Source organism: Antedon mediterranea, chromosome 1 (assembly GCF_964355755.1).
Source record: "Antedon mediterranea chromosome 1, ecAntMedi1.1, whole genome shotgun sequence".
NCBI classification, from domain to species: domain Eukaryota; kingdom Metazoa; phylum Echinodermata; class Crinoidea; order Comatulida; family Antedonidae; genus Antedon; species Antedon mediterranea.
The window spans coordinates 33,554,933-33,666,080 of NC_092670.1; the positions used below are offsets into that span (position 1 = coordinate 33,554,933).

Consider the following 111,148-nt stretch of genomic DNA (forward strand, 5'->3'; position numbering starts at 1 on the left):
TGACAAGACAAATTAAGTATTTGTTTGGTTAACGACGTGAATAACTATTATGTAACAATAGAATGACACATTCAAAAACTAATTTAAAATGAAAAATATTTTTCAGGGGGACACTATATCTTTAAAACTGGTGTGTCAACAAGCGAGCGGCGTTTTTTGTATGAAATATTTCTTGTTTAATGTTATTCTGCAAGTAAGAAAATATTGTACAATACAATATTAAATTATGTTAATATTTTAGAGCATGCCCTCAACGTTGAACTGTCTGTTTAGACAAAATTCAATGGTGCTGTCATTAGTAGTGGTATCATTCGGCTAGTGTGTCATCATTATCATCATGTACTTTATAGAACATGGTTGCTTTATACTAAATGATATAGGCCCTAAGGTGAGTTTGTTATCAATTGTTAGTTACTGTTTGTTTGCCTATTATTATTGCACATAAAATGTGTTAGGCTTACATTAAAGACCTTCTACTGACCTACTACTGTATTAAAAAGGAAATTAATTTCTACTAGTCAGAGTGGAATACTATCTGCGAGGACTCTATTATGATTATAAAATAAGACCATACCTATGATATCCCAGTTTAATATAGGCCTACGTATTTGTTTGTTGATGTGGGGTGTTAAATTAGCCTACTCAGGTATTCGATTTTACATACACAGGCCTACATAGTCACTTCACTGTGTTTTTATTTAAAATCAACAAACTATATGTTTTTAGTCGCGTGGACGCGACTCTATAGTTCACTATGTCGATCGGTCTGTCGGTCTGTCTGTATGTCGGTCTGTCTGTCGGTCCGGTATCACTATGCGTTTTAGTACGCGACTTATGGCTGTTGGCCTTGTATTTTCTTAAAACACTATTGTGTAGAACTTGTTTTATTCAGGTATTCAATTTAGAAACTTAAGATGGTTACCTATATGCAAAAATTGACTTTACCGATTATTGAAAATTACCAAACACCAATCGATCTATCAATAATAATACGATTTGTTAAGCGTTTAGAAAACTAATCCGTGAACTTAAAAGCTACCAAATCCAGAGAAAACCCACATAACTGCATAGACCGACTAGTATATAACTCACATGGGTTCTTAGTTATGTGAGCATCTAACTAGACTAAAATGGAATGTTTCCTAGCTCTGGATTCTCTAGTAAAGTGGTCTGTCTCGCAAAATTCTAAAAGTAAACTGCTGTACCATGCTGCTGCCCGTATTCATAAAAGGGGACTATCCTTAGTTCTGGACTAACTAGTTGAGGACTAAGGGTAGTCTTGGACTATCTTTGATACGGTATTTATGAAACCTGGACTAACTATGATTTAAAGTTGTCACACTTGTAACCTACCTTACCTCAGGCCATCATTTTTCGAGCTATTCTTGAGATAGTCCAGGACTGACTTTATTAAATATACCTCTTGAGTGGACAATCTTTTGCCGATTTTAGTACATGTTTAGTCCAGGTTTAGTCCAGGACTAAAAATAGTCCCTTTTTATGAATACCGTTTTATGACATTTTTGGTCTGGCTGTAATTTGGTTGCCTCACGTTATGAGCATGTACATTTTGTCCCGTTGTTTCTTAATATATGATGCTTTGTTTTCTGTTTTACATGATCTCTAACACTCTTCTTCTTGTATTTTATTCACCCTATAGAGTTTATAAGTGTAGTTTGTTACTGATTAACTTTTTACATACTGCATTTCCAGGACTTAATTAATATGAGTCATAATTAGTATTGTGTATATTTTGATATTCTAAACTAACTTGTAAATGTCACAATGATATGAAAAATAGTAGGGCCATGCTAATAAGCAAAACAAGAAGATCTTCATCAGTGTTATATTTGTCTTTTATCTTTACCTGTGTCTTTAATTGAATGAAAAAGTATACAATGATGCCAATCCGATGAACATTTGTGTGAAGCAAAACAAGTTTCTGCTTAATACACATAGGCTTGTCATTGAAAGATTAAAGAGGGGGATCTTCTGTGTCCCAATATCTGCGCCACTGGATGATAAACATAATATGTTTATCAATTATTATTATTAGTAAAATTACTGGCTGATGTACAAATATTGAAATATTACAACCAGCAAAAACTAAAAAAGGAGTATAAACATTAATGTTTACAAGTCATTAAACTATAAATTGAACTACTTGAATGAATTATTAAACACTATTATTTGTTTACTAGGGCTTATAATATCTACAATCAATGTATTTGTGTATTTTAAATTCTTAAATTCATAGGTCTTGAATTAGGCCATGCCTAACCAATAAGATAAAAACAAAATATTCTTTTCGCTTCAGAACAAACTAACTCAAAATGCTGAACTTCGAAAACAATGAAGGCACTGAAGAAGAACTATTGATTCTTAAAAACAGAAATTACAAATCGTGTTCCGAAGTGAATGACAATGTGATAAAAGAAAATGGCATTCTTATTAAAGAAGAACAAACTAATTCTGTGTACAAACGAGAACAGAAAGTTTTAATAACATGCATTGCTCTTTCAAATTTGTTTCAGTACATCTCATGGTCTATCCTTGCACCGTTCTTTCCAACCGAGGTACTTGTTGTCTTCTTTCTCTACTCTGTAATTGTTTAAATATTATTGTGTCCATCAACAGGTTGATTCTTTAACAGTTTGCCTGAACAGCACTACCTTCATTTGTTGGGGTTGGGACATTTTAACATTTTTGTTCGAATCAACTTTTTAAAATGTATCCTTGATTTTTTCAGAATTGTTCATTTTTATTTCATGTTTTAAAATTGTTATAATCATTTACAGCACAAATATATTTTTTTTAATTCATATTTTTTTTTTTATCGATACTATTATTATAATTTGAAATTTGTATTTCATAATGTCATTTGAATTATACATATCCATATATTGTAAAAACATTAACATAATAATATATGATTTGACCGAAGGCCGAATAAATAGCTTTCGCTTGAATTGTTATTCTCTTATTTTAGTCACTTTTAATGTTCTCAAACACTGCAAAACAGAGAGTTGCAACATGTGTAGGCCTATGTATTTGATATTCATATTTTAAAATTCGTTTTCTGTCTAGGCAGTTAGGTTGGATGCCTCACCCACTCAAGTTGGATTGATTTTCGGCATTTATTCCTTTGTACAATGTTTGTCTTCACCTGTATTTGGAAAATTTGTAAGTAATCTAATTTAATTTTATTAATTAAAGACGTTTGCTATAAATAAATGTAATGACGTTAAACAAAAGACACACATTTCGCAACCATCACATGGCCCTTCATTCACGTATTCCCTTTTAAATCGGATAGTACATTCATATAAACAAATACAAAAACAAAGAAAATTAATCAGACGCTGATTGTGAACGTACATTTCATATTAAACCATTCTAACTTTTATTAATTTTGTTTTTAAAACTATGAAAGAAGTTCCTTCAATATTTATAACAGGAGAGAATCTTATTCGTAATAGACATCATGATTTCGCTTGTACATAGGTAGCTTTATTTATGTAGCCCGTTATGTAATACACTAAATAATTATATTATTATTATTATCATAGTATTTTAATAATCAACATATTTTTCTTGAAGTACGGTATGGTAATGCATAGTAATAAGGTGGTAATTATGATAATATAATAACCATCTGTCTACCAGCTAGCTTGATAACAAATAATATAATGCTGTATAAAACGATAATACAATTATTATCAAAGTGTGTATGTTGTTTTATTTTTATCGTAATTTGTTACAAACACGCAGTTTGTATAACAATAATAAGGGTAATTATAAATTAATAATTAATATTAGCCATCTGTGTACCGGGCTTCACAGAAATGTTATGGTGTTTTAAAATTGATTTTTGAAATGTTATCAATCGTAGAAAGAATTATTTTTGCAAGATATAACAATTAAAATCTTATCATTTTTAACCCACACATATAATACTTACGCACTTAAAGTAAATAAAAATAACTGTATGAAAACATTTCCATTCATATTTGTTAAATTAAAGATATTTCTGTGATTTTTTAAGTATAGTACTTCCTGTGTTTGTTTGTTAGCACGATAGCCCTACAATCTCAATATATCATTCAGAATTTATATTCACATATATAAAGAACATTAACATTCAAGAAAATCGGTCCATGCGCCCTCTGTGGCAATATTTTCCAAGTACTTCACTTAGTTTCTGAGTGCTTTAATTAATTTGTTTTACAATCATTTTTTAGCTTCCAGTGATTGGTGCTCGGTTTATGTACATTGCTGGTTACTTCTTGACTGCAGGGTGCAACATAGTATTTGGGTAAATGTGTATTCATTATGCAACGATGTTTTTAAAATAACAAAATACTAAATGTCTGACAGTTAACAGAAAGTTAACAAAAAGTAGTTCTCATTTACTAGTCAAAAAGGGGCAGTATTCCCCACGCACCAACCTGACTGAAATGGACATGAAAACAAATCTGAGCTATATCATTTATAGTAGACCTTTCTAAAATTACTCATGACATAAGATGAGTGGTGGCAGCAAGATTTCACCTTAGTAGTGGAGGCTGGTTTGGGAGTCCCTAAACGCATTTCCCAAGCGTTTAATACATTATGCAGTCACTAGAACCAAGTTGCATGTTTTCATTTCCCGAAATTAAACAAATTATGGCAACATAATGTACATCAATCTAACACACCACATCAACATATTCCTTTTTGGTAAATTTCTATCTATAACATGTATTAATTTAGATTTTTAGATAAACTTGATCCGGGTCTTGAATTTGTAATATTCTGTGCAGTTACAAGGTCTTTGGAAGCGTTAGGTACAGCTGCCGTCGTGACGGCTGGATTGTCACTCATTGCTAACAAGTTTCCAGATGCAATTGGTCAAGTAATGGTAAGCAAAATTTAAATTCTTGGATACAGAATTGTGAAGAGGTATATCAGGAAATTGATATTTCTATATGTATCTACTATTACTTGAATTTCTTTTTCTAGGGGACTGTTGAAGTTTTTGTTGGAGTTGGATTGATGATAGGTCCATTTATAGGTGGCGTCCTGTATGAAGTAAGTACTGCGTTTGATGTTCACCTTTAAGTTATTTATCTTACTGCATTATACAACTCTCCACAACTATAAGGTTATGCAATATGACTGTTCAGATGTTAATGTATAGTTAAGATTTTCTGATTTTCAGAGTTCTATATAACTTTAGACCTATTAAAAAATGTTTTTTCCTCAATAAATGACTTTCCAATTTTAGAATGGCTTTACTAGATGTAGATATAGTAGATGTCGATAGTGTTTCCAATCCCAACAAGATTAATAATAATAATAATAATGTCTTTTTGTTATAGATAGGAGGATACACTTTACCGTTTGCTGTTTTAGGTGGAGTAATGCTTCTGCATTCTTTTCTACTACTATTTATTTTACCATTGGATGATGGTATGTTTATGTACTCTTAATTGTTTTTTCTAAGTTTGTTTTTAGTAATTTTATAGTTTCAGAAAATTGTTGTTGTATTATTATTATGATAATTCTAATCAATCAAAGCTGTAAAATTATGCTAATCTAAAGCTTTGTATAGACACTATCAAACTAGTTTGAAAAAAATTGTGATATATGGCGGTAGTGATATACTTAAATATGGAAATGATATGACATCATCAAGTCCATTATACTGTATGGGCACATCACATTTTGTCATTACTGTAAAGTTTGAAGGTGTATGTAGAGTTTTGTTGCTTTATTATAGATGCCATTCGTTATTGTTTGGAAGGTTTACTGTGAGGTTTATTTTTTTTATATCTTGTAAAAACAGACATTTCAGAATCTAGAACTAGGACTTGCGTATGAAGCATGCTTACAAATAGCAATTAGAATGCGTTTATTAACTCGCAAATGTTTTAAATATTATTTCTAACTTCAGAATATATACGCACACAAAGTGGCTCATATATTTGGCTTTTGAGTATACCTGGGACTTGGGTTGCTACCTCTGCATCATTTATTGGAGCAGCCTCGGCGACATTTCTAGATCCAACATTATCACCTGAGTTAGAAAAGGTAAGTACAGTATTTTTGAAAAATTATGAAAGTTAAAGACTGTAAAAAGACTTGAATGTCCTAGTTGTAAAATATTTAGTTTTAGCAGATCCAGGACTTCCGAGTTCTTGTTTGTTTGTTTAGATTGTTTTGTGAGAGAAGGTATTAGAAGGGTTTATTAAAAATTAGTAATTTATTTTATAGTTAAATTGAGTGGTTGGATTGGTCAGTTAGCCGAGTAGACCTTGGATACGCCTATAAAGTTAGTCAAGATAACCTATTCTACCTTACTTATTTGAATTTCCTTTGCTAACTCTAGTATAATGTCCATAATGCAAATACGCCCACATACATTTTCATGACAAATGGTCATTTGGATGTAGAAAAAAAGTGTTTATCCATCCTCGAGTCTGTACTCTTTATTTTATCTCTCATCTTTTCATATTTTCCTTATAGTTTAATTTAACGCCTATTCAAGTTGGTCTTGTGTTCTTGTTGATGGGTGTATCATTCGGTATTGCAGCTCCTATATTCGGATGGCTAGCTGACAAATATAACATTTCACGATTACTCATCATTTTTGGATGTTTTCTAGCCTCTTTCAGTTATCTCATACTTGGACCATGGCTTCCTTTACATATTCCTCAGTAAGATTTTATTCATATATGTATATTTTATAAATTATTATGGTAGTTTGTATATTGTAAAATAAAAGATAAAGTAGTTAATATAATCGTACGGCCAATTTCACCAATTGAGTGTGTACACAGTATTGCTTAGTATAGGCTTATGCATAACATGTAGGCTAGACGTTGTATTTTAATGTTTCAGTCCAAGTTTTGAATAGGAATTATACCCAATGGTGGGCTTATATCAGAAAAATGATGTAGATACCCTATAATTTGTGTTTTTTCAACTCTTAACACTTTTACTAGTTATTAAGTTATAAGGCGTTACATTACTGTTGTGTGAGAAACGTAGAGCCTTTAAGATGGGCGATCGACTCTAATCGTATGAAAATATTGACTAGAGAAATTAAATCTGAAATAATGAAACAGAAGAACATTTATAGGAAAAAAGTTGAACATAACTTCAGGTCTAATAATATGAAACAAGTTTGACAGGGTATGAAACTTATGAGTGGTTACAAGAACGGTGGTAATACACCCACCTCGATTCCGAAAGTTACTGTGCAATGTTAATGAGTTAAATAGAAAGAAAGAGAGGCTCTATTTAGCTTGTGTCGGTTGACTGAAGATGATCCCAAATTTAGTATAAGCATTTCTGATGTACATAACGAATTCATGAAACTCAATTCATTGAAGGCTGCTGGGCCGGATAGAATCCCACCACGAGTACTTAAGGTCTGCTCTCCTCACCTTGATGGTATAGTTATATTTTTTTCAATATGTTTCTTTCTTATCATGCGTTCCCGGATATTTGGAAACTTTCATGCATAATACCTGTACCTAAGAAACCTACGATTAACAGCATGAATGATTTGAGACCCATCGCACTCACGTCTGTCGCGATGAAAATATTGGAACGTATTATTTTAAAAATTATGAAACCTTATGCTGAAAAAGTGTTAGACCCGTTGCAATTTGCTTACCGATCACTCTCCGTAGTACCAGTGATGCGATATATTTTAAATTACATAAATTGTATTCACATCTAGATATATGTAAAGAAAGGCCACTCGGCACGTATTATGTATTTTGATTTTCAGTCTGCGTTTAATACCATACAACCCCATATCCTAGCAGACAAAATGTTGAATATGGAGTTTCCCCGTCCGATTGTTCGTTTAGTTTTAAATTTCATTTGTGATAGAAAACAATTTGTTAATATTAATGGTGTTAAGTCAGAAATCGTAACCTGTGACACCGGTATTCCTCAGGGTACTGTCAACGCACCTAATTATATTCCTTGTATACGGCCGATTACAGATCTTTAAATGATGAGCTTTGCCCCGTTGGTAAATTCGCTGATGACACTAGTACTATTGGTCTCATAGTTTTAAACAATGATAAAAATTATCGTAGCGAAATACAAATATTTGTTAAATTTTTTGACGATAATTATCTCCAAATAAGCGCATCAAAAACAAAGGAGATGATCATTGATTTTAGGACTAAACATAAATTTAATTTTCAACCAATCATTATCAAAGGTAAAGAAATTGAAATTGTTGACCAGTACAAGTATCTAGGAATTGTTTTCAATGATAAACTGAGTTGGGGAGACCATATAGACTTCATCAGCAAAAAATTAAATACCAGAATGTATTGTATGAGAACTTTATATAAATTTAACTCCTGTGATTTGATGTTACTTTCGTTCTATAGATCCGTTATATGCAGTGTTTGGACGTACTGCCTCTCCTGTTGGGCTGGTAATGTTACCGGAGGAAATAAAGGACGCCTTGAAACTTTCATCCGTCGGGCTGGTAAAATGATTGGTCTGGAACTGCCTTCCATTACCGATGTGCACCTAGAACACCTACAGAAAGATTTCGAACGCATTGAGTCGGATGCCTCTCATCCTCTCCACAAAGTGATCATAGACCAACTTAATCCAAGTGGTAGATTGAGGCTCCTCGGTGTGAAAACAAATCGATATGCCAAATCCTTTATTCCTTCCGGTATCATCCAGTACCACAGGAAGTCAAGAAGATAATTTTATCTTGTATTTTTTTAGATGTTTTTATATGAATGGTTTTATGCTATATTTGTTTTTATTGTGTTTTCTTTTTTATTATGACGAGCAATGAATTTCCTTTTTGAGGATCAATAAAAGTTATCTTATCTTATCTTATCTTACTACATGATGCACAGAGGTTCTTGACTGGTTTTATACAGCCTAATGATTTCCAGTAAACCTAAAATTGTGATGGCCCTGTATAATACAAACCTTGTTCTGTATGTACAGCTCAGTAGCCACTATGTGCATTGGCATAATAGTACTAAACGTAGCCTTTGGGTCTGCTATAATACCAACATACCAGGATTACCTAGGTACTGTGACATTTAATGGTATGCCAGACAACATGTCAACATATGGAGTAGTATCTGGAATCTTCATGTCCGCATATTCATTAGGGTAAGTGGATTGACCTGTCCAAAGGTGATGGAAAATAAATGCAGGTATACTGTTTCTAAAATATGTGCCATTATCGAAGACAATCTTTAAAGTTCATCACAGATATCTGTATGCCCATATGAGTTACTGATTCTAGCTGTTTTATTTAGTTTTGTATCAACTGGAGGTTAATAGAAATACTATTTTGGATACGTCCTACCTCCACCGAGGTGCAGTGTCGCGAAAACAGTTTAACACGTCTCAGAGAGATAGCCAACAGTTTGATGCGTAAATCAAACTAACACGGTATTCATAACAATGTGGCCTACTGTATATTGATATTGTAAAATAATGTCAAATAGTGAACTGTGAATACACATCTTAAGGAGTTGTAGGCCTAACTAAATCTAATGAGTATCACAACTATAGTTTTACTGATCGATACAGTTTAACAGTGGTTCCTTAGTTGAATAAACTGTTGAAAGCAGAAAACGATGTCCATTTCTTTTGTTTCCGAAATTCCACTGGCTCAGTGCCCGGTTGGACTCAAAACAACCCTTACCAAAGCCTACACATAAGTTCAGAACTTAATTTTGATAGTATTTATTCTTTAGGTCATTTACTGGACCATTGCTTGGAGGCTTGTTAGTTGAAAATCTTAATTTTGGAACGGCATCTTCTTTGTTGGGGTTTCTAAACTTCACTTTTGCTATTGTAATGTTGATCTTCTCTTTATTCGAATACAGATGTGGAAAAGGGTAAGTAAATATTATATTATTCAATATTGTGTCAATCCTGTTGCATTACAATTAGGATTTTGTGTTTACTTAATTAATTTGTCTTTTGTTAGGAGAAGAGAATTGATATGTAGCTCAAGATTTAATCATAGGATAGATGAAGGTCAAAGTCTGGTTAAATGAAGTAAGAGAGAGAAATACAATACAATTTGTGCTCAATGACTTAACACCAAATGTCGCAGACGAAACATAAATTGAACTAAGTGATTTAGTTCTGCAGCTACTAGTCTCTAGTTACTCGTTAACTCTCTACAATTTCGTCATAATGGTTACTCGTTGCTAACTTTTGAAATCTCCTCCTATGGTCCTTTCTACCGAATGACAAAACAGGAATTTAACCAGTTATGACATTTCTAAGGTATTCTGAAATCTCGTCATTATAGCCCTTTGTCGAAATTTCATCACGAAAAAAATCCCTAAACTACAAAATGCAGGTGGAACAGATGAAAACCCCTAATTGAACCAGTTCCACAGATAGAGCTTCTTCAGTTATATCTATCTAAAAAAGCTTATCATCAGGCACTTTCTACGAGAATCAGACATGTAACAGGATCCAGATTTTCTGGATAATGATAATACGGTCTATTTTATGAATGATATATTATATAAGTTTTATTTATTAAATAAAATATTGGTGTATTGTATTCAAGAAGCAGATTTCGCAAAAAAATGTTTTACAGTTTTCTGTTATTTTTTTACGTTTTGCGCGCGTTGGTTTTTACGACGATGTGCGGCTCTAAAACGGTAATTTCATTTCATTATTTATTTGGTCTATTTAAGTATATGCATTACAAAAACAAACTGAAATTGGGGAGACCAAGGTCAACCTAAGTGAACTGAATCACTGTAGCTGAGCCGGTTTACCCAACCCCTAAGTTAGTGTACACATAAAAGACAACAAGACAAAATACAGTTACAGCGAATCAAAATGAATATGAACTTTTCTAATGAAGGCTGATGGGATTTCTAGGTCGTGTGAATATAAAAGCGGAAATGATTAAGTAAAGATCGATATGCATTTTTATTATTTTACGAAATGTCAACACATTAAACAGATACTGCAAGTCATCTTAACATTTTTGTTTTTTTTTTAAGCTATAAATCCTGGAATGAGCTTATAAGCAAATTGGCAATTAGTAAAACTAAATGGAATTATAATTATAAAGAAATTGAACTATTGTTCCATGGCGTTTGCTATAATTATCATTGCTACTTATGTCGAATAAATACCTTGCTTGCTATTCGTTACTTAGAGAACTTTAATTGAACGCCTGCCAAACTAATGGCGTTTCTAGTTTAATCCAGAAGAATGGAGCTTCATGCTAGAACAAGAAGAAAGAAGATCTTTAATTTTGATGACTTGTCAAACCTTGTTAATGTTTATAAATAACAAACATTAGGATTGAAAATTACAATTTTGATCATTCACAAAACAATTTTGAAGGGAATTGGTTCATTTTGATTAATGGTGAGTATATATTTGTTACATTTTGTTATTACTTCCATACAGTAATCTACTTATAATTTTATAATTTGGAATTTTGGAATGTTCTTTTTAGAACTACTGTATTAATTCGATTCAGGTACATTACAAGTTAGTCAATAAAACACAAGTACAACTTGTTCATTTAAAAAGAACAGTTCTAGAAAATAGTCATTATATTGAAATTATATGTAACCAACTATTATATCTAAATGTCATGCATGTAGCTGAGCTTTTAGGAGGGGGGGGGGGGGGGGGTTGGGGGTTGAAATCCAAAACGCTTTTATTTACTTACCATTTTTCATCCAAAATGCATTTGTTGATGAAGAAACATTTTTATTTAAATTACTAATATAAAATAGAAAATATCCATTACTTATTTCAGAGAGCGTTCTGATCCTAAGCAATACCAACTTATTTGGCTATGCCACACGGATTTTCAATGGACCAACTGTCTTCAGTTGAACTGTCGTTAGTTGACGTTGCTACTGATTCCATTGCTCCTGCTCGAATTACCGATGGACCACCATCATCAAAGTCTAATGTTTCATGGACCCGTGTACAAAAAATCATCATGGTGTGCATTGCGTTATCACACGTCTTAAACAATATGGCATATTCTGTCCTTACTCCGTTTTTTCCTCTAACCGTGAGTATACTTTAAGTTCAGTTTCATAATGAAGATGTATTGTCACCTGCCACACCTCCACTCCCAACCAAACATTAAAAACCAAAATGAATAAAATAATTGTGTGGACTTATTTACTTCCGCAGAAAAAAAACTAAAAATAAACTGTCAAATTTAACCAAAAACTGGTTGTTGTTCGGTGTACTTGACTTGTTTTAATTTTCCTATTAACTAGGGAAATTGAAATAAGAAATGAATCGTTATTCACTTTGACCAAAAATGTGTTGTTCAAAGTGAATACCGATTATGCAATAGGCATATCATTAGGACAAATGATCTTTTAGGCTTTCTTATGTTTTCAATCAAATATATAAACTATCATAACCTCTCGTAAACACAAATTAAGAATAAACAAATATGGAACAGAAATCTAATCCGCAGTGTTTGTATTTCTATTCAAAATATGTAACTAGATATACGACACATTCTATTTTACAGGCAGAGGACCACGGGGCTACACCGTCTGAAGTAGGACTAATATTTGGGGTTTACTACGTGTCAATGTTTGTCTTTGCACTAATCACCGGAAAACTTGTGAGTCTAAGAAACAATTTTGTTATTTATTAAAAATATTTAAAAAAATGTTATAAAAATGAGCATGTAGAAGGACAATGCATGTATTAGGATAGTCAAGATACAGTAGTGTAGAAATTAAAAAAAAACTATTGCAGAGCCAATGCATTTTGAATTGAAGAAAACTCGGAAAAATATTACAATGATTTATTCCTATACAATGGCAAGAGAAAAAAGGGTAAAAATGAAAACATGTTTAGTACAAGCATTAAAACAAAATGCTGGTGGTGAAATTACAGTAAAAATAAAATTTTTCAACTTAACAATGACAACAATTTGGCAAGATTTACTATTCTATAACCTCCGAGGTTTTATGAATAAATGTCAAAATTTTTTTTTTGTAGATCCCAGTGTTTGGGTTAAAGCCAACCTTTACAGTGGGTTACGTCATTGCGGCAATAGGAAATATCCTGTTTGGGTAGGTTTTTATCACTTTATTATTTTATTCATAATATCAACATACAATTAGCTGCCAAGACAAGTTACTTCTAGATTAATCCTGATCTGATTTCTTTATACTTAATTAATTAATATTGACCATTGCTATCACAATTTGTTAGTAACTAATATTATTGACATTGTACCTTCTCTAGTATTGGAAAGGTTTGTCAATCGCCATGACATTCTGATTAAACGTTATGTATGGCCTAGATGATCTTGAACTATCAATACACACATCTATGTTGATCCTTATCTTTGCTTTATAATTGACATTTCATGCAATAAATGTTTTTTTATGAAAAAGGGTCCTAAATAAAGTAAGTAAAATCGTAGAGGAAACATTTATTACATGATAGATTTCTTACGAACTAAAGTCAGGTTCATAATTGGATACATTATTTTTCTGTAAATGGAAAAAAAAGTTTGTGCTTATGTTATGGAACGAAATAAAGTTGATTGATTGTCACAAAATCAAAACTCATATTTTGGAAAATGTTCTTAATCGACAAAGCAAATTAGACAGGGCAAATTATAACGTTTTAATATTTATCAAACAACATTTTCCCACAATTTCCAGCAATGTGGTTTGGTGAGAGTGTAGAGAAGTACATATAAATCTATAATCTGCAGTTAAACACACAACTCGTAGAATGCGCGCGAACACCACCATAATGAATATTGTGTATTTATTTATTATTTGTGTATGCTGGCACTCTGCTATGCTACCAAATAATAATTATTTTATTTTAGATTTGTTGACATTTTCGAAGATAAATCAACATTTTTGGCCGTCTGTTTTTCGTTACGAGTTTTGACATCCATGGGAGGAGCAGCAGCAATAACGGCGAGCCTAACAATACTTGCAAATTGCTTTCAAGGAACAATGTCCCAACCAATGGTAAGTATAATTAATTATGAAACTGGTTTCATTGATGTTGATACAGTTTTACTCTTAAACTTGATAAAAAAATTACAAAATAGACAACATGTTATTATGTATCCATCCGTAAGATCTAGAATTGTATTATATAATATATACAAATGTGTAGGTAGGTTAAGCTTTCACAACAACACAATTTAATAAATCTAACATATTATATTGTATATATATTTTTTTATTTCTTGATTACATTTTATATTAAACCATATTAGACCATGGACACTTGAAAGAGAAGGATTTGCGTCATGGGTAACAGAAAAAAAAATCCAATCTGCAATCCAATAATCATTAATCTCACTAATTTACATAGGAGATTTTAATATTTTAGTGCCTGGTGATGACAACTGCTCATCTACGTCACAGCCACAATCACTTGATCTCAAACCACGGTTTATGTGGGGTAGTCAACTTAACTACACATGCGCAGCGAAGATTGAAGGCTACGTCATTATTGGCATTAACACAAAGTCATCTAAAATATATTATTTCCATCTTTGAAATAAAGTTTAATTATAATAATAATGTATAATAAACTTTTATATGTAGGGAAATATTGCTGCAAGTGCTGGACTCGGTATGATATTAGGTCCATTTGTTGGTGGCTTACTTTATGAGGTCAGTGTTTCTTAAATCTATTATATACGTATGATGAGTACCTCTTGGCCATAATTCAATAGATTTTACAAATCGTTAGGCCTAATGCATTTCTAAAACACACTGTTATGTTTTGTACAGCATTACACCGCAACAGCTCTGGTAGTGATTGACTATGAAGTTAGGATTTCTAGGCCATGTGTAGCAAGATGCCGCTCAACATTTCTCTGGGGTGTACAGTGTCAGTGAAAATAAGAGTACGGTAGTAACCGGACCTAGACAAACTAGGGATAATCTCCAGCAATAAGGCATGGCTTTGACAAGGATTTGATTTGACTACAAAGGTTTTTATGACTTGGAAAATTCAACAACCTATACTGTAGCTTGATATTTAAATCCATAATTTTAATACCAATATTTATTACGAGATACCCGGTATACTGTATAGATACTCAACTTAACTCGCTACTTTGGGTAAAGATTTTAGACTTTAGAACTCGGTAGAATTCGATCCATTCTAATGATTGTTTACCGCAAAACGTTGGCTACAGTAACTGTATGAAGACAGAATGTTCCTGAAAGAGTATATCCTACGTGGGAGCTTTTGACATCAACTTGAACTCAGTGACATCTTGAACGCACAGCCTTTCTATTCTTTTTTTTTTAAATCTTTCTCATACTTCTTTCGAAAGAAACATTGTTTTGGTCATAACTCATCAAGAAGCAACTTGCTTACTTGGTGACAAACCTATTGCAAGTTGTTCATTATATCTTTATATATTTTACAATTTACTTCCAGATTGGCGGCTTCATTTTACCATTTGTTGCAGTGGGTGTTGCAATGTTTATCAATGTGATTGCGGTGTCATATATAATTCCAGAAAACGCACGTAAGTCGAGTGATACCGAAAAAAAAAACATACCGGCCGTAAATAAAAGAAACCCATGTGTTTCTTCAGTTTATTAGGACTCTTGTGTGGACTTTATTTTGAGAGGGGCGTCTTTTTTAGCCCAAAAGGTTTATTTTTAGAGGTCTCCTTAATGTAAAGTAAACAGACAATGGCCATCTTACGACGCCTTGCATTTGTAAATTATATTTTCTCGTCTCATATTTATTAATACCCAAATTATATGAAATCATTTTGCCAAAGAAACGTCTTACTGACTGAACGCTACTTGGTTGCTAAAGAATAATTACTTCTTATAATACCCCAAGGCTCTCTTCTTGACCACCTCCTATTTATTCTATATATTAATGATATATATCTTTCTTCTTCAATTCTTAATTTTTTTCTATATGCTGACGACACCACTGTTTATTACTCTGACCCTGATATTCAAACCTTATTTAATACTGTTAATACCAATCTGACCCTCATGTCTCAATACTTTTAGCTAACAAACTTTCTCTTAACAACAAAAAATGTAACTTCATCCTGTTTGGGACCCCTCAGAAAATTAAAAACATTGATACTGCAAACTATAACATTTCTATTAACAATCATGATATTCCCTCAGTTCAATCTGCTACATTTTTAGGAGTTCATCTTGACAGTCGACTTTCATGGAAAAATCACATCAATTTTGTTCAGAATAAAATTTCCAAAAGTCTTGGCATCATCACTAGACTTTCTTCTTTTTTACCCCCTAACATTCTTCGTATTCTTTACTGCTCCCTTATCCTGCCTTATCTTATCTGCGAAATACAAAGATTTGTTTAATTTTGTGACGATAATTATCTCCAAATAAATGCATCAAAAACAAAGGAGATGATCATTGATTTTAGGAGTAAACATAAATTTAATTTTCAACCAATCACTATCAAAGGTAAAGAAATTGAAATTGTTGACCAGTACAAGTATCTAGGAATTGTTTTCAATGATAAACTGAGTTGAGGAAACCATATAGACTTCATCAGCAAAAAATTAAGTCCCAGAATGTATTGTATGAGAACTTTATATAAATTTAACTCCTGTGATTTGATGTTACTTTCGTTCTATAGATCCGTTATATGTAGTGTTTGGACGTACTGCCTCTCCTGTTGGGCTGGTAATGTTACCGGATCGGAGGGAATAAAGGACGCCTTGAAACTTTCATCCGTCGGGCTGGTAAAATGATTGGTCTGGAACTGCCTTCCTTTACCGATGTGCACCTAGAACACCTCCAGAAAGATTTCGAACGCATTGAGTCGGATGCCTCTCATCCTCTCCACAAAGTGATCATAGACCAACTTAATCCAAGTGGTAGATTGAGGCTCCTCAGTGTGAAAACAAATCGATTTGCTAAATCCTTTATTCCCTCCGGTATCATCCAGTACAACAGGAAGTCAAGAAGATAATTTTATATTGTAATTTTTTAGATGTTTTTATATGAATGGTTTTATGCTATTATTTGTTTTTATAGTGTTTTCTTTGTTATTATGACGAGCAATGAATTTCCTTTTTGAGGATCAATAAAAGTTATCTTATCTTATCTTATCTTATCTTAACTATTGCAATATGTTCTTGTGCAACACTTATCCTTCCAGTATTAAAAAACTTCAAACTCTTCAAAAAAAGGCCATCAGAGTTATATATGGGTTACCCCTGTCTCATTCATCTCATCTGTTTTCAAAGCTCCATCTTCTCAAAGTCTCTGATATCAATCTAACCCAACAAGGCTCGTTCATCTTTTCTTCTATTAATTCTAACCTTCCCAAACATCTCTGCTCCATGTTCACTCCAAATTCTTCAATTCATTATCATCATACCCGTATTTGTTCAAAATTACATATTCCAACCCATAAAACCAACCACTTTCAACACAACATTAGGTATTCCGGACCCACTTTTTGGAACGATGCCACTCCCCATCTTAAACTCTGTTTCTAGCAAATAATTTTTATCTAAACTTAAAAGTCACCTTATTTCCAAATATTAACTTTTCCTCGGTCGGGTTTTTTTTAAAATTTATTATTTATTTTTTTTTTAATTTTCATTGTCTGTGTCTGTAATAGGTACGTCCTCCACAAGATGTGTTTTCATCTTTCTGGGCGTGTACCTTCTTCTTTCGAAATTTTGTTTACATTATATATTGTTCATTGAAATCTATTTTGTATATGAAAGGAGAAAACAAATGTTGCTTTGAATTGAATTGAAAATAAAATACAGTATTCATTGGTTGCAGTACATAGTTGGGTTATATGCATTGTCATGCAATATAACTTGTTTTTTGTTTGTTTTTCCAATAGCCTTAAACTCAAAAGTAACAGGGTCGCTTCTACACACAATGTGCGTCCCTGGAGTATGGGTTGGAGTCATTTCAACTGTATTAGGAGGAGTCTCAATGTCTTTCCTGGAACCAACACTTTCTCAAGAGTTACAGAAGGTATGTTTTTTTTATCTAATGTGTTGACGTACTTTACAGTACTATAATCTATATATAAATTATGGTTAATTCTGACATAGGCGAGCACAATGCAGAAACTTCTCTACAAATCTCCGCCTTGGATACCTACCTTATCTATCCGAGATGTACCGCGAAACGTAGATTTGATAACATTAGTGTGCACGCCGACGCTATTGTTCCATATTTATATCTTAGGAAGATGTTATAAAGAGTTTTTTAACAACATTTATGATTTCAACATTGGATTTTCCTCTGAATTTCAATTCTTCCCGGTCAAAGTAATTTCCGGGTTTAAGATAAGTTCAACTTAGTTTCAAATATTTTCTCTGTTTTATACACAAGGGAGCAGTTAAAATAATAGATTTGACCTTAAAGGTGACTGGAAACAGGCACTTTCCATCAATCAATACAGTGTCCCTTTGGAAGACGAAAAAAAAAATTGGCCATTAATCATAGCCATTTCAGTTTTTTGTTTATTTTAAAACATACCACACGTGTGTGAAGGTACAGTAGTTAAATAATAGGAATTATACTGCAAATTAATAAAGATCAAATTAAATATACGCCATAAAGAATCAGAATATATTGTGGGGAATAGTATTATAAAATTACATAGGGAGATTTGATAAGACATTTTTCGAGTGAAACCCCGATAGCTGAGTTTTATTGAGTAAGCTTGCAGGAATAACTGTAGGCTATCTTCCTGTGTCCCGTTAGGACCGAGATGTCTGCCCATGTTGCAAGCCGTAATGTCTTCTTTCTTGGGCCCACTCTGTCACGGCAGTTAGTTTCAAAAGATGATTAAATTAAATAATGTATTAATAATTATTAGGATGGTATTCATTTGAATAAACGCCTCTCCAATAAAACATCACTTTGAATAATAACCCCCCGCCCTCCCCACCCCCCCCCCCACAACCCAACTATCTAATAAACGTCCATCCACATATTTATAATAACACAATTATACTATTTGTAGTAGAATTCACCGCACTGTTATCTGCAATTTACCAAGCATTTGTTATTCTTTTTTACCACTTTTCATATCTATGAGAGGATTTCATTTGATTATAAAATGTTACCATATTATTAGAACTAAAAAATTTAACATACGGTATATCCCTCGAATGAGCACCTCCCTCAAATGACCTCCGCCTCCCCAAAGGGCCCTACCAAACAATAAAAACTATACTTTAAAATGTTATTAATCATCTAAAACACTGTGAAACAAAGTAGTTTAGTTTTACGAATGTCAAGCATTTTCAATAATGGTAACCGACAGAAAATGTATAAGGAGAACATTATCATTCCGAGAACCATCGTCTACACTTCCTAGAGGGGGAGCGAGCGAAGCGAGCTCACCCTCTAGTTACTGTAATTAATGATAATAGTATAATTGAAACGTTAGGATTGACCTAGCTACAGCTAAGTAATCGTCGTCTTCTGAAAAAAAAAACGAAGTTCAACGGCCATATAATGAAATACAACGGTCATTATACCAACATTTAACGGTATATGACTTAAGTGTCCAATGGAGTAGTGATTGAATATGATGTGACCCACAGGACATACCAGGATACAAACATTTTTGTCGTGTTTGAGGCTAGGTAGGCTATTGTATGCTGTGAATGAAAATGAATAAAAACATTTAAAAAAATAAACAAATTATTCAATCAATTGAAAATAATCTTGTTAGGTGTTATATGATATAACATAATGTAAGTTGATTTAGATTTGTATTCATTTGTAGTTTTTTTCTTTACAGTTTAATCTCGACGCATTTGAAACTGGATCTGTATTTCTGTTAATGGGAGTAGCATTTTCCATCTCTTCACCTATATTCGGGTTCCTTGCTGACAAATATAACTGTCCCCGGAAAGTAGTCATCTTCGGATATTTTGGCAGTATCATAGGTTATATCATCACTGGACCATGGCCAATCGGAAATATTTCACAGTAAGAAAATATTGACAATTATTCCTTATACCAACACGAACGGTTAGATCACCAATTATACAAAATGAATTCGGCATTTAATTTCTGCGTGTAGAATGTAATAAGATGTATCACCAATGCCTCGTGAGTGAAACTTTACATTTTTATATGAATCATAGGGCAAAAGTTTAGTTCAGAAATTTCAATCGAAAAAAAAATAAAATACTACAAAATCTCAGTGGGTGCGCATAACGACAATATTGAGAGGTGGCGCTATATCGTGTTCAAAAGAGACAAATTCAGATATTATAGAAAATCGAATTTGTCAAAAATGTGGAAATTTTTCAAGAATAGTGACATTGGTACCGGTACTATACTGTAGTGTGTCTAAAATAGAAAAAGTTTCCAATATAGAGAAATTCAAATTTGTCCAAAATGTAGACATTTTGTCAAGAATAGTGACAATGTTGTCTCCAAAATAGAAAACTGTCCCGATATATAATATTTCTGTGAATAATTGGAAACTCAGAAAATGTAAATGTCTTACATTTGGCGATTTCTGTTTTGGACACGATACAATGTAGAATAAAGATGTCGTACCATAATTGATTATTTGAATATTTACAGTACACTCGTGACGATATGCGTTGGTATTTTCGTGCTGAACATCGGGCTAGCCAGTGGTCTTACTGCAGGTTTACAAGATATGATAATTGCAGCAGTCTTTAATGGTTTTACAGAAGACACAAAAACATACAGTGTTCTCTCAGGAATAAGAACATGCGCATACTCGTTTGGGTAAGTGCAGAAGAAACACTAATCTGGCTCCCAATTTATAATTACCTGGAATTTAAAAATACGTTTGGTTTTCCTAAAGATGTATTGTCCCCCTGAAAAGTAATTCTTAACAATGTTTCATTTCAATGTAACATAATAGGTATACACTTTTGACCAAAAATTAGATTGAGAAAACAATTGTATTTACCTGAAAAAACGTTCAAAGCTATGGGTTTTTGTTTTCACTTCACCATTTGATCGTTTTATAATTGAAAACCAAATTTTCTTTTTCTACGAAAGTGAAACTTTATAACAATAATAAATAACATTTATAAAGCGCAAGAGACAACGGTTTCAAAGCGCTGTGTTTTCCAAGATCTATGCAAGTAGTAGCGTGTGATTATGCTTCTCTGAAGAGATGAGTTTTGAGTTTATAACAAAATATATAATACAAAATAACATATTTCATGTTTTTGGGGGACAATACATCTTTAAGCAATGTTTTACACTGACATTGCACATTATTTACTTCCTAAATACTTTAATGAGAATGTATTATAAAATATTATTATTAATAGGAAGTTATTCTGATTTGAGATAGAAAATATTCATTATCATCACTTTTACGCTTGTTATGCAGCTCTGTCTCTACACTATCAAACGTTATTTATATATAGACATATGGATACGATGATGTCATATCACTACAGTACCATTTAAGCACATCATGTTTACAATGGTATAGACAGCTTAATAGTGATGCTATTTATTTTTAACACAGTGCATTTGTTGGACCCACTTTGGGTGGAATTTTGGTTGAACAGTTTGATTTTGCAACTGCTACATTGATCTACGGACTGTTTACTTTATTTGTTTGTTTCATGACAATATTGTTTTGTTTCTGGGAGTATAGATGCGGAAAAGGGTAAGTAGGGAGTTTTTTTTGTAAGCACAGCATTGGACCTATGTAATAGAGCATGAAAACCCACTAAGCTGATGAAAAAAACATCATAAATTAAGTTTTTACGACGTAAAAACGACAAATTAAGGAAGGATTTTGTTAATAATGGTTAATTATTGGTTTTGGACAAACTTTAGGCCTAGAAGAAAATCAAAATGACAATCAATTGCTAATATAACTATTTTCCATTTTTCCTTTGATTATTTGCTTAAAATGTATTTTATTTCTTTGTCTTTATTTAGAAGACGTCAATCAGTCTTGTTTTCGAGGTTTTTCTCTAACTCTACGGATATGTACAATGAGCGAACCAGTCTATTGGCAAACGCTAAGAATAACGTTGACACAGAAAGAAATTATTCTCGCGGTTATCATTGAAAGATAACAAACGTTCCAATATAGTGACTGAATGATTTTGATTCCATGACTTGGAAGCGATAGATGCTACATAATGTACTGCTAGTGGCGGATCCAGGATTTAAAATAGGGGCGGGGGAGGGGGGGGGGGGCAGGGGTTGCAGGGTCTGAAAATGGCAAATTGTAGGTGCCTAACTAAAATTAGCAAAATGTAGTGCAGTGGGGTGGTAGGAGAGTGCTTGAATCCGCCTCTGTATGAGTACTATGTGTATTTTTAATATACTGATATATAAGAGAAATGTCATTGCATCTATTAATGAAACAGAGCAGATTCACTTGAATCAACTTTAAAAAAAAGTGAATGTGAAAAAATGAATGACATTGTTTAATTTCTTTCTTCGTCTTCTACATTGACAGCAGCGCCCCGAATCAACTCTGGTAGTTGCCATCGCCCAAGTCCGTACGCTCAGGATGTATGCACATCCCTACTATTCAACATCTTAAACAAATACGGCACGGACAGCGTTAATAATGTATTCTAATTTCCATAATTTCAATTTCATCTTCCATTTTTCTACAACTTTCGGCCTTGCAGCAGAAGTAGTTTTCGCGCGTGCCTGCATGACGTTTGCGTGTCGTACAAAATAACTTATCTTGACTTAACAATAAGTGTTTCAAGTTCAGGTATTTTTTAGTTATATAACTTGTGTAACTTGGTTGTGTATTTTTATACAAGGTGTACATAAATATATAATGAATATATAAAAAATGATAGTGTATTTTTTGTATAAATTACGATAATAATTTCGTAATAAAGGGAAATGGTGAACTGTGATGGGGTCACTAAAAATATTGTAATCAAAGCTGATTTCCCTATGTCTTTATATATGCGGGTAGAGTTTTGAGGTTTTTTAAACAGTACGTCCTTACAAACGTATGGTAAACACCATATAAAGCAGTAGGCCTAAGCAAATGTAATGTTCATGGAGCTTCTTAGCAATCGTATGTAGTATAAAGTCAGATTTATTAAAATAAATTAAACAAAGAGTGTCTTATTTACTTGTTCATTCGTTTCACTAAACATTTATTTCTTTACTTTTAGATGATTGAACAATAACTAAATAATCTTAATTTGAGATAATAAAAAGAAAGGCAGGCTTCCAGATAGATGCAGGTTCTCGAGTCGGGTCTGCCTGCCAACAGCAGGAGCTATGTATATTATAGTTAGTTTTGGGCACATTATTAAAATATAATATCTTGCAAACACTTGGTCTTCTAGGCTCCTACATCAATTTCTCTTGATTTCATTAACTCTTAAACAAAATCTAAACGACAACTGTTTTAAAACAATATAGCAATTGGTATAATTAATAGACGATTTACATATTATTATTATTGAATCAACACCATGTGTGACTCGTTTATTATGTAAAGCATGTTGAGCGTACTTTTTATAAAATCGCAGTTATCTACACTACATGTTTAATAGACACGTTACTATACAATTATGTTATTTCCTTTCAAACACAGTAAAATATAATACGAGATATGTAGTTTATTTTATTATTTATTATGTATTAGCCCTTCATTAATCACATAAGCTATTGCGTCTAACAGTCATTCTGCGTAAAATTAAATATTTCTGACCGTGCGAAGAATGCCTTTCCAACTAAAACAGCTGCTGAGCAACATCGCGTTTATTATAATAAATAGACGATTTCCATATATTATTATTGAATCAAAACCATGTGCGCGTTGTTCATTATGTAAAGGAAACTTGTTGTGGGTAGAATCTGACATACAAACCTACTTTTAAAAAATATAGCAATTGTTATAATTAGTAGACGATTTCCATATTATTATTGAATCAACACCATATGTGTCTGGTTAATTATGTAAAGCATGTTCATCGTACTTTTTCTAAAATCATAGTTAATATCTAGTAACACTACATGAGTGTTTAGTAGATCCGGTAGGCCTACGGTATTTCTTTTCAAGATCTAAATTAGACACAAGATTTATAGTTTCTGTAATATACAAGCGTGTTGTTTCTTAGATTTGAAAACTGCAAGAGGGCGTACAAAACGCATACCAGGTGTAGGCCTATTCTTATGTAGAATAGATCAGTGAACAGTGGCCGCTCAAGACATGTCGATGTTGGCCTACAAGACGCTGTAAAGGTAACGTTTTTTTGTTTGTAGTCGTCATTTGACCACAGTAAGAATTAAATTATGGAATATTTCGTTTAGTGGAAAACAACCATGATAATTAACATAGCCACTGGAAAATAATTTTAAGCACGCAGCATGATGAAATAAGCAAGTAATCTTCTGGTGTTGGGAAAACACTGAATATGGGCGGACATTGTAAATATTCATGACATAGGTGACTAAAGATGTAACGATCAAATCATTTCCGTAACAATTAAAAAAATCTCTCTTAATATCACAGCGTGATAGGCCTATGTTTTGTTTTATTACACTTATGCCTATTATTAGATTATATACCCGCCCCAGAGCGAGAACCCTATGTTGAAACTCTCCCCTTTCTACTCTCGGGCTATTTTCAAATCATAAACAATTCTCACTCGAGTCTAGCTTTTAAATGTAAGTACGCATTTAACTCTTTTCTAGCCGGCTGTATTTGCATTGAATTATCACGATTGCAATGTTTCACCGTGGAGGAAGTTCTCTCATGTTTACTAAGAAATATAGTATTGAACTTCGCATTCGGCAGGTATTGATACGGCTTTTCAGGGCGGATATTTTCTTTCTCATATGGGCATCGCCTTTTTATTAGTACATGGGGAATTAACATCTCACAATTACACCCTTATGTTCTGATATAAAAATTACACAAGTACATGTAACTATCAAAGATAACCTTTTATCATTTCAATAAAGTTTCATTGATTTATCCTTCGGAAAGATACGTACCTGCTATAAGTATGGTGCAATACTTCTGACATCTGTTTTAAATGCAGACTCATCGGAACCAGATATAATAAAAAAACTATCCTACAAACTCCACCAAACGTGATTTGCGACAAGAAGAGAATGCCTAGCGTGTATACATCTTCATTTCAGAAGAGCTATGATACGGTAAGATTATTTATCTACTAATATAACCAGCAACTCTATATCTACGATGGCCTAAAAGAGACACTGTTTTTTAGCTTATTTGTTGCTTAAAGTAATTTACTGATATATTGTTACTAGTAGTGATGACAATAATAGAATAGGTCTATTTCTCCACAGATTGCCGAACAAGTACTAGGGGTTATTAGACAATTTTCATAAAGTTTACATTCATTATAACAAACAATAGAAATTGTAAACCTTTAATTTGATATTCTGAATCATTGCTTTTATTTAAAATAATAATAATCATCGTAATCGTAATTTTCACGATTGTCTTCAAGATTTCGGATGGAAATACATCTAATGCTGTCAACAGTGACACAAATGGAAACGGTAGTACAAAAATACAAAATGGCGGATCAGAAATCGAAATTAACAATGGAAGAGTGTGGACTGGTACCGGTAGTTCAGTGAATGGGAAACTGCTGATTGCTTTAATTGCTATATCTCAGCTTTTTCTATTTATGTCATGGTCAATTATAGCTCCATTTCTTCCACCAGAGGTGAGATACAGGTTTTGTCTAATCGTACAATGCGGATCATTGAAATTGGTGTAGGCTCATACTGTCTGATCATGGAGAAATTATTTCTCCATGGTCTGATATAATGATATTATATATACACAGTGACAAATCTGGGATGTTGCCAAACTAGTGGGGACCCTGTGTCTACAAATTGTGAAACTATGTCCTATTGTTGAGTGTACTTAATACATTTGTTTATACTAGTATGTAATAACAAGAAAAAATATTGTATTACAAAGATATTAATATTTAATTACATATTATAAAACTACTATTATGTAAATATATAAATGTATACAAATTGAACAAAAAAAGTACACATAATAAATACAAATACTAAAACACCGACAAAACAATACATACTTATAGAAAATATAAAGCAGATGGATGATATGAATTATTTATTAATAAAGATATCTATGTTAAATATGTTAGATCACCTCTACTTTGCCGTATCCATTAAGGTTTATCTGTAAAGTGTAAAGCTCTGTCGACACTATCAAACTAGTTTGTCCATATATGAGCACATTTTGTTGTCACATAACGTTTGATAGTGTAGACAAGGCTTAATGGGGAAGGGAATACTGTATATCTAAATATCAAAAAGTCTTTCACTTTTATAGTAAAAGCTATTGAGAATTAGTCTGACAATAAAGAGAATGGCAGGACGTTTATAACTATCAGTTCTACACATTGGTACTTGGTAACATCACATTGAAGTCCGAGGTTAAACTCACGCTTTCTGTAAGGAGGGAGAACATTCCTGTGGGTGGTTGACTTCAAAAGGCCAAATAAAACCAAATAAAAGAACAATGCTATCGCTTCTTGTTTATAGAAAGAGAAGTTAAATGCATGAGTCATAGGATTTAAATTTATTACACAAAATATAACGTAAACAAATTTTGTTCATAACATGGCACTTATTTTAAGGTTTGGGCAACATATTATTGATGTGGCACAAGTCCATCAACAGAGTTAATTGAGCTAATTAGGTAGTGGGAGGTACAATAGAGTCCGCCTTACGGCTTTCAAATTGTTGACTATCGTATTTAAAAGATATGTTTTCTGGCCCAAATGTAGACGTGGGAATGCGCCGGTTAGTTTGTAATGTATTTCTGTTTTCATTTTTTGCAGGCAGAACAAAAAGGTGCCAGTCAGACGGAAATCGGATTTATATTCGGTATCTATTCCGCTGTTCAATTTATTGTTGCACCAATTTGGGGGAAATTTGTAAGTAAATAGTTACAGAAGTTCCATACAGCATGCCTATGTTGATTTTTATAAATGCTAAATTGCCATATTATCATTATGTATTTTAATTTCACTCTACACTGGCCACCCTGAAGAAGAGGTGATCAATTTATTTTTACCCGTGAATAAATTATACTAAACAGAATACTTAGGAATGCAAGCAGAATTACTGGTGTCGAGATTAAAGATATCACACAAATGTGTAATGATGTAATGATGAAATGATGCCTAATTAAAATAGCATTTTAGTTGGTGAATCTCATATCCTCAACAATAAGTTAGTAGTTACCAGATCTGGAATATTAACAACAATTCCAGTTAAAACAAATAGTCATAAATTGTCATTCTTACCAAGCGCTATTAGACAACAAAACAATGAGTTCCAAAGATACGTCATTAGGTCTTTCGTATTTATATGGCTTGATCCATGTTGATCATGAATGTAAATATTATGTGTGTATTGTTTCGTTTGTGTTTTTCTGCCAAGAAATCAATTATTATTGTAATATATGTATGTATGAATGACTTAATAAATTGAATCTGAATCTGAATCTGAATATACCATATTAGCCTATATTATAATACTATGCAAAGGTGTTATTTAACACGTATGTAACCATTGTTTTAACATTACATTTTAGATTCCTGTTCTTGGAGCTAGATTCGTTTTCATTATAGGCTACATAATAACCGGTGCCACAAATGTCTCATTTGGGTAAGACACATTGTTTTGTTTCTAAAGGTTGCAACAACAATATTAATGTTATCTTATGTTTTATACACAATTGCATTAATTTATTATAAAGAATAATATTACAACTCTCTTTAATAATACAACCATAACGTTTCATTATTTACAAACCCGTTGACGTTAATTCTCTATAGAAACTCTTTTGTCCTGACACTAGCAATTTATCTGATAGTACATCATAAGTATATAAACAGTACATATATTGCTTTCTTCCTGTTAAATTTATGGCTGTCTGTCAAACTTTTGTGGTTACTGGCGTTTGTGCTGGTACCCTAGTTGCTGAAACCAGTTATACTGGTTATAACTAAGTTAATACCGTCCTAATTTCTGACCTTTCTTCTAATTCTTTTTTTTTAAATAGATTCTTTGATCGTATAGCATCAGGAACTCCATTTGTAGCCACGTGTTTGTTAGCGCGTGCATTTCAAGGAGTTGGAACATCAGGTGTCTTCACGGCAGCCATGACAATGGTTGCCTATACTTTCCCAAATAAAATCGGACGGCTAGTGGTAGGTTTGATTAGTGTTTTAAGTGCGGTCCTTGATTGTGCATTTTAAGAGTACCGGTACAAATGTTATAACCATAGATTAATATAAGGACAGTACTAGATTGGAGTACGTCCTCTAGTTAATCTATATACAAACTACTTTGGTTTCCCTATCGATGAAGAATAAAATTGTTTGAACTGCGATAATATTGAGGCCACCCTCCTTTCACTCTATATATAAACTATTAATTAGGTAAAACACAAACCGGTAAAATGTATTGCATAATATAATATATACGTTATACAAATGTATATAATACTGCACCCACACACATACATCAACATTGCCGCAATTGTACTGGGAACACTTTTCTAAAAAAGCAAAGTCATTTTCCACACTTGTTTTATAAGATTCATCAACCTTTACCTTAATAGCCATTAGATTTTACAATGGTAAACGTTTTCCGGGTGCATGGTCAACCAATGAAATTCAATAAAACTTTATTATCCAAAATTTCGAAATTGGTCACGGTAGACGAATATTCATTAAAAACCGTTACAAATGCATACACAATTACATTAAGCAAAACGATTATTATAAAATCCTTTAAAAAAATGTTAAAATAAAGTACAGTACAATAAAAAGAAACAAATTGCACAACAATACCATTTATTAAGAAATCTAAATAATGGTATTTAAAAAATACATCTGTTGTTTTATCAATCTATCTCGCTAAATAATCAAATCAAGTATTATTTCTTGAAACATGCATAATCTTATCTGGAATTAATGCAGTATTCCATCTTTATTGATAGAATTAATTTATACATAGTCTAACAAAATGTCCGTTGTTTTCCCCTTTCCAATAGGGCCATATCACGTCTTAATCCGTTCATATTATAGGCCTAGCCTATGATCGTTTTCGAGTTTATTTCTAATTGTTTGCGATAGTTGTGTTAATTTACATTTCAAAGGGCCTACTGGAAGTATTTACCGGTATTGGCTTAATGATTGGACCATTCATCGGTGGTGTTTTGTATGAGGTAGGTAAATGTATCCTTATCCAATCATTATAATATCTGTACGTTTTATTCAATTCTAGTTAAATTTGGCTTAACCGCCTAGGTTGAAATAGAGTTTTCAGAAACAACAAACTAATTATTATAATACTCGAAATACAGTTTGACATTTTTTTTTCAAAATGTAATTTGGAACATTGTTAAATATTGAAATTGTGTAAGTATTTTTGTTTTTGGCGTTTTTTTGTAAAACATTTTTCTTGTTTATTTTCAGTATGGTGGGTTCATTCTGCCATTTGTATCCCTTGGTTGCTTAATGTTACTCTTCAGTGTTATTCTGATGTTTGTGTTGCCTAAAGATTCATGTAAGTATTGTGTGTTCAAGTTTTAGTGAAAATAGCTAGACTATTACATTGGGGCGGGGTGGAAGAGGAGTGGTCCCTTTTTAAACTAACCACCTTCTTCAGGAGAGTTTATGGTCGTATACAAACTATTCATGATCATCGGCGTGTCAAAGTGTGCCACTATCGATTACATGTTTGTATTATCATAAATATCAAATACAAAACCCCAACCATGAAACTTCGGCTCTTTTTATTATTTTCCCATTGGTAATGTTTTAACTAGTATTCTTTGTTTTACAATAGATACTTCTACAAGTAAGGCTGGATCATTCTTGTCACTTCTAAACATTCCTGGAACGTGGGTCGGAATTCTTTCAGGTTTTTTGGCGGCTCTCACCTTTCTGGTGTTGGAACCTACGCTTTCTTTAGAATTGGAACAGGTATATTGTTTCATATTGAGTATGATTGTTTGCGTGTCAAGCAAAAACTTTAGAATTAAACACTTTCTCACATTGAATAGCTAATACTGAGAAAGAGTCGCTCTTCCTTGCTAATACTATACCCTTTTTGTTTCATTAAAACTTCATACATACGTTGTACATTGATAGTAATATTTCTGAAAACAACAATTGCGCTGTAAATGGTTACATGGGTCGACTCGCCAAAAAAGTCATGACGGCATACGCGTCAAATGACATTATCTTCTCGATATCATTATGAATCCTCATAACTTTAACGTATAATCATCGTCATCATTAACATTCCCGTTTTATCATTTTTGTTACCATTTAATATTGATTAACAACTGTATTGTTTTTTTTTTCATACGCAGTTCAATTTAAATAGCATTCAAGTTGGCTCCGTGTTTCTACTGCTCGGTCTGGTTTACGGTTTTACCTCACCGTTTTTTGGATGGTTAGCTGAAGGGCGTGTTTCATCCCGTAAACTAGTAATTGGCGGTATGTTCATAGCCTTTGTAGGTTATATCATACTTGGTCCATGGCCGCCGCTAAATCTACCCAAGTAAGTCATTTTTAATGTTATTTAATAACATAATGATAGTCGTTTCTGTAATTATTTTGTGGTTATGGAGTTGGCCAATCGTCACTCTTCAACCATTGTTCTGGTGGTAGAACAGATCTTTTACGGAAATACTTACAACTAGAGATCCAGTGTACACATCTGGCTCGTGTTTACCAGAGTATGGAATTACCACGGGTCCATCTCATCACATGTTGTGTGGACAGACGAATTAGTAATGATTTAACGTCGTTTGTTTACTGTTCATTACTGTTTTTTTTTGGGTAATATTATTCCAAACAACATTCTGAATACTCATAACATTAACGCTAGTCTAATAAAGCTACGTTCTCACTGTGCCCGGATTATGTCTGGTAAACGGAGAGAGAGGAGGAGTCCGGAAACTGTGTGAACGTAACTTAAACAAGATTGTGTCTGACCTTTTGTAGTGTTGGAAGAAGAGTGAGCGTCTGATTAATAATAAGCCTACTATATTTTTTTATAGCTCTTTAGTACTGGTGTGCCTGGGCATTGTGTTGATCAGTCTTGCTTTTGGATTTTCATTTGCGCCATGTTTCCAGGAGATTTTGATAAGTGCTAGGTTTAACGGGATGCCGTCAAATGTGTCGACGTACGGCGTGTTATCGGGAACATTCAATAGTGCCTTCTCACTTGGGTAAGAAGTAAAGATGAGGTCTGATTGCATTACACAGTTCTTAGGAGGATACTGTTTATATAGCCAACACATATAAAACATCACCCCTGGTTGGTCGGTCATAGTCTCTCCGCCATCTGAAGATCTGTTATTCTTACGATATTTATATCCCATTAATAATATTCAACCCATCTTCAGAAGACACCCCTATAATAAAAGTACATTTTTGTCGTAAAACGAGCGAGGAAATATACGGTTTAACATTATGGCCAACCTCAACACCTGCGCTATTAAAAGGGCCTGAAAGCATCCTTTAATATGGTTCAATCAACGAAATAACACTGTTTTTCTTTCCTAGGTCGTTTGTTGGACCGGTTGTGGGAGGAGCATTGGTAGAGGCTAGAAGCTTTTCTTTTTTATGTTCAACGATAGCTCTAATAAATCTTCTTTTGATGGTTATATCCATCGCTTTTAGCTTATGGGAGTTCAATTTTGGTAGAGGGTAAGTCATTGAAAACATATGCTAAGATATTATATATAAATTTGTCTCCGGGTCGAAAAAACAGAGAATACGCCAATAGGCTAATAACAGTATACACACTTGAATATATCGACAACTAATTAATTATTAATTCATTTTACCGGGGCAAAACATTTTTGTACACATACATTTACACGTGCAAAACTATTTTAAATGAAATTTATAATCCATTTTTCTTTTCTTTATTTTCAGGCGGCGAAAATACATTATTTCACGACGGTTTGAATACACAGAGATTGATGATGCTGACAGCGAAGAAGTTCGTTTACTTTCAAATGAAACCGCATAGGAAGATCCTGGAATCACACAATTGTTCAGTCTTTAATTAATTGTTCACTATACAATGCCTACCTATCTACAAAAAGCATGCACGTACACTGGAGCTAAATTCAAGAACAAACTAGTACTTGTGATTGTGAAAACCCTTACTCTGATGTACTTGGTAGCGTAGGTGGCTTTTATTAGATTGTTGAGGGCAGTAGTCACTAATGGCTACATTAAATATAATGTAACATTGTGGGGAGGGAGTAGCTGCAAAGGCGATGCGATGGCGTGTGAATGTTACTGGCGAGAAGATTTTGAAAGGGAATCGTGGATTTTTTACTTTTTTTGCATTAAAGGCGATATGGGCAAGGTGGTATCTGTTTAAGCGTAGCGTAGATGAGAGTGTGTAGGATTTGAAGTTTTTTTTTATGCGCTGCGGATGTCGTGGTGGTTTGACGAGGCGTAAGAGATCGTCGATTGAGGGGGAGGAGGGTGATGGTTTTGAAATATGCCTCTAGTTACTGTGTATGTTAGCGCGCCAAATGTGAAACCGAACAGTTTTGTTATTGCTCAACTCAAGTGGCATAAAGAACATTTTATGCGACATTAACAGTATCTGAAATGAGAGTGCTTCAGGGCAGGAATATTGAATACATGTTAGAAAGTCACAAATACCAGGAATATTCTAATAAAAAACACCAAAAAATGATGTTTTCTTGTGACGTATATTCTTGTATAGTCTTGCATTAAAGGCTTCCAAACGTGCCATTTGGTTTGTGTACTCCAAATTCGAAAACATTTGTTATGCCAACTTGGGGCGTAACTGGGGGCGCCTATCAATTTAAAGGGGTAACGACTCAGAAACTCCTGACTTTAGGTAGCCATTTTACATTATTGTTCTGTTTTGTGTTGCTGGAAAAGGGTATTTATTATTTACCTCCGCCAAAGAGGTAAATGTAATCGATCGCGTGTGTTTGTTTGTTTATTTGTTTGTTTGTTAGCAGGATTACTCAAAAAGTAATTACAATCTTTACCAAAATGAATATACACAGATATATATGTGGTCAAGGGCCATTTCATTAAATTTTGGGACCATTTTGGACCATGGTCCCAATTTTGGACCATGGTCCCAATTTTGGACCACTTTTTAGTATACTTTTCAGACCTGCTAGAGTTAAAAGATAAGACAGAATTTGTCAAAAGCCGGCGAGCAGTATTAAAGTACCAAGTTAACTGAAATTATTATTATTAAATTGCATTTTCTCGAGAAATACAAGAGTCAAGAGTTATAATTTGTGATTTTTGAAATTTTAAAACATAATTTGATTTAATATGCACCATTCAAGTTTACGTAATTTACAAGTAAATTAATTTGATTACATTTCGTCTGGAAAATCGTCACGAGCGAAAGTAAAGAAGGATTTCAAACCACGAGTATGCATTATGCACGATGCTAATTAGGATTGTTTACAACTCGTCGCGGTTGAGAAGGTGTTTTTACGTTTCACGTTTTTATTATTTTGATGACCGGAAAATTTGGGGTTAGTTACTATTTTCAGGTGCCTAATTTAAGATTAGTAATAGTAACCCACTACTCTAATAGCAACCCACTACTCTAATAGCAACCCCTTTCTAATAGTAACCCACCCTAAACAAGCATGAATGTGCAATACTCGGTGTACAGCAAAAAGCTGTACTGACGTCATAAGACGGGATGTGACGTCACATACCCATCAACCTCGCTACCAAATACGGCTATACGGTCCATTTCGAGACGTGATATGGCTGCATCCGGTTTGAAATTTAAAAATCCGGTTCATAGCTTTGAGGACATGTCCCTGTAGTATATTCATGCCAAACCCCAGCTCCATACTACAACGAATAAGGTAGGAGTAGTACTTTACAAATCCCACTTTTTACTCAATAGTGTCCAGATGGAGGAGGAGGAGAAAATGACTAAGTCCTAGACTCGGGTGGTACCCCGAGTAAAAACAATCAAAGAATAATAACCCATGGTTTATACCATAGAGATATTCATAATATCTCTATGTTTATACAAATTAGAAGAGGTTACAACATTATTTTAATTCTTCATAAGACACCGCCGCCAACGGCAAAGATAAGTTTAGATTTTTGCTGCGCATGCTCAAAATTCATGCGTGAAAAAGATTTTCTCGAAGTAAACAAAACGTAAGCCAGGCCTAACTAGCTAGGTAGACTAGCTACTTAAATTTACCCAAATATTTCATTCATATACGTCCAGACTGCTGGCTATCTAATACGTAGATAGACCGGCCTAGCTAGTACTACAACTAGGCTAGGCCTCTAGGCTAGTAGTACTTGCTAGGCCTAACTAGCCTAGGCTAGGCTAGGCGTACTAGCTAGGCCAGTAGGAGGCTAGCCGCTAGCTAGGCCAGTAGGAGGCTAGCCGCTAGCTAGGCCTAACCCCGCCGTCACACTCGTCATCATACTGCATGCATTATGCAGTATAGCCTTTTAGGCCTAGTCAAAATTGAGTCTGGGCTAGGCCTAGTAAAATTTTACTTTTAGCCTAACTAAACCATGGTCTAGCATATTTTTCAACTTTTTACAGCCCTGCAAGTGGCGCACTTCTATCTACTTTAACTAGCCTCTAGGCCGCCTAGGCCTAATTTTTTTTTTTATAATTAATCCAGCACAGAACAGATGGATAGTGCAGAAGAAGATTCAGATAAGACTACCATAAACGACTATCAAACTCGCCTTCTAAATGGAGATGGCTGTCAACAGGAGTCGGATAGTATGTTGAATCCTGGAGACAGTTCAGATGAAGTTAAAGTTAAGAAGTCTTCAATGACAAGAGAACAGAAGATCCTATTTATTATTTTTGGATTAACAAATTTAACCAATGAATTAACATTTTCCATTTTAGCCCCTTTCTTTCCTGCAGAGGTAATTCTCTAATTTCATTTTCAATTAATAAAATGCATTCTCAAATTAAATTTAACTTTGTTTTCATTTATTTAAACAACATCCATTTTTATTTCAAGTATTTCTTTTCAATTGAGAAATTATAGAACATATTATCAGGGCAAAGTAAGCAAAAGTTTTTAAATTTGTTATTTTCATTTACCCAATTAAAATTATTATTAAATAACATTCTTTTTTTTCCATTTATTTAAAAAACATTTTTATTTCTTCTTAATTAAGATATTAAAGAATAATTCAATTCTCAGTTTTACAATTTTCTTAGCAAAGTGAGGCAAAAGCAACATTTTTATTTTGAACAAAAGAGAAATTTAAGAGTCCCATCTTTTTTAAATCTTTTTATACTTACGATTTTAACAATATATTTTGTAGGCTGCCAAGCAAGGTGCTACGAAAGTTCAAGTTGGTTTAATATTTAGTGTTTATTCATTAGTGCAGTTCATAGCAGCACCAATTATTGGAAAATTTGTAAGTTTTACATTGTATTTTGTTAAATATTACTTCCGGGAAATACCATAACTTATAATCTGCCATTGTGACAGCCAGTTCCAATACCCGTCTATAATACATCAATGTTACTGTATGTTAATAGCACTAACTAATCTGTACATTTTTCCTTTTTCTAATGGTTACCATTCTACTATGCTCCTGTTGAGTCAAAAGGTCATGCTTCCCCTCTGCACTATAAATTTAATAAAAGAAAAGATATTGTCAGACTTGTATAACAGAAAATCAAAACAAATAGATATGGCAAATAATTCGTACCTACTTGCATATGGTTTGATAATGACATGCTCTAGATAATGTTATGGGTAGTGTTTAATCAGCATTTTATGTGTAGTGTTTTAATCAGCATTTTATTGGTAATATTTTAATCAGCATTTTATGGGTAGTATTTTTGTCAGTATTTTAAACCTTTTTGTTTTACTTTTAGCTTCCAACAATTGGTTGTAGGTTTGCATTTATTTGCGGATTTTTTGTCAATTCTGGTTGTAACATTTTATACGGGTAAGTATTAAAAGATGACTATAAAAAAAAAAACAGATGTCAGGCATTTTTTTAAGTGGGTACCAAGCTTAAAGTACAGTTGTCTGGCCCCAGAAACCATCATACCTGTATTGAGGTGAGGAAATAGGACACATGTGTTGTCGGTCGTCCCAAATTGAAAGATCTCTACTAATTGTAACTTTTAAAATGAAGAGAAAAATGAAAATTATTCATAAATCTTCTTATATATGTAATTAAAAGTGTTGGTTTCAGATTTTTAGACCGAGTGGCGCCAGGTACAGAGTTTCTTGTTTACTGTATTTTAATAAGAAGTATAGAAGCTATTGGTACTACCGCATTCCTTACTGCATTAATGGCATTGGTTCCAAACAAATTTCCAGATTCAGTTGGGCAAACAATGGTGAGTTAAATAATGTAGAAATGGAAGAATGAATTCACCATGGTTAAATCCAGGAGGGGAAAAAATCAATTACATAATGTACTGTTTTTATTTTTCTATAAAAATAAAAATTGAAAAAATGATCCTATCATTTCTAGCCGTTTTCAACCCACTGGCATACCTCTCCAAGACTGTCTATTTTGTACTGTTCTCATCCATGCATCAATTGTTTGGGAAATTTCATTTTAGATCTGCCTTCAGGTCCAACTCCAGGTCTCCCTTTAAGTCTCCCTTCAGCTATTTCTTTAGGTCTCCCTTTAAGTCTTCCTTTAAGTCTTACTTTAGGTCTCCCTTTAAGTCTCTATAAGTCTCCCTTCAGGTCACCCTCTAGGTCTTCCTTTAAGTCTCATTCCATGTCCATTCCATGGAGGTTGGCAAGCATGATATAACTTTTCAAGGACCAAAAATTTGGAATTCTTTACCAGATGAAATTAAAATTATTAATTTTATATCTTCATTTAAGTTCAAACTACATGAATACCTTGTTTCTACTATTATTATTTAAGTTGATCATATATCTGTCTTAAGTCAAATAATAACTGCATTTGTTAAGTTAAATGTCTTTTTATGTTCATTATCATATATTATATATATTTCTTACCTTACCTTACTTTTAATTATGTTGCCAGGACCCCACATTTTAAAGCTTAAGCTTCCTGTGGGGTACCCCTTTTTCTCATTTATTATCTATTATTTTTAGAAAATGTTAACTGTTTTTTTGTGTTTTTATTTGAGAAATAAAAATTATTGATTGATTGATTGATTGATTGATGTCTCCCATTACGTCTCTCGTTAAGTCTTCCTTTAGGTCTCCCTTTGAGTCTCACTCCAAGTCTCCCTTTAGGTATCCCTTCAGGTCTCACTTCGGGTCTTTCTTTAGATCTTCCTTTTCAATAATCCTCAACTCATTCATGCATTTGGTTCATACTGTATATACTATGTTTTTATTCTAGGGCAATATTGAGATTTTTGCTGGTATTGGTCTCACAATTGGACCTTTTCTAGGTGGTGTTTTATATCAGGTAATTTGTGATTCCCTCATCTGACACATTACATATAGTATGTAGTACATGATTTAGGCCTATGGCCAGAAACAACTACTCCACTATTATAATAATTAGTACATGTAATACAGTAATGGGTTCCTCTGCTGCTTCTTCTTTTTGGTTATCTTTATGAACATTTCATGAATCGTTTTAAAGCACTAAAGACAACCATTATTATATTCAGCATATAGCAACATTCAAAATACTGTTTTACCAAGAAATGTTCACAATGTGTTCGCCTATATTGTAAGCCTGTTTTCCTGTCGATTGTTAAGTTGCATTGAATGGCCAGATTCAACAATTTTACAGGAAAAGGGGGTAAAAAATCAACGTTACATGGCATTAAAATCTGAAAAGTTGAAGTTCAACTTTAACGTTCTATTTATATATATTAGCGGTCTAACTCGATCATTGTCATTGCTATTTTAATTTTAACTTTAACGATTTTAAACTTAATGCAACTTAACATCGACAGGAAAACAGGCTTAATAGCTGCTATATCTAAATTAAGCATTATTTATATATACACTAGATAAAGCAGATTACCTACAGTAGTTTTTATATGATATATAAAACATTTTTTATTATGGATTCAGCTGCTTGGATCATGTGCTTCCCCCTTTCCTCAGTTGGATAAAAGTACAGGAAAACTTAACTTAAAAAATTAAGCATAATTTATATATACACGAGATAAAGCAAATTACCTACAGTAGTAGTAGTGTTTATATGGATTTTTATTTTTTATTATGGATTCACCTGCTTGGAGCATGTGCTTCCCCCTTTCCTCAGTTGGATAAAATTATTATTGAACAAACTATTATTATTACATGTTATGTTTCTGGATTTGCCCCTTGAATAATTATTATGGTGTGTGTTTTTTGTTTTCGTTTTTATATTAGCTTGGTGGGTTTATGTTGCCTTTCGTAGCCATTGGAGGATTTTCCATGATTTTATCGTTATGCTTATTTTTCATCTTACCAGCTGATAATCGTAGGTATAGTATTATGTACAGTATGCAGATATTCTTAAGTTCTATACTGCATTTTTTTTTTAGTTTGTTGAGATTATGTTTTATTTCTTGGAATTGTATATTTTGTTTTGGGCAAAACAAATAATTTTTGCATTCCAGATTTATCTGAGCAGAAAACAGGTTCTTTTATCCACCTAATGAGTATCCCTGGAACGTGGGTAGTCGTTTTTAGCCTTTTTATTGGGGCAGCAGCGCTAACATTTATGGAACCTACTCTCTCAACTGAACTACAACAGGTTGGAGTCATAAATTGTTTTTAATTGTTGACATATTAAATGAAATAAACATTATAATGTGTACAAAAAAGTAAATAACATAATTATTTGAATAAACGGGGACCCCTAGACATGAACAAAATGCAAAACAATTGATAAAATGAAGTGATAAAATACAGTACAAAATAAAAATGCTTGGTAAATTTTAGATCATCAATTAAATAGTCAATGAATTCTTGGATAGAAATATGCCTTTTTCACCTTAACTGCTGTGAATTCTGTTACGATGAGCTCTCAGATGAGAGGTGAACGAGTGCTCTAGTACGGAGCGGTGTAAATGGTTCCACTGCTTCTTCATTTTTGTTATCTTAGGATATTTAATGGATCAATTTAGTGTGTAAAGCAACATTGTATTAGGCGCTACCTGTATATGAGACTACCATTATTTTATATTAATATTTAATCACTTTTTGTATATATAAACAATGTTTAGTATAACTTGACACCTACACAAGTTGGCCTTGTCTTTCTGTTGATGGGTTTGGGATACACAATATCGGCACCAATAGTTGGCTGGATAGCTGATAAACGTCAGAACACGCGTACTCTACTTTCATTTGGTTACATTTTAGCTGGGATATCATACCTCATAGCAGGCCCATGGCCCGTTCTTCATTTACCAAAGTAAGTCTTATTTTCTATAGCTTTCTAATTTTTGTTAGGTCTGTATACTGTACAAAGTACCGATGCTGCATTTGTGAACTTTGTTTTTTAAAAATCATCACAAGACTGTTGTTATTGAGTCGTTGAGTCAACAGCAATTCTTCTCATGCTTTTCAGCGTGCACAGAATGAATTTTCATCTTCTCAGCTGCATTGGTGCACGGCACATTATGAAAATAAAATATGTTAATAAGACTAAATATGCCTTGCCTCATATACTTAAACACTAGCAATTATACCCGCCCCAGGGCGGGTTTTTAATTTAGTTTAAAGCCTTCTCAGTACAGAACACCCGACGCCAGTATCTCCCTATACTCACCAACCTCCACCCCACTTCAATAAAACCACACCGTCTTTTTTAAAAAGAAATTCTTCCCAGTGCAGGACAAATTCAATTAATACCTAGCTATGATAGGCCTAGAGTTTACATACGTTTTTAAACTGTATAAATGAACAGGTGTCATATTGGCTGATAATAATACTGTGGTCCCACAGCCCTCTTCTCCTCTTACCATTCCAGCCACAATCAACAAACCTTTTAACCTCCCCTATACAGTTCAAATGTAGTAAATTTTCCTAGTACAATTCCAATCATATAGGCTACTTCATTACACCAGTATTTCCGCTCCTCCTCCCTCCCAACACACCCCAGATACTGAGTGATGTGTTTAAGACGGTTCCAGTACAAATCATGTTAGCCATTACTCCCTACCCATATGTCATGGTCATAGGCTACATCCTCATCCCAAACTCCCAGCTCCTTCCTAGAGATAATTAAAATACTTTAACATTTTCCTACCACAATTCTGGTCAATTTCATAGCCTACTACTCCTATTCTAAGAAAATCCCCTGAACCCCATCTCCCACACCCTATCTCCCAACTCCCCACTCCCACCAAATCCCCGGACTTTTTAAAATGTAGTTTAAAACCTTCCCGGAACAATTGCGGTCATTTTGATACCCCATATGGTTACATCCAGAAACAGAAATTTGTAATACGAACAAACATCGAAAGTGGGAAAAAGTGGGGCATTTTGGCCCCTAACTTGGATCCTAGATGGCGGATGATGTTCAAATGTAGTTTAAAACCTTCCCGGTACAATTGCGGTCATTTTGATACCCCATATGTATTTATTACCATATTTACTGAGGGTAGCCTATCCAGTTCCTAATAGAACTGATCATTCAGGGCCCTCGTGCAGAAAAAAAAATTTGTATAACGAACAAACAAACCAACACACAAACAAACGTACAAACTCTCTCACTTATAGATGTCATAATCGCAAATGAAGGATCTTGTAATGAAATGATATTTTCTTTCTAAATCTAATTCTTCACCAGTCTAGATTTGAATAGGGTAAACTTCAGTACACTTATAAACTGTTTCACAATGTTTTTTTTTCAACCAGTAAACTGTATCTAATCACGATTGGTGTTGTACTGATGTATGTTGCACTTGGCTGTGCTATAACACCTACATACCAAGATTTGTTATCGACAGTAGTACACAATGGTATGCCAGATGTAATATCAACACATAGTGTCGTTTCAGGGATGTTTAATAGTGCCTTTTCGCTTGGGTAAGTATGCATTATTGTTCTTTTTAATTTACCTTAATTTTAATTGTTTTCCTGATGCAAGTATAAAGTAGAACATAAAGGGTCTTTCATACCTGTTTCGGCACGATTCCGGTCCGGCACTGGTAAATCCAATCGAATGTCAATGTTTGGTTTTCACACGGCTACACGCATGTCGATTGGCGCATCTGTGTGGAGCGTTGTGAACAAAACATTGATGTTCAATTCGCCGGAACATGTGTCAAAGAACCTTAACATGTTGATGTTACAATTTAAGATAAACTTTCTCACATACATGCTATGCTAAACAGTGATCTTCCAACACTTGGAAAAAGGAGACACTAACTAGACTTGAACAGTTTTGCTTAATATGCCCAACAATTTGAATAAGTTCGTAGTATTACGTATCAACAGTCAATTTGGTATGCCTTTAACTTTTATTAAGGTCTGTCTACACTATCAAAATGTGACAACAAACTGTGGTCATATATGGACACAATGATGTCATATTACTACCATATTTGGGCACATAGCACTTTTTTGTCACTAGTTTGATAGTGTATACAGAACTATAGAAATCACAAGTTGTTCACAAATTCAAAGACAAAGAGAGAAACTACTAAGCATCAATGCTGAAATAGAAAAATAAAGAAAAAAAGTTTCCCAAAACAAGATTGCTTTTTGGTTGTGTATTTTTACATTTTTTATCACACCTTATTAGGGTGACCCTAAACAGCGTATGTTAACAATCAAGGGTCCCTTTTGATGAGTGACAGTGGCTGTGTGTACACCAGGATACCATCTCGAAAGATGTACTAGGTTCTTTAAAATGCACATGGCTAGATGTGTACACTGGACCTACAGTTTATAATCCTTATCCGAGAAAATTCTACCACCAGAACCGTGCGAGTGAGGCTCAAACCATTACTGATGTTAATATGGCAAAGTATTACGGTTCCACTGTCTTAACCACTAACCGTTAACAAAATGTTAACTCTATTTCTGCAGGTCATTTTTTGGTCCTACTATGGGAGGACTTTTAGTGGATAAATTTAACTTTGCAGTGTCTTCATCTATATTTGGTTTGCTCAATCTAATTTCTGCAGCTGGAATTATAGTATTTTCGTTATGGGAATTCAGATGTGGAAAAGGGTAAGTAGTTATCTATTTATTTTGGACACACTATGGATATGTTCAGAGGTCAGTAGGATCAGTAATAAAGCCCCAAACTTTTTGAAAAGAGAGTGGAAACAGCTTATAGGAAACTCTGGTGGACCTAGCCAAAAATACCGCCCCTTAACAAAAAACTCTTGGTACTTTGGTGGGACTTGTTGCATTGAATCAAGACAAACTAACAATAGAATGCTGAGCTCGCCTTCTCAAGATAGGAACTCGATGAACATTCCTTTTATGATTGGCATACTAGTTGCTGTTGACAATGTTGCCATTAATTTGCGCAAACAATTATTATGTAGACTAATTTTAATGTTACCGAAAATTACCTTACTGAATAATTTACAATTGAAAGTGGTTGAATTAAATAAATGATTACCAAATACAGTACTGTATTCTCTGGTGCAGTGTTAATCAAACATTTGAGGAAGTCAATTTGGACAATCAAAAATCAGTCATTCGTTTAGGGGAACAACTGATTGTGCTGCAACCACAGATAAACCCTTTACTCTACTGTGACTTAGCATCCTGTTAGGTTGCCTTGGTTGAACTATTAGCATCTCACAAGATACTGGTTTGGGTACAGGTGATGAATCGGAACCAATGTTCAAAAACATAGGCCTATCTACAATTTAAAGGAGAAGTATATAAAAAAAGGGTGTATTAAAAACTGGTCTTGATTTAAAGCTACATTGCCTTGACTCTATTAATTACTATCTTAATTTAATAATTCCTGTATATATATTTTGTCTTTTTCACAAATAAAGAAAATAGGTAACGAAAGGTAAATATTAAAGTAACTATATCTTCTACAGGAGACGTAAAACAATGTATGTCGCAAAGTTCCGTGTTACCAACGAGGACACAGATAACCTGATAGATAATGAAAATGGTGTTAACTCCGACTCAGTAGAACGTAACGAAAATATAGACGAAACAGAAGCACCTAATACAGTAATGAAAAATAAATTAAATGGAGAAACAGCAATAAAGATAAATTGATTGTACAAATAATTATTAAATTAAATTATTAACAATTATTTTATCAATAGGCGTAATCTATCTGTGACTAGTTCCCATCAAATTTGATTTTTATTATTAAACATAAATGTGAATCAAGGATGCAAAATTAAATTTTTACAATTATTTTATTATTGATTTTAGTTCTATATAATATATAAAATACAATTATTTTAATTCATTTAATAACTATATTTTTATAATGCAATATTTCTCTAATAAGTTTATATGAAATATATATTGAAATATGTGTACGTTGTCTATCTAGATGAGGCATTATTATTATTTTAAGAGTAAATACAAAACCTTGATAACTGATTGATTAACTTTAGGTATAGTTGATATACAAGTTTCTGCCAGCCTGTTTAGTGATATTGACTGAAAATTAAACGAAAACGATCGTACTGCACAACTTGTTGTAAATTGTCGTGCTGTGTATTATTGTTGCGCAGTATTATATGGTTCAGAATCGGTATTCGTTTGGTCGGTATATATGCAGTTTCCCAAGGGAAATATATCTCCGTACGAATGACGTGTCCTATCCAGCGTAGTTTTGCAGGCCTCGATGCTAGTAGATATCTGTACGTCTGTCCATCCATTGCTGATGCTGAGTAGGCTTCGTTGATGGTATTTCGCTAAACTTTTTACTTATGGCTCATCTGTATTATGATGAATAGATCGTACAAAGGCACGAATGGCTGCAGCACCAAGTATCTTGTATCGGTCAGCCTTAACGCATGTTGTGATGGAATCCCACTGTTCTCTGTTGTTAAAATGCACAGACTAGCAGGGTTGCTAACTTCCATTTTTTATGAAGATTGTGCATTTTGTGACAAAAGCACCAAATTTGGCACAAACCTTCTTTAGGGTATATCTAACAATCCTAGAAGGGGTACCCACAAATCGGAACAATTTAACGACGTCAATTTGGACCACGCCCCTTTTTTAGTATTACGTAATTAGGTGAAACCTTAACTCTTTGTATATACATACCAAGTTTGGTATCAAATTAAAACTCATGACATGTACATTGCAATACACACATAAAAAATATATGATTTCTCTTCAGACGGAATATATAGGTCAAATAATGTCATTTTCTGTCATATTGAAGGGGTTTTCAATCAAAACGCGCCAATATTGGGCTATGTTATGAACATTGTAGTAATAAGAACAACAACATTCATTTTTGTAGTAGAACTACTAATATATATTTATCCTGTACCAGTTACTTTCATTTAACATAATATTAGGAACCACTGAAAAAAAGTATATAAAACACATACTGTATCAAACTTGGCTCAATAATCACTGGACTAAGTAAACAGACAAAAGACCATTTGACTGACAATTACATTACATATTTACATTCATTCGAACAGAAAATTTGGTGAAAAGATGATCAGAAATAATATTAATTACTAATGTTTCAAACAAAAAACATACCTCTACAAAACTTATTCTTATATAAATGTTATGCAATAACTGATGCTTTAAATGGTTTTATTATAGGAATTACAACAAATCCTTTACTGTTTGTAATTGTACTTTTGCTTATAATAATGCTAGAAAATATTATTGACCCCTGAGGACGATCAAACATTAATAGAAACGTCGAACTCAACAGTTCTTTTCAGAATACTAGAAGTAACTTACCGTATTTATCAGAATAAGGGGAGGGATTTTTTATTCGGTGGAGGCGTTTTTTTGTTTGTTTTTTGGTGTAATATGGTAAAAATATATGTATAATAAAATAAATACACCCTAGATATAAAACAAGACCATATAGATGGCTGCAGTCGCGTGCTCAAGTTAGTGTTTACCGACAGACCAACCGACCGAAATAGTGAGCTGTAGAGTCGCGTTGCACGCGACTAAAAATACAACACAATTAATATCGTAATAAGAATAACTGGATTAAACCTCCTTCATCCGGGTGCAAGTACAATCATGATATTTAAAAGGTATCGGAGACAATATAATAGACCAATTCATTGTCATCATTCTGTAAACACTGTTGTATAATGTTTTTGAATGTCACCGACAAAGTATACATAATACACGTCTGTTGCCAGTGTACATAATAAAACAATATATTTCTGGAGATTAATTATCAATACCACTAGGGTTTTTTATTTTTTAAGTACTAAATGCATTGACAATTAAAGCATCAAAATTGTATTTTAAAATCATGTTAATAGATCATGATAAAATCATACTACAACACACTACAGTACACAGGGGTGTTTTCAGGAAAGCTGGACATATAGTAATGAAACTATGTATTGGCATATATATGCAACAGACAGTGTTGATTGTTGACAAATTGTAGTCACAAACAAACAGATGATCCAGAATGAAGATCCATATGAAAAATTGTGTAATCGTGTCTCATATTGTGTCTCAGGATAATGATGTGTCATTGTTTTATATCATTATACTGGCACCTGGAGAGGATTCGTTAAATGGAGCCTGTGACAGTGTCACTTTTATTCTACAAGACAGAAACATTTTAAATAAACGCTCACCCCTCCCTTCGATTTAAACGCCCCGCCACACAACAACAAGGCCATATATATGGCTGCAGTCGCGTGCTCAAAGTTTAGTTAGTGTTTACCGACCAACCGACCGACATAGTGAGCTGTAGAGTTGTAAAATATTAATGATTATCGAAATCAATTATTTCACAAAAATAAAAAGGTTGAAATTTGGCAATTTTCCTGTACTATATTTTCGTTTGTTAAAAAGGAGAGCAACAGAAGAAGTCAAGCTGATTGCTAGAAAGAACCTTGTCTTGAAACGTAAGGTAAAATATATACACTCAACGAACTATCATATTAATATAACAATAGTAGCCAGACGAAAATATTTTCACTTTCAAGCTATGTCCTAATTTGCATAAACCATATGGTTGGTACACTTAATTGATGATCACATCTATTGTGATGGGTACCGGTGAGCTACCAACACAAGCACAACACACAACTAAATGCTTGGATTGTCACTACTCGACTATAATTGATCGATTTAAGGTTCGGTTCGACAGATGGAGCATAGTTTATGACGTAATTTTTGTTAACCTTTTAACAATAAAAAAACGGTCGATCAGTACGAAGCGAATGCACGCGGTAGGCCTAGGTTTTTTCAATTTTTGTTGTAAAATTAATTAAAACATATTGTATGTATATTAATATATAGTATGTGTAGACTGTGAATGCACTTATTTTAGATTCATTACAAAAAAACATTCTCGTACGCCTTTTGCTTTTAATTAGGTATTTTAGTTCATCCTTTGAACTAACTTCGTGAATCGAAGACTTAAGCAAAACCTTTTCAAACACGCCCGGTGTCTGCGGACTATGTCTCGAAATAACCGTCACGCTCTGTTAATTACCCTCCCCCTTCGTTTAACCTCCCTATTGTAATAGTCGAGACGAAAAGCAAACATTAGTAGACTTGTCTACGAAGGAAAACAGAAATGAACTTTAGTAGCTGTTGAATGTATAGGTCATTGGCACATAATAATTACAAAAGGTCTACGTGATCAAATTATTTGTTTATTCTTATAATAAGCACGTTATACCATATATAAAAAGACTTACAATTAGGTGTGTCATTTACCCATGATTAACCGAAATTAATTGGGATAATTATTCACATTGTGTAATGCCTCATAAACGTTTATATATACTACAAACTGAAGTCATACGTCATTGCAGTAAAAAATGTAATTACTGGAGTAACTGCAGAAATAATTTTGATATGGTTCCTAAAATAAACGAGCGAGTCGGTAGCATGTTTACATACAAGATTATTGCTGTTGTTGTACTCATGTCTCTGCCTGTTATCTACTTCAAACATATAAATATCATACATATTATTAGATAAGAATATAAAGTGCACTTTTTTCTAACTGTTTTACTTTATCATTTTGATATTATAGTATTACTTTAGTTTGTTTCTCACTTGATATCCAGCACTCACAGCATTGGCATTTTTTCCAGTAATCTATATTTGGATTTATACATGCAACTCTACAAAACACAACAAACACATTAATTCTAAACAGATATTTTGTATATATATATATATATATATATATATATATATATATATATATATATATATATATATATATATATATATATATATATATATATATATTATCATACTGTAAATTATAGAAACAGTGCTCATATTCGGAACATGATCTCATAATCGCGTCGAGCACAGCTCATTGGCGAAAGTTCCATATTTTTTAGTTGTATGAAAAAATGTCTCTGGCGGGATATATATATATATATATATAAACACATTAGGCAATGAACATTAATTCGAAACCGCCCGATGATATACTGAAATTTAATTAATTAATTTGAAACGATAAAGATGAGGAAATCTCCCAACCGAGACTCGAACTCGGACCGTCTGCTTGATATGCAGTTGCCCTAACCATTAGACCACTGGGGCTTTCATGGTATTGTTCAAACTCGATTGGATAGCGACTCTTTCACATTCTCGGCGTGGTACGGCGGAACAGCACTAGTCCTCAGTTGTACACACGCGCAACAGAGATCAAATCTTACAGTATTTTTTATTCACGAGGCGGGATCTCCGAAGAGATACTTTTATATATATAAACATATATATATCATACATAAACGTATCTTCTATTTTTTTATTTCTTAACATTTTTTTTTCTAATATGGCTATTACTCATTTTCATTTAACAATGCTTTTTGTGATAATAAGTAAATAAAACTAAAATTGCTACATGTTTTCTTATCCTTCAGCATTGTTTTTATCATCTACATAATCTACAAAAATCTTTCCAACTCTTTTTTCAAAAGCATATATTTACAAACATATTTATATTTGATTTTGTTTATTTACTTATTTATTATCTTGTTTTTTTTTTCAGAATTAAACAATTGTAAGAGATTGATTTTTTTTTTTTATAATAAACTTAATATCTTTACTTTATAATACAGAATGCTCCTAAAGTTATTAATGTAATTGCTACATAGAGTAGCAGAGGATAGCCGAGTGGTTAGGACACTTGACTGTCGTACAGATAGACCCGGGTTCAATGCCCGACAACTCCCAGTCCACTCAGCTGTAAAATGAGTACCTGGTTGAAAATACTAGGGAGAAAAAAGGCGGCGTGGAAAGGAACTGGCCACCCTACCACATAATGCCGAGGCTTAGTACAATGAGCTCCTAACAGCTCCTAACAGCTCATTCCCCTACGTTCAGAGAACACGGGACTCATCCTTTACCTAGCTGCATAATGCTTTACATGGAGAAAACAAAATTGTACCAACGATTTTGATGAATTTGCTCACATAATTATAAGTATGTTATTGTTCTAATGAGTTTTTTGCAGTTTATTTAAATGTTTATATTTTCTTGGTCCTAGTTGTTAAGAACCAACATAGTTCGATTAAGCAATACATTCACGAACATCTGAACACTATCGCTTGTAATTACGTTAAGTTCTTCAATGAATTCAAGTGGAAACAAAGTTGAGCTTGTTCTTTTTGCGTTCGTTGACCGCGTCTTTTGAACATGTTTTTGGTCACGTCCTACTTGTCTATTATTATTTTTAAAACTAATTATGTTTATCTAATTCATCCAAATTTTAAAAAGTGATAACCTAAAATTGTTATCAACTGTTTGTATCCGCCTTGGATAGCCGAATTTATTTTGCAACGTTGGTCAATGCGGATGCGTCTTATATTTGCTGTTTTCCGTGCGAAAATTAACGTAACCAATCGGAGCTAAAAAAAAAAATAACATTGTCGATAGGAGAGTATCTACTGGAGAGTTAACAAGTCAATAACCTTGCGATAGTCGCGCCACCATTAAGGTGCGTCTAGGTCGAACAAGGCCATATACATGACTGCAGTCGCGTGCTCAAGTTTTTACCGACCAACCGACAGACCGACCGACCAACCGAACGACAAGATACAGTGAGATGTAGAGTCGTGTTGCACTCGACTAAAAACAAGTTATAAAACGTCTATGATAATTCATACTTTGACTCCCAAATCAAGTCAAAGCCTTTCCACTAGGCGAATTTGTTCGCGTGAATTAAAAAAATTGTTTTGCAATTTTATTTTCCGAATTCTTTTCTGTGACGAATTCTAGTTGAATTTTTGCTTCAGCGACATCAGTAGTTCGAATAGTGCGATTGTTTTCTCTGCGAAAATAGTGGATTCGAGCGACTAAATTTGCCTAGAGAATAAGGGCACAGGATACAAAATGATTTATTCTATACTGATTGTACTAAAAGTTTAACTATAAAATGGTAAAATAAATAATTAAAATCTTATATTTATCTAAACAAAATTAAAATTAAATTGATTCAATTAATTAGTTTAAGGTAACTGGTATCATTTCTACTTATCTATGTTGTTGGCTTATACCCTTTGAGAAACAAAATGTTGATCTGATTTGAAGTTGTTCATTGAACTTAATGTTCTGTCGCGCCAAATGTATAATAACCGTCTGATACAAATAGGACAACCAGTAAACATCAAAATACCTTATGTACAGAAAAACAATAAACATTTTAAAGATAAAATTGCGTTCGTACATAGTAAGCTCAAAGTTTAATAATGTTGTGATAAGAAAAGATGTGTTGAATATTTATTTAATAAGATATCCTATTTTTTGTCACTGCCCCGAGTTTTAAAATGAGGCCAGCCTCTTTTGAGAGCATATATAAGTGAGGATGCTAAACCAGAAGAATAATATCATTGTTACTTTTGATTCAAGAAGAAGCTACAGTAATTCAGCTGCATTGACGATCTACAAAATGCCTCGTCTAACTGTATTGGTGTTGGTTCTCTATTTGGCGTGCGCTTTGCACAACTCTGAGGCTGTTAAGTTTGTAACTTAATTATATTAAGTTTACCTAGTGGACCGACTAACATTTAGTTAGCAACTTACGGTACTGTGAGTTAAAATCATCAGCTCCTAACCTACAGATTTAGATTTATTAACCGACAACATACTGCCAACGTTAAATGTGATGATTAAATGTGACCTAGTGAATAAGAGGCAGCAGCCTCTAACCAGTTATTAGCTGCCGATAATCTAGTCAGTCATACTATATCGGCTCACTGCTGGGCAAAGACCTCTCTCAATTGGTGCCGGTTCAAATAATTCAACATTTAAAAAGTTTTCCCTGTCTTTCGCTAATCTGGGCCATGCTGTGGTACCGGTCTGTATAAACGTCTGTCTCATCCCCACTTCTCGAATGAGGTCTACCCCTCTTTCTTATCTCATAATGCGTGTCACTCAGTTGTCAAATGTGTCCATCTATCATCATCTTCTTCTTCCTAGGTGCCCTTCCCATCTCTATTTTGTACATTTTGGATTAGTTTGTTCTCTCTGACCCATTCGTTGGTCTACATGTCCCTCTTCGTATACCCAATCATCATCCTTCCCATGCTTCTTTGTGTAGTTTGAATTTGTCTTTCCATTTCCTCTGCTGTAATTGTTTATGATGTCGCATATTATAGATTTCTTCGATGCAGTCTTTTACATCCAATGCTTCAAATCTGTTCTTCAATTTCAATTCGAAAATGTTTTTCATTTCTTCTAAAACTTTAATTGTATTTGTCATAAGTTTCTTGCTTTCCCTCTCTATATCAAAAGATATTTTACATCTTACGAGTCTATGATCACTTCCGGTGGTGAAGCTGGTGATGACCGATGTATATGATAATAATACAATAATGTCGTCTGATGTTTATCACAGATTATATGGTCTATTTCGTTGTGTTGTGTTGTTCTTTTCGGCTGACCCATGTCCATTTGCGAAAGTTCTTTTTCGTGAAGAAGGTGTTAGTTACTTTCAATTTGTTTGCCTGTGCAAGCTCGACAAGGAGCTCTCCTCTGTTATTTCTTCCTTTATACCCGTTGCCCACTAAAACAAATTTGGTCTCTCCTTGCCTTTTCCAGAATTTTGTATTGAAATCTCCAATTTTAATCGTAAGGTGAGTCTATTTATTTCTTCGTATATCTCCATTCCTTCTTCTTGTTGGTACATACGCTTGAATGATCTGAAGTCTGTATCTTTCTGTAATTTGGATAACAATTTGAGCCACTTCTACGTTGTATAAGTTCCTCATCCCTCCTTTTAAATTTGCTGAGTGCTAATGTCTAATTTGAGTCCTTCAAGCTCATTTTATACTTCTGTAAGTCTGTTTCGCCTACCAAGGATCTTGTATTATAGGTACATACATTTATTCTCTTCCGGCAACTCTTTATTCCCCAGAGATTCTTAGCACCTCTGCTCTTTCACTTGATTTGAGGGTTCAAAGCTGCTGAGTTGTACTTTCATAGTTGAGAGGATTCAACCATAACTTGGTCGGGTGCGGGTTCGGCGTTGGCGTTTCACTGACTGTACTGGCTACTATGAGGTGTAACGCTATTAGCAGTCTTAAGCCCGTTTGACTCTTACAGAGTTGAAGGCGATAAACTAAGTTAACAATTGCAGCCCTAAGTTAGCAGTATATAGTTTTGGCTAAATCTTATTATATGTATAAATAATCTAGTAAAGAATATTTATTCTCGTCTTTTTTTGGAAGTGTTCCAAAGAAACATCAACCGGTCGAAAAAAGTATACCGGCAAAAAAAGGTAATTCGTTTTCTGTAATTTAATTTCCGTCGTATACTAATAATAATAATAATTCAATTTCAATAATTTCAATTTCAATCAAAGCTATGGGTTGTTTGGTTTAATTTCTAATCACACTGTAGACTAATGAATTTTGTTGATATATGATTTGTTAATTTGACTGAACCACAGGAACCGACTGAAAGTAGGTATTAGGATACATTATTTCTTGTTTTTTTGTTATTTAATGTAGTCACTCGGGTGTCTATAGTTGGACTCCCATATTATATTTGTATGTTTATTGCGGACATTAAACAGGAATTAAAATATTATTATTATTTTTTTTATGAAGTTTCTTTTTTTCTAAGCCAAAAAAAAGTATTATTCCATACCACTACAGTTTCAACCTTTCATCGTCGGTCATCGTCAGATGAATGAGCTAGCCGAAAATAATCATACGAAGCCAAATGAAATTATTTGAAAAATTAAAAAATTATTGTTATTAATATTTGTTAATTTCAGAGAGTGACCGGCAGGAACCGACCGAAAGTAGTATTTCAACAAGTATGTACCCGACATCTGAGAAAAAACTAAAATCTTTAATTTTGAATTTTCCATTTTCCCCTATTTTGTAATAAACTGTACGGAATTCGATGATGATGATACAAAAGTGCTAAATTTGTTATATTGATGTATTATTTATTTCAGTTAGTGAACGTGAAGAACAAGAGGGTAACAATATGTCAGCAATATACGGTACGGTAATTTCACACAACCTATTATTAACATTTTAAAACAATATATTGTATTCTAATAATAGGTCTACCTTTGGAATAATCTTCCAACTATGGTTGGTAAACGCATCATTTTCAGGTTTATTACGCGGTTATGTGATTATAACATATAGATGAACACCTGTATGAATTATAAGTAAAATGATGGCTCAATCATATTTTAATTGAGGAAGGCAGGATGGTCTTCCTCTTTCCACATATCTTCAATCGTGTCAAGTTGACATTTTTTCAAGTACGATCTAATCTAAGACATATTTATTGGTTCTTAACACCCGGTCAAAATCCATTTAGTGCCTTCTTAAAGACAATTCAGAATAATTCATCCGTTATCTTATGGGAATGCATGTGCAAAAATTATATTACCTAAAAAAAAGATACGTTGTTTAAAACGTATTTGTATTATTTGTATTTGTCCGGTTCTAGAAAGCATGAGAAATAAATCTATAACAATTATGCAGTGTAGGTCCACTATAGAATTAATAAAGTCTAGAATAAACTTTTAACCATTCTGGAGTTATAGACTACTTCCCTTTAAATCCTGCGACGACAAGTTGTGAAGACAAGAAGACAAAGCAGATCGGTAAAGCTCTCCTCCATTTAAAATATTTCCGTGACATAAGTATCACATCCGTGATGATACTTTATCGTAACCATTGTAAGAATTAAAAATCATTTTGTAACACTTTGAAATAGGAAGACATTTTATGGTCTGTTTTCAGAATTTTTCATACCTCAATATTTATTTCAGGAAGTGTGTTGGAACAACTGACTGGAAAAAGTCTTTCTAAAAAAGGTAGATCCATTTTTACTCGTTTTCAGGTCATCAAAATCATTTGCTAAATTATTCCAATCCTTCCAAGCCCTTTTGCTGTGAATGGTGTGCAACGCCCAATGTTTTATTCAGTTCACATTTATTTTACTCATCCTTTATAATATAGTTTATAGTATAAATTATGGCAAGGGTCCTGCATAGAGAAGTTTACACTTCTGTTTTCGCAGGACCCTTTTACATAAAAAACATAAAACAATAAACTTAAAATAGATATAAAATAAAAAAAACATTTCCTATATACATTTAAGAGTTCTTCATCATCAAAAGCGATACCGGTAGTTTTTTCTAACATGATTATTTATACATTTATTTTCTTAAAAAGAAGATTTTCATTTTATTACTTCCAGTACATTATCACTTCCAGTGAATTCTTTCTTTATATATTATAGCAAAAGTATGAATACATATAATATAAAACAGGCTATGTGTATATACTCGTACACACCAACACAACGCATAATGTATGCATATATATTTTATGAATGAAGCATTTTAAGTTCTGTATTTCGATAAAATGTCTCTTTTTACATATTTATTTACTTATAATAATATAAAATCTAGGCCGACAGATGTACATGTCACGTCGACTGGTGGACTAACATTACAAAAGACAATAAATACAGACTTGGGTTTAGTCTAATTCGGAGGGTGCAGTCGTGATTGCAAAGTATTTGCTAAGTTTATTACTTGCTTTGTATGTAGTGTCTTTGTTTGAAAACCCCTACAATTTCAAGTTATCGTCTTGACTGAAGCTATTATCTTCAATATGGGCCGAATTTTTAAATAGCACACCCACTTTCGTTCAGTTTCTGAGTCCTTAATTTTGATATCTAAACATGTTTATGTTTATTTTTAGCTTCAAGTGATGTATTCCTGGGTGCAAATTACAAAATGGATATGAGTTTCTGTATTGGCTCTCACCAAAAGGCATTTACTGGAGATTTCAATGGTGATGGTGACGCTGATCTTCTGTTTCACGATACCACGACTGGCGCAAAGCGGATATATTACGCAACGTAATGTTGAGTTATAAATACTTATAACTGATTGCTAAACGGTTACTTATAACTTAGTATGACTTATCCAAATTATTAAAAAAATCATAATAGTACAATATTGAGTTAAAACAGTACCACTATAAAAAAAACCAAGGAAACACTAAACATTGGTATTTTCGTGAATTAGTGTTGTTTTGCAATCCCTCGATGGAGTTGGAACCCACATATAGTAAGGGCAGCACAACTATTTTGTTATGTTTTAATCATTCATAGGTATTCTGGCTCTTTTACCGGAGATCAGACATGGAAAAGGGAGATGAGTTGGTGTCATCACAGCGGAGCTCAACTATATATAGGCGATTTCAACGGAGATGATCGATCTGACATGCTGTGCCATGATACAGCTGGTAAAATTTGGATTTCTTGGGCTCAACCTGGAGGCACATTTATCGGTACACCTTGGTACTATTATATAAATTGGTGTAAATCCAGTAATGAACAACTCTTTGTTGCCGACTTCAACGGAGACGGACGAGATGATCTATTATGTCATACCATCAGTAATGGCTACAAAACGATAACTTATGCAAAAGAAGGTGGCACCTTTTCGGCCAGTTTTTGGAAAATAAGTAAAAATTGGTGTGTAGGTTCAAGACAAATATTATTTACTGGAGATTTTAACGGAGACAGAAGAGCCGATATGCTCTGCCATGAAGATTCTGGTGGTACTATTTCGGTAGCATTAGCGTCAATGAGTGGCACATTCACTGGTTCATCATCATGGTGGAAAACTCTTAACTGGTGCAAGAAGACTAATTCCTATACAAAGTTAAGAGTCGGGGATTTCAATAAAGATAGACGTGACGATATAATGTGCACAGATTACTCTGGACCTTGGTGGATCTCCTACTCTGTTCAAGGTGGTTCGTTTAGCACGCACAACTGGTATCGTAAAGCGGGATGGTGTTCGTACAGCAATCAAGTGTTAATTGCTGACGTGAACGGAGATGGTGCAGATGATCTACTGTGTTATCATCCAAGCGATGGCATCAAAGAAATAGCCTTGAATCGACAGCCATAATGCGTATTCCCTTAACATTTTGCAACAATAATATTATTATTATTACCTTACATTCGTTAATTATTTTGGAGATCTTAAATAATTATTGTGTATTATAGTCATGGTAGAAACAATTTCCATAAACAATCAGTGAGGGTATTACTGTTTTTTTTTTATCAAAATTGTATTTGTTAGTAGAAATAATATTGGCTCGAGGGAGCTTTATTATGTTATGTTATTATACAGGTAAAGGATTAGCAGAAATAATACTATTAACACATACAGTACCTACATAATATTTGTGTAAGTTATGTTATATTAATTATAACAATAATTTAAAAAAAAAATAATTATGCCTACGTTATATTATACTCAGAAAGCATACAGTGTGAGCTAACATTATTCATTTCATTTTCAGTTTGTAAAACGTTACTATTATTAATGTACTTGCTGTAGGACAATCTCATATTGTATTATTATAATAGTACAATTGTTTGAAAAAATGTTGATTTAGAATGTTACTGAAAACAAAGATGATTGTGATGATAAGTAGGCATCGTTGATACAATATATACACCCTACAGCACAATTACTCACTTTAAACATTGCATACATTTTATTATTAACATAATAAAAGGCCTAACATTAATTTCATGTTAATTGGTAAGGATAATAAATGCATTGCAAAACGAAATTTATGTTTTATGTCCATAATTACCGTGTGTATTCTGTTTCTGTTTTGATCAAGGCGGAAATTTAACAGATCGTAACTTGGACGGAAAATACACGTTTCATTCGCCACGTTCTATTAAATTACCGTCTTCTTCGACAATATGGTAATAGCAAGGCTATCAAACAAGATCAGATTGCTTTGGAAAGAGGCATCGAGTGGTATGGCTAGTTGGCAGTGGAATGACTGAGAACACGGGAAATGGCTACGTGACGAAATCCTAGCTGACAATAATAAATCGCCTTAAACAAGGTGTAGATGAATTCAATTATCTGCCATAATAAAATAATTATTATTATCAAATGATCTTATTAATATATTTATTGCAATCAAGAATCGTCATAATATTTCTTGAGCAGTATGGTGGTAAATTAGCATGAGGTTTCAGACGAAAAAAAAAAGGTTTTTGCAATGCTCTATCTTTTATCCGAGTCTAGACAACGGCTGTCCGCCCATTATCCTTCTTTAATTCGATCATGCAGTTTTGAAGGGTTAAAAAAACTGTAACTGTTTGTATTTATTTCTTGATAATCCAACAAAAATGAATGAAACGTACGTTTTTGTTTTGTTCAATTTATTGTTGGATGATATAAAAAAATGCTAATAAGAGATCCAAATGAACCTTTTCAATAGAACTGTTATGCTCTCCTAAAAAATATAGAGATTTATACTGAATTAATACTGAAACTACTTAACATCTTATTACTATATTTCAAGAGATATCACAATCTAAAGTTTTTGTTGTTACAATTAGTGTTTTAAGAAAAAAGCTGGTGAAGTTAAAGTCCCATTGCCTGCCTATTTTAGATATAATTTAAGATCATAAACTACATTTAATGTAAAAATAAAAACTATTGCCATAACTGTTTTCGTTTTTAAACTGTTAAAAATGTGCAAAATAGTCGACTCTAATAATTGAAGCGGCCCGAAATAAATCCCCACATGCATTGCTCGCGATTATTTTTTCCCCGTTTTTTTGTCCCTTGAAACAAGTATTTCTTTAAATTGTTTGGTTTAATATTTCATAATAATGTCCCATAATAGTTATTAACTTTGAAAAAAATATGTGGATGAAAAAAAAAATGAATTTGGTAAATGTGTTTTTGCTTGAATTTAACTGTTTATTTAGCTTTTTATAATTGAAAATAATTGCTTTAATTTATTTTCTATAGAAGTGATTATCTTTATTACAACTACAAAATGTTTTTTTTTTCATTTATCTTAATTTTTCTTGTTTATGGGGGACGTCCCATCGAACAAGATCGAACACATACAGCATAGTACCATATTGCGATTCAGATAGCACTGACATTCTATGCGAATAAGCAAGAGATAAACAAAAAACATATTGTAAAAATAATTCATTTCCATTTTTAAATGTTGAAGATAAGATATGAAGCTAATAAATCATGCTCATGAGTATACATGTGACTTTCAAATGACCCTAATTTTAAATTTATGAAAAAGTCACTATTTTTTTTATCAATTACTTTCTGCCATGATTATCTTCTTACAATAATGCAAATTAGTCATCTATACACTTAATTAATGTGTGCTTTAAAATGATATAAAATATTTGTTTCTTTCATTTCATTTAATTTCAGTATTTTATTTCAGTATTTCTTCGGTCTATTTCCGTATATACATAACACTGAAATTGTGGAGACCAGGGTCAACCTAAGTGAACTTAATCACTGTAGCTGAGCCGGTTGACCCAACTCCAAAGTCAGTTTACACACAAAAGGCACAAAATAAAGGTAAAGCGAATCAAAATTAATGTTAACTTTTCTAATGAAGGCTGATGGGCTTTCTAGGACTGCAGCATATGTCAATGATCTGGGAAGCTGGTCTGTCAGAAGATTAAAAAATGTTATTTGACAATTCATCTCAATGTCAACTTTTGAACTTATTTTATCACACTCTTTCTGTATGTCTCCTTATCTTATCTTACCACCAGCCCCGAAATATGATAAGCTAAGTCCTTCCCCTCTGTTAAAAAACTATAAATACTCGAAATGATGAATATAATTCACTTTTAGTTACGGTATTGATTGAAAAGTAAAAATGGCACGCTCAACCTTGCTCGTGGTGTGTCTCTGTCTGTCGTTTGTTCTTCTTACGTTTGGTAAGTTTTAAGCCTGTAGGCCTTATATTTTTTATAATTTTAACGTACGTAACCTAATCATAAATGGGTTCTGCCGTGGACACTCTAGTAATAAATCGCGTTAGGCACACAATATTTTTGCAAAAACTGTTGAAAGGGATTGTTATTAAGATTTTAGATTTGCTATTGACCATCAGTGTTTGGAGATGGCACATGGTTCGTTCCTATCGCTATTAAAATTGCAACCCGTTTCTTTACGATCTTTATCAACATATGCAAGTTTTGCAATAGCATAATCATCGGTTGCCTAAATTTAATCAAAGTAATCTAACAACAGGATGCTGAGCTCCAAAAATCAAAATATTACAAGTTCTTATATTGGCAAGACGAGCTCATCGTCCTTTTTTTAAATATTGTCTTGATAATATAATGAAGCAGGTTAGGACCGACGGTGCATGTTCAAACATGTTCAAATTAATTAATTAATTTGAAACGATAAGATGAGGAAATCTGTCCAAGATTCGAATCCGGAACCTTCTGCTTGATATGCAGATGTCCTAACCATTAGACTATTGGAGCTTTCATGGTATTGTTCAAACCCAATTAAATAGCAACTCTTTATTTAAACTCTCGACGTGGTACGGCGGAACAACACTATTCCCTCAATTGTACGCACGTGCACCAGAGATCAAATTTATACGTCCTCATTTTTCAGTATTTTATTCACAAAGCGGATAAATAATTTTTACAGGCAAATAACATTCATTTTAAACCGCCCGGTGATATGCTGAAATTTAATTAATTAATTTGAAACGATAAGATAACAAATGGAAAAAAAAGTGTCAATATTATTTAAACGAATTTTGTATTAAATATACTTACATTGTTAATGATAGAACACTATGCCATGTTAATAGGTTTACTTATTTTACTTGGTTCACTGATTATTTATGAAAAAAAATGTAAAGAAGTATACAATAAAGGAAAAAGACAATTACTTTAAATACAATAATAGTACAGTAGTTGTGAACACTTTTTACTAATGAAAAAATAAATGTGAATCAAACCTACGTAAGACAATAAAGAAATGGTATCTTTATTTAGATGCTATTTTTTATTTGCATCAACTTTGTATAATTTGTATAATATTATTCACCTACATTGCAGCATCGAGGCCAAGACGCCGAAGTTCATCTGAAAGTGCAGAGGATAGGGGTGAGTCAATAAAAAATAATCTTCTAAAAAATATATTATTCTCAAGAAAGTTATTTTTGGAAATTTTTGAGAAATTTAAATTCTTTGGAAATATTTTCTTCTGGGAAAAAAAAAATTTAATTATTTTAATGTTTCATTTCTAGAAAGGTTAGACTTACATCATTTGAAAATCGCGTAAATAAATCAAAACTTATCTATTAAAAAAAATGGCAAAGAAAACTTAATTAATTATATGTTGGGAAAACTTGAATCCAATGTAAATGTTCTTATGTTGTTATATTGTATTGGACAAATTACTTTAAATTAACTGAATGTTCCATTTCTGTTAGGCTTACATTATTTGAAAATCTTCTAATTCCTTGATTACGTCATTATTCTTAAAAGTTTTCCCGGGACACGAGATAAGCCTGTTCCACTGCTGCATAATATAACTCATCTTCATTTCTACTTGTACATTATCATAATATTTTTGTCTGTATACATTAATTACAAATAATATTCACCTACATTACAGTACTGAGTCCGATAAGCCGAAGCACATCTGAAAGTGCAGAGGAAAGGGGTAAGTCAAAAAACACTAATCTCCTATTAAAAATATTATATATATATTCTTTGTTTTCCACTCTTATTCAGTCTCCACCCTGGCTCCCTTTGTTATATTTCTTTTATTCCTGTCCACCCAGGCAGCACTTGCCAGTTCTTATGCTATGACGTTATTCAAATTCCTTTACTTGCACTGAACTGAACTGAACTGAACTTTTATTGTATCTCTTTTAAATCAGAGGCACAGTCTCAATGAGATGTGCAACAAGTTTACAGTGAAAAATAATACATACACACTTAAATATAAATACAAAACAAGAAATTAGACATGAGAACAAAATTACAAAAAAAAAATTTAAGAAAACTGAGACAGATTAAATACTAAGAAAATGAGTAAATTAAGTTTGAGAAGGAATTGTATTATATATATCATTTCGTGTGTTCCAAGCCATGGTCAGAAACATTTTGCAATGTTTGTCGAAAATAATACTTGCTGATTCGTATACATCATGGGTCAATTAATTTGGTGTAATTTTAAATTCATTATGGATTTCAAGATCATCGAAGAATAAGTGGTATTTAAGATCTAGAGAGCTAATAGTAAACAATTCCCAGAACATGGATAGATTATTGTTGTTTAGCTCATCTTTAAGGTTCATGATTATTGGTTGTCTAACGTACTCAAGTCGTTTGCATTCAAATACGAAATGATATACAGTTTCCTTTTCATTACAATTACACAATAAACATATACCTGCATTTTGAGGTGACCATGCTTCTTTTCTACCTTCAAGTGGTAGAGAATTGGAGCGAATTTTAAATGTTAGTTTTGAAGCATGGTAGTTACACTTATCTAATAAGTATTTTTCTAGTTTTCACTGATGAAGGGCTAGTGTTGCCCGAAAGCTCTTCTAACTGTTCAGGCTGTTTTACTTTATCGATTTAATTTAGCTTTTCACTTTATATTTTAAAAAAAATTTAAAATTGTATTATACTAAAATGCTCATTTTAGTATAATACTGAGCCAGCAATATGAAAAAACACAATTAATAAATAGATAAAGTGCACACAATAATAAAAGTAACCCGACTATCTCCAGAAAATGTTAACGTTATTTTAAGTGCCTTCAATATTTATTTTATTGTTTCAAATTTGAGCCCCCTATGTTGAGGTTTAGTTGTTGAAGACGCTATCTCTTAAATAAACTGAAGGTGTGATTATAGTTGGGGCGCCTAATTGGGTAAAATTTTGACTACTATAAATAGGTCCAAGATGGTCTAATTGGATATATTATATTGGGTCAGACAAAATTACATAATTTTATATAGTACAGTATTTCACAATTAACACCATAATAAACAACATCTATTTATTATTGATTTTTTTCTCTCACAGTAACTGTTGATGTATTTGTGGGTACGGCATGGGAACAACCTGTTGGAGTTTGTATAGGGCCTGATTACCAGATTTTTGCTGGGGATTTCAATGGAGACGGTCGGCAAGAAGTGCTCTGCCATAATAGCAACACCGGCTCCAAAGAGATATATCTCACAAGGTAAAATTTTACTGACATTACTGACATTTTGAATTAATATAACAGTATAATAGGGAGGTTTCGCAACCTTACGAATACGATAACGAAAACGGATACGTCACACATTTGTGAAACTTTTGAGCTTATCCCCATTTCATATTCGTAAAGCGTATTCATGTTGACAAATATCACCAGTCATATTCTAAACTACAAAACGAGTATAGTTTTTGATCTATTTTGCACATTTTGCATTTGAATCGGGAATGATTCATGATTATAATATAATTATATATTTATTGAAAGTAATTTACTAAAGTAATTTACTAAAATGCCAGGTCAATTTTGATAAATAGCAGTTTTTAAAGTCCTCACTCGCTTTATGTTACGCTAGGCCTGGGCAGCCAAGCACCAAGCAACACGTACTTTCGCTTCGCTCAAATTTACCACAGTCATATTTTGGACGGCGGCCTCAAAATTTCGTTGCCATGCGAAACAGATTTTTACTGGCTTACAAAAACGAATACGTGTGCGTGACGTATCCGTTTTCGGTATCGTATTCGTAAGATTGCGAAACCTCTCTAATGTCAATAAAAATGAGCGTATCCGGACAACTACCCCTTGAACAATTACCACCTTTAGGACATCTACCCGGACAATTACCCACTAGGACAACTACCCTCTAGGACAACTACCCCTTAGTACAACTACCACCCGGATAATTACCCACTAGAACAACTACACCCTAGGACAACCACCCCCTTAGGACAACTACCACCCGCACAACTACCTCCTAGGACAACTACCCTCTATGATATCTATATAGCTAAGAAAATAGCTCTGTAATTTTATGATGTTATGTATCATGAGTTAAAGCAATAAAATATACAGTATTGAACACAAAAACGATACACATTTTTTAACTGTTTTTATTTGAAGGCCCGATGGATCATTAGCGACTGAGAGTGTATGGAAAAAGGATATGGGATGGTGCAACCACGAGGGGGCTCAACTTTTTGTAGGTGATTTCAACGGTGATGGTCGATCAGATATTTTGTGTCATGATACTAAAACCGGTAAAAAATGGGTTTCTTTAGCTCAACCTGGAGGTGTATTCTTAGGTACGACTTGGCAAAAAGAATTAAATTGGTGTAAAGATGATACTGCTGAGCTCTTTGTCGCTGACATCAACGCAGATGGCCGATATGATATGCTGTGTCACCGAGCCAAAGACGGCTACAAATGGGTATCGTATGCAAAACAAGACGGCACCTTCCCGGGAACCAGTTGGGAAAAAGAAATGGGTTGGTGTAAAAGCAACGACTACCAGCTTTTCGTCGCAGATTTTAACGGAGACCGTAGAGCTGATCTTCTCTGCCATGGAAAAAGTGACGGTAAAAAGTGGGTGGCAGCAGCAACTCCGAGCGGAACATTTGTTGGGACAACATGGAAAGCAGATATGGGATGGTGCAACCACAACGGCGCTGAAATTTTGATTGGTGATTTCAATAAAGATAAACGTTCTGACATGATGTGCAGCGATACCACTGGTCAAAAATGGATAGCCTACTCTGAAAAAGACGGTTCGTTTACTTCAACAAGTTGGCAGAAAGAAATGGGCTGGTGCACGTCTGATAATAAGTTAATAATTGCTGACGTGAATGGAGATGGTGGGGATGACATGGTATGTCATTACCCATCAAACGGCAATAAGTATATTGCTTTTAATCAATTACCAACGCCATAGATTTTCGATTGTTAGAAAATACTACAGTAGGTTCTTCATGATATTCAACAATATATTTAGCATATTGTATACCAGCGATTTGGAAATAAACAAATAGTTGGTGTTCGCACATAATTATTATTGTGTTTTGGTTGTGTTTTTGTGTATTACATTTTTTATAGGAAGCAAACACACATTAATAAACCAGAAAACTATACAACTCAACTGATATGTTTAACTCGGCGATAATAATTAACATTACATAGCTGAATTTATCAATGTTGGTTATTTTCAAGTATTTCTTCTATTACACCTGATTCTCGGTACATTTGCACATACTATTATAGTTTCAATTACAGCTGTCCATGACGATTCAGTGAAATTATCCTGTTGCAAAATGTCATTACCTGCTACAGTAAATTAGATAGGTTCATCGCTTTGATTTATAAGATTATCTAACCTAACATAAATCTGCTACTAAATTATACTAAATTTACTAAATATCTCATTTAGTACTATTTACATTATGTTCAATTTATCGGTTATTATCCGATTATTACATAATTTTCTCTAATTACCTAATAGGGGTTAGTACAACGTTTTATAAAATCACGTTAACATTGATATACACTCAAATTTACTTTATTCATTTTGAAAATAATACGAAAGCTACATCTTTTCTCATTTATTATTTCCAATCAATATACAGTTTCTTAGATGACATTTTTATGAGGCCTTTGACTACGTGCGAAATCCCATAAGGTCATTGACATATTCCCTGGTCTAGAACAACTACCCTCCGGATAACTACCCCAGACAACTACCACGCGGACAAATACCCGCCGGATAACTACCCTAGACAACTACCACACGGACAACTACCCTCTGGACAATCACCATTCAATAAATCAATCAATCAATCGTTCGATTTATATAGCGCCATTCCAACATTCATTGCTCATGGAGCGGTAGAAAAAAAAAAGTTAGGAAAAGGTGACTTTTGAGTAGTGACTTAAAGTGACTCAATAATGATGTGTGTTTAATGTTCAAGTGTAGGTGGTTCCAGAGCCTAGGTCCAGCAACACTGAAAGTCCGATCTCCCCAACTATGTTTGCTTTTTCTAGGACAACTACCCCCGGACAAGTAACCTCTTAGGACAACTACCTCTGGGTAACTACCTCCAGACAACTACCACACGGACAACTACCCTCTTAGGACAACTATCAAATGGAATACTACCCTCTGGATAACTACCCCAGATAACTACTACACTGACAACTACCCTCCGGACAATCACCCTCTAGCACAACTACCCACGGACAACTCCCCTCTTAGGACAACTAATACACAACCCCACCCCCATCCACCTAGACAATTACACCCTAGGACAATTACCACACTATCAAATGCTACCATTACAATGTTTTCACAAACTGTTATATATATTACATTATACAAAATATTAACATATGTCGTTATCAATTTAAGCCCAATTATATCAGTCAATATAATAACACAAGAAAATACGTTTTATTCTGAAAGAAAACTCTGGTACGTAGCAGATAAACAGACTACATACTTGAAATAATTAACAAAAAAATAAACAAGACATAATGGTCAGATTTAAGCAAAATGTAGAAACACATTTTAATTTTCGAATTGTCAAATTACAATAGACAACTACCACACGGACAACTACCCTCTGGATAACTACCCCAGACAACTACCACACGGACAACTACCCTCCGGATAACTACCCCAGACAACTAACACACGGACAACTACCCTCCGGATAACTACCCCAGACAAGTACCACACGGACAACTACCCTCCGGACAATCACCATTCAATAAATCAAGGACAAGTCGGATGATATTATATCGCCTTCTTTTAGTCTGAGTGGTTCCATTTTACAAGTAGTTGATCACATGACGCTTCTTGGTGTAATCATTCAAAATGACCTGAAATGGGAACTTAACACTAATAATATTGTGTCTAGAGCTTCTAGACGTTTATTTTCCTTGTGCATTTTGAAGAAAACAGGAATCTTAATTAATGATCTGTTGACTGTTTATATGGCGTATATAAGACCTATTTTAGAATATGCTGCCCCTGTTTGGCATGGCGCTATCACTAAGGACATGTCCAAGTCTATTGAAAAGGTACAAAAGAGAGCATTGCGTATCATGCTAGGTAACAACTATTTGTGCTATGATCATGCATTGTCTGTTACTGGTTTACCTACTCTTGTTGAGAGACGAAACAAACTTGTGTTGTCTTTCGGGGAAGGCTTATTAAAATCCGAGCTGTTTAGAGAAATACTTCCCCCTCTTCATAAGCCAGCTCGGTCTCTCAGATTCAACCGCTTTCTAGAAGTACCTCATTGTAAAACCAGCAGACTTAGGTCGTCTCCAGTTCCCACCATGGTGGATATAATTAATAGGCACCACTAGCTCTTTTTTAGATATGTAATAAGTGAATGTTTTTTGGTTTTTTATTCATGTATGTTTTTAATTGTATGGTACGATATCTAGTTTTATTAAGATGTTTCTATTTTTATAGCAATTTTAACTAATTTTTAGTCATTTGTAATACATTTCATTTCAGTCCTTGACTGTCGTTTTGTAATATATTTTTATATACCGAATAAATAAATAAATAAATAAAAATAACTACCCCAGACAACTACCACACAGACAACTACCCTCTGGACAATAACCCTTCTAGGACAACTACCCACGGACAACTACCTCTTAGGACTACTAATACACTGCTACAGTGATTTTTCGAGTCTTTATGGCCTAGTAAACATATGTGCAAAGTTTGAAAACGATTTTGACAATAAAGCACCCCACCACTAAGACGGCCCCAGCTAGGTTCGCGTGCAAGGCTCCCCGTCGGGCACCTCGGTCCCTCCGTTACTTATTATTACAAAAAGCATTTTTAAATAAAAATGAGTAATAGAAATATTAGAAAAAAAATATATTAAGAAATAAAAAATAAAAATGTTGTGTTTTGTAAAGCTGCATAATGTGTATAAATCAAAATGTAGATTACTGGAAAAATGTCAATGCTGTGTGTATTAGAGCCTGGATATCAAGTGAGATACACAATAATTTAATATAATATCAAGAAGATAAAACGGTCTGAAATCGTTCTGTTGTATTGCATATGAGATGAGTGATAATGTATGTATACAAAATGGTAGAAAAATATATAGAAAAGAAAGAAAGTAGAAAATATGTATAAGCAGGGAAGATTTTACATTTAACACTTCCTTATTCTTCTCTTCATATGATAACAAAAGGAACTAACATGTCTGTTAATGAGAAATTAATTAAAGATGATATGTATAAAGGAAGAGAAAATATCATAAACAATGATAATCGGTAGAGAAATGAATACAACAACAACAATCGTGTATGAACCCCCCCCCCCCTCCCAAAAAAAAAAAATGGGGTGTAAAAGTTTTCGGTAATTTCCCTACAAAACCCGTCATCGTGAATAGGTTAAATGTTAAGTAAAAGGAAGTAAATAATGTTGTTATTATAAAAGAATGTCTGTATATTGAAAATATATATTTGTCTATAAACGGTACTTATAAAGCAAATAAAGATCAAAATATTCTGGCAGTGTATTTTCTTTCTCAAAAAGATTTAAAATATAACATTTAAAATGTCTTATTTGTTATTGTCAACCTATTTTCCACACGCCAGTAAATTAAACCACACTATTATACATGGAATAGAATGTTATTACAGTAAAGTCGATTAGTTAGATATTAGTCTACACAACATACTACATTTTTCACTGCCATAAAGTTCAATTCTTACTGGTCTATACAGTTTATTTGTATTTGTTAGTTTTATACTCAAACTGCCATGGTTAATTGAAATACACGTAGCAGAACAGTGACTTACGGGTACAGCTGCATTAAAACGTGTACAGTATTTGTATTTCGGTGATTATTAAAAAATGTACCAAACACAGTAAGACATTTGCGAATAAGTCAAATAACGATCGCAAAAGCTAGCTCTTAAAGATGTATTGTCCCCCTGAAAAAATAATTCTTAACAAATTTTGTTTTGAATATGCCATTTTAATGTAACATTATCCACTTTGACCAAAAATTGGATCGAAAAATGTATTTACCTGCAAAAACTGTAATTTAAAGCAAAAAATTGCCAAATTGGCTGCCAGCCATTGGTTTTTTGTTGTTGAATTTAACAATTTATTTAATCAATTGATAAGTGAAAACATATTTTTTTTCTATGGAAGTGATTAACTTAAAACTACAAAATAACATATTCAAAGTCTGATTTAATTAATCTTAATTTTTTCATGATTTTGGAGGACAAAAACATCTTTAACTTATTTCGAAAAAGAACCCAATTAAGCAAAACCCAATAATCATCTAACAGTGGAATATGTTTGTGAAATCCGGAATAAATTGAATTGTTATGCATCGGCGAAAAAATCCTTGGAAACACTAAATTTAGGCTAAAGCAGTTAAAGAACTATTTCTTATATCAACATATAAATTGTAGTTTTAGATCCCTAAAAAAATCCCCAGAAGAAATGATTTGGATTGAATGTTTTGCCGCATACTGATTTATTTCGGAATATCATGAGGGAATTAATATGCTTAGAGGTTGGACTGTTCCATTCATCTTTATCAACACATTTGAATAAACGTATTAAACGTTTAAACTTGTGTTTCCGTTACCATTACGATTCGTTATACTCGAGCTGTGGACCAATTTTGTAATCGTAATATTGTCTTCAAAATTGAAAATATGTAAAACAATTTTAATGTGTATGTATATTTTACTCTCGGACTAATTCATTTGAGGTTAATACAACACACTTCTGTTAAGTGCACCGTTGTGACCCTATCCCGGACGCGATTTTTTTTTCGTACATAAGTTGGGGACCCCATGTGAAAGATAGCCGAACTACTTCCTAAATATAACTAAACCTAACCCTCCAAATAATCTCTCTCTCACTATAAAGTAAAAGAAGTAGCTCATGGGAGTCGAACCCCATACATCGACATGTAAAGTCCATAGTCTTATCCACTCGACTACAAAGACGGCTTGACAGAAATCGTTTGCATTAGCGAATTGTAGTTAGCTGAATTCTTACGTCACACCTTATGGATATGATTAATGAATATTCATGTTTATTTTGTGATGTTTCACGAGGGGTCCCCAACTTATGTACGACAAGAAATATCGCATCCCGGACCCTATCAAACATTGTTTTATTTCCGAAAATGAAAATCAAGGTAAGTTTGTTTTTCTTTTTACTAGACTAATTGTTTTAATCAGGTTTAATTACCGAAACAATTTCGACCAATCATTAAATTAAAAGTGAAATTGTTGTCGTAGATAAACAGGCTGGGATAATGTTAATAGTGACTTTTTGAAATTTTAATTTTGTATGTAATTTGACAATATTCGAAAACAGTTCAATCGTTAAAATGTGTTTCTACATTTTGCTTAAATCTGACCATTATGTCCTTTTGATTATTTTTTGTTAATTCCAAGTATGTAGTCTGTTTGTCTACTCCGTTGTGTACCAGGGTTTTTTTTTCAGAATAAAACGTTTTTTTCTACCTTCTTGTAGTATTATATCGACTGTTAGAATTCTTTCATGAATATAGGTTTCTACCCCAAGTGACTGAATGCTAAATAAGGTATTTTTAATAGGTTTAGGAAAAAATGCAAAATACATTTTTATGACTATAACTTTCTGCAATTTTTAGTTTTATTGTTATAAAAAAATTGCATTTTTTTTGTTTTGGTTTTTAACCTAGGTCAAAGGTTAAATGCTCAAAAAGTGCAATTCAGTGACCAAAAGATCAACCCGAACGTATACCGGCCTCTCGTGTCCTGGGGCAGTAAATTACCCCGTATGGGATACGGGCCACGTCTTCAAAGGGTTAATATACACTGTTAGTAGATAAATTGTTTATGCAAATTTATAAAAATTTAATATAAGGTTGCCTTTCCTCGGATAGGAGTTGACAAAACTTGTTTGACATTACTAGTAAAATAGTTATTAAGGCTCTAATAGGTCGTAGTGATCTTAATTCCACTGAATCACTGAATCAAATGTGTGCCAATTTGCGCCCTGGTTGTAGAAATTTGACTGGACACCATAGTAATAATTTCTAGAACCTTCTGCCAAGAAACTTAAGGGAATCATTTTTTCTGAAGGCTAAAACTTTTCAAAAATTATTTGCGCAGGCGAGACAAAATGGCTAATTTCATGACCGTAACCACGATAGTTTGAGCTGTATAATAAATGAATAAATATAATATTTTGTAAAAAATAACTAATAAGAAATAGAAAATTTTATTTTCAAATAAATAATGTAATAAAGAAAGATATGTAGACTTAAGTGTAAGAGGTCAAATTCCTGGCAAGCAAATCAATATTCTCAAACGTTTCTTACCACCGTGGGTCCGATGTAATACTCTCTCGCTCACCCACCTAACATTCTACATCTTTTCGTCTTTTCAAATTGAACTAAATTATACTAAGTATTAATATACTGTTTGTAGAATTGATTCCAAGCACATTTTACTTTAGGCCTACATAGTTTACTATTTTAACCCATCGGACACAGAACTGGCACAATATAATTATATCCTGAGCCAGGGGTACGTTTACGAAAACTAATATCACGAAAACTAAGACCTAATGTAAGGCCTAATTAGTACGATAGTTAAAAGTAATTATAATCCTAATACAATATGTTTCATAACTAACGATTTTAAAATAATTATGCTATACTATACTTACCGAAAATTAAACGATTCGGCCTTTGAGACGATTCGGCCCACTTATATTTATCAGTTGATATGCATTTCATAAGCATAAATAAGTATTTTTAAAAACTTTCTTTCCATTAGAGACTATGGGGTAGTACTACTAAGGGTAATGATGCAATAACGTATTTTTTATTTTATAGGGTCTAAAGCATTGCTGAAAATGGTCATTGTTTTTACCACGCGAACGATGTAAACACATTTCGACCTCTGTTGACCATTTTGCGAATTCAAAACAACACAGTTGTCGAAATAATAATAATTTCATATAAAATTACGTTTTAGTAATTAATTGCAATATCAATCAAATGTGTAGGTTTTTTCTTGTGCGCTCCTATACACGCGCTCCTATTTTACTGTTTACATTATATGTAGTCGATCACGTGTCTCTGTTTGTTACTTGTTTGTTTGTTAGCATACACTTGTCAAGTTATCATTTTGAATTGTTCGATGTAGATAGGTAGACAGAGAATTTTTTTTCAGAAACCACATTGTATGACCACAGTGATCTTTGTCTTAAAGGATTCAATTTGATATTTAAAAAAAGAAAAGATTGATTTGTGACCAAAAACTGAGCCTTAAATTAATGTTCATAGTTAGTATCAACGTATCACTAATTACCTTGGCAACAATCATTCCACTGATTTTTTTTTACTTTAATATTGTGTTAAATTATCCAATTTAAGATATATTTATTTGTACATTTGTATGCAGTGATGTATTTTATAATTAAAAAGTGTGAGTGCCTTGTTCGCCTGTCTAGGCAATGTATCCAAAATAAAAATGTTTTTTTTTATACAGTTATCGCACACACTATGGCAAAAGTTAGAGCAATTGATTGTCAAAGTTCACATCTATGTCATGTCAAAGGTGAATACATGTCATGTCAAAAGTGAATACTTGTGTAATTCCAGTCTTGTGTGAGAATAATTTGTAATAGGCATATACACTGTAGTACAGTAGAGGTACAGGTACATACTGTAATGTATTTGGAATGGTTTAAAAGTTTCATAAGATTTGTTAAAGTATCAAGGTCAAATGTTATGACATCACATTATTTGTAGTTCTTTATTTGTATTCATATTGTATCTGATGTGTTTTTAGTTGAAAATAGTAATAAGATATATATTTTCTTTGTTTTGTGACCAAATATTTGTAAATATATTGAAATAGCGGTAAAGTATGTTGCTGAAATATATTAAAATAAAAATTTAGAAAATACAGTGATTGGTGTACAAACAATTCTTGATTGTTGGCAGTATCATAGGCAAACGCTGTATTACAGTGTGACATATACATCACCTGTATCATAGGCCCTATACTTAACCTTAACATAATACAGGCTACATGTGATACATATGATACTGTATACAGAATTTACCTTTGATACTGGGCATATTTTTAGATACAGTACAAAGACAAATCGGGTAGTTATCCACAAAAAATAAATATTTTATACATAAAATAGAGTGTTGTAAATCATTGCATATATATATTTAGTAAAGTATAACATAAAAACAAGATCTATACTGTGTTTGTAAATATATTTTGTAAATAACAATTTTACAAATAATTTGGGGTGGGGTGTGAAGAAAGTAGTTGTATTGAGAGTTGTTTTCTGGATTTAGATCCACAGACATTGCTTATATAAACTAAATTCATAAATTGCCGCATTTTTGTTGGGTTGTGTTCGTAATACTGTAACAAACCACTTTAAATATCTTCTATATCCGATACATTTCCCACCTATATTAGCAAAAATAGTGATTGTCAAAAAAAAATGTTTCTTTATTGCTTGATGTTCGTTTCAGTTTGTCTCTTTCTCTTATAATGTATAAAAAGTACATTTTATATATGGTAATAATTATGCAAGAGACTTTTTACAATTCATTTAAAATAATAATTCATTTTGTAAAATAACTAAATACTGTATAACGAATATATTTATATGATGAGTTTAGGCAATTCTCAAATATACAGAAAGGTATTGTATTATATATCGGTTTCACTGTTTATATCATAGGCCTTCCTTTAAAACTAAGTAAAAGCTACCTTTTCAATCGTGTTCAGTTTACTTCCTTAAATAATGTTAACTCTTCCTATTCCCGTTTAACCTGTGGTGTTCCCCAAGGATCGATTCTTGGACCACTCTTATTCTTGATGTTTGTTAACGATATACCAAACAGCTCTAAATTACTAAATGTTATCTTATTTGCTGACGACACAAATATTTTTTTCTCTATTAGGACATGTCATGCTGAAATTACAAATCCCAAAGCATTTCTGGTATATTCACTGTCAGATATTCGTTGAATTATTATCGAAACAGTCCATTCAAGTTTGTGCTTGTAATAGGATACTTCACACTTGAAATATCTAGGGTGATGAAGTGACCCCCTGACTTGACCTTAGCAATAAAATTAACTAAAGTGACAGAAATTGAGTATTCACTTCTGTAACAAAAAAAAAATATTTATTCACATATAAAAAGAGAAAAGAAACCCCAAAACCATTGTCTGACAGACAATTTAAGTATTTGTTGCTTTTAATTACATTTTTTCAGGTAAAATAACTATTATGTGACAATAAAATGACGCATTCAAAAACATTTGAAATAAAAAATATTTTTCAATAAGCGAGCAGCGTTTTTTGTAAGAAATATTTATTGTTTAGTTAGTGAACCTGTAGAACAAGATTGTAAAAATAGGTCAGCAATATACGATTATTTCACACAACCTATTATTAACATTTAAAACAATTATATCGTATTCTAATAATAGGTCTAGCTTTGTAATAATCTGCCAACTATGGTACATTGGTATTGTCGATCATGCAATACTACGGCAAAAGATATTATGAAGAACCTTTCCAGCATTGCAACAACACAAACTAAGCTAGCAAAGCATATTGAAGCAAATACTGAGAAAATTGATACTATCTAACCAAACAGAAATGTATTTAAAAACTGAAGAAAGACTAGAAAAGAAGTTAATAAATAGCATGGAGGAGAAGTTTAGCGAGCATGAAGATAGAGAAAAGCGTAAAGCAGATATTATAGTGTATGAGATTGAAGAATCCGATAAAACTGAGTCTAATTTGAGGAAAAAAGATGATTGGGAGAACGTAGTTCAATTTCTTCATGGACTTGATATACAGCATGTGGATAGTAAAATCAGAACTTTCTTCCGTTTAGGCAAACGAGAACCTAATAAAAGACGTCCTATTAAATACAAAAGTATGATAATGTTAATCCGGGTGTCTTTTTTGAATTAGCACCATCTACTGTAACTAGAGGCCACAATTTTAAAATTAAAAAAGTTCATAGTAAATCGAAACACAGACAGAAATTCTTTTCAATATCTGCAGTAAATGATTGGAATAGTTTACCATATCATGTAGTAAATGCATCCTCTATAAATAATTTTAAAACCCATCTTGAAACACACTGGAAAACCCACAACCTAAAGTTTGAGCCATATAACCAAGATGTTCAAAGAGGGACTCACAAACCTTAACAGGTTTATAGTCTAAAGGTCAAGGTAAATCAAGGTAAATCAAGGACCGTTTTACAAAAAAAACCTAAAACAATAACCACAAAATAATAGATATAAAATAAAAAAAACCATTCTTCATCATCAAACGGCGATAGTGTTTTTCTAACATGATTATTTATACATTTATTTTCTTAAAAAGAAGATTTTCAGTTTATTACTTCCAGTACATGTGAATTCTTTCTTTATATATTATAGCAAAAGTATGAATACATATAATATAAAACAGGCTATGTGTGTATACTCGTACACACCAACACAACGCATAATATATGCATATATATTTTATGAATGAAGCATTTTAAGTTCTGTATTTCGATAAAATGTCTCTTTTTACATATTTATTTACTTATAATAATATAAAATCTAGGCCGACAGATGTACATGTCACGTCGACTGGTGGACTAACATTACAAAAGACAATAAATACAGACTTGGGTTTAGTCTAATTCGGAGAGTGCAGTCGTGATTGCAAAGCATTTGCTAAGTTTATTATTTGCTTTGTATGTAGTGTCTTTGTTTGAAAACCCCTACAATTTCAAGTTCTCGTCTTGACTGAAGCTATTATCTTCAATATGGGCCAAATTTTTAAATAGCACACCCACTTTCGTTCAGTTTCTGAGTCCTTAATTTTGATATCTAAACATGTTTATGTTTATTTGTAGCTCCAAGTGATGTATTCCTGGGTGCAAATTACAAAAATGGATATGAGTTTTTGCATTGGCTCTCACCAAAAGGCATTTACTGGAGATTTCAATGGTGACGGTGGCGCTGATCTTCTGTTTCACGATACCACCACTGGCGCAAATCGAAAATATTACGCAACGTAATGTTGAGTTATAAATACTTATAACTTAGTATGACTTATCCAAATTATTTAAAAAAATCATAATAGTACAATATTGAGTTAAAACAGTACCACTATAAAAAAAACCAAGGAAACACTAAACATTGGTATTTTCGTGAAATAGTGTCGTTTTACTATCCCTCAATGTAGTGTTAGATCCCGCATATCGTAAGGGCACCACAACTATTTTGTTATGTTTTAATCATTCATAGGTATTCTGGCTCTTTTACCGGAGATCAGACATGGAAAAGGGAGATGAGTTGGTGTCATCACAATGGTAAAATTTGGATTTCTTGGGCTCAACCTGGAGGCACATTTTTCGGTACACCTTGGTACTATTATATAAATTAGTGTAAATCCAGTAGTCAACAACTCTTTGTAGCCGACTTCAATGGAGACGGACGAGATGATCTATTATGTCATACCATCAGTAATGGCGACAAATCGATAACTTATTCAAGACAAGGTGGTACATTTTCGGCCAGTTTTTATACATTTAATAAAAGGTGGTGTCACTGTAGGTTCCAGACAAATATTATTTCCTGGAGATTTCAACGGAGACAGAAGAGCCGATATGCTCTGCCATGACGATTCTAGCGGTACTATTTGGGTAGCATTATCGTCAATGACTGGTACCTTCACTGGCACATCATGGTCCAAAGCTCTTAACTGGTGCAAAAAGTCTACCCCTATATAAAGTTAACAGTCGGGGATTTCAATAAAGATAGACGTGACGATATCATGTGCACCGATACTGCTGGACCTTGGTGGATAGCCTACTCTGCTTAAGGTGGTTCGTTTAGTATAGTCAACTGGTCACGTAGAGGGGCATGGTGTCAACCCAGTAATCAAGTGTTAATTGCTGACGTGAACGGAGATGGTGCAGATGATCTACTGTGTTATTATCCAAGCGCTGGAATTAAAAAAATAGCCTTGAATCGACAGCTACAATGCGTATTCCCTTAACATTTTGAAACAATAATATTATGAGTGCATTACATTCGTTGAAATAATAATAATTGCTAATTTGGAGATCTGAAACAATCATTGTGTATTAGAGTCATGGTAGAAACAATTTCCATAAAAAAATCAAAGTTTTTTGATCAAAATTGTATTTGTTAGTAGAAATCATATTGGCTCATGGGAGCTTTATTATGTTATGTTATTATACAGGTACAGGATTACCAAAAAGCATATGTCATACCTACATAATATTTGTGTAATTTCTGTTATAATAATTATGAAAATAATTTTAACAATTATGCCTATTATTGTTTTTAATTCAAAAATTGTATTTGTTAGTATTATATACTCAGAAAGCATACGGTGTGAGCTAACATTATTCATTTCAGTTTCAGTTTGTAAAACATTACTATAAGTACTCTCATATTGTATTATTATATAGTACAATGATTTAAAGAATGTTGGTTTAGAATGTTACTGAAAACAAAGATGATTGTAATGATAAGTAGGCATAATCATTGAATAACATATACACTCTACAGCACAATTACTAATTTTAAACATTGCATTAATTTTATTATTATTAACACAATATATTAAGGCCTAAAATTAATTTCATGTTAATTGTTCCATTGGTAAGAATAATAATAAATGCATTGCAAAACGAAATTTATGTTTTATCTCCATTATTACCGTGTGTATTCTGTTTTTTTTTTGATCAAGGCGGAAATTTAACAGATCGTAACTTGGACGGAATACACGTTACACTCGTCACGATCTATTCAATTAAAGTCTTCTTCGGCAAACAAGATCAGATTGCTTTGGAAAGAGTCATTGAGTGGCTAGTTGGCAGTGGAACGACTGATAACACGGAAAATGGCTGACAATAATAAACCGCTGAAAATAATAGCATTATTATTATTAAATGATCTTATTAATATGTATATTGCAATCGAGAATCGTCCTAATATTTCTTGATCAATATGGCGGTAAATTAGCATGGGGTTTCAGACGAAACAAAAAAGGGGTTTTGCAATGCTCAATATTTTATCCGAGCCTAGACAACAACGGCTGTCCGCCCATTATCCTTCTTTTAGTCGAGCATGCAGTTTTGAAGTGTTAAAAAAACTGTAACTGTAACTTTTATAGTATTTTATTTATTTCTTGATAATCCATAAGTATTTCTTTAAATTTGTTTGTTTCTTACTTCGTTCCATAATTGTTATTAACTTTGACAAAATATTTGGATGAAAAAAAAAATTACCTGAAAAAACTGCAATTTAACGCAAAAAAATAGTAAATGGGCTTTTGCTTGAATTTAACTGTTTAATTAGCCTTTTATAAGTGAAAATATTTGTTTTAAATTATTTTCTATAGAAGTGATTATGTTTATTAACACTACAAAATGTTTTTTTTTTCATTTATCTTATTTTTTCTTGTTTATGGGGGACGTCCCATCTTTAAAGATCGAACACATACAGCATGGTACCATATTGCGATTCAGATAGCACTGACATTCTATGCGAATAAGCAAGAGATAAACAAAAACATATTGTAAAAATAATTCATTTCCATTTTTAAATTTTGAAGATAAGATATGAAGCTAATAAATCATGCTCATGAGTATACATGTGACTTTCAAATAACCCTAATTTTAAATTTATGAAAAAGTCACTATTTTTTTTATCAATTACTTTCTGCCATGATTATTTTCTTACAATAAAGCAAATTAGTCATCTATACACTTAATTAATGTGTGCTTTAAAATGATATAAAATATTTGTTTCTTTCATTTCATTTCATTTCAGTATTTTATTTCAGTATTTCTTCGGTCTATTTCCGTATATACATACAAAAAAATACTGAAATTGTGGAGACCAGGGTCAACCTAAGTGAACTTAATCACTGTAGTTGAGCCGGTTGACCCAACTCCAAAGTCAATCTACACACAAAAGGCACAAAATAAAGGTAAAGCGAATCAAAATAAATGTTAACTTTTCTAATGAAAGCTGGTGGGCTTTCTAGGACTGCAGCATATGTCAATGATCTGGAAAGCTGGTCTGTCAGAAGATTAAAAAATGTTATTTGACAATTCATCTCAATGTCAACTTTTGAACTTATTTTATCACACTCTTTCTGTATGTCTCCTTATCTTATCTTACCACCAGTCCCGAAATATGATAAGCTAAGTCCTTCCCCTCTGTTAAAAAACCATAAATACTCGAAATTATGAATATAATTCACTTTTAGTTACGGTATTGATTGAAAAGTAAAAATGGCACGCTCAACCTTGCTCGTGGTATGTCTCTGTCTGTCGTTTGTTCTTCTTACGTTTGGTAAGTTTTAAGCCTGTAGGCCTTATATTTTTTATAATGTTAACGTACGTAACCTAATCATAAATGGGTTCTGCCGTGGACACTCTAGTAACAAATCGCGTTAGGCACACAATATTTTTGAAAAAACTGTTGAAAAGGATTTTTATTAAGTTTTTTGATTTGCTATTGACCATCAGTGTTTGGAGATGGCACATGGTTCGTTCCTATCGATTAAAATTGCAACCCGTTTCTTTTCGATCTTTATCAACTTATTGAAGTTTTGCAATAGCATAATCATCGGTTGCCTAAATGTAATCAAAGTAATCTAACAACAAGAGGCTGAGCTCCAAAAAATCAAAATATTACAAGTTCTTATATTGGCAAGACGAGCTCATCGTCCTGTTTTTAAATATTGTCTTGATAATATAATGAAGCAGATTAGGACCGACGGTGCATGTTCAAACATGTTCAAATTAATTAATTAATTTGAAATGATAAGATGAGAAAATCTGTCCGAGATTCGAATCCGGAACCTTCTGCTTGATATGCAGATGTCCTAACCATTAGACTATTGGAGCTTTCATGGTATTGTTCAAACCCAATTAAATAGCAACTCTTTATTTAAACTCTCGACGTGGTACGGCGGAAAAGCACTATTCCTTCAATTGTACGCACGTGCACAAGAGATCAAATTTATACGTCCTCATTTTTCAGTATTTGATTCACAAAGCGGAGAAATACTTTTAAATAAACACAACAGGCAAATAACATTCATTTTAAACCGCCCGGTGATATGCTGAAATTTAATTAATTAATTTGAAATGATAAGATAACAAATGGAAAAAAAGTGTCAATATTATTTAAACGAATTTTGTATTAAATATACTTACATTGTTAATGATAGAACACTATGCCATGTTAATAGGTTTACTTATTTTACTTGGTTCACTGATTATTTATGAAAAAAAATGTAAAGAAGTATACAATAAAGGAAAAAGACAATTACTTTAAATACAATAATAGTACAATAGTTGTGAACACTTTTTACTAATGTGAATCGAACCTACGTAAGACAATAAAGAAATGGTATCTTTATTTAGATGCTACTTTTTATTTGCATCAACTTTGTATAATTTGTATAATATTATTCACCTACATTGCAGCATCGAGGCGGATAAGCCGAAGTTCATCTGAAATTGCAGAGGATAGGGGTGAGTCAATAGAAAATAATCTTCTAAAAAATATATTATTCTCAAGAAAGTTATTTTTGGAAATTTTTTGACAAATTTAAATTTTTTGGACATATTTTTTTTATAACTTCTTGGAAAAAATAATTTAAATTATTTTAATGTTTCATTTCTAGAAAGGTTAGACTTACATAATTTGAAAATCGCGTAAATAAATCAAAACTTATCTATTAAAAATAATGGCAAAGAAAACTTAATTAATTATATGTTGGGAAAACTGGAATTCAATGTAAATGTTCTTTTGTTGTTATATTGTATTGGACAAATTACTTTAAATTAACTGAATGTTCCATTTCTGTTAGGCTTACATTATTTGAAAATCTTCTAATTCCTTGATTACGTCATTATTCTCAAAAGTTTTCCCAGGACACGAGATAAGCCTGTTCCACTGCTGCATAATATAACTCATCTTCATTTCTACATGTACATATCATAATATTTTTGTCTGTACATTAATTAAAAATAATATTCACCTACATTGCAGCACTGAGACCGATAAGCCGAAGCTAATCTGAAAGTGCAGAGGAAAGGGGTATGTCAATCAAAACTAATCTTCTATACAAAATATTATATATATTCTTTGTTTTCCACTCTTATTCAGTCTCCACCCTGTCTCCCTTTGTTTTATTTCTTTCATTCCTGTCCACCCAGACAGCACTTGCCAGTTCTTATGCTATGACATTATCCAAATTCCTTTACTTGCACTGATGAAGGTCTAGTGTTGCTCGAAAGCTCTGCTAACTTTTCAGGCTGTTTTACTTTATCGTTTTAATTTAGCTTTTCGCTTTTTATTAAAAAAAAAAATAAAAATTGTATTATACTAAAATGCTCATTTTAGTATAATACTGAGTCAGCAATATGACAAAACACAATTAATAAATAGATAAAGTGCACACAATGATAAAAGTAACCCGACTATCTCCAGAAAATGTTAACGTTAATTTAAGTGCCTTCAATATTTATTTTATTGTTTCAAATTTGGGCCCCCTATGTTGAGGTTTAGTTGTTGAAGACGCTCTCTCTTTCTCTCTCTCTCTCTCTCTCTCTCTCTCTCTCTCTCTCTCTCTCTCCCTCTCGCTAAGAGAGCAATTTTTCATCTATACCAGGTACTACTATATATAGTGTGGGCCAAAGTATTTAATAAACTGAAGGTGTGATTATAGTTGGGGCGCCTAATTGGGTAAAATTTAGACTACTATGAATAGGTCCAAGATGGTCTAATTGGATACAAGTGGGTTATATTGGGTCAGACAAAATTACATAATTTTATATAGTACAGTATTTCACAATTAACATCATAATAAACAACATCTATTTATTATTGATTTTTATCTCTCACAGTAACTGTTGATGTATTTGTGGGTACGGCATGGGAACAACCTGTAGGAGTTTGTACAGGGCCTGATTACCAGATTTTTGCTGGGGATTTCAATGGAGACGGTCGGCAAGAAGTGCTCTGCCATAATAGCAACACCGGCTCCAAAGAGATATATCTCACAAGGTAAAATTTTACTGACATTACTGACATTTTGAAATAACACAACAATATAATGTCAATAAAAATGAGCGTATCCGGACAACTACCCCTTGAACAATTACCACCCTTAGGACAATTACCCACTAGGACAACTAACCTCTAGGACAACTACCCCCTTAGTACATCTACCACCCGGATAATTACCCAAAAGAACAACTACCCCCTAGAACAACCACCCCCTTAGGACAACTACCACCAGGACAACTACCCCCTAGGACAACTACCCTCTATGATATCTATATAGCTAAGAAAATAGCTCCGTAATTTTCTAATGTTACGTATCATGAGTTAAAGCAATAATATATACAGTATTGAACACAAAAACGATACACATTTTTTAACTGTTTTTATTTGAAGGCCCGATGGATCATTAGCGACTGAGAGTGTATGGAAAAAGGATATGGGATGGTGCAACCACGAGGGGGCTCAACTTTTTGTAGGTGATTTCAACGGTGACGGTCGATCAGATATTTTGTGTCATGACACTAAAACCGGTAAAAAATGGGTATCTTTAGCTCAACCTGGAGGTGTATTCTTGGGTACGACTTGGCAAAAAGATATGAATTGGTGTAAAGAAGATACTGCTGAGCTCTTTGTCGCTGACATCAACGCAGATGGCCGATATGATATGCTGTGTCACCGAGCCAAAGACGGCTACAAATGGGTATCGTATGCAAAACAAGACGGCACCTTTCCGGGAACCAGTTGGGAAAAAGGAATGGGTTGGTGTATAAGCAACGACTACCAGCTTTTCGTCGCAGATTTTAACGGAGACCGTAGAGCTGATCTTCTCTGCCATGGAAAAAGTGACGGGAAAAAGTGGGTGGCAGCAGCAACTCCGAGCGGAACATTTGTTGGGACAACATGGAAAGCAGATATGGGATGGTGCAACCACAACGCCGCTGAAATTTTGATTGGTGATTTCAATAAAGATAAACGTTCTGACATGATGTGCAGCGATACCACTGGTCGAAAATGGATAGCCTACTCTGAAAAAGACGGTTCATTTACTTCAACAAGTTGGCAGAAAGAAATGGGCTGGTGTACGTCTGATAATAAGTTAATAATTGCTGACGTGAATGGAGATGGTGGGGATGACATGATATGTCATTACCCATCAAACGGCAATAAGTATATTGCTTTTAATCAATTACCAACGCCATAGATTTTCAATTGTTAGAAAATACTACAGTAGGTTCTTCATGATATTCAACAATATATTTAGCATATTGTATACCAGCGATTTGGAAATAAACAAATAGTTGGTTTTCGCACATAATTATTATTGTGTTTTGGTTGTGTTTTTGTGTATTACATTTTTGTAGGAAGCAAACACACATTAATAAACCAGAAAACTATACAACTCAACTGATATGTTTAATTCGGCGATAATAATTAACATTAAATAGCTGAATTTATCAATATTGGTTATTTTCAAGTATTTCTTCTATTACACCCGATTCTCGGTACATTTGCACATACTATTATAGTTTCAATTACAGCTGCCCATGACGATTCAGTGAAATTATCCTGTTGCGAAATGTCATTACGTGCTACAGTAAATTAGATAGGTTCATCGCTTTGATTTTATAAGATTATCTAACCTAACATAAATCTGCTACTAAATTATACTAAATATACTAAATATCTCATTTTAGTACTATTTACATTATGTTCAATTTATCGGTTATTATCCGATTATTACATAATTTTCTCTAATTACCTAATAGGGGTTAGAGTACAAAGTTTTATAAAATCACGTTAACATTGATATACCCTCAAATTTACTTTATTCATTTTGAAAATAATACCCAAGCTAAATCTTTTCTTATTTATTATTTCCAATCAATATACAGTTTCTTCGATGAACATTTTAATGAGGCCTTGTAATATACTTCTCATAAATCAATAAATTTGACTGCGTGCGAAATCCCTTAAGGTCATTGACATATTCCCTGGTCTAGGACAACTACCCTCCGGATAACTACCCCAGACAACTACCACGCGGACAAATACCCGCCGGATAACTACCCCCAGACAACTACAACACGGACAACTACCCTCCGGATAACTACCCCAGACAACTACCACACGGACAATTACCTTCAGGATAACTACCCTAGCCAACTACCACACGGACAACTACCCTCTGGACAATCATCCTTCTAGGACAACTACCCCCGGACAAGTAACCTCTTAGGACAACTACCACACGGACAACTACCCTCTGGATAACTACCTCCAGACAACTACCACACGGACAACTACCCTCTTAGGACAACTACCACACGGACAACTACCCTCTGGATAACTACCCCCAGACAACTACCAAGCGGACAACTACCCTCCGGACAACAATCACCCTCTAGGACAACTACCCACGGACACTGCCCTCTTAGGACAACTAATACACAACCCCACCCCCACTCACCTAGGACAATTACACCCTATGACAATTACCACACTATCAAAGGCTACCATTACAATAGTAGTTTTCACAAACTGATATATATTACATTATACAAAATATTAACATAATTATGTCGTTATCAATTTAAGCCCAATTCTAGCAATCAATATAATAACACAAGAAAATAGAAAATACGTTTTATTCTGAAAGAAAACTCTGGTACGTAGCAGATAAACAGACTACATACTTGGAATAATTAACAAAAAAATAAACAAGACATAATGGTCAGATTTAAGCAAAATGTAGATTTTTCATTTTGATTTTCGAATTGTCAAATTACAATAGACAACTACCACACGGACAACTACCCTCCGGATAACTACCCAAGACAAGTACCACACGGACAACTACCCTCTGGACAATAACCCTTCTAGGACAACTACCCACGGACAACTACTTCTTAGGACAACTAATACACTGCTACAGTGATTTTTCGAGTCTTTATGGCCTAGTAAACATATGTGCAAAGTTTGAAAACGATTCTGACAATAAGACCATTAAGACGGCCCCAGCTAGGTTCGCGTGCAAGGCTCCCCGTCGGGCACCTCGGTCCCTCTTCCGTTACTTATTATTACAAAAAGCATTTTTAAATAAAAATGAGTAATAGCAATAATAGAAAAAAAATATATTAAATATATTCTTTATACTCGAGCTGTGGACCAATTTTGTAATCGTAATATTGTCTTCAAAATTGAAAATATGTAAAACAATACACCTTTTTAATGTGTATGTATATTTTACTCTCGGACTAATTCATTTGAGGTTAATACAACCAGGGAAGAAACTCTTCCCTGATACAACACACTTCTGTTAAGTGCACCGTTGTGACCCTATCCCGGACCCTATCAAACATTGTTTTATTTCCGAAACTGAAAATCAAGGTAAGTTTGTTTTTCTTTTTACTAGACTAATTGTTTTAATCAGGTTTAATTACCGAAACAATTTCGACCAAGCATTAAATTAAAAGTGAAATTGTTGTCGTAGATAAACAGGCTGGGATAATGTTAATAGTGACTTTTTGAAATTTTAATTTTGTATGTAATTTGACAATATTCGAAAACAGTTCAATCGTTAAAATGTGTTTCTACATTTTGCTTAAATCTGACCATTATGTCCTTTTGATTATTGTTTTATTAATTCCAAGTATGTAGTCTGTTTGTCTACTCCGTTGTGTACCAGGGTTTTTTTTTCAGAATAAAACGTTTTTTTCTACCTTCTTGTAGTATTATATCGACTGTTAGAATTCTTTCATGAATATAGGTTTCTACCCCAAGTGACTGAGGCTAAATAAGGTATTTTTAATAGGTTTAGGAAAAAATGCAAAATACATTTTTATGACTATAACTTTCTGCAATTTTTAGTTTTATTGTTATATGAAATGTTTTGGCCTTCCGAAAAATTGCATTTTTTGTTTGTTTTGGTTTTTAACCTAGGTCAAAAGGTCAAATGCTCAAAAAGTGCAATTCAGTGACCAAAAGGTCAACCCGAACGTATACCGGCCTCGTGTCCTGGGGCTGTAAATTACCCCGTATGGGATACGGGCCACGTCTTCAAAGGGTTAATATACACTGTTAGGAAATAAATTGTTTATTCAAATTTATACAAATTTAATATAAGGTTGCCTTTCCTCGGATAGGAGTTGACAAAACTTTTTTGACATTACCAGTAAAATAGGTCGTAGTGATCTTAATTCCACTGAATCACTGAATCAAATGTGTGCCAATTTGCGCGCTGGTTGTAGAAAGTTGACTGGACACCATAGTAATAGTAGTAGTAGTTTTGTAAAGCTGCATAATGTGTATAAATCAAAATGTAGATTACTGGAAAAATGTCAATACTGTGTGTATTAATTCTTTCATGAATATAGGTTTCTACCCCAAGTGACTGAGGCTAAATAAGGTATTTTTAATACTTTTTTAATATTTAATAATTTTAATATTTTTAATATTTTTAATATTTTAATATTTTTAATATTTTTAAGCCTGGATATCAAGTGAGATACACAATAATTTAATATAATATCAAGAAGATAAAACAGTCTGAAATCGTTCTGTTGTATTGCATATGAGATGAGTGATAATGTATGTATACAAAATGGTAGAAAAATATATAGAAAAGAAAGAAAGTAGAAAATATGTATAAGCAGGGAAGATTTTACATTTAACTCTTCCTTATTCTTCTCTTCTATATTATGATTATAACAAAAGGAACTAACATGTCTGTTAACACTACAAACACTACATGGGGTGTAAAAGTTTTCGGTAATTTCCCTACAAAATCCATCATCGTGAATAGGTTAAATGTTAAGTAAAAGGAAGTAAATACTGTTGTTATTATAAAAGAATGTCTGCATATATTGAAAATAAATATTTGTCTATAAACAGTACTTATAAAGAAAATAAAGACCAACATATTCTGGCAGTGTATTTTCTTTCACAAAAAGATTTAAAAGATAACATTTAAAATGTCTTATTTGTTATTGTCAACCTATTATCCACACGCCAGTAAATTAAACCACACTATTATACATGGAATAGAATGTTATTACAGTAAAGTCGATTAGTTAGATATTAGTCTACACAACATACTACATTTTTCACTGCCATAAAGCTTCAATTCTTACTGGTCTATACAGTTTATTCGTATTTGTTAGTTTTATACTTTGCTCAAACTGCCATGGTTAATTGAAATACACGTAGCATGCAGAACAGTGACTTACGGGTACAGCTGCATTAAAACGTGTACAGTATTTGTATTTCAGTGATTATTAAAAAATCTACCAAACACAGTAAGACATTTACGAATAAGTCAAATAACGATCGCAAAAGCTAGCTCTTAAAGATGTATTGTCCCCCTGAAAAAATAATTCTTAACAAATTTTGTTTTGAATATGCCATTTTAATGTAACATTATCCACTTTGACCAACAATTGGATCGAAAAATGTATTTACCTGCAAAAACTGTAATTTAAAGCAAAAAATTGCCAAATTGGCTGCCAGCCATTGGTTTTTTGTTGTTGAATTTAACAATTTATTTAATCAATGGATAAGTGAAAACATATTTTTTTTCTATGGAAGTGATTAACTTAAAACTACAAAATAACATATTCAAAGTCTGATTTAATTAATCTTAATTTTTTCATGATTTTGGAGGACAAAAACATCTTTAACTTATTTCGAAAAAGAACCCAATTAAGCCTTTAATTGTATACATATAGGACATAATCATCTAACAGTGGCATATGTTTGTGAAATCCGGAATAAATTAAGTTAAATTGAATTGTTATGCATCGGCGAAAAAATCCCTGCAAACACTAAATTTAGGCTAAAGCAGTTAAAGAACTATTTCTTATATCAACATATAAATTGTAGTAAATCCCCAGAAGAAATTATTTGTATTGAACTTGTGTTTCCGTTACCATTACGATTCGTTATACTCGAGCTGTGGACCAATTTTGTAATCGTAATATTGTCTTCAAAATTGAAAATATGTAAAACAATACACCTTTTTAATGTGTATGTATATTTTACTCTCGGACTAATTCATTTGAGGTTAATACAACAAAGTGCACCGTTGTTACCCTATCAAACATTGTTTTATTTCCGAATCTGAAAATCAAGGTAAGTTTGTTTTTCTTTTTACTAGACTAATTGTTTTAATCAGGTTTAATTACCGAAACAATTTCGACCAATCAATAAATTAAAGGTGAAATTGTTGTCGTAGATAAACAGGCTGGGATAATTTTAATAGTGACTTTTTGAAATTTTAATTTTGTATGTAATTTGACAATATTCGAAAACAGTTCAATCGTTAAAATGTGTTTCTACATTTTGCTTAAATCTGACCATTATGTCTTTTTGATTATTTTTTAGTTAATTATTCCAACTTTTTAGTCTGTTTGTCTGCTCCGTTGTGTACCAGGGTTTTGTTTAGGAATAAAACGTTTTTTTCTACCTTCTTGTAGTATTATATCGACTGTTAGAATTCTTTTATGAATATAGGGTTCTACCCCAAGTGACTGATGCTAAATAAGGTATTTTTAATAGGTTTAGGAAAAAATGCAAAATACATTTTTATGACTATAACTTTCTGCAATTTTTAGTTTTATTGTTAAATGAAATGTTTTGGCCTTCCGAAAAATTGAATTTTTTTTGTTTTGGTTTTTAATCTAGGTCAAAAGGTCAAATGCTCAAAAAGTGCAATTCAGTGACCAAAAGTTCAACCTGAACGTATACCGGCCTCGTGTCCTGGGGCAGTAAATTACCCCGTATGGGATACGGGCCACGTCGTCAAAGGGTTAATATACACTGTTAGGAGATAAATTGTTTATGCAAATTTATAAAAATGTAATATAAGGTTGCCTTTCCTCGGATAGGAGTTGACAACAGTTGTTTGACATTACCAGTAAAATAGTTATTAAGGCTCTAATAGGTCGTAGTGATCTTAATTCCACTGAATCACTGAATCAAATGTGTGCCAATTTGCGCGCTGGTTGTAGAAAGTTGTCTGGACACCATAGTAATAATTTCTAGAACCTTCTGCCAAGAAACTTAAGGGAATCATTTTTTCTGAAAGCCAAAACATTTCAAAAATTATTTGCGCAGGCGAGACAAAATGGCTAATCTCATGACCGTAACCACGATAGTTTGAGCTGTATAATAAATGAATAAATAGAATATTTTGTAAAAAAATAACTAATATAAAATAGAAAATTTTATTTTCAAATAAATAATGTAATAAAGAAAGATATGTAGACTTAAGTGTAAGAGGTCAAATTCCTGGCAAGCAAATCAATATTCTCAAACGTTTCTTACCACTGTGGGTCCGATGTAATAATAAATACTCTCTCGCTCACCCACCTAACATTCTACATCTTTTCGTCTTTTCAAATTGAACTAAATTATACTAAGTATTAATATACTGTTTGTAGAATTGATTCCAAGCAGGATACAAATTTTACTTTAGGCCTACATAGTTTACTATTTTAACCCATCGGACACAGAACTGGCACAATGTAATTATATGCTGAGCCAGAGGTACGGTTGGTTACGAAACCTAATATCACGAAAACTAAGACCTAATGTAAGGCCTATGTACGATAGTTAAAAGTAATTATAATCCTAATACAAGATGTTTTATAACTAATGATTTTAAAATATTTATGCTATACTACTTACCGAAAACTAAACGATTCGGCCCTGAGACGATTCGGCCCACTTATATTTATCAGTTGATATGCATTTCATAAGGATAAATAAGTATTTTTTTAAACTTTCTTTCCATAGAGACTATGGGGTGGTACTACTAAGGGTAATGATGCAATAGCATATTTTTTATTTTATAGGGCCTAAACCATTGCCGAAAATGGTCAGCATACACTTGTCAATTATCATTTTGAATTGTTCGATGTAGATAGTAGACAGACAATTCCTATTGGAAATTAAGAAAATCGGTTTATTAATAACTTCACAAAATAACAAAAGATATTATTTTCAGACCTGCTAAGTGTTAAAAGATAGGAGACAATTTTCAATAGCTTTAGTTAATACTTAGTTAAGTTGCCATTATGTACACTTTTAAATAATACGGTTTTTAATTATATTACTCTATATTGATAATTATTTTGTGAATTTTGTTTTTTTAAGATGAAGGTTTCTCTTGGAATGCTCTTCTTATGTGCTGTTGTAATTCAGCTACTTTGTGTGGATGCATTCCGAAGACGTAGACGTCGGCGGCGAAGGTCACCTCCTGTCGTTAACTGCGTCTGGAGCAATTGGCAAGCATGGAGTGCTTGTTCTGTAACTTGTGGAAATGGCGGTACACAAACTAGAAGACGAAGTGTGTTGACCGCAGCGTCAGGTGGAGGTTCATGTAGTGGGAGTGCTACATGTAGCCGAAGTTGCTCAGGTCAAGCTATTGTTAATTGTTCATGGAATACCTGGCAAGGATGGTCGCCATGTTCCGTATCGTGTGGTAGTGGTGGGGCACAGACAAGAGTACGTACTAAGGCAAGATCCGAATTCTGTGGAGGTTCTGCGTGCACTGGAATTTCTCATCAACAGAGAAGTTGCTCTGGTTACAGTCCAGTCGATTGTGCTTGGGGTGATTGGCATGAATGGACGGCTTGTTCAGTAACTTGTGGTAGTGGTGGTACACAGACAAGAACACGATGTGTGGAGACGTCAGAGTATTGTGGAGGCACCACATGTAGTGAGCCTTCTGAACAACAGAGAAGTTGCTCTGGTTACAGTCCAGTCAATTGTACTTGGGGTGATTGGCAAGAATGGACAGCTTGTTCTGTAACTTGTGGTAGTGGTGGTACACAGACAAGAACACGATGTGTGGAGACGTCAGAGTTTTGCGGAGGCGCGGTGTGTAGTGGGCCAAAAAATCAACAGATAAACTGCTCTGGTGAAAGTATTAATTGCGTTTGGGGTGAATGGCAAGAATGGACATCTTGTTCTGTAACTTGTGGAAATGGTACACAGACTAGAATCCGTATTGCAATGACGCCTGAGTCATGTGGAGGTATGACATGTAATGGCTCATCAGAACAACAAAAAACCTGTGAAAATCAAAGTAGTTGCGTTTGTTTACAAGGATGTATGCGTGGAACCGCATCATCTGGTTCTTGTGTGGATTGTCCTTTCCCGTATACAGGTAGCTGCTGTGAACAATTAATTGACGGTAAGTTATATAAACCCTTTACAATCATTCAGTTCTGCATTGTGTTTTTATTAAATAACATATTTTATTTCTATTTTATAACCATAATATTTTCATTTATGTAAACGTAGCCTACGCATTATATAATTTGACAAAATAACTAACAAATTATAATAATAAATTTAGTAATCGTAGATCACTGGCAACATGTTTTTTACATGTACGCATAGTTTAGAAAACTTATAATGTATTGGTTAAACACTTTTTTGAGAATTTTAATATATTGACGCTCGCAAAGTTTCTGCGTACGCGTACGGATTTTTGTTTTTGTGCTTAAATTTATGTGTAGTGAATTGAATTGATATCTGAAAGGTAGTTATGAAAATATGATTAATAATATGGTGAATTCACAAAACCGCTAAATGATCACTTAATCATTTAACAAAAATGGGCCATGGTGCAAATCAATATTATGAGTTTAAAAATAAGAAATATTATAACAGGTATGACATAATCTTACATTAGTTGTTTATTCCTACTTTTTAATAAAATGTTGACCATATGTTGATGAAAATAAATGCATTTAACGCATAGTTCTTTAACAATGTTCGAAAGATGAAGATTAACAACAAAAAAGTCAGCTGCTCCACATCTATCTATACTCTATACATTAATTTTAGATAACCCTTGTACTGCACATATTGATGTTAATCAACCTTGGCGAAGTATTAACTACTTTGCTGATGCCGAACACCTCATATGTTACACTGAACTGATGGACTACTGGTATCGTTTTACGGGAGCAGGTGGTGGGGAGATACCAACAGAGTGTGTTAAGACGGGTAGATGTGGCGTTCTCAAGCCGATATGGTTGTTTGGTAGGTTATCGGATGTTTTGCTTACACACATTTTGCCGACCGAACATTTGGACTACAACATAACATTTGGACGATATGACATTTTAATGAAAATACAGCCAACAGGACACTTCGCCGACAGACAAGTGGATGAAAGAAAATTGACCGACATTCACTCGACCGAGATGACATTCAGCCGACTGACAATTCGATGACAAGACAATATATATACATTTAAAAACAAACTTATAAACATAACATAAAGAATTCCTAAAAGTTAACCTATATATTGCACAATACACTTACACTTTAAAAAGGTACAAAAAAGATATCTAATTCAGGATTTTGACAAACACAGTTGTTGTAAACAACAAATTAATATACCATTCATAGAGACAATAACACAGAAGCATTTTACAAGATTACAAATGAATATAGAATTTAGACATTTATACAAAAAGGGTTTATACTTCATGAACATTGCTATGGCAACTCGTATCGGCTTTACGCAACTTTTAAGATTTAATATTTAACATTTAACCTTTACCTCAGATAATGTCCAATTCTTCAGAACTCGTAAACCGTACATCCTAGAAACACGAACATAATGGCAAATGATCCAGAAGTACTACTTTCTATTCATGTTCATTTAACTAAATACTGTAAGAGTTATTTAAAATTAATAGATCTGAACCTACAGTATGACATTTTACCGCGTTAACATTTTGTAAAAGAAATAAGAGGGAAATCATTCTATTAACTGCTTGCATCTTAATTTACAATTATACTATGAAAATTATAAACCAGCCGTCCAGTTAATCTAGTTGCTTTTTAGTGCGTCAAAGGGTTAAATCTCTTGTGCGCGTGCGTACAATCGAGGGACTAGTGCTGTCCCGTCGTACACCACGCCGAGAATGTTAAAGAGTCGCTATCCAATCGGGTTTTAATAATACCATGAAAGCACCAGTGGTCTAATGGTTAGGACTTCTACATATCAAGCAGACAGTTCCTGGTCCGAATCTCGGTTGATTCCCTCATAATTTAATGACTCCAAGTAACTTAATTTTGTGTTTGTATGATTCTGCAGGTAATCATCCAAGTCCACAAGAGGGAATTGTGACAAGAAAAGTGTGTACGAGTGAAAGTACCGATGGAGACGATAACTGCTGTACAGACACACGCACCATTAATATCAAAAACTGTAATGGGTACTATGTCTACAAGTTGTTCCAGCCTCCTAATTGTAATGAGGGATTTTGTGCAGGTACATTTTTTGTATCATTTATTGACGCATAGTCAATTTATATGTTATACAATAAGTATGACACAAGTTCAACCAAACATACTTGAAAGCTAGACAATACCGTAATCAATTACACCGACACACAAATCGCGATTTTAATCTAATTATTAATTTCCGTCATTTAAATGACAAATGTTGATCCTTATAATGTTAAATAATAATATTAAGTCATTACGTTTTAGACATCTTTGAAAAACGAAATTTGTAGAGGTATACAATAAAATTATAATTATTTGTTTACTGATATAGGGTTAATCTTTTACAGGTAAAGAGGTTCCTTGTTCCCAAGGAAAACATTCATCAAATGGTTACACGCCTAACTGCATGCGTAAGTTTATAATTATTTAGTATACATCAAATCAATTCCTCATTTATTTTAACGAAAATCAGCAAGCATCAACATAGTATTATGTACATTTAAAATAAAACAACAAAAAAGTATCATTTGGCCAATGGACGACATAGAGTCCATTATACTGTTGCCCCTGCTAACAGGCACATACAAACAAATTATATACATCTATAAAAACAATTTAACAATAAATCACATAAAAGCAATAACAAAAATAAATACAAAGTATTTTTGTTAATAATTAATATGTTTTATTTTTTTGCAAATGAACTATTAAACGCTGCTTTAGAAAGGGATACATTTTTTATATGATCTACCCAGCTGCTGAGGTTTTGATTAATGTATTATTATCATCATAATGAAGTGAAAAGAACCTTGGGGTAAGAAAAGAGATCGTTTTCCTCTCCACATTGTAAGTGAAATTGAAAAAAAAAACAGAACATTTTTTAAGTAAGGAAGAAAACTACATTTGTTATCATTTATTATTTAATTGTACCAATAAAACTTTTTTCAGACAATCCTCCTGCAAACTCACTTTCGCCAACATTGGAGTTTATACAGACAAGCTTAGGTGACATTGAGTTTATTTGTAGATTCAATGTACAACACTACAACAATATGTCTTATACTGTGAAATGGTATGCGGAAGGAGATAAACAGAACAGCTTTGTATTTTCAGCGGTTCATGGTAATTCGGTAACATTAGGCACTCAACAGCTGAGAAACGTATTTGGTTCTAGCAGTACGACGGTAAGGAACAACAAACTAAATATAAACCAACAACAACCACAACACAAACATAAACATTTTAAATGTTTTAAAACAATGTTAAATATATTATAGGCATTATTGACATAATAATCAATCATACATAACTTCAATACATACAAAAATGCATATTTAAATCAATATTAAAAATGATTATATTCAAATTAAATTTAAAACAGAGATCTGCTCCATGTTTTTTTAGTTTTTCAACCCAATTCCGGGCACTACGAGACTTTATTTAGGTTTTCAAAAGCAATCCGGTACTATTATAACCATATACATATTTTCTGAACTATTACTAGTAAAACGTCCCCATTACCCTCTTTGTTTTGTTTCAGATTACATGTACTTTAGCAGCCGAGTACATCAACACGGATGGCACTGTCATGAGTGAACCGTCTGTAGTGAGTAAAAGTAACGCCGTCACAATGAATGTTCCCAGTAATGATAGTAAGAAGTAATAACACAAACGTTCCAATATAGTTTGGTTTGAATTGTTGTGATTTAAAACGATAATTTTCATACTTACCTTATAAGTAGAAATAAGGAAACTTTTCTTGGCTATCCTTGTGATCATGGCCTGTTCCTTTGCGCAAATGTTTTCTATTTAAGTGTTATTTTGATTTGATGTATGTATAGTATTTTAATTGACCTTGATTGCTTAAAGATGTATTTTCCTCTGAAAAAATATTTTTTTTAATTACTTTTGTTGAATATGCCATTTTAATGTCACATGATAGTTATCCACTTTGAAAAAAATGTAATAAAAAAAAAATGTATTTTTAAAATGGTCAAATTGGCTGGCAGCCAACCGAGCCAATGGGTTTTTTAACGGAAGGGATTAGGCTAACTTTATTAAAACAACAAATAACATATTCAAAGTCTGATTTCATTAATCTTCATTTTTCATGTTTTGGGAGACAATACATCTTTAAGAAAGAAACTAAAAATACGCTTACTCATCCCTTCGCGTTGGCCAAAGCTAATACCCAGATTATTCCATAATTAACGTTTATAATAATTTTGCTTGTGATCTCTATGCCCCTGGAAGAAGAGCATTGATTTGTTGTTTTTTTTTTATATACACGTATAGGCCCTAGTGTTCTTTGTAAACTGAGCTTTCCACAATAATATAAAAACGTATTTTACAGAATGAAGATTTCAATCTTAATCAAAATGTCTTTAAAGTTGGTACCTTAAGCTTTTCATTGAACAGATTATCTGTTTTTAAAAATGTTGTCATTATTTTGAATATTACGCAGACAGGCACCTTTTTAAAATGAATTCCGTACACATTTTTAATGGATAAAACAATGTGAAATTAAGAAAGTAATAGACATATGTTTTCAATGAAAAAATGCACTTACTTGAATAATGCTATTTACGTGTCACTACACTTTGAGAAAGCCAACTGATAGTTGGCGAAACGTCAGGTAATAATCGTTATTTACTAATACAATTACGGTTGAGATATAATTAACTATTATATTTTAGTTTAATTACAGTTTTAACTTTATACACAGAATAAAGGATTTAATTGCATTATACTAACTTTTGTGTTTGTATTAAAATATATCTTTTAATTACACTTTTTAATATCATTTTTACAACGTTTATTACTCCGCTCTGACGAATCAGCCCAGGGAGCAAAACAACATTATGTAAATAAGTACCTATTCTATGAAAAAAAACCACATTTCTTAAGATTCCATCTCATCATTTCTCTGTAATATTGTAACATACATGCTACTTTCATTGTTTATTTTATGAATCAATTAATATTTGTATTCATTGTATTTAATCAAGTCAAAAATCACATATCGTGGCATAAGCTATTACTCCTCTAATGTAGGCCTAATTCACGCAGTATGTTTAGAATATATTGGACAGATCATCTCTTGATGGTTGCGTTGTGCAACGTCGTCTGGGATTTAACGAGAAACTTAGACTGTTGTATGCAAATTATCCACCTCATGTCGTATATTGTTTGCCGCTAATGTGAAGAAGCGTGACGATATGCCGTTAACGCACACAAAAACAAATATATTAAACAAGCTGTGAAATATATGGTAATTAAATGTTTATAGCATATTCTAAGTTCAGTTTGCAATAAAATATAATAATAATGAAATATACATAACATCAAAAGAAATCCAAATTTAAACTAAAATATATACAGATATGTGTTTAAAAATGTCCAATTAAAAATGACCTTCCATTAAATAAAGTACGCCCTTATTCGTCATACTTTAATCGAACTTGTGAATGTTTTGTTAAGATACGGAACCCATGCTCTTTTTTTATTGGCAAAAATATTTTTCTAATTTGTATCCATTGTTTAATCATGGACAATCATGTTTTAAATCATCGAACACATTCCAACAATTCTAGTATAACATTATGGTGGATTTTAGTGACATGAAATCACAAACAAACGAACCGTGTGTAAAACTGGCCAATAACAATTAGGTATAATATGGAGCCAATTTAAACTCATATCAGAAACAGACTTTCGGTACAAAAAACTGCTGTTTGGAAAGTGAATTATTTAATATTGTATGCATAAAACAGTCAATGATGCCTCAGTAATGTGGGTATCTAGCTAAACAATAACCTTACAAATTTCCAAAGGCAGCCGACAGCAGATGTGTCTTAAGTGCACTCTTGAACACATCAGTAGACTTGCTACTTTAAACAATATACTTAGGTAAAGCTTTGAAACATTTTTAGCATGTTTTTAAAATAAGTTGTGTATTCTGTTTAATTGTTTATTTTAGACAGCACTGACTTAAAAAGATCGTCATCAGAATTCAGAATTCATTCTATGCTAACAATCATATAACGGAAATACACGCATTCGCTTTTGTTGTTATGTTTCCTTATTTAACAATCCATGAATTTGAAACCAACCAATAAGTTTTTAATTGATGTTTTATTGAGCAGGTGTTCTGGGTATTTATTCAAATAAATACCATCCTAATTGGTATAATTAATACATTATTCCGCGACACAGTGAGCCGTTTTGGCCTAAGAAGGAAGACGTTTAAAACGGCTTGCAACATGGACAGAAGTATCCCAGGGTCCTAACGGGACACATATAGCGCACAGTATACATAAAGTCCTGGCAGCTTACTCAACAACTCGGCTATCAGGGTTCCATTCGATTTCAAACAAAGGCTCTTATCATCAGTTCTCTCAAAGTAATTTTATATACTTATTCCCCACAATACTCCTATGTTTTATGAACATATTTATGTACTACTAATACACGCGTGGTCCGAAAATAAACAAAAAACTAAAATGGCTATCGCCACCAAGCACCAATGGCCAACTTAGTTGAAACCAACCATGCAGGGCAGTTGCAAGGTGATCGACACACCTTACCGTGAACCCAGAAATTACTTCTACCGCGCGTAGAGTTAAAAATCTACCGATAAAATCAGAAATTTTTCTATAAACCCTTTATAATATCTTCATAAGATAGAAATGTGAAACATATCGTAATAGCGGAAACTAATATTATCAAATCTACGTTTCGCGGTACATCTGAGATAGATAAGGTACCGTACGAATCCCAGGCGGAGATTTGTCCCGAAGTTTTTCTATTGTGCTTGCCTGTCAGAATAAACCATAATTTTTATATAGATGCATTTACGTTTCTACAATGAAGTCCTACATTGCATTTTACCATGGGACAGTCAATGATTAGGATCGTTAAACGTTAAGATAACAACAGACTGAACTAAAAACGAGGTTACGCACTTTGTGTTGACGTTTCCTTAATGTCGGTTGGCTGCGTACTAATGGTATTTGTATTAAAAGAGCAGCCCATATTACTAGAACACAATATGACCCATGCATTGAACCCGGAAATATGTTTGTATTGTTGACACTGAATAGTTTCAAAATATAATATTCTATAAAGAAACACAAATAAAACCCTAAATAGTTGGCTTTTATAGGTTCAAAAACTTTACTAAAGGACAATGCTGTATTATATAATAATATAGCATTGTCCTTTAGTAAAGTTTTTAACAGTCTATAACTGTCGTATAGGCAGTCTACATTTCCATTTACCTGCAAAGATGTTGAAGATGATGTCTCATAATTTATTGACTTTGTTCTTGTTTTGTTTGTTGGTGGATTCTTCTAAATGTGTTGAGGTTGCATGTAGTAATGATACTAATGTGAATGCAGTTTGTGAATGTACAGAAAGAACACAAACTGTGAATTCTACAAACCGTGGACTCAATGAATGGCCAGTTGGAATTCCTGTAAATAAACAGGTGCTGTAAGTTTAGATTTTTAAATTAGTATTGAATTTTTTAAATCTGGTAAAACAAAAAGTAAGTAAATAAAACTTAATTTCATGTAATTCAGCTTATTCACCAATAACATATTTAAAAAGTAGTACAAATATAAACTTTGTAATATATAACATATGTAATTTTGTAATAAGGTTTGCACTAGCCTTACTATGTGCGTGTTATGTGAGATGCAATATTGTAGTAAGTGTAGGTTGTAATTGCCCGGAGACGATAATTCTAATTCCATATACAATATTTCGCATTTGCATACTTCCGTCAAGAACTTAACCTTGTAGAACACCATTATATTTATTGTTTTTAATATAAGCCAAAATTGAAAACGTATTGAGATAATCACAGTATCAAACTATTTAGCTAACCAAAAACTCATTATTAGAAAACTTTGGGAAAGAAAGAGGGTACGTACATCGATGTCAAAACATTCGACAAACATATATTTCTCTAATGTTTGGTGCTTTAACATTAGTTTATAGTTGATTAATGCTAATAATAACGGATTTGAAATAAACTAGTAGTTTTAACATAACATAATTACTTGTTTATAGTTACTTAAGAGACAACAACCTGAAGAAAATCGACACCAATGCTTTGTTAGAGCTACAGGAACTTAATTCAATGTAAGATTTCAAAAATTAATTGTCATTGTTTTGAGTTATTTCATCTCTCTTATTGCTCCATTTAAATATATCTAATTTATCAATGATACATATTTTATCAATGTTATCTGTGTTCATAATTAAGATATAATTTACAGAAAGAAGGATCATAATTATTGTTAACAATGCTAAAAACGATACTCTCACAACTATGTTACACACTGGAAGAGTGAAATTCCCTGATTGACACCGTGTTTCTGTTGGTCATCATTCAGCATCCATAAGGAAAAGAGTATGTCCTACCATGGTACCTTGTCTGATTTTACATTCGGACTTTAGAGATAGTTAGCAAAATTGTTCACATAATTACCATTACGCTGAAATAGTTTTTTTTTTCTCTTTTGTGGCGCAAACACCACTTTTATTCACATTCATATTATCTCATATTACATAAAATCGTATTATTTAACTTGTAAATGTTGTTACAGTTCATAAGTAACATTTTTACATATATGAATTCTGTATTACTCCTTTTTTCATTAATTTTCTTATATTTTGTTATACACTTGACAGGATCATCATTATCATCTATCTCGTTTTAAAATAGTTCACACATTTTCATTTGTTTGTTTTCATTTTACAACCCGGATTATACAATATATTTATATACATGATAAAAAAAAAACAATAATAGCTCAGTACCACCAGTAACCCGTATCACTGTAATTCCTTTTCGGTTAATCGTATCAAATTAGAATTTATATTATCATAATCTTATTTCTTAAAGCTACCCATTTTTCTATACTTGTTTCTTTATTGTTATATGTTTCACATTCAATGTTATATAACATATTGCTTTTAAATGAATTCCATAAAGATTTACCCACTGGCTTATTCAGTGCAGATAACATTTTTATTCTATAAATAGTAAATGCTGCAAAAGTGTAAATATAATCTATTAGCTTATCTCCCGTTCCTAGTGTTAATTGTTTAAATGATATATTATTGTGATTTAAACTTACAAAGATACTAAGCATTTTCCTCCAATATTTCTGAATAAATCTACAACTAAAAAACAAATGATTTTCATTTTCAATTTCTCCACATTTGTCACACGTTTGTGTTTCCTTAACTTTCCACTGATACAGCCGTTTGTTGGTAGGCAGTATTCTATGTAACATCTTATAATTGAATTGTGCTAGTTTCTTATCTTTCATTTTACATACTTTCCGTAACCAAGAAGTTTTCCAATCAATGTTGTTATCATTGAAGTACTCTTCCCATTTTAGTTGTGACATTGGAATAATGAAATATTCTTTCACAAACCATGAGTATATTAGTTTGGTAGTATTAATCTCATACTTAGTCCCAACTACTTCATCATTATCATCACAATTGAAAATATCTACCTCCTTAATAATACGTTTCCATTGAATTGGTATTGCCTTAATAATGCACAAATACTCATTTGACCAGTTTGTTTTACATTGTAGTTTCACCAGTATTTCGTTCGATGTTAAAAAAGTGTTCTTATTAACAATGTCTTTAATACTGATAATGCCACTGTCAATCCAATGCTTGTAGAAAAGCGTTTTTTTTTTAGTTTAACGTAGTGGTTTCCCCACAGTTGCTCATTCATTATATCGTTATAAGTTTCAGGTTTTTTTTTTGAGATTCTGTTATAATTTATGTAGGCTTTTATCATATTTTTGTAAAACAGTGGAATTTTATCAGAATTAACATCAATAATGTTATAACATGACATATTAAGTAAAACATTAACATCACATATTTTTTTAATATAATACATTGGAATATTTTTCCATTTAGCACCATCATCATTCATAATTCTTTTTAACCAGCCACACATGAGTGCGTTAACATGAAGAGTAAAATCAGGCATTTTAATGCCTCCCATCTTAACATCACCAATTAGAGTTTTTCTTTTTATCTTTTCCCTTTTATTGTTCCAAATAAAATTATATATTAGATTTGTAACTTGTGTATATACATATTTTGGAACATCAGTGATATTTGCAGCATATGTTAATTTAGATAGTGCAAGACTTTTCAGGATTATTATTCTACCAAAAATTGAGAGATTTCTAGCATTCCATTGTTTTAAAGTCTTTTCTAGCTCTATTAATTTAACATCCCAGTTTTTTCTGGTACATTCTTCTGTATTATACCCTACATATATGCCTAAAATTTTGATCGGGTGTTTTACCCAATTTAATTCTAAAGGTCTATCTATTCTGTTCTTCCATTTACCAATCCAAAAAGCATTGGTTTTTTTTTTATTTAGTGTCATTCCAGATACTTCACAAAAACGTTCAATTACACTGACTGCTGACTTAATACTTTTGTCATTACCAACATACAAAACAGTATCATCGGCTAATTGGCTTATTCTAGCTTCTATGTTATTTTCATTATTTGGAAGTTTAATACCCTTATAGTCATCTTTGTTTCTTATTCTAGAACGCTGAAATAGTTATTATGTTTAAATACTTCCCATTAAAATAGACTATGGCACACATTACACAGACAAGTAAGCGCTGATTTGTAAGAAAATAGAATAAGTTACCGATTAATTTACTTTACAGAAACCTTTCTAATAATTCACTTACAAGCCTACCAACGTTTCCAAAGATAATCTCTTCAGTGTAAGTACTATAGTATACCATCCAACTACTAATTGTACATTTATTAAAACCATGATCTTTTTTTAAACATTATTTTGATCACTAGGCACAGTAGTAAAGATTTATTTTATTCCTTACTGAAACAAAAAATGTTACAAAAAAAAAAAAATGAATATTTGTCATTGAAACATTTAAAAGATTTATGAAAAAAAATTGTCAATTTAAAACGATAACACATCACTTGAGTAACATAAAATGAATATTTTGCTTTTGATTTTAGCTCATCCTGCCTTACTTGATAAATTGTATCCATGAATTATTATCCATGAAACCTTTGAAAATGTGGAATTGCGATTTTTAAATAACTGATTATCGGTACTATATCTATGTCCAGTTTTCAAACATCTTTATTTCACAACTATGAATGATCAGAATTTTCAAAATCTGCAAGCAATAATAGTATAAACAAATGTATACATCTATAAGCTTAGATTATGCAATATATAAAGGCTACCTAAAGTAAACTAAACTACTTGCGGTTTAGGAGGAGATAGAGAAACAAATTTTGACTTAGTGCTATTAAAATATAGATAAGTGATGGATGTTAAGTTAATTAAAATAAAACTAGAGATATAAATTAAACTAGAGGTTTGTTTTTAACATAATTTTTTTTTACAGCAATATAAGCTATAACAACCTGAAGGAAATCGACGACGATGCTTTGTTAGATCTACATTATCTTATATCAATGTAAGGTTTAGACTTATATTTGTTTCATTATGAATAATAAAGTAGCAGTAATAATAACTATATTTTAACATACATAACCCATTATTTAAGATTTGACTGAAAGTACTGAATACTACTGAATACTGAATACTGAAATGCTTTATTTGTCATCATCATCATAAAATAACAACAGAAATTCTTCTTGAAGATTGACAATTATTAGTAAAATAATAAATAGATAAGGTCATAATATCGCCATCAATGCTGATAACACAACTCACAGAATATATTTACTCGTTGGTGTTCCGTCAAGGAAGTGTGAGAAAAATAAAACCCTCACTATTTCCTGGTTACGTGTACATCCGGAACTTACAATGTGAAATGCAATGTGGACACACCCGATCTGAGTGTAAGTTAGGTGTTAACCCAAAACTAAATTATATTAAGGTGAATCATTACACCAAAATGTATACGCTAGTTTTTGTTTTTATTTTCGTTTTTTTTTTTTATAGAAACCTTTAATTTTTTAATTTTCTAGATATGCAATGAATAACATGTTGACAGAAATATCGACATGTTTTAATGACCTTCCACATCTCCACACTGTGTAAGTTTATCATCCATTTATAAATCGATTTATCAACTGTTTCTAACATATATTTTTATATGCCTGCATTAAAAGAAGATGTGTTTGTATTGTGCCAAAATATATATTGTTGTACATTGATTATTGACTAAATAATAAAGGTGTAATTACCACTTTAAAGCTTACAATCCAACGGAACTAGATAAATGAAAAGTTGAAATAGTCTGTAGTAGAATTATACAATCATGTGGTCAATACAATTATTTAGGTAGGTATAACCGCATGGTTGCCGTAATACGGAACACTATGAATGAATTACGCAATTTGCTATGCACATACATGTTGTAGACGAAGCTGATGTGTATTCAGATGTACATATGTCTTTCCATGTCGTCGAACGTAACAGAACGCATGTTCAGAGCTGTTAAGAGCAGTTGTCTATAAATATTGACATTTAGGTGGCCAAGTCATAAAAAATGATTTTCTTTAAAATTTGCAAAATGAAAGAGGTTTGGTTGAAACATGCACAGATAAAATTATTTTTTTTAAACTGTATCTAGTTGCCATAGTAACAGCCATTTTAAAAATTACAGTATTTTCTTGTAATTTATTCTATAATTTCACCTTCAAATTAGGTAAACATTAATTTCAATAACTCTTACAGCGATTGTTGAAATTTACTTTAATATTTAATACAAGATGATGAAATAATAACTAATAAACAAACTGAAAGCAAAACATTGCATGTTGGTCGGGTATGGGAATGGACCGTACCATTTATTTTACCATTTTTGTTTTTACTTGATTTACCTTTCGTACAAACCACGTCAGCCAAAAAAATCGACCAGAGTGCCATTGGTCACAACCTACCACCCTAGGTTGCCTCCATTACGGGCTTTTATTGAGAAACATATGCCCATTCTACAGTCCATAGAACGTCTCAGGACTGTTTTTCCGGAACCACCCATTATTGCATTTCGTAGACCTCCCATCCTTCGTGATATATTAGTCAGATCCAAATTTAAGAGTAAAATTAACTCTCATGACAGCCAGAATTTGGGCAGTCACCTTTGCGCCAAATCTTGCAAAACTTGCTCATTGGGTGATTCTACTGAAAAATTTGAGAGTAACCAAACTGGCCGCATTTTTCGGATAAGACAATCAATTAATTGTCTAACCAAAAACGTCATTTATCTCATATACTGTAATATTTGTGACAAACAGTACGTCGGAGAAACAAAAAAACACTCTCCGTATGAGAATGACACAACATAGATCAGCTATCAAAACATTAAAGCTTGATCAACCTGTAGCCGAACATTTTAATTCAGCTGGTCACTCGATTGCAAATTTCAAAGTTATTGCAATAGACCACGATATCAAATGGAGCGACAAAACTCGCAAAGACAAAGAAAACCACTGGGAATTACTACTTAAAACCACAAAACCTTTTGGACTTAACTTTAGGAACATACTCCCAGATCGGTAAAATTATTCCATTGTTTACCAAAATTTAAGTTTCAATATTAACCACAAATTTTAGCTGTATTTTTAGTTCCATTCCAAAATTGTTTATATCTCTACCAAGGTACCTTCTTTGTTTTCTACTCTTATTCAGTCTCCACCCACTATTCAACACGCTGTTTCTATTGTTATATTTCTTATGTATATATATGAGCATTTTAGATATATTAGTCATATATTAAAAATAATTTTTTAGATACGAAAATGTTTATTTAAAGCTGTATTGTCCCCCTGAAACAAAATAATTTTATACTTTTTTGTTGTTGTTGATTATGTCATTTTAATATCATATAATAATTTTACCTGAAAAACTGTACCGGAAATTTAAAGCAAAAAATAGTCAAATTGGCTGCCAGCCAATAGGTTTTTGGTCGAATTTAATCATTTATTTTGTCATTTTAGTAAAAACATGATTTTTTCTTCATTTTTTTCTACGCAATTTATTAACTTGATTAAAACTACAAAATACCCTATTCAAAGTCTGATGTAATTAGTCTTCATTTATTATGTTTTTTGGGACAATACATCTTCAGTAACTTCATATCCTTATGTGACATCATTAATTATCTAATTACAATCAACTTGAATCAAAATAAAGAGACTTTGCTTTATACATTGATACCAAAAATTATGAGCAAGGAAAAGATAATTGTGTTCCCTACCCCAACATTTTTGTTAATATAGATTGTTGTGTTCACTGTATATAGGTAGGCATCATAAAGATACCAACATGTACGTAGTGTAGACCTCTGATATCCCATGTACTGTATGTTGTTGCTTGTAACCCGTTTTTCCTTCACAACTCAAACTTATGGCCATGTCAAGAACTTAATCACAAGATGTTGAGGTGTCTCCTGATAATTTATTAATCTTGCCCTGGCCAATAATAGACCATTTTCATTAGTCTAGAGTGCAATGTTATCAAACAACTTGATAGCCTTGGACTGTGTCCCTTCTTTGAAGTTGTTTTTTCTATAAATATATTGGGTTGGATGTACCAGTAAGTCATTATTTAAAAATTGTTCGTTTTCATCATTTTTTTTTTGTCGAAGTGAATAACTATTGTAACATTAAAATTGCGTATTGTCATTCAATTATAAGAAAACATGTGTGGTGTCATTTAAGTCTTTGACCTTTAACATTGTGTCTCCAGAATAAAGTACAGATTAAATGTTAATGTAAAGCTTTAAGGCCACATTTATATTTGTACCTAATACATTCTTATTCAAATACTCAAGTTTAGGATATAAAATAATTGTATATAGAATACTAAATTGACCTTTGACCTCGACTACAAAGGAAAAATTAAATTAGTTATTCTGAAGGTTAAGGATAATGTTTGTATGTGTTTAACATTTTTTTTACACAAAACGTAGTGGTTAAAGACAAAATTAGGGAAAAAGTTTTCAAATTTCAGCCATTTTGAATTTATAGAAAATAAGTAATTACTAATAAACAACCCAGTGTAGATTTTAGATACTAATATCTATATAGGCCCATATTTTAGTATGTTTTAACAACAACAAAAATAAAACATTTTTGGACTGAAAAGATTACAAAATTACAAATAATATGAGAAAATGCAAATTTTAACTAGAAACACTACACAGAAATTACATGATTCCCCGCGATAACTTTAGCGGAAACAGGAGGAGCAATCTTTTAACCAACCATGCTTACACCATGGTTGTTTTTGAAGCGTTACCATCTCGTTGGAGTTATAGCTATTTGAAAAAAATACACAAATTCCCATGTATGAAATTTCTGAAAACACCCCTAAGAAAAATAATAGTATCTTCTAAATTCAATATGGATTTACGTAAATTTTTGTTTTACATTAGAGCAAGATTGCTACAAAAAGAATTCACAAAAACGATTCACATATTCTTTTTCGTTTTTCATTGGTGCCATATCTACGCCTAAATAAGGGCAAAATTCACATGCTAAAGTGGTAAAATGTTGACAACCATTAATGTTTTGTTCACAAATATATCAGTTTTGTTATGTTTACCTAAAGTGTGATTAATTACCAAAGTATGAAGAACATTTTTTTTTTGCCATTCTGCCACCTTTTAATGTAATATGTTTATATTTGTAGTCAACCGCTCTTAAATCTCTCATAAATATGAATATCAAAATGTTTAAGAGTTACTATTTATTTATTTGGAATTACACCTTTAGATGTAATTCCAAATAAATAGCCAATCACATGTGGCTGAAACTATTCAACCAGATCGTATGCACCATCATAGTGTCAAGAGTACGCGCATCATGTAGGCGTCTTCATAGACTGTGAATTTAGCTCAAATTGTATACGTATAAAACGCCATAAAAATGTGCCAAAAATAATAAACCGAAACACAGTATAGAACCTATAATTGATAGTGAGTTTCAAGGTTGTGAAGATGGGAAATTTCCTGTTTTAACATAATGCTTTCTGTAAACAAACTACTATGATGGATATTATAGTATGAATGAGAGACAGGAATGTTGGTATTAATGTCATTATTACTATTTGAACAATATTTATTATTTATAATACTTCATTTTGTGTTGCTTTTGGAATAGAATAATAGATCACAACAGTATATCTATACTAAAAAATACTACATTTAAAGGCTCCAGTAGAGTAGATCATGTGTAAGTGAATACATTTAAAACAAGGCCAACAGCCATTAAGTCGCGTGCTACAATGCATAGTGATACCGGACCGACAGACAGACCGACAGACCGACAGACCGACAGACAGACAGACAGAGAGACCGACCGACCGACATAGTGAACTATACTGACCGATATTACTGAACATGTTTAAAAATTTTGAAATGTTTAAAAACATTTATTTTTTTTTTTATTTACACGTGCGTAGCCTGTCACTTTCGACGTGCTCGTATAACGTAATTTCGAGTTGAAAAGTAAGTCAAGAAAACAGAAATCGGGCAAAAAGAGTGCGCAATAACATTTAACGCGCAGTGCGCGCGCAAAAATATGCGCACTCATGGCAATTTTGTAAACGCTTAAAATTGCCTGAAATGTACTCTTATTTCATCGAAAATAAATTTTGAAAATGTTAAGCGCGCGTACGCATGCGGTACATGCGCTACGCACGTAATTGTATTGCCATATGATGATTTATGCCCTGAAATTTATGAGTACCAAATTTTATTTAATTGTGATTCATGGTTGTGAAGATATGATTACAAACGTGATTTCGTTAAATCGTGCGTAGACCACGTAATTTTTTATTGCGCACCGTGAAAACATAACCACATTGATTCCTGTCCATAAGGAATATACTGTGAAAAATTGACTTAGATAGATTAAACTGATATCAAGATAAGGTCAGAAAGCGATAAAACGCATAGTGATACCGGACCGACAGACAGACAGACAGACAGACCGACAGACAGACCGACAGACAGACAGACAGACAGACCGACCGACCGACATAGTGAACTATAGAGTCGCTTCCACGCGACTAAAAATGCATATTAACAATAACGAAAATCTGCAAACTATTACTGCTACTCATACTACTGCTGCTGCGTTCGGCTACTGCTACGACGACTTCTACTACGACGACGACGACTACGACGACGACGATGACGACTACGACAACTACGACGACTACGATGACGACGACTACGACGACTACGACTACTACGACTACTACGACTACTACGACTACTACTACTACTACTACTACTACTACTACTACTACTACTACTACTAATCTATATATAAATTTACGTAAGGGCAAAATTCGGTAAATCGCGCCTTACTTTTAGAATTTTTACTCGATGGTATGTAAAGTTGGTTCGAACTTTCGGTACTGATTTTAACCACCTGATGTAACCCTGTTTACTAATTAAATTAAGTTAGATAATTAGTTATTGACGATTAAAACGAATTTAGGTTCAAAGATTTGCCCCAAATAGGGGTGTTTTCCGATCGTGGTATACACTGTCTAATGGATGTCCATCTTGAAAAATACCCGCCACAAAAATGCGAGGAGGCTTCGCATTTTTCTATCTCCTCCTACGATAATTGTTTTTAATAGCTGAAAACCGGTTGAACAGTTCGAGTACAGCATCATAATGTTGAAGACAGGCCGATTTTCTTTAAAAAATACTATTTTGATACATTTAATATACGTTTTTACAAATATATTGATTTGTGATGAATGGAACATTCCAAATTATTTGGTTTAACCATACAGGTATAGATTTAGATTTATGGGCCTCCTTGGGAATAAACATAAATAGTATTGCAATGCTGTACAATACTGTTAAGGTATTAACCACTTTTGATCGCAATTTGAATCGCAAATGTCTTACTGTGAGTGTTGGTACTGTTAGATGTAATATAAAAATATATACAAATAAACTTTATTACTGTGAGTGTGGGTAGGCCCTACTGTTAGATTATAAACATATAATATACAAATAAACATTCCAAATTATTTGGTTTAATCATAAAGGTATAGATTTAGATTTATGGGCCCCCTTGGAGAATAAACATAAATAGTATTGCAATGCTGTACAATACTGTTAAGGTATTAACCACTTTTGATCGCAATTTGAATCGCAAATTTCTTACTGTGAGTGTTGGTACTGTTAGATGTAATATAAAATATATACAAATAAACTTTATTACTGTGAGTGTGGGTAGGCCCTACTGTTAGATTATAAACATATAATATACAAATAAATAAACGTTATTACTGACAGTTGCTTCTCAACGTTTGTATTAATTAATAATTTAAAAATATATAAACGTCGTAGTGGTGTATCGTTACATGTACTTTACTATTTCAATCGACTATGACAGTGAGAGTTTTAACAAAGTACCGTATTAAATCGTAAATGTTTTACTGTATTTAGTGGTATATTATTTATAGGCCTATAAAACATTAAAAACAATATTTCGTTACTGAGTGGATAAGAATATATTTTAAAATGTTTCCTCTTTGTACCTATCTTCTTTCCCCATCCCTCAACCCTTAATGTTACATACAAAACACAAATTGGGTTTTTTTAAATGAGTCCAAATAAAAAAATTTGTTTCTCTCTCGGAAGTAATTCCCAGGGTGCTAATTTTGGTTGACTACATAAATCATTGTGTATATTTATTCGTTTCTGTAAACGACAATGTATTATAGTCCTGCGGTACGTACATTTGAAATCTCCATTTTTTTCTCGCTGGAAATACTGTGTATTCGAGAACCATCTGTGGGCACGACCTAGATGGTACGCGAGCGAAGCGAGCGTGCCATCTAGTACTACTAATACTACTAATATTATTAATATGACTAATACTACTACTACTATTACTACTACTACTACTATTACCACAAATACTACCACTACCACTACCAGTACAAATACCACTACGAATGATGCTACTGCTTTTGTTGCTGATGCTGCTGCCATTGCTGCTACTTCCACCACTGCCGCTATTGCCGATATCGCTAATACTGGTACCGCTACTACTGCTAATTTACCACTATCACCGCTACCACCTCTTCTTATCTCTACTGCCACTATCACTACTATCATTAGCATTACTACCAATACTACCACTATCATTTTCACTACTACCACTATCATTATGACTACTACCACTAATAGCACTGCCACTACTGCCAAAATCACCACTACTATTGATAATAATGATATAACTGTTTTTTTTTTCAGATACATGTCGTCAAACCATATACTTGGCATTGAACCTTTCACTTTTGTAAATATGCAGTTAAGGTTATTGTAAGTTTGTTGAAATAGAAAATATGTTTTATTGTAATTGAAAAGAAAATAAAAGAGAAAAAGACAATGAATAAAAATTAAAATAAGGAATCATCATCATATAATTCAGACCTTTATAATTCCTCAATTTTTGCATTTTTTTCATTGCCTACATGGTTTAATAGTACTAACGATAATAATTATTATTCTTGTAAACAAGCATAATTACCTCAGCCAAGGAGGTTATATGTTTACCCCTGTATGTTTGTGTTGTGTGTGCGTCTGTGAACAGCCTGGAGCCCACAGTTTTTATCCGAATCTGGATTTTCCACAATGATCTATGCCCCAAAAGCTCAGACGAGTTCGATTGTGAGGGGAAAAGGTCATAGGTCTAGTTCACAACTATAACACAAAACTATTTTACTGTTTAGAGATCAAAGTTTTATCCGATTCTCAAACTTAAAGCTACAATGATCAATGACTCATCATATAAAGGAATTTATATATATATATATCGAGTCTCGGTTGGGGCGACTTTTTCTCATTCTCACAGATTTCCTCATCTTTATCGTTTCAAATTAATTAATTAAATTTCAGTATATCACCGGGTGGTTTAGAATTAATGTTCTTTGCCTGATTTGTTTATATATATGAATAAAAATACTGAAAGATGAGGGCGTATCAATTTGATCTCTGTTGCGCGTGCGTACAACTGAGGACTAGTGCTGTTCCGCCGTACCACGCCGAGATTGTTAAAGAGTCGTTATCCAATCGAGTTCGAACAATACCATGAAAGCCCAGTGGTCTAATGGTTAGGACATCTGCATATCAAGCAGGCGGTCCGAGTTTGAGTCTCAGTTGGGGCGACTTTTTCTCATTCTCACAGATTTCCTCATCTTTATCGTTTCAAATTAATTAATTAAATTTCAGTATATCACCGGGCGGCTTAGAATTAATGTTCTTTGCCTATTGTGTTTATGTATATAAAAGTATCTCTTCGGAGATCCCGCCTCGTGAATAAAAATACTGAAAGATGAGGGCGTATCAATTTGATCTCTGTTGCGCGTGCGTACAACTGAGGACTAGTGCTGTTCCGCCGTACCACGCCGAGAATGTTAAAGAGTCGTTATCCAATCGAGTTCGAACAATACCATAAAAGCCCCAGTGGTCTAATGGTTAGGATATCTGCATATCAAGCAGGCGGTCCAAGTTCGAGTCTCGGTTGGGGCGACTTTTTCTCATTCTCACAGATTTCCTCATCTTTATCGTTTCAAATTAATTAATTAAATTTCAGTATATCACCGGGCGGTTTAGAATTAATGTTCTTTGCCTATTGTGTTTATATATATATATATATAAACACATTAGGCAATGAACATTAATATTAATTAATATATATATATATATATATATATATATATATATATATATATATATATATATATATATATATATATATATGTATAAAATCATACTGTAAATTATAGAAACAGTGCTCATATTCGGAACATGATCTCAGTATATCACCGGGTGGTTTAGAATTGTTCTTTGCCTACTGTGTTTATATATATATATATATATATATATATATATATATATATATATATATATATATATATATATATGTATAAAATCATACTGTAAATTATAGAAACAGTGCTCATATTCGGAACATGATCTCATAATCACGTCGAGCATAGCTCATTGGCGAAAGTTCCGTATTTTTTAGTTGTATGAAAAAATGTCTCTGGCGGGATTCGAACCTGCAACCTCTCGCTTACAGGGCGAATATCATATATCGTATTTTACTTGGCTGCGGTCCGGCCAATCATATCTCTATAACTTGTCATAAAATATCAATGAAA

General features: G+C 32.8%; 9 protein-coding genes and 1 long non-coding RNA gene across 12 annotated transcripts; all 10 read left to right on the plus strand.

Annotated features, from left to right (window-relative positions):
* The first annotated feature begins 310 nt into the window (after nucleotides 1-310).
* On the plus strand, nucleotides 311-11,016 carry LOC140042867 (MFS-type transporter SLC18B1-like). Its single transcript, XM_072087848.1, has 12 exons — nucleotides 311-388; nucleotides 2,318-2,576; nucleotides 3,088-3,183; nucleotides 4,242-4,315; nucleotides 4,753-4,900; nucleotides 5,002-5,070; nucleotides 5,361-5,451; nucleotides 5,936-6,072; nucleotides 6,508-6,698; nucleotides 8,983-9,153; nucleotides 9,747-9,890; nucleotides 9,983-11,016. The coding sequence occupies exons 2-12, from the start codon at nucleotides 2,334-2,336 to the stop codon at nucleotides 10,050-10,052; spliced, it is 1,434 nt and encodes a 477-aa protein (XP_071943949.1). The 5' UTR covers nucleotides 311-388; nucleotides 2,318-2,333; the 3' UTR covers nucleotides 10,053-11,016.
* A 178-nt stretch (nucleotides 11,017-11,194) lies between these two features.
* Nucleotides 11,195-22,189, plus strand: LOC140043995 (MFS-type transporter SLC18B1-like). The gene is made up of 12 exons (XM_072088768.1): nucleotides 11,195-11,397; nucleotides 11,798-12,061; nucleotides 12,539-12,634; nucleotides 13,018-13,091; nucleotides 13,865-14,012; nucleotides 14,601-14,669; nucleotides 15,448-15,538; nucleotides 17,878-18,014; nucleotides 19,801-19,991; nucleotides 20,598-20,768; nucleotides 21,529-21,672; nucleotides 21,951-22,189. Exons 2-12 carry the CDS (start codon nucleotides 11,837-11,839, stop codon nucleotides 22,081-22,083), a joined length of 1,479 nt encoding a protein of 492 aa, XP_071944869.1. The 5' UTR covers nucleotides 11,195-11,397; nucleotides 11,798-11,836; the 3' UTR covers nucleotides 22,084-22,189.
* Nucleotides 22,190-24,196: 2,007 nt separating this feature from the next.
* On the plus strand, nucleotides 24,197-33,097 carry LOC140045779 (MFS-type transporter SLC18B1-like). The gene is made up of 13 exons (XM_072090755.1): nucleotides 24,197-24,242; nucleotides 25,046-25,163; nucleotides 25,484-25,705; nucleotides 26,861-26,956; nucleotides 27,619-27,692; nucleotides 28,090-28,237; nucleotides 29,191-29,259; nucleotides 29,510-29,600; nucleotides 29,883-30,019; nucleotides 30,412-30,602; nucleotides 31,105-31,275; nucleotides 31,613-31,756; nucleotides 31,988-33,097. The coding sequence occupies exons 2-13, from the start codon at nucleotides 25,119-25,121 to the stop codon at nucleotides 32,082-32,084; spliced, it is 1,485 nt and encodes a 494-aa protein (XP_071946856.1). The 5' UTR covers nucleotides 24,197-24,242; nucleotides 25,046-25,118; the 3' UTR covers nucleotides 32,085-33,097.
* A 1,109-nt stretch (nucleotides 33,098-34,206) lies between these two features.
* Nucleotides 34,207-43,656, plus strand: LOC140044849 (MFS-type transporter SLC18B1-like). Its single transcript, XM_072089899.1, has 12 exons — nucleotides 34,207-34,272; nucleotides 34,735-34,990; nucleotides 35,399-35,494; nucleotides 35,961-36,034; nucleotides 36,287-36,434; nucleotides 37,427-37,495; nucleotides 38,419-38,509; nucleotides 38,649-38,785; nucleotides 39,258-39,448; nucleotides 40,897-41,067; nucleotides 42,073-42,216; nucleotides 43,053-43,656. The coding sequence occupies exons 2-12, from the start codon at nucleotides 34,745-34,747 to the stop codon at nucleotides 43,237-43,239; spliced, it is 1,554 nt and encodes a 517-aa protein (XP_071946000.1). The 5' UTR covers nucleotides 34,207-34,272; nucleotides 34,735-34,744; the 3' UTR covers nucleotides 43,240-43,656.
* Nucleotides 43,657-51,002: 7,346 nt separating this feature from the next.
* On the plus strand, nucleotides 51,003-55,591 carry LOC140044368 (uncharacterized). Its single transcript, XM_072088850.1, has 6 exons — nucleotides 51,003-51,108; nucleotides 52,409-52,450; nucleotides 52,595-52,642; nucleotides 53,429-53,473; nucleotides 54,369-54,528; nucleotides 54,784-55,591. The coding sequence occupies exons 1-6, from the start codon at nucleotides 51,003-51,005 to the stop codon at nucleotides 55,589-55,591; spliced, it is 1,209 nt and encodes a 402-aa protein (XP_071944951.1).
* Nucleotides 55,592-58,364: 2,773 nt separating this feature from the next.
* On the plus strand, nucleotides 58,365-63,544 carry LOC140044379 (uncharacterized). The gene is made up of 5 exons (XM_072088861.1): nucleotides 58,365-58,425; nucleotides 59,572-59,619; nucleotides 60,134-60,181; nucleotides 61,558-61,717; nucleotides 62,633-63,544. Exons 1-5 carry the CDS (start codon nucleotides 58,365-58,367, stop codon nucleotides 63,438-63,440), a joined length of 1,125 nt encoding a protein of 374 aa, XP_071944962.1. The 3' UTR covers nucleotides 63,441-63,544.
* A 5,128-nt stretch (nucleotides 63,545-68,672) lies between these two features.
* On the plus strand, nucleotides 68,673-75,810 carry LOC140049365 (uncharacterized). Its single transcript, XR_011845241.1, has 3 exons — nucleotides 68,673-68,706; nucleotides 74,472-74,632; nucleotides 74,866-75,810. It is a non-coding gene; the product is annotated as an uncharacterized lncRNA (long non-coding RNA).
* A 3,858-nt stretch (nucleotides 75,811-79,668) lies between these two features.
* On the plus strand, nucleotides 79,669-81,982 carry LOC140049372 (uncharacterized). Its single transcript, XM_072094247.1, has 3 exons — nucleotides 79,669-79,710; nucleotides 80,520-80,679; nucleotides 81,073-81,982. The coding sequence occupies exon 3, from the start codon at nucleotides 81,116-81,118 to the stop codon at nucleotides 81,878-81,880; it is 765 nt and encodes a 254-aa protein (XP_071950348.1). The 5' UTR covers nucleotides 79,669-79,710; nucleotides 80,520-80,679; nucleotides 81,073-81,115; the 3' UTR covers nucleotides 81,881-81,982.
* Nucleotides 81,983-83,981: 1,999 nt separating this feature from the next.
* On the plus strand, nucleotides 83,982-93,958 carry LOC140049380 (coadhesin-like). The gene is made up of 7 exons (XM_072094260.1): nucleotides 83,982-84,066; nucleotides 88,831-89,872; nucleotides 90,532-90,729; nucleotides 91,796-91,972; nucleotides 92,277-92,339; nucleotides 92,878-93,113; nucleotides 93,470-93,958. Exons 2-7 carry the CDS (start codon nucleotides 88,831-88,833, stop codon nucleotides 93,590-93,592), a joined length of 1,839 nt encoding a protein of 612 aa, XP_071950361.1. The 5' UTR covers nucleotides 83,982-84,066; the 3' UTR covers nucleotides 93,593-93,958.
* A 3,224-nt stretch (nucleotides 93,959-97,182) lies between these two features.
* Nucleotides 97,183-109,423, plus strand: LOC140049392 (uncharacterized). Of its 3 annotated transcripts, none has more exons than XM_072094269.1 (7): nucleotides 97,183-97,422; nucleotides 98,005-98,076; nucleotides 100,662-100,721; nucleotides 101,379-101,450; nucleotides 101,968-102,036; nucleotides 106,108-106,179; nucleotides 109,236-109,423. In XM_072094269.1, exons 1-7 carry the CDS (start codon nucleotides 97,217-97,219, stop codon nucleotides 109,306-109,308), a joined length of 624 nt encoding a protein of 207 aa, XP_071950370.1. In that variant the 5' UTR covers nucleotides 97,183-97,216; the 3' UTR covers nucleotides 109,309-109,423. The 3 variants fall into 3 exon arrangements, with proteins under 3 accessions (XP_071950370.1, XP_071950384.1, XP_071950376.1); XM_072094283.1 differs by lacking the exon at nucleotides 106,108-106,179 and adding an exon at nucleotides 106,409-106,454 and having other exon boundaries at nucleotides 109,236-109,359; XM_072094275.1 differs by lacking the exon at nucleotides 100,662-100,721.
* The last annotated feature ends 1,725 nt before the right edge of the window (nucleotides 109,424-111,148 follow it).

Excerpts from the sequence above, each read along its gene's own strand:
- LOC140049372 (XM_072094247.1), top strand. The coding sequence starts at position 81,116 with ATGGGATGGTGCAACCACGAGGGGGCTCAACTTTTTGTAGGTGATTTC.
- LOC140043995 (XM_072088768.1), top strand. The coding sequence starts at position 11,837 with ATGCCACACGGATTTTCAATGGACCAACTGTCTTCAGTTGAACTGTCG. Across the intron at positions 14,013-14,600 it reads GAACAATGTCCCAACCAATG|GGAAATATTGCTGCAAGTGC; the intron begins GTAAGTATAATT and ends TTTTATATGTAG. Across the intron at positions 14,670-15,447 it reads TTGGTGGCTTACTTTATGAG|ATTGGCGGCTTCATTTTACC; the intron begins GTCAGTGTTTCT and ends ATTTACTTCCAG.
- LOC140044849 (XM_072089899.1), top strand. The coding sequence starts at position 34,745 with ATGGATAGTGCAGAAGAAGATTCAGATAAGACTACCATAAACGACTAT. Across the intron at positions 39,449-40,896 it reads CCCGTTCTTCATTTACCAAA|TAAACTGTATCTAATCACGA; the intron begins GTAAGTCTTATT and ends TTTTTCAACCAG. Across the intron at positions 41,068-42,072 it reads AATAGTGCCTTTTCGCTTGG|GTCATTTTTTGGTCCTACTA; the intron begins GTAAGTATGCAT and ends CTATTTCTGCAG.
- LOC140045779 (XM_072090755.1), top strand. The coding sequence starts at position 25,119 with ATGCCTAGCGTGTATACATCTTCATTTCAGAAGAGCTATGATACG. Across the intron at positions 29,260-29,509 it reads TCGGTGGTGTTTTGTATGAG|TATGGTGGGTTCATTCTGCC; the intron begins GTAGGTAAATGT and ends GTTTATTTTCAG. Across the intron at positions 29,601-29,882 it reads TGTGTTGCCTAAAGATTCAT|ATACTTCTACAAGTAAGGCT; the intron begins GTAAGTATTGTG and ends GTTTTACAATAG.
- LOC140042867 (XM_072087848.1), top strand. The coding sequence starts at position 2,334 with ATGCTGAACTTCGAAAACAATGAAGGCACTGAAGAAGAACTATTGATT. Across the intron at positions 3,184-4,241 it reads CACCTGTATTTGGAAAATTT|CTTCCAGTGATTGGTGCTCG; the intron begins GTAAGTAATCTA and ends ATCATTTTTTAG. Across the intron at positions 4,316-4,752 it reads GGGTGCAACATAGTATTTGG|ATTTTTAGATAAACTTGATC; the intron begins GTAAATGTGTAT and ends GTATTAATTTAG.
- LOC140044368 (XM_072088850.1), top strand. The coding sequence starts at position 51,003 with ATGTCGTCTGATGTTTATCACAGATTATATGGTCTATTTCGTTGTGTT. Across the intron at positions 52,451-52,594 it reads CGAAAGTAGTATTTCAACAA|TTAGTGAACGTGAAGAACAA; the intron begins GTATGTACCCGA and ends TATTTATTTCAG. Across the intron at positions 53,474-54,368 it reads AAAAAGTCTTTCTAAAAAAG|CTTCAAGTGATGTATTCCTG; the intron begins GTAGATCCATTT and ends GTTTATTTTTAG.
- LOC140044379 (XM_072088861.1), top strand. The coding sequence starts at position 58,365 with ATGGCACGCTCAACCTTGCTCGTGGTGTGTCTCTGTCTGTCGTTTGTT. Across the intron at positions 60,182-61,557 it reads TGAAAGTGCAGAGGAAAGGG|TAACTGTTGATGTATTTGTG; the intron begins GTAAGTCAAAAA and ends TTTCTCTCACAG. Across the intron at positions 61,718-62,632 it reads AAAGAGATATATCTCACAAG|GCCCGATGGATCATTAGCGA; the intron begins GTAAAATTTTAC and ends TTTTATTTGAAG.
- LOC140049380 (XM_072094260.1), top strand. The coding sequence starts at position 88,831 with ATGAAGGTTTCTCTTGGAATGCTCTTCTTATGTGCTGTTGTAATTCAG. Across the intron at positions 89,873-90,531 it reads CTGTGAACAATTAATTGACG|ATAACCCTTGTACTGCACAT; the intron begins GTAAGTTATATA and ends CATTAATTTTAG. Across the intron at positions 90,730-91,795 it reads CAAGCCGATATGGTTGTTTG|GTAATCATCCAAGTCCACAA; the intron begins GTAGGTTATCGG and ends ATGATTCTGCAG.
- LOC140049392 (XM_072094269.1), top strand. The coding sequence starts at position 97,217 with ATGTTGAAGATGATGTCTCATAATTTATTGACTTTGTTCTTGTTTTGT. Across the intron at positions 101,451-101,967 it reads CTACATTATCTTATATCAAT|ATATGCAATGAATAACATGT; the intron begins GTAAGGTTTAGA and ends TTAATTTTCTAG. Across the intron at positions 106,180-109,235 it reads TCCAGTAGAGTAGATCATGT|ATACATGTCGTCAAACCATA; the intron begins GTAAGTGAATAC and ends TTTTTTTTTCAG.